Consider the following 144,179-nt stretch of genomic DNA (forward strand, 5'->3'; position numbering starts at 1 on the left):
AGAGAACCAGTTACCGTTTAAATAACTCATTGGCCATGTGTATGTATTTAAACACATCAGTATAAACAGGTCTCACAGCATTATAGACCATGCATCAATTAAAAATAGATATGTGTCTGAGGAAATATAGCATGGACTTAAACGCTATAGCAATTTCAGCTTGCTGTAATTGATCACTTATTTCATTTTCACACTGAGATTTTAGAGTGTGTGAAGTTCGCACTGAAGCTGAACTGTTTTGTACACACTTACCTTAATGCTTCTTTCAGAACTAGACTAACTAATCCACCTCCTGGGGTAGTTTTGAGTCTGGATTAATTACGAGTTAACCCGTATTAGTGTGTGTAAGCAAACTATGCCCCATGAAAAAAAGAATTCAACTTTTTTGATTGCGTGTGCATGCAGAGTAAAGAATAGAACTGCTGAGTCAACTCCAGAAACTAAAGTGCATCAAATCTGAAATTAACTTCTCATGGATTTGACTGCCAGATACAACTCCTGGATTAATTTTGCTTGAGTGTGAAAACAGTGCTAGTGACATGCACGACCCTTGACTGTTTTGGACCCTGATAAAGATTTTTTTTAAGGGCTGACAACTGAGGCTCTAAAATCTTTTCCGGAACCTTATCACTTGTCCTCTGCTCACTATCTTTTGGTTCTTTTATTTTTTTGTATTTAGTTAATCTTGATAAGCAATACTACACTGTGGACCCTAGTCACAAAGTGCCCAAAGTTAAATATATATTGAACTGTCCTAAACTGCTATTAAAGCAGCCAACAACAGCCATATCGTCCATTAATGCACATGCTTTACTGTGAGATTAATTAGCAGCCATGTATAGGTAAGAAACCTAGAAATGTGTAATCAAGCTAATATAATAATTCATCTCATATCCAACTGCGGTGGGACCAGAGTAAGAGAGGATATGTAAAAAGTTATGTGATTGGCAGATACGTGACGGATTACTGTAATACAATTGGAATGGCTAATTCAAATCAGAATATCCCCTAGTATAACAGGGTTATACAGTATAATCGTAAATCTTGAAAATCTACTCACTTCTAAATCTTTTGTAGTCATTTTTGTATTACTTTAGTATATATACATGTTAATTTGGATTCATATGTTGTTTTTTTCTGACTTTATGTGAACAAAAAGACACACATTTGCCTGTTTTCCCATTGGAAATAGTGATATTTTGAAATATCACTATCCTGGTCACAAAAGCAAAGTTTGTGGGGAATAATAGCCATTTTCTATACTTTTGAGGCATAAGCAATTAGGAAATAATACTTATTACCCAGGAAAAAAAAAAAAATAAAACATTTGTTACACAGTGTATTCAGCAAGAATTATGGGAAAGCAGTGGATCACTGTCACTTCACAGGGGACATGATACTGGGCGCCTGTAAAACCAGTTTGTCCCTCAACACAGAGGCTGAATTGACTAATTTGTCCCTGAAGTCAGTCTCCTGGGTGTTCCTAGAATGGCATAGTTTGCAGAAAACCATCACTGGAAAACACAGGAAGTGAGGTCATGAGAGATCAAGAATGAAGACATGCGCAACTTATTTTGATAAGGAAAAGAGGCGCCACAGTGGCTCAAATCACAGCTAATATCACATTGCAATGTGTATGTGTTTTTATTGCTGTGCATGTCGACCCTTGTTAAACTCAATGAAGTATACCACAATAAAAGCAAAGAAAAAGTATTACAATAAAGCACAATAGTAAAGCATGGTAAAGCATTTAAAAAAAAACACAGTTTACAATATAAGCAGAAGAAAGTTAAAGGTGAACTTTGAATTTAAGTGTTCACTGACAGTGGGGAGGGGGAGGGGGATGCGAGAAAATTGCATTAGAAATTCTAATAGTTAACATCTGTGCTTTTTAGTTATTATTCATAGACAGAAGTGAAATAAGTTTAATTGTCTCTGACTAGTCTTTCGTGAATTAATGCATTCTGCATCAGAAAAAAATAGAAAACAGAATAGTGAGTGAACTGCTCCCTCACCTGCTCAGAGAACGATGGCCCCTCCAGTCCAAATGTGGCTTGGCTACAAAAAAGGAATGTGCTTTTCATGGAAACTGCTGCTTGCAGTGGACATTTCTCTTTAAAAAATAAACTTCTGAAACATTTGGGCAGGCCTTTCCAAATGAATTCTGTGATCAATGTGGAACCTTTTATTATAGATGAAAGCTTTCAAAACCGGCTGACTTTTTGAATGTCTCTTATTTTTCTATTTCCCACCCACTGAGTGGTGGAAAGGGGTTTAGCTGCATTTCAATTGCCGAGATTCAAAGCTGTGGGAACAGCTGGCAGCAGCCAACTAGATGACTGCAGGATTGCTTAATGCTAATCGGGATGCTGCCCCTGGTTCAAGGGCACGGAGCAGCAGAGGGTGAATGTAATATCCAAATATTCTTAGTTATGTTTTTTATACCATTTCCATAGCTTTGGATCAAAGAAACACTACTTGAAATGTATTTGGTGGTAAAAATGACCTTGTTTATATTCGTTCATATAACAGATATCATGTTTTAAAATTAAAACACAGGTGTAGCATTGTATTGAAAACTGCACATTTGAGACACATGTAGCAAATGGAAGTGTTAGATTTATGGAATAATTTTGTTTACCTACCGTACAGTCAGTTTAAATACCCAATAACTGTTTTACCTATTTTAATAAACATGATTGTAGGACACCGCCTCTGTAATAATTTACAAATGGAAGAGTGTTATTGCAATGGGAAGCAATAAAATACAGAAAAAAAATGTGAGGATGAGCCTTTGGGGCTAGTTATTTAAGGTAAATGTAATTTTATAATTGATTTATAAATGACCGGCATCATGCATAGGAAACAGATGCATGAATGACATCTGTGGAAAAAAAAATACATTCAACAATACAGGAGAGGTTTTGTTCACCTCCAATTTTTTTTTTTTACCCTTGCCATCCAGCTACAGTTAAATGTCACCTTAAAACACATGCTTTTCATATCAATGAACTGAGTACAGATGATTGATAATAATCAGAGTTGTCTTTCGGACAACCTGGAAGTATTTGCATTAAAACAAATGCCTGTTTTGCTGTGGTGCTCATTGTCCTCAGTACAAAATTGATTACAATAGTGTTATATTTGTTCAATATACATTTGTTCAATATGCAGTGTATTTCACTGCCCCTGGTGTTCTACAAATCCTGTGGAAATTGATTAAAGTAGCATGGGAGAGACAGGCTGTACCAAGAGCATGGTGCCGAACAGGTGGGGTCTTTATACCCATAGAGAAAGATTCTATGTGTATTGGTCAGTTTCGCCCTATTTCCCTGTTAAACATGGAAGTCAATATTTTCTTCAGCAGTTGCTCAGAGATTGTCAGCTTACCTATTGAAGAACTGCTTCATTGACACTTCAGTACAGAAAGCCAGTATTCCAGGTTTCCCAGGATGCTTAGAGCACATTAGTGTGATCTGGCAGCAAATTTAAACAGCTAAATAGGAGAGGAAGGAGCTCCATGTGACGTTCCTGGATTTAACTAATGCATATGGTTCAGTGCCACATGAGCTTGTAAGGGCAGAATTTGATTTCTTCAGTGTACCGAGGACAATAACAGTTAGTGAAAGCCTACTACAGAGATTTGCAATCTTGTTTTTCAACTTCAGAATTCAGCACTACATGGCAATGTCTAGAAATGGGAATAATGGCAGGATGCACCAGTTCTCCACTGGCTTTTATCATGGCAATGGAAATAATTATTAGGACATCAAAATGGGTAGTGGGAGGAGAATGCTTTGCTTGTATTTACAGTATAATCGTAAATCTCGAAAAACTACTCACTTCTAAATCTCTTGTAGTCATTTTTGTATTACTTTAGTATAAATACATACTAATTTGGATTCATATGTTGTTTTTTTCTGACTTTATGTGAACAAAAAGACACACATTTGCCCGTTTTCCCACTGGAAATAGTGATATTTTGAAATATCACTGTCCTGGTCACAACAACAAAGTTTGTGGGGAATAATAACCATTTTCTATACTTTTGAGGCGTAAGCAATTAGGAAATAACACTTACTACCCATGATGAGGCAATACCATCAGTGTCTGAGAAGCCTGTGAAAAGTCTTGGGAGATGGTATGATGGAGACTTAAAATACACAGTTCGTGTAGGAGAAGTGAGACATCAAAAAGTGCAAGGGTTGAAGAGCAAAGACAGCAGCGATTTACCGAGCAATCTTAAACTCTGGTGCTTTCAGTTTGATCTACTGCCAAGTCTTCTGTGGCCATGTGTATGAGGTTTCCTGGACAACAGTAGAGAAGCTGGAAGTTTAATCAGTTCACATGTCAGGAAATGGTTAGGAGTTCCACACTGCCTCAGCAGAGTGGCACTCTATGGTAAAGGGATACTGTAGCTGCCAGTCTCAGCTCTAACCGAGGAGTTGAAGTGCGCCAAAGTTCAATTGGAAATTACATTTGTAGTGTCACGCAATGTATGTGTGAGGGAGGCAGCACCTGTGTTGAAAACTGGAAGAAAGTGGGCAACAAAGGAAGCTGTGGAAGATGCAAAGGCTACCCTTCAGTAGTACAGCATGGAAGAGGAGGCCTTGGTCTCAGTTCAGCTCCTCCTACATGGCACAAAGCAGCTCCAGCTCGCAGCATTGCAGCCGTTGTGTGTGCTGATGCGTCAAGGAGGCAAAATAGGTCAATCCCTGGAGCCAGCATTACACTTCAGCCATCAACACCAGGAAGAAGGATATCTTCTTCAACAAATGGAAGGAAACGCAAATGGATCACATTGGTTTACAGTAAAATAAGCAGCTTTGGCTGTGTCACTGGTTTCTGATTTCTTTTGTGTTGTATTTTTATTATATACTTATTATACATTGTGTTTATTGTATTATTCATTATTATTGTTTCACTGTTTTAGTTTGTGTATAGCATGATAAGTGCATGTGTATGAACACTGAGGGTCAATTGCAGCCTACCAAATGTAGTCCACTTGATGTGTCTAACTAGTGGATTAAGCAGGTTCAGTCTACTTGATTGGTCTAAAGTTAGCACACCTTCCAATCTTGATTGCAGCATACTTGAAGTTAATAATCGCAGGTGGATCATCTGCTAAATCAGATTAAACAAGATCCTGATTGCAGCGTATATATGGAATAAAGTTTTCAGATGTACATGTCATTTCAGAGGAAAAATGCAGCTGTCTCTGCAAACAAATGTAAGCAGTAAATTCTTAGAATGAGCAAGCATATCAAGTTAGCCTTATCCTTCACAGTACTAAATAAATCCACTAGAACATTAGTGATCTGCTTTCCCCCTTTTGGATAAACTATCAGTGTGTTGCAGACTTCTCTTCAGAGATCTAAGCTTCACTTGGTAATATGCAGCTTTTGCATCATATGCTCGCTTTTTTGATCTGCTGGCTGCTACTTTAGCGTCATAAAGCTAACTTTCCTTTCCTGCCCCATCTGACATAACTAGCATTCTGTCTATTTGTTCTTCTTGTGCCAACTCTTCCATTCTTGGCTCAAATCGAGCACAGAACTGCTATAGTCGGACTACACTTTGTAATGTCCAAGCAATATTGTATTGGACCATATCAGCTGTGGTAACTGTACTCAACAATACAGCATGCTTGTGCTCTTTAAATTGAGACTGGACTGCCAGTGCTGCCCACAGCGAAGTGGGGCTTTGTTTTAATTCAGGAGCCATACAGCGACAGCAGCAACACTGCCAGCAACCCAGATCTGCCAGCCTGCTTTAGTGACAGCGAGAATGGGAGGGGAAGCAGACAGCTGCTGCGGGGCAAGACTAGAGAAAACAAAGGGGAGAGATTCTCATTACAGGCAGGCTGCCATCCAGGGACTAGCGCACATTGTATTTATGTATCAATCTTATTAAAACTGTTTATGCTGTCTGGTCTACTGGGATGCAGCAGGAGTCTTCTTTACATTGGCATGCCCAGAGCAAAAAGGACTAGCAATACAAGCCTGAGTCTAGTCAGTGGAAGCCACAGAATACAGAAATATGATGTACTAAAGCAGTTCATTAACTGGATTTTGAATTTCTATGCAATACACAGTCAGCTATTCTTTTAATTCAGTTCTTGTTGATAAACGATATTTTTGAAACCGCTTATTTGCATTCACAGTATTATTCCTGGCACTCTCTTCTATTGAATGGCTGGTAGATAAAAGCAAGTTTGCGTTACAACCAGGACCTAAACATTTATTTGAAATCTGTACATGGAATACATTACTCGCACACCAGTAGCCTGGCCTGGCTAGAACAAAAAAGGGAAAAAAATCTTTTAAGTGTCCCTGAGGACTTGAGTCAGGAATAACTGGCTCATAAAGTCATAAAAAAGAACTACAATATAAAATCTTTGATAAGAAGGAAGATGATTCGAATATATATTTTATGCATACTTCAAATTACAATTATCTGGTAAAGGAAAACGAGAAAATAATAATAATAATAATAATAATAATAATAATAATAATAATAATAATAATAATAACTATTAGCCACTGAAACAGTTATTTAATTATTTTTCTTATATTTTGCAATCAAAATAAACTAATTGCATTAAGCAAAAAACAAAGACACATTCCATAGCGATTCAATTAGTTGTCGTTGTCCATTTTAATTTTCTTTCTCATGAAAATGTGTAAAATAAATGCTAGAGTATTGGTGTAATATAACCCCATCTTACCCATGCACTGCAGCTAAGCAACGTGTAGAGAGCCTAAATAAATAATTATTAGTATGATTTGGGTGCCTCGTAGTTGGCTATAGCCTTGTGTATATAATATAATATAATATAATAGATAGATAGATAGATAGATAGATAGATAGATAGATAGATAGATAGATAGATAGATAGATAGATAGATAGATATTCTACATTCTGGTCTCTTTAATATTTTGTTTCAATTTGCAAATGGAAAGCTATATCCTGTAATTGTCGATGATTCAAGAGATAATTGGGACAGGAGTTTAAAAAGGTATCTTCAGGCAACTTTATATGCATTAAAACAGAGCCAAAAACTCCTATTAACATATATTACATGCTACAAGATATGTAATGTCTTACTCCCACCTCAGGTTTCTACTCGCAGGTACAACCAAGAAGAGGGCTGTGAGGAGTTTCTTCAAATGAAAAAGATATTTAAAAAAAAATTTAAAAAAATCTTTGTTTTTAATGTCACTGAATATAGCATTATTCTGCACTCACTACTGCTCTCATGAAAGGAGCTGCCTTTCAGCACCACACATCTTACAAACACCTACATCTTACACATAGCACTCTTCCATTTGCTGCATATGTCTGTACTGTGTAGTTCTGAAAGAAACACATTTTGTAACAAATGTGTTTTCGTTCTAATTGACATCCATTTCCCCTCAGCAGGCCCTCCTGGGTCAAAGCAAATAGGTCAATAGGGGAATCAGCTGGTTGGTTATTGGCAGGAAAGAAGGCAATGAAAGGCGTGAGGAACCAATTCACTTTCCTGGGTAAAATGTCCAAGCCAGATTTAAACTAGAATGTTGCCCATCATATTGTTATGCAACTATTTTGCTACATGTACACACCTGTATATATATAAAAAAAAAAAAATGCATTTCCCCCATCAGTTTGCTATAGTAGCACATGCAAAGCAGCGTATTTGATTACATGATTTGTCGATGATAAATAGCAATATTCAGAGTGTTTAATATGCCATAAATTATAATGCACTTGCACAGTAGTACCACTAAAGGAGGGAGAGCTGGGGGTGGGGGTTGTTAAAATTGGACAAGCATGTTCCCTAGAGATTAGGACCATAGGCATCCATCAGTCTATGTCAGCCAGCACAGGATGGCGAGAGATGTGAAATGTGTTTGTTACAGCCTGTTCTTTATGTATGCTGTTATTAAGGCAAAGGGTCAGGTCGCTCTAGTGTTGCCCTAGTGCAAACAGCTTGTCTCAGGTTTGCAAATTGTATGGGAAAAAGTATTCTGTCTAAAATGAGTCTATTGTGCAGTCAAATAAGGGCTATAGATGTGATTTCCCCAGTGAATTATTTGATCTTAACTCAACCAAGCAGCAATCAAAACCCTTCAGCTGATTTTAATTTTTTTACATAATGGGACAGTTCATTTTTGGAATACATTTGGAATATATTGATAAACGGGGAATCAAAGCTACTGTTTGGAATTGACTCAATTTTTAAAGGATAAAATTGCTTGTTGATATTACTAAGCTAATATTCAAACCACTTGAGAGACATTTAGTTGTTTGGTTCTTGTTGGTAAAATTAGCAGGTATTAATCTCCTTATAGATTCTATGGTATTCTCCAGTTTTACCGTTGCTCAAATCTATACACAGCTTGGTAGAATTTATTAACCTTTTTCTCTATTTTGCAGTTTCCCTGTTGGTGTTTTCTGTGCTTGTAATTGAGGCTTCGGCCCCATTTGACACAGGCTTTGACTTTGTGTACAAGGCTTGGTATAGTATGTGCTTTTATCAAATATTAAAGTATACACCAGTCTTGGCAGTCACAATTGCAAAAAAGAAATGAAAAAAAAATCACATTTGTCAGCATTGGTAGTGAAAGTATTATATTTGTGGTAGCATTGCACGTGTGGGATGCGTTGCTCATTAAAATCTTTTAGAAGATGGCATGATTATCTATTCGATGGATCACCAAGGGCATTTAGGATTAGATTAGCAATGGGATTGCATGGAGTGAAATGCACAATAAATGCACCTCCCCCAGTCATTCTGTATGTTATGAATCTGTCTCAGTAGTTGTTATTTGGTGGTATGTGTGCATATATGAACTGGTAATTGTGTCTTTCTCTCATGTAGGATTTTTGTGTTGCCCACATTCATTTGATGGACTGCATCGTAGAGTAACGAACAGTACATGCACTATCGATTTTAAAGATGACTTCACTGTTTCTCTTAAAGTCAAATCCCATTTGTCTGCATAACCATAAGCCTTAAGGAATTTGAGACTTCTTGCAGCAAGTGAGGATCACTTAATGTTCATCTTCATTTTCTCTTTTAACCATGCAGCTGTATTACAGTATTTAAAGACTAGCATTACACAGGAGGGATGCATGAAGGGAGAAATAATTGAGACACACTCTATAATCCCCATAGCCCCCCCCCAGCCCCCTTCTCCATTTTTAAAGATACAGTGTCCCACAGTGATGTTCGGATTCAGGCTGCAAATCCTGGCTGTCTGTTTACAACATTTTTACAAATCTGACTTATCATTTGTTGACAGTCCTGTTTGTTTACAGCCCCTTGTAAGTGCCCTTTACTACCTTCCTGTGAGCCTAATCAGTATAATCCTGCAGCGTTTGGAGGTTATACATTGTATGAGAGCAGTATTCTCAGGTGATATCACCAGCACAGGCTTTAAATCACAAAGCATTTTACAATTTGTACAGGGTACTTTTTAAGGTTTCTTTTTTTATCTGTGACAGTCTCCGCTATCTGCAATCTGTCACCTCACTCTTTGAATCTTAATGGCAAAGAAGGGGGCGGGGGTGCAACATTACTTCATCAGTGATGGTGACACGGCAATGAATCACCAAATTCGAGCAGTATTAACTCACTCAGGGGACTAACACATTCATAATGTAAATAGAGAGACAGGAGGGGAAAGAAGAGCAATAGCTGTTCCTTAATGACTCTTAAAATCAGCGGCTTCTGAGTGTATCTGTGTGCTCCTATACACCACCCCACCCATTTTTGCAATCCCTCCCCTTTCAAAATCACAAACTGCCCAATCAAGACGCTACAGTGCTAGAGTGTAGATGAAATTGAGAACCTCTTTGCTTTTCCTCCCTTCACAGAAACTACTGTCCTTGGTTTGGAATCGAAGCTGCTGATGCAGCCAGTCCTGTGAGCCTGCCTATGTGGATACAAGGTCTCCTTTAAAAAAAGAAATAAAAGGACATACTGTTTCTGCACACTACTATGGGACTTTGAGATGCTGTTTTCTTTCTGTGGCATGCCTGTGTCTTAGGTGAGTGCACCTTTTTCTTTCCTTAAGGATGCCATAGCACATTTATTTTTAGAACAGTGGCTTCAGCTTTTTTAAAGGAGAAGTCGGTCTGTCTGCTTCAGTCAACTTTTATTTAACAAATGTTCATGTTTGCACTTTAGAGGGACCTTATTTTGTACATGGTGTATTGACAGGCTTACAATGTTACCCTGGGCTAGCCCTGAAGGAAGGATTTAGAAACTTTTGGGGGAAAAAAGTCATTACTCCATATTACTGTGGGAGTTTAAATGGAAGCTAGGTTCATAAACGTTAGATGCGTTTAGTACCAGGAGCTGTCCTTTCAGCACCACAATGTTTACGATGGGTTAAGCAAAGGCTACCTAGACCTAAAACAACCAAATGCTGCTAAATATTAATATTTCCTGTCAGGGCAGGCAACTATGAACTCAATCTATGTTTTTGAACAACAAAGAAAAAATAACTTTCATTAATTCCCAGCTGAAAATGTAATGTATTATATTAGATTAGTTAAAATTAGAATGTATATATTACATCTGTGCTATACAGAATATGCTGGAAGATATCATTCAAAGATATTCCACCCCCATGTATGTATGTATGTATGTATGTATGTATGTATGTATATTAAGAATATTTGAGTGAATATTTACAAAGTGGGAATGATATAATTAGATTTACAGTATTTCAGATGAATGAACGAATTGCTTTGTATTGCTATTATATTCAGGTTATCAATATTTATAAAAAGCTATTCAGGTGCTATTAGTACAATAATTTACTGATTGTACTTTTAGTCAGCTGTCTTTGAGCAGTCAAAATAGTCAACATTTAAGAAAACTAAATCTTGTCAGACAGTAATCTTTAATGACATGTTTTTCACAGCATATATAATATTTGCAACTGTTCCTTTAATATCAAGATTTTTCTGTAGTTTAAGATAATTAACTTGTACATTATCATGCATAAATCACACAAAATTATCTCTGCAAATGTCAATGAGCAAAATACATTAATAATAACATAATATGGGTTAGCAAGAAAAACAATATGTACATAACACAACTGAACTGGCTTAGTAATTTTGTAATTTTAGATTTCATGGCATCGCATATATTAATTCTGTACATATCGACAGATGTATGTGGGGTGGAGAGCCGCTGGTAAGTGTGGTCTTCAGAGCAGCCCATAGGGGGAGTCATCACATTTTAGAGCTTGGGAATCATCATTGATTTGTGCCGCTTGGATATGGAAGCACCTGCCAACCAAGCACTTACTATGAGTATGTTATCCATCGGGACTGCAACTGAGTTGCAACAGGTAGATACAGCTATTTTTTATATTGCACAGAAGTGTGTGCTACATGTGGCAGGGGTTCTTATTCGGTACACTAGACTCATTGTGTGCTGTAATTTCATACACTGCATATAACCACAATCCCTAGGTCAGGACAATGTCTTGTATGCATCTGTTTGTCATATATATTAAATTGCAGCCTATTCCCCAGATACAAACAGGGCATATTGCTTGTGTGTTGCTTTCCTGTAGTTTATACATACAAAACTCATCTCTCATAAATATTTAATCCTACATCAGTCCCCTATTCGGTAAAGGTTTGTCCCGTCTGGTAATTGTGCCTTTCTTTCATGTAGGATTGTGGTGTTGCCCACAAACCTTTTAGAAATACGATCCTGTTCAAGTTAATGATCAGAGAAGTGCTTAACTTGTGGCATTGCAACCACTAACAGATAGAAATATAAATACAAAAACAGAGGAATTATAATGTATCAACACTACAGGGTATGTCCCAATTTCCATATGAGATTTCTGAACCTATTTTGGGTTAACAAGATTGTTGGCTAAAATAAAAAAGCACCTTGTTCTGTTGGTTAGTACAGTACCTACCGGCTGTGTTTTCATCATTCATTCCAGCAGGGAGGTCTGCTCCCCCAAAGCAGGAGAGCTGTGTACCTGAGCCCCCTGCTCTGATTCCTGCAAGGGTGCTATTGTTTTCTAACCAGACGCGAGCTGTTTGTTCTCTCTGAAATGCAGAGACTGTGCTAATTTCACACCTACAAGCTAACTCTCTCAGCTGTTAAGGAGTCTTGTTTGGTGTCAGGCCTCACTGTGAAGTAGAGTAGAATTGTAGTAACACATTTTCACAACATTAGAAGACAGTACATGGAGGCAGCATGTTTTATAACGATTCCTTAAGAACAGCTAATAATAAGATATTCATTCAAAGGTTTTATTCAAAAATAATTAAAAAAAAAGGGTTAAGACTTTGAAAAAGGCTTACTGAAAATTGGGTAACATCGACTCTATTTTAAACAAAAAGAATATTGTACGCTTACACTTCACATTATTTGTTCAATTCCCTAATTTAAAATATGTTTACTAAAATGTTCCTGAACTTTGGATAAAATCGTCTCTCAGATATACAGTATTATACAGTGTACAGGACATTACTCCATGGCATGATCTGTGTGTCGATGGGTTGGGCTATTGCTTTTTACTTTGTATAAATCCATACGTTAATTGTGTTAGAATTAAATACTTGTTAGAAATGCTATTGTCTTCTCAGTAATACACAAAAGCATTTGTGTACATTTCACTAAACTGTTCAGGTATTTAAATTAGATCTGGTTCCATTATATATAAAAAAAAAAAAAAAAATGTTTTTTTGAACTGGATCCATTATAAACACAGCAATAAAAGTTGAAAAGATGCCTACTACTAGCTTTTACTAGAAAAAAGGGTTATGTAACAATGATCTTACCATTACGTATTTAGAAAGTGTCATCTACACAATTTAAATTCTTGCTGTGTTCGGGGAAGCACATGTAAATATTACGTCATTAATATTAGAGCACCTTGTTCGTCTATATCGGTCACAGGATTCCCAGAGAGACTTGCTGAGCAAGACATTTTACTGTCAGCCTGAACACACACAAACACACACACACACACACACACACACAGACACACACAGACACACGGACACACACACCTGTGTGTGACACTTGCGCCGCCGTGGTGCGCCCACACACAGCACACACACACACACACACACACACAGACACACACACACACACACAGAGACACACACACACACACAGAGACACACACACACACACACACACACACACACACACACACACACACACACACACACACACACACACACACACACACACAGACACACACACACACACACACACACACACACACACACACACACACACACACACACACACACACACACACACACACACACACACACACACACACACACACACACACACACACACACACACACACACACACACACACACACACACACACACACACACACACAGAGGCACACACACACAGATATGTTTTCATGGGATAAAAACTCATTACTGCCACGTGTTCTTGTTTTCCATGGATCGTCCCAGTTTTGCGGATAATCTCCCGGGAATTCAATATGACTTTCCTTGGGCACTAACTGCCAGTAGCATAAACTGAGCACAAGTTGGTTAAATCTGAGTCTCTTATTTCTGAGTCTCTTATTGTAACTGCATTCAATAAGAGACACCTTGCAGGCAATGTATTTATCTAAATGACCATGTACTTACAGTAGCTGTTAACAGCTGTATTTTTTTTTCAGAACATTTGAATACTGTATAGCAACTTATAATTAACACTTTTTTATTTTTATTTGTTATGTGTTTTTGTTTCCTAAAGTGATATTAAGTGGGGTGAAAATCAGTTGTATTATCATTAAATGTAAGAGATGTTAACTGGAGTGTAATAATTAACATTATCAGACACTTATCCCCGTTTATTCCCATTACAATCTAGCCAAGACATTTCAATATGTGGATGTTAGACAAAGGGTGACATTGGTAGGAATGACATTAAGGAAATTTGATTGTGGCTCCTTGTCTCAGGTGTCACTGCATGTCTGATCGCCCCTGTTTATCTCTCTCCACAGCCCCAGCTGTATCATGTCTTCCAAAAAGGTAGAAGAATCTGAGAATGTCTTTGGTGAGTGCATGCATTTCCATCTCAACTTGCTTAGAAGTCGTGATTCTGTGCATCGCTGCAAAACTGTCAGCACAACCACTGCCAGCGCAACCACTACAAGGTTTCCATTTAAAAAACCAAAAGGGCAAAGAGCTGAGTCACATGTGCAGGCTTTTTCGTTCATAGTTTTTGCCTCAGCTGGTGCTAACATAACATTCTGTAGGGGTTATTTAAGAAATGCAGAAAATTATTATTTTTTGTTTTTATGATAGTGAATATACACGACATATGAATCTACAAATACGTCCCCTAAGAGAAAAGGTGGTCCCTTCAGCCTAGGGCAGGCTTGAGGCATGTAGACTGAACTGCTGCCTCTCAATGCAGGGTAGGGTTTCTCACAAGCCAATTTGTTTTAGCACACAATGTCACTGCGTGTGCTATCCCTGATTTAAAATATGACATGTGTTACCTATGTTGATTGCCTGCCAATAGAAGAAGTGTTTTAATCTAGTTTTAATAGTGTAGCAAAATAGTTTTAGTGATGCCTGGTTAATTCTAGCAATTGTATGAAGATCTAATAATCTAAATCAACAGTAACCCACCGTCAACACTACTGCACTTCATTGAAGGGAAAAACACCTTCCGCCTTGCAATCTGTTGCACTGTGGGACTGTCTAGCTCTTTTTTGAAGAACGTTATTTAGTTATATAGAGCCTTACTCCCTGGCCCTTAGGGAATGAAACCAGGAAGGGGGGAGGGGGGCACTGATTGTCTCAGTTGCTAACCTCTTTTGATTTATTCATGAGCTGTATTAAATCCAATATAGGGGGCAGGGAGATGTTGGGCAGGCAATAATTATTGGCAAACAAGCCGAGGCTTATACCGGATCTAGGATTGCTCTTGGGAAGCACCCAGGCGCTATATTTGGGTGCTACACTTGCAATCAAATAGCAGCTACTCTGATACACTATACTGGAATCCCTCTGATATAATGTAAGGGTAAAACCGTCAAATTGACAGTTTTGGTATAACACATGCATTTTTTTAAAATGACTTTTCCAAAGTCGATTAACAAAAGCAATTCTATTTTAATGCTGCGCAGAACTGAATGAGATAGTCAGGACTGCTCGAGGCCTGAGGAGTTGTGCTTTAATAGGAGCACATATATAATAGCATGCTTTCGATAGCTTAGCTAAACTTCTACACTAAAGAAGGTATGTTGCTGAATGCATAATAGCTGTCTAATGTGCTTGACTTAAGTAGTCAGTCATTGCACCTCATTCTGTAATGCACTCAATGAGACAAATGTTTCGGTTAGACTATTTGACTTAAATTCTGTGTTTGAAGATACGGATGAAATCCCTGGCTTTATAATGATTATTAGAATTGAAATTCCAGATTTTTTCAAATCTGCTGTTAAAAAGTGATAATTTAAGGTTTAAAGTAAATGGCGTTACCTTTCGATAGTAATTTGAGCTTCTTTACCTGATTTGTATTTATTTTTGTTTACTTTAATGGGGTGAATCTTTTCAAGTACAACTCTATTCATTAAGAACAACTTTGTTAAAATAGTCGTTTAAGCATGATGCCACAAAATCAAGAAATTCCTTACAAAATATTGACAATTAAATTAAATTCAATAGTGCAGCGTGAAGCCGCTTTTGTTCTGTGAATTATCAACAAGTTAATATAGCTATTTTGTTTCTCAGACCCCTACTTTGATAAGTTGAAGGGTTAATGTTTATGGGCATGTTACTGCAGTGGAAGGAATTGCAGATCTGTGCTTTTACCCTCCTGTATGTCATACCTCAGCTGGAGTAATAGAAGCTCAGGATAAAGTCAGGCGCGCTTTACATTGACGAATGTTGCTAGCAGTAAGAGCTGCCCTTGTGTTTGCAACATACATAATTTAGGGTTTTTATGTACAGGTCTATTTGTCCAACATTAGTCTAGCTTGTTACCAGGAGGTTCAAATCCTGGCTCACTCACTGACTCACTGTGCGAGACCCTAAGCAAGTCACTTAACCTCCTTGTGCTCCGTCCTTTCTCAATTTTGAGGCACTGATATCGCTGTAGACAATTTCTGAATGCTAGTTTTAATTTTCCATAGTTTGTCCCTAGATAGAGTTTCTTTGTGAACTGGAATTATATTTATAAATGTAAGAGGTAAAATTTAGTTTATTATAGCTAGTGGGGGCCCTATACCTGATAAATATGCTTAAACAAAGATGATAGGTTTAATAGCTTAATAACGTTTGTGACTCTAGTTTCTTTTTTTTTGTAAATGTGCCAAGGTTGTAGGCCATAGAATCATGTAATATGATTTGCATTGCTGCTGACTGAATGGAAATTATCTGTGCCAGGAGGACAAGAAATATAATCCAATATTTTACAGTGCGTCAATCTTACTGGCTGCTTTAATTACTCACTGTATCTATTATAAGTTAATTGCCTACAAGTGACATTCCTAATTAGGGATGCTGTTTTTCCATCTGCGTGCGCATTGTAACTGTAAGGCGATCCAATATCTTGAGACTACAGTCCACTACCCTATCTGTACAGCTCTTCGTTGTTGGTTTTTATTTTTGGTCATGTGACATCCCTTTAAAGTTATACTGAGCTGTGAGAAAGCGTTGATTGTGAAACAAAATCATTTTTGCTTTTTTCTCCCATAATGAGACTATGATTCTGTTTCATTTATAATAAGAATTTTAAAAAAAAACTGACACAAGTGATTTAAAATCTTCATGAATTGTTGTAAAAACTGTTTTGCAAATAACAGTTTCCTCTTTATTATGTTTTCATTAAACCAATTTAACTTCACTCTGTATTTGCGTTCAGTTTGAATGTAAAAATAAGGGGCTGTTTCACAAAATGTTTCACAATCAACATTTTTCCAAGAGTTTAATTGAATGAAGTCAGCTAAAAAAAAGGACATCACATGATCAAAAAACAAAACAAACAAACAAAAATGAAGAGCCCTTCCTACTGATGTCATGATAAATGATCCATAGCTACGTATTTGTTTTGCATATTGACTTCCTCCATCAAAGCCATTTGGAGTGACCGGTTTTTGCCAAAGAGACTCCTAACTGGGGCTGTCAGAGTAGCAATTGATGGAAACAAAGACAGCTGATTTTAAACTCACACCCAACTGCAGCATAATGCCACATTTCCATCTGCACCATGAAACCTGTCTGTAAAATCTTACCTCGTTCAAATATCAAATTGGGGATACCATCCGTTCCACCTACAGTCTACAGTTCAATCTGCAACCGGACATTAATCATTTCTATTTATAAATTCATTCACTAATCTGACAATATAATACATTCAGAGCCCTGTTTATTTCTGCAGTCTGAGTATTGGCTGCTCATCACGTAACTTCCGCTATCAGTGCTAGCTGGAGAGATCAAGTTCTACAAAATCCTAATTGAAATTGATTTGATCTCGATCAGCTGCTGATGGAAATGAATGTCTGATTTCTAGTGCGTTTCAAGACGGTTCCAGTTGCAGTGGGGGCATGGAGGTTCGAACTAGTAACCCTGTGGTTGCTACGTAAAGATATTTCCAATCGTTTAATCCATGACAAGGTATTTCATGTTCAAATTGTGTGGAGAGTTGGTTTTGTGTAAGGTGACCGGGCGTCCCATTTTGGGCGGGACAGTCCCTCTTTTGGAACACTGGTTCCATTGTTCCCAGAACTTTTCTTCAATCCCTTTAAGCTTCTCCAAATCGTTTTATAACCAAATTTCCTTTTTAACATGTTTTAAGCCAACAGGTATCACTTAAAACAGAAAGGAACCTGTTCAAAATGTGTTAATTGTATGATGACATTTCCTGCCTTGTCTATGGCAGTACCAATCAATGATAATGAGAAATCATCTCCTGACAATCTGAAAGCTTCTCAGTGCATTTTACACAGACTAATGCTTATGCTTCTATTAAGGAAGACTAAATAGTATTCTCCTTGTAAGTAAAGAAATGACGGGATTTCATTTAATCAGAAAATGAATACGATTTCTTCTTATTACAGCTTGATCCGTGTCTCAGCATATACTATACACAACTCCAGCTAAGATCAGAAAAGAAATTAGCCTCAGCTATCTAATTTAGATTGTCAGTAGATGCGTTCTCATGATCATTGATTGGTATCAAAAAATGCAACAGGCAGGAAATGTTATCATGCAATGAACACATTTTTGACAGGTTCCTTTCCGTTTTAATTGATGCCCATCAGCTTACAGCATGTTAAAGGGGGGATTTGGAAATACAGCTATTCAGAGAAACTTAAAGGGTTTGCCTTTGTGGTTTACCATTTACCATACTTAACTATTTCAGAAGAAAATTCCTGTTTCTGCAATCAGGGCAGCTTCTAAACAAAACTAAAAAAAAAAGTGATTAGCATGCTTCATTTATTGCAAAAGATAGGATATTTAACACATTGCATCACCTTTAACATTAATAGTTTAATAGTAGAAAGTGGCTGAAAAAAAGTATCCAAGTATCTATTAATCGCGACCCACTAACAATCCAAGCAGAAACTGCAATAGAAAAAAAATATACAGAACAAATACCATGTCATATTAAACGGTAAGGAATTAAATATTTTGAACAAAATTGATTTTATGAAGTAACCATTTAATAAATAGAAATATTGACATATGTAATGTTTTCATACAGGAAGGGTGTGGTTTGCAGACACTGGAGGATAGCATAGAGATGGAGATAGAGCTAGATGGAATAAGGAAGTCATAGAGAGAAGATACAGTTTCTTAGGCAGAAAAGGGACTAGATTTGCAGCAATAATCAGCAATAAAATAGAATTTCGGAATTTGATATTATTGTGTTGCCACTGTGTAATGTAACTATACTTGTTGTTTAGAAATGAAATTACAAAAACAATAAGAATTTAATCACAAAAAAAGTTTCTCAAAGAAAAAGATTCCACGCTGAATATCACCACGAGTCTCTACATTCACTTTCAATATTGGATCAAACATTGCCAAAGTATATAGACTGGAGGTCACCGTTTCGAGTCCAGGCTAGTCTAGACTGGAGCTCCAGGGGGCGGTGCACAATTGGCCGAGCGCAGTCCGGGGGGGCTTAGATTGGCAAGGGTGTCCTTGGCTCACCGCACACCAGCGATACTGTAGCTCTGAGATGGCTGCACGGTGAGTCTGTAGTGTGAAAAAAAGTGGACGGCTGACAGAACACGCTTCGGAGGACAGCGTGTGTTCATCTTCACTGCTCCCGAGTCAGAGCGGGGGTGGTAGCGGTGAGCTGAGCCTAAAGATAATTGGCAAAATTGGGAGAAAATAATAAAATAATTGTCGATTTATTAAATTAAAAAAAAAATTAAAAAATCACTGCCAAAGTGGAAATAAAAACCCTAGAGCTTCCCTGTAGCTATCCCAATTTAAGGACTTTAAAATCTGGTCACCTTAGTTTTGTGATAAGGGCCAAAATTCTTTCCACTCATGACAACAGGTAAATTGAGCTTGAAGAATGGATTTTAAACTCAAGCCTGTGGAGTGTTTTGATTATACTGCTACAGAATGGGACACCCCAGTGAATAAGATGATGCCTTAGTGGCTCTTGTTCAGTATAAATATGGTCCTTTCAGCTTAAAAGGGATTTCAAGCCTTAGTTTGCTTTCCCTAGCCCTGTCCCCTGGGGATGGGAAAGCCACTGATATTCACACAGACTCCAGCCACCGTGCTGATAATGAGGGTTGGAAGCCAGGATGCATTGATCTATGAGCAGTTACACTGTGCAGTCAATTAAAGTGTGATGACTCCTGCAGCCCACCCCAGCCCAGGCCTGATGAACCGATGGAAGTCTTCACTCGGGGCTCATTATTAATTTATCAGAAGCAGCTCTTTGATCTGGATCTGGCTAGGAGCTTGTTCATATTTAACCATTTCCCTGCTCACAGGCTCTTTGATCATACAAGGATTTCCTACAGCAGTATCTAGCTTTGTGGATGAGCAGGTGCATACCCTTAGGATATATTTGCCCTTCAGACAATATCATTATGATACCATTATCATACCTGTGTATTTCCCTAGAGAACCTCTTAGTAGAGCAAACAACAATGCCACCAGTGGCAACACAACAGATTTTGAATATCTATTGCACAGTGGTCCTGATATATAGGACCATGGCACTTCAATGGATTACTAACAGTATGTCTTGAATAGCTTTTTCTTATTGAATTATTTATTGTCTTAACCAATTTCATTTTGGAATTTATCTTGCAGTCCAATTCAAATCCAATTTCACTCATGAAGACGGTCGTAGACAGGCCATTATTTAGCACATCCTGATTCACGGAAAACTACAGGGACAGAAAAGAGATTTGTACTGTATGTAACCCTAGAATCAGAGCTCACATTTCATTGCTCAGTTGTGAATGTCATTGCGAAAGGTAACTGCGTGTTTCTGAAAATGTAGGACATGCTTCCAGTGCCTGTTTTAAGTTAGAGTGCTGTAAAACATTACACAAGGCCTCGATACTGCCCTGGATTAGAGGGTCAACTTCATCTTTTTTGGCTTGAGGGAGCAGGAAATCATTTATTTTTGAAGGAGAAAGGTCCACCTTAATCAGCATTTAATGTTTCTTACATTAAAAATAAACATACACATTTGCTTTGTTTGCATAAGTTTGCTTCTAGTAAATTGTTTAGCTTAATAAAGAAGCTGTTTTGGCTGTTTCATAGTCTACTAGATGAGCTGTCTTGCCCATTGTGCCTGAATCTGCCTTACAACAGGTTCTATATACTGCAAAATGCATGTCGAAAATTGCAGAACAAACTTAAAACCAACTTTTGGCATATGCATACAAATGTCTGCATTTGTGCACTTTTAAAAATGAATTAAAAGAGAATTAAGTCACAACTGCATGACATCATTCAGGCAGGGCGTAATCTTTTCAGTGAGAGAAAACTAGTGCTTTTGTTCCTACTTACAGGAAGACAGGGTCGTGCTATAAAAGACGATAGGGGCAGTTGAACATATTATCTTATATTAGTCAGTGTCACAGTGCATTATTACAAGAGGGGTTTACGCTGGATCTTCACATGTGATAAGAGAAGGAAGCAGAGAGCTGCAGAGCCAGGGTGAAGTGCAATTACTGGCCCGGCATCAAGCCCCCTTTGTCCTTGATGTATTACCTCCCATTAGTCAGACCGCTAATCTGCTGTTGCTGACAGCTTAATAGAATCTCACTTTTATTATCCTACGTCCAGGTTTTATGGGCTGTAATGGGCATGTATGTGCACATATCTTGTTGTGCATTGTCGTGTGTGTGTATTTAGCAGTTGTCTTTAACCTCTGTTCTCCTAAGTAACAATATGTAGAACTAATTCATATCTTGTATAATTTAGTATTTTTGATTTTCAACTGTATGTATTGTCTTCTATATGCGTGAATTTGAAGAAGGTTAGAAAAATACCATTGGGATACAATGGATTTGGAATAAATCTTGCTAGTACTGATGTGGTACAATGGCACTGCTATGTAGGTCCAGAGAGGGTGTATTGGTTCATGTCATTGTGATGGCAAATTAACATTTGAAAATATTACCACCATGATACCATCCTACTAACAGCTCATCCCATTCTAGTTGCCCTTGTGATAACAATGCCCCTTATCACAGATTGCATTGCCATTGTGATTTCTCTGTCTATATTGCCATTGAAGATCATTGGGTAAGTGAACAGTTCAATAAGTGACAATTCAGTAATTTGCATTTGGGTCAGAAACTTCACTGCATAAGCCCTTTCCTAATTCACTGTTTTCAATATTTGACTATATTTCACATGTAAGACAGATAGACAGATATCGAGGAAGCACTGTATTTGAATGCTACAACATGGTGCTCACTTACTGTATAAATGTGCAGACAGGCAATGTGTCAAGGAAGAGTAATTAAAACCTTATGACAGGTTTGTGCAATCAAATCAATGATTGATTTTTAAGATCCGCTAGGGTAGCTCACTTCTTTATTTAATATGGACCCAAATGAAAAATGACTGCAGACTAAATGCAGGACAAGCACATAGGGACAGCAGAGTCCAGTTAGAAAGCATTACTAGATCTACTTAGTGATCTTGAAATGCAATTACAATATAGATGTAGCACAGTCAGCTTTAGCTAATCAGAAGTCTAAATTAGAGACTGTTAAGGTTATCTGTAACCCAAAATAGCTGGAGTGCTATCTAAGGAAATAAATCAATTTTCTTAGCTCTAATTATCTCTAGCAACACACAGATATTGTTTCCTTTTTGCTTCCTTTTTACTATAATTGGGGAGATATGCAGGTATTACCACTCTATGGGGTAGATGTACGATGGGTCAGTTGCAATGCAAACATATTTCAATTTGCATTTTGCGAAGTATACAAAGAGCAAATATGTTAATGAAGAGAGCCGCAATATACTTGTATTTGTTGCGTCATCTTAACGAGATCTCTAGCGTTGCGAGAGCAGTGCGACATTTTTTCAAATAAATAATGAAAGGCAGTTTAGTCCCATCAGATTCTATACTGGACCCTCCACCTTCAAACTCCCAAATAAAAAATGTGTTTCTATCAAAAAGCTTCTCATAATCATACAGTAAACTCTCGCTAAACTGGACGTTTGTGCGACATAAGGAGATGTCGGCTTTAAAGAAATACAATAAAATCGCACACATAAATATTTTATAGTGCTCACTATATTTTAAATGTATAAATCATTGTGCTGAAATAGCAGTAATGTGTTTTGGGCAGGCCTATATTGTACAGTAGCACACTTTCTTTTTACTTTAGCCTGTAGGCTACCGGTAAAATAAATCATGCTGCTGCATTGTACACATTGATGTACAATGCGAATAAAAGATTATTTTAAATTGAAACTAAATGATTTGAATGTATTATTATTATTATTATTATTATTATTATTATTATTATTATTATTATTATTATTTTTTAACTTGGCCTACTTAGTAGCCTTGACAATGAACACAAAATAGACCATGGTATCGCATTGATTAGTTATGATACTTACAGCAGGAAAGTCAATTCTCATTAATACGAATTTCAAGGGACCAGCAACAAATTTTGCGTTATACTGTACCACTAATTTCTATTATCATGAGTAGCCTATAAGCCATATGTATACTGTCAGTTTGTATTTAAGTTAGTCAGGGGTGCAGTGCTAAATTGTGCATAATTACAAACCTCCTGCACATTAATAGAATAGGTGTGTTTCCTATTCCTATACAGATGCTCAGAATGAGCTGGAGGGGTTAGCAGCACACGTGTGCAGTCTATTGCTCCCAACACATTGGGGAAACCAAAAATGTCATAGAAATTAGTTTTCAAGGCTTGTAAGTACACCCTGCTTTTAGGGAAAAATAGGTGCTGAGCAGGCAATGAGCACAACTGACAACGCATGAGAAAAAGCAGACTGGGAAATGCCTTTGCAAAAGTTTTTGACAAATTGATGCAATTGTAAGTGTCGCAATTGCCGGCAGCTTTAGTACATCTCATTATAATATTTGAAAACCCTCATTTGCACTCCACCCCATTTTTGTGAATTTATGCAGGAATACCCGCACTCACATATTCATCAAAGGTTGAACCACAAAGAAAATCCGCTGCCACAAAGCATTCCCTAAAAAGTCACTAAAAGCATGGTGCTTGTTTAGTACATTTCACCCTAGACTTCCGACTTGTTTGCAACTGATTTGCAACTCTTGCGACAACTGCAATACTTTAAATACATCTACCCCTATATATTTATAGTTGAAACTATTGCTTCGTGGTATCTCTTGCCCCCATTGAGTTGCCCTACAGCTAAAGAAGTTATAAGAGTTATAACATTTTTTATATTTTAGGATATTATGTTCTATTTGAAAAAATGTATATACGGCTATGGCCAAAAGTTTTGCATCACCTAGAATGTTAGGAAAAAAAAAAAAAAACTTTTTTTAACATCATGTTATCAAAGAAACAAAATAGCCTATCGGAAGCCATAATAGTAGTATTCTGACCCCTGCTGGTGAGATGGGGTTAAAACTCACCATGAATGCGAAAGGCTCTTTTGCATAGTGGTTAAGACTCTGTGTGTGAGTCATTCTGGAGAATAAACCTTCCTACTCCAACTTCTTCATAGGAATTAAAACCAATAATCAGTAACAATTGAAATGCCTTGCAGATCTGTTACGCTGAATTTGTGCTGTCCTGGCTGTTATTGAAGAATTATTATTCTCTTTAAACAGAAAAATATTTTGTAGATCTTATCTCTAGATCTAAACCTGTAGGTCTGAAGTACACTAAGCTTAAATAACAGGCACACAAACTGTAGAGGGAATAATTTGTACTTTGAGGCAGCCAGAGTCAGTTTAATTTATCGTACATTATGCAGTGGTTTGAAAGCGGTGTTGTGAAGCAAATCTACATATCCTATTAGTCAATGTTAGGTAGTTTTATTTGATTGCTACATGAGCTATTTCTTGTAATTCAGCATAGATAGATGACTGTCTCAGAGGGTATGCTTGTGCGAGGGTTTATGTAGACGTGTGCAAGTCCTTGTTAAGCATTCTGTCTATGCTCACTCTAGTGCGTTTATAGGTGGGATAGGCTTAGCAATTCAGTTACTATAACACTCACAGCGTCTTCAAAGACGGTAATTACTTTACATTATTTTCCATTATAAACATGTTATGATGGACTGCCACAATGACAATGCAATGTTTTTGGTTTTTTTTTTACTTTTCTGTTTTTTGAACATGGACAGCTAAAAACTGAGGAAAGTCGCAAACTAGCAAAACTGTATTGCTGTGAAAGTAAAATGCTTAATGTATATTGGGCCATATTTACAAAAGATTTACCACTATGCTAAATCTTATAGCTGTAATGGAAGCCAGTTCACATAATGTATGCATAGCTAACAGAAACTGAATAAGAAACAAAGCCTCTCAGTTAAAATTCAGTTTGTCATTTGTTTTCTTTTCTGAAATGCTTGGATCATCATCTTTAACAAGAACGAAAAAAAAAAAAAAAGCTTGCAGGGCAACAATCCATTAATTCAAATGGGGCAGGCCAGGATGAAAACTGAAATATTTAAGCTCGTTTCACACTGGCATGACCTACCTGGGTCAGAACCTACCCGGACAGGAGCCGGTGTCAGGGCCGGTGCTAAGACTCACTGGGCCCTGGTGCAAGGGTGTTACGTAGACAGATTTTCTGCACAATCTTCCATAAATACATCAAAAAACAAAGCTAGTGCTGTGTTTTCCTCTATCGTAAGTTCTCTCTTCGTAACACATTGTTTAATAAGAGCTAACTTATGTTACAAAGTGTTATGAACCTGATGAAGACACATTCCGTTCGAAACACATTCTTACTCTGATGATTTTTTAACATTAAAACTACTCTTGATTTGAAATACGGAGCGTTTCACTTGTTTATTAGTGAACTGCTCACATTTAAAGATCTAAAAAGATAAATAAGAATTCTTTCTGCTGAGCGCTATATGAGGTACCATAGCACCAGATTTGCACCCCTTGAATGACATACTGCTTTGTTACGAACAACTGACAAAAAATTGAAATGAAAGTTCTAGGCGATGCAAAACTTTGGGCCATAGCTGTACTGTCAAAATGGAAATAGATTGTGTTTCAGCAAGTTATACACATGTTTAATGAGCTCGACTATACTGCAGCTGTCTTCCAGCTGCAATCTCATTGAACCACATCTTTTTTTGTTTGTTCTGACTTTTGTGCTAAAATGTATTTGCTACCTTTCAGTAAACTCTTTATTTAATTAGTAAACCAAACATATCTGATGTTTGTAGATACCTGCTCAGCAGTATGGCTCTTTTAGCCAAACGTATTGTCCTGCTCTGCTGGGAGCAGAAAGCACAGAAGGCTAAACACATATCTCACTTTAAGATAATTGTGAAACCTGACTATTTTTGCTTTCAGGCCTTCGACAAAATAAGGCCCATTTACAGCAATAAATAGCCTTCACTGAGGGGAGATTCCCCTACCCTTTTGTTCAAAGTGGTTACTTCCAGCTACTAGCTCAATAAATCTATCATTGCAAATGACTTTACAGGGCTCTGTTGGTCATGGTAATTCAGTTTACGGCCCCTTAATCAAGGTGGCTTTGACACCAAAGGACCATGAGGACAGAATCAATTGAGCGGCCCTCCATGCACACTGATAGATTGGGGGGCTGGGCCACACTGCGAGACAGTGGGTTATGGAGATTTCTTCATCCCTGGGTCATGGTTTATGCCTAGATGAAGCCAAAGGCCATTCCCTTCCCCTACGGGACAAAATTCACTGGTAACACTGTAATAAAACAACAATTTAGCTAATGTTTTGCGAATTACTTTGTCATTTAGTTACATTGTGGATTTAATTACATGAGTATTGCAATATTTCAATCTGGCAGCCATTGCTGAGCTGTTATATTCTGTAGAACAAGGTTTCTAACTGTTTTTATAAGGGCCACATCTGTCACATGATTCGAATTGAATGAGAAAGGTTGTTCAGTCCCAGGACTTTGGATTCTCCAGACAAGTTGCAAGTTGCGAAGAAAGAAATGACAAGTACGTGTTAGTGAAGAGATGTGTTTAGAATAGAAGAGGGAAGGGTCCAAAATAACACCTAGCTTTCTAGCAGGTGGAGGAAAAGGATTGAAAGCATCAAGGGAGACTTAGAGAGAGAGGTCAAAGGAGAGAGGAGAAACAGAAGGAAAGCAAAGGTTGGATTTAGAAAGGTTGAGTTTTAAATGATGTGAATGTGTCCAAGATGAGATTGCTGAGAGACGATCTGCAATGTGAAAGGAGATATGGGAATCAAAGGAAAGATAAGAGAAAAATATCTAAGTATCATCAGAATATAAGTGATATGAGAAGCCAAAAGTAGCTAAGAGTACCTAATGAGCGGGAGTGAGAATAGAAGGGGTTCTAGGACAGATCCTTGAGGTACACCTGTAGAGAGAAGGTGAGGAGAAGAAAGAGAGCCACGCCAAGAAACCTGAAAAGAATGGTTAGAGGAAAATAGGAGGAAAACCAGGCAAAAGCCGTGCCTGAGATTCATAGGTCAGAGAGAGAGGAAAGGAGAAAAGCATGATTGATAGTGTCAAAGGCAGAGGAGAAGTCAAGGAGAATTAGAATGGAGGAGAAGGAAGCAGCACAAGCAGAAAGGAGTTATTTATTGAGAGGGGGGATTGTTTCTATGGAATGCGAAGGACGGAACCCAGACTGAAGCGGATCGAGCAGAGAATGTTTGATTAGGCACAGCTCTCAAGGGTTTTAGAGAGAAATAGGAGGAGAGAAACAGGGCAATAGTTCTGGGCAGAAGAAGGATCAAGAGAATGTTTCTTAAGCCTGGGGGTGATATGAGCAATTTTGAAGGCAGAGGGAAAATAACCAGAGAGCAGGCTACAGGCTCAGATAATTGTAGTCACATTGACATTGTATAACAGCACCCCCTATGACTCACAAGGTATTTGCATCCTTGCATTCCTGTCTCTTCCTAGTGATATTTTTCTTGTAAAGTTCCTTTCAGAAAAAAAAAACCTCCCTTTCAGTGCTGTTCTCGTTCCCCCTCTGCAGTATTAATGCGTAGCTAATGGAAGCAATATGCAGCGCTAAGTTGATGTTAATACTGGGTAAAATAATTCACAGCAACACAACAATCCTGATAGCTACAGATATTAGGAGGATGCTTCGGGCATCATCTCTTTGTAATTGCTTGAACTATACTTGTGGGGTCATGTGAAAAACGCAACAATGTTTTCAAAACTGTTCGACAAATATAGTCTCATTCATTAACCTCAAAGGATCCTGTATTGCATAAATATATATGATATGTCTGGAGAACTGGCAACTGAAACAACAAATAACTAAAAACCCTAAACATCAGCTCTGAATAAGAAGGTTATAGTATAAGGAGGTTACTTCCAGCAGTAGTCTTGTGGCAGAATAAAGCTTTAGCACTCTATTCATTTATACTCATTTTTAAATGACTTCTAGATTTAAACGAGGCGATTCCAGAGACAGAGCTCCTGGACAGCAGCCTGCAGAAAGCTCGTGCCCAGCTCTCCATCAAAGCCAAGAGGCACCGGCCCTCCCGTTCCAGACTGCGGGACAGCTTCAGCTCCACGGAGGGAGATGAGAGCTTGGACAGGAAGGTAAAGATGGTCGCTTGTGTCTCTTATCATATACTTGGTTAATAAATCCAACAGAGATTTCAAGGGTTATCATCTGTGGCATTCTGTCTTTATTGTGCCATCATTAACCTTAAGGTTACATAGACTTAGGATCGAACCTTGCTTGTAGTTACACATTGTTACGAATAAGCTATTTTTTTATGGTAGGTGATTGATGTAATCCTGTGTTATTCTTGTATAGGTCGCACCTAAGTGTCCGATTCACCTAAATGATAACGTGTTTCTAAAACCCCTCTCTCTGTTTCTTGCAGTCGTCGGATAGCTACGGCAGCCCCCTGCACAGTATGCGCTCCCCACTTCACACTGTCCTGCGGGGGTCCTCCCCCTCTCCAGACTCCCTCCTCTCCTCCTCCTCTCCTCTCCTGAGGGGCACCGCCTTCTCCTTCGACACCTCTGTGGTGCGACGGACCATGGAGATGGGAGAGACCCTGCCCTCTGCCCCTCGCGCTCGCTACCAGCCCCTCACCAACGCCTCATCGCAGGAGGCTTTGGGCTCCACGCCCACCAGCTCCCCCTCCAAGTCCTGCCCCAGCTCAGATAGCTCGCCCATCTACGTGCGCAGAGAGAGGCGAACCGAAAGTGAAGGTACTGCTAGCTTTCCTGTGGGAAGGTTGAGCGGTTTAATTTGAACGCCATCTTTAAAAACTTTGGTCTTTAGCAGGGGTGTACTGATACTTGTATTTGTACTCATTTTTAAGAAGTATTTATCAGTAGGTGTCCATTCTTTAATGTGTTGATTTCAAAACAAGAAAAGCTGTCCTTCCCTCACCTTTACAATTGAGTGCCAATCAAAGGCAATTCACTTCCGTATTGAGTGTTTAAAAGCATAACCTACATAGGATTCCATACAAAAATAATGTGGCAACAGACAACATACATTTTTGGCTTTCCCATCTTATTGACCCTTTTCCATATAATAAGTACTGATATGAATTTTACTAGTTTATTTTTTAATGTCTTTATAAACTAGAATAAATGCCATTTCTATGACCAACACTCTTCTGTGCTAAACTCTTTATGGTTCATCTTTATTTTACTAGTAACAGATGGGTTGAATCTGGAACTACTGTATACTGGAAAATGTTTTAAAATCCCAGCGCTGAATTAAAATGCCAGTATAATGAAAGTGATTGACAGGGTACAGGTAATGCATGGGTGTAGTCTGGACCAGTAACATTATTATGAATTTTAACATTGTAAGGAAATAGTGCAAGGCAATTAACATGAAGGTTCAGGCAGAGCCAGCATGTATTGCTTCCTAATTAATGAATAATTGAACGAATAATTGAATAATTGTCATTTTCGGACTGTGCCACCCCCGCAGTTGATATTCCAGTGGGTTTGTTTGTTACATCTTGAAACTACCTTGTGAGTGATATTACAAAGATATTAAGAACGCCCACGTTGCTAGCTCTGCACTACTAGATCTGCACTGTCTTTACTTTTTTCTTGAGCACAGCTCACCTCCAATGAATAGATTGAGACTGTAAGGCCCACTGCAGTCCAGGTTATTGTTCCTAAATGATTACATTATCAAATGTAATAATATATATGTAAGTGGCTCATCTGGTACATGCACATCAGTGTGGTGTGGAGGGTGGGTCATACATTCAGGGGAGTGAAAGTATGCATCTTGACTGGGCAAATTTTCCAATCTTCGCTAGGAATTCCCCAGAGTGTGGCTCAGGTCAGCAGAGGCTGTTTTTCCCTACCAGGCACACCAGATAGGATTTTTTTAAAAACTGAAATACACGGTAGCTATTTTCAAAACCGCACCTGTGAGATCCATAGATTGACAAGAAGTGCGTGACAGGTGAGAGTTCTGGAACTATTTTATTAGCTAGAACTCCTTTTATCTTTTAATTCTGCCTGTTAAACCTGTTGTGGAATGGCTCACCCACCAGCTTGACTGCTGACTGCAACTGCAGACTGTTTGCATTTCAGATGACAGCAGGGACACAAGCCCAGCAGAACCTGGGAGCCCCACTGTGGTAATGGACAAGAAGACCAGGCGGAGGTTCCTGGATCTTGGGTGGGTGTAGGACTGATAGATAACACAGAGGCATCTACAGCTCCAGCAGGGGATCCAAACACCACTTTACTTTGCCTTATCTGTTTTTACACTGTATCCCCGTACCTCAGTTGTCTCTTCATAGCAGGGGTGTTCAATCATGGATCTGGAGGACCATTCCACCTTAACAAGTAAAATGAGAAAATGAACTACTTCAGGTACTGGATGCAGGTCTAATAGGTTCAATTAAATGATTTAGAACAGGGTTGGAACAAGGACCTGGAGTGAAAGGGCCAACTTTGGACACCCCTGCTCTATAGGGTAGAATTAAAGGGCTATATAATGCTAAGCAATATTTTCAGATATCAATAACATGGTATGGCACAAAGAAATGTATTACACAGTCATTGTCTGCTTGAGGTTGAGATTTTATTCTGTTACGCAGAACAACCACCACAGAAAGTTTAAAAAAATGAATTCGACCTAGTTATTCTTTAATAGCCTGGCTGATTCATGCTTGGCTAATTCTCAGAAAACAAAACTTCATTTCCACAGTCCCTGTAGACAAGAGCAAGAAATCCCTGGAACTCAGATGTTGCTAGAGGATCTAAGGATACTGAATCTATTTAGCCTAGAACAAAGACAAATTAGAAGGGCCTTGATTCAAGTCTTTAATAGGGGTTGACAAAGTCAACCTTACCCAATGCATAGCATACTGAGGTACATTTTAGGTTAGTAGCATTGGCCTGTGTGGTTGGTGATGAGTTGATTGATCACTTTTGCTCTCTTCACACGTGTTCCTTATCTGTCTGAGATAGCCTCCCCCCACCTGGTAGTGTTCTCATTTTCTCTTGGCTGGTTACACGTCCTCTGTTTCCCTTTGCAGGGTCACGCTGCGCAGGTCCTATGGGAAGGGCAGGAAGGAGAAGACCTCCAACAGGCTCTCTGTGGGAAACCGGTAGGATCACAGCACCTGAGGGAGGGTCATTTCCATCTTTTCAAAAAGAACCTAGTGCAGCAAGTTGTCCATTCTTTACAAGTTTGGGTTTCTTTAATCAAAACTTCACTCATAACTGCCTATGAGGGGTGATTCAGCAGGGTAATTATCTGTGTCTGGAGGTGTGGTAAGATGTTTCATGCCAGCTTACATCCCATCATGTTCAGTTCATTGCTAAAGTAGGTTTGTAATTTTAATGTCTGAAGAGCTTTCCCAATTGAGTCAGTAGAGTGCTAATTGAGAACCAACCGCTGACTGAGCATCAAATGCTGATCGAAAATCAAATGCTGGTTGAGGTTTTATTCTGGCAAACGACATTTTACTCAATATTATCTACAGTTCATGATTATTTAACTTCTTACGTGTTTAATGTTACATTATGTGTGATCATTCTTTATTGCTTATTTTGATTGGATTATCATTTACCAGGATTACTAAGTAATGCTCTTCTTTAACAACTGGTCTTACTTGTGAAAAGATTCCTATAGACGGGTTGGAAAAAGAACCACTGAGGGGAGTTTGCTTTAGGAGTCTTCATAAGATATTAAACTGGAAAAAAAATGTAAAACCCTAAAGAACCCTTGAACATATATACCTTTTATAGGTTATATTTCCTGTATACTAAAGCTGATATTTACAGTAGTGCTTGAGTAGTACTACAGTGAAATCACTCAGCTATTTGACTATGTGTTCCTTTCTCAGTTGACCACTGAACTGTCCAGTCTTCTTTGCACTGACCCCTGCTCTGTCCTGTCCGCAGGGAGCCCTCGGAAAGTCCTTCCAGGTCCTCAGGGTCACCGTTCATGCCTTTCTCCTGGTTCACGGATAGCACAAAAGGCTCTGCATCACCCAGCAGCACCCGCTCCTGCTCTCCAAAGAACATCTCTGAAGGCTGCAGCCCCCGCAAGTCCAATTCCCAGGTAGGAGAGCAACAGTGGTGTAGTTAGGCCACCAAGAAATAGGTCAGAAAATGCCTCTTATTAGCACTTGCAGTATTATCTCCTTTTTCTAATTACAGTGTTATTGTATTACCTGTATTGCTCCAATCAACATTTGGGCCGATGGTTCAATCCAGGGAAGCTTGGATGGAAGTGTCCGTAACAAGCTGTTTCAGGGGCACTGATACACGCATTGTTTACTTGTGTCTGTCACTCAAGTCAACCCTGCTTCATCAAAAGCATTGTGAAATCGCATAGCCGACCCACATGACACCGGGTCCTGATCCGAGTAGGTTCCAACCAGGGTAGAGCATGTTAGTGTGAACGGGGCTTTAGAGGTGAAAGTATTTTTTATATTGCTATCCAAACAGCTGCAGGATGGGATACACTATCACGCCTCTTTCAAAGTCTGATACATTTTTCAAATCAAACCCTATGCTTGTTTGCAGAATGGAAATGTGTGTCCAATAATTTGACTATATCTGGTATAAGCCAGTTGTGGATGCAGTAAGCAGCTGTAGCCTAGATTGGTGCTGTGACTGGCTCTCTTATGTAGCCTTTCATGTTCATTTGATTCCCATCGGCCCCAGGGCACGATAAAGTAGGGCACATTCTGAACAGATGAAACCGGGGGTAAGACAGAGCAGCTGTGAATCGGAATTTGAGATGGGTTACAAAGCAGTGAAATGTGAATTTATTTTCTATATTGTGCTTTCTCCAAAACTTGCAACTGAAAGATTTACAGTACACTGAAAAGTTGCTGTTGCATAATGAGAATAAATTCACCAGCTATACAGGGCAATGAAGATATATGTGTGTGACCCAGTTTTAGAATATGTGTGTATGGAATGGGATGGAATTGATCTCAGGCACAGTATTGGGAGGCAGATCTAAATGTTGATCTACCACACAATATATATCTATGGCAGGCAACTAGAACGGAAAAGCATCTCCTGAACTCAGATGAAAGCAACACACAGGTGTATCAAAAATATGAAAAACACGGTTGAGTAATTGTTCTGAATGACTGAAAGCATCATAAAAGGCCATGGGGACAGTAAACAGATGTAATTTGAAGCTACAGAATTTTGTAACATTTTTCTAACAGTAACAGTAAGACTAACACCAAACACAAGAGCAGTTCTATTCTTTCTACTTTGTTTTATTCTCTGAAAATGCTCCTTGGGCCCGCTGTATTCCCTTGCAATCCATTTGAATGTTATTAAGCAGGATGTGATAATATATTTTCACATTCATTTGAATAACTGTTATGGGACAGCTATGGTTGTTACAGGCCGCTTGTTGGGGGGGGGGGGGGGGGGGGGGGGGGGGGTGTAGTTGAATCAACGCCGGAGAAACAGAGACCCAAAAACCATAGATAATGAAGTTATTGCTCGGTCAAGCCCTCCTGGCAGACAGGGCCCTTTCCATATGGCTGAGCAGGAACAGAGGCTGGCAGGACAACACACTTCTTCTAAATAAGATAAATGCCAGGGGGATCCATTGTCTATTGGGACTGAACCACAAAGGCCAATATCTCTACACTGAAATAATGGCCTCAAATTTGAAATCCAAAGTGGTATCTTCCATTGCTAAGGATTTTTTTCCAGTCTGTTTTAATCAGGCTTATCATGATCATGACTTGATATTGTTTATTAGATTACCTGTGATATACAAACAACAGCTTTCAAGACCTCAAAAGCCTTATCCTCAGTTGTACAACGTCTTTTGAGGTCTTGGAAGCTAGTGTTTGTATATCATAATTAATCTAATAAGCAGTGTCAACTCTCACTAGAAAAGCTGTTATTCATGCAATTTCTTACAGGATTTTTTAAAAATGTTTTATTGGCATGCCATTTTAATGACAGTTAATTAAAGAAATGCTAGATGAATGCAATGCAATGCAATTTCAGTAAGGCAGGGCAGTTCACTATGTGTTAAGCACATCATGGTTTTTTTCACTGCATTACGTCTTTCTGTTGTCTCAGTTTTGTGAGAGATTGTTGTTCTCAATGCAGGGCCATATTGCTCATTTGCCATCACAGTGCCACATCACTGCCAGTGACCCAGTTTTTGTCTGACAGTTACCTTGGTAACCTAAGCGCCAAAGTCTAAATCTCAGAGAAAAAATATTTATACATGTGAAAGGAAGCTGGCTTTTGTATAAACCCTGCCTGGAAACAAGAGAACAACAAAGCTTTACAACAACAGTATCATTCACTCTGACAGTATTACTGTTAATGGAGGATACAGTATATAATCTATATATATATATATATATATATATATATATATATATATATATATATATATATATATATATATATATATAGACACACACACACACACACACACACACACACATTCAAATACAAACTCTCACACACACATACACAGACACACACACACACACACAGTGCTCCCTCGCTATAAGGTTCTCGGTTATATTGCGCCTCAGATATAATGCTCCTACAGCATGTCCCCCAATTCCTTATACTATTGACTCATACAATATTTCTACAGTAAATACAGTATCACTGTTCAAACTGTAAACAACTTCTCAGTCCAACTTCTGTTTCTGTCTCTCCCTTTTGATACATTATCTGAACTGAAGAAAATCTGCACTGGCACTTAATAACACAGACATCTTATTCAGCATTCGTTTCATAACTAAATAAATATTAGGCCTATTACATGGTTATCTTTCCAGGTGTATTTACTTTTTCTGCTACGAGAGGAGCTGCGGCTTTCTCTGGAAGATAAGACGCTTCAGCTTCGTTTCAGCCCCGCTCCGGCAGCCGAACCTGGGGCGAGCCCATTCCCTCTTCCCCTTTCCCGACCCTCTCTCTTTCTCGCACTTGGGTTGTTTTTTTAGCTGAACTGACCACCATTAAGCCAAGCTATTTCTGGTTTAAAAAAAAACTGCTAATTAAAATGATCCACGAGTTGGAATGTTACCTTTTTTTTTTTTAATATAGCGTAGATTACATAGTGCTTTATACATGGTTAATTCACAGAAGTTACATTTTTGCTTCATTATATGTGCATTATAGAGAGGGAGATAATTTATTTTGTATTTTAGTCAGATGTGTGTTGTGGCTTTAGGCTGACAAACTAGGCACCGATGGAGGTGGACTGACAACAATAAACTACTATAAGGTTGATGAAGTCAGATCCCCACCCTTTACTGCAGGCTAGTGCAATCGGATTATTGAGAGAGCAGAGGCAGCCTGAGGCTAGAAGCAGTGTCTGTTGGCATAGCAGTCTGCCCTGTGAATGGATTCGGCCATCCACAGGGTTGCTTCACAGCCTGTTACAGCGTGCCTCAGAGAGGGGAAGAGTTTAGAACTGAAGCATCCCATCCATCAAGATGCATTACTTTCTGAATTGTATTTTAGTGCCTTTAATTGGCACTTAAGGAATGGGTTATTAGATTGCTCCATTTTTTTTTCCCTAAACAGGGAATGCACATTAGATAAAGCCTTTACAGTATCACATTCACATATATATTTCTTTCTTTTGAAAACCAATATATACAAACTCATATGAAAGTGGCCCTCTCCACCCGGTGTATGGAAGAGTTATTTTACATTAATCTTCTTTATAGGAATATATGTGACATATATAAAATATGTATATTACTCATTTGTGGTGTAGATTTGCATGGTAGAATTTTATTTATTTATTTATTTTTTAAAAACATAATAAAACATTGAAGACCTCTAGAAATGTATATTACAGAATATGTATTGTAATTGTGGCAGATATAATATGTATTCATTATCAGAGACCTGGTTAGTGTGGGATTATGGGGTCACAACCCCCACTGTATAATATTGTACCCCACAGGGCATTAAATGTGCCCCCACAAAATAGGTATTTATTAAGGATTTGTAAATGCTGGTGTTTAATGACTTTTTAATAGATTATATTAATCTGTGAAATATAAATATAATACATGAAAGTGTTCATGCAGTGCACTCCATTTATAAGAATCACATCCATCCCGGATGATTTGATTCTTATGATGATTACTGTGGTGAAGTGCTGCAGAATCAGTATGTTAGTTTGAGAATGAAAGATTTGATCCCTGCAGTGTAATGGGTTGACCATTAGATGTCCGGAGTTCCCACATGTATGCACAGGGACCACACAAAGTGTTGTCTAGTTAGTGCTCCAACTGAAAGCTGGGTTTATTTTGTTTGCTTGTTTTATTAGCGGTTGTTTCCCCCACCGCACTGTAAGAAAAATAAAACCAACACAAGTTTTAAGCTGTAAATCAAGACATCAGCCTGATCATTTACACTGCCTTCAACCACGTCAAGTAAAATTAGCAAAAGCCCCTCCACGCGTCAGTTCTTTGAATACAGTATACAAATGTCAAAGGTGCTCAATCACTGAGGACAATACATCAAAACAAGACCTTGTGGATAATCAACTTGTTACATGATCGCGATTATGTTTACTCAAGGCTGCAGAATCCTATTTTACTACAGTATACTTGAGAAGCGATCGTCTTGTGACAGCGTCTAGTTTAACTGCAGTGCAGTGTTACATGTAATGGCCTTTGAATTAAAATGACATTACAGTACAGTAGCTTACTGTCAGGACTACCACTGCATTTAAGCACTACTTATATTATTTGCGATGCAAATCTCAGTTTAAGCGGAGATGCAAAGCTCTGCAACACCCCCCCCCCCCTCCTCACCGCAATCCCACTCCCTCTACATGTATATCACACAATAACACTGTATTTAATGAATGTGTATTCACTTTATTGAAACAAATTTTCACTAACAGAGAACACAAAAAACATACCTGCACAATGCAGTGGCTCAGGCACGTTTCATTACAAACAATGCAGTGTTTCCTGCATCACTGCATTATCCACGCTGCGTACGTGCCTAATCACGTGAGATGGGGTCAAATTCAAATTCAAAAGCAGCTTTATTGGCTGTACACGTCATTGCACTTGATCAAGTACTGTATTACATGTAGTCAGTTTGCCCCAAAATGATTCTTATAAGCGGATTGCTTGATTCTTACAAGCAGATTATTTTACATTAGTAACTATAGGAATGGTTTTGTCCCAGTGGTTTTGATCACTATGTGCGGTTCATTCTTATATCAGTGATTCTTATAAACGGAGTGCACTGTATAACATTTAGAATTGAGGGGTGACGGTGCAGTTCAGCAGTTTATGAAACCACAAGGCAAACATCCTAGACCAGAGCTGACCAAAATTGGCCCTTCCAGCCCTGGTCTTTGTTCCAACCCTGTTCTAAATGGTTTTAATTGAACCAATTAAACCTCCATCCAGACCCTGAAGTAGTTAATTATATAATTTGATCTGTTAAACCTTGAGTAGAATGGCCCTCCTGGGCCATGATTGGACACCTCTGTCCTATCGTCACGGCTGTCTGGTTTTTTGTGTCTGTATCTATTGGCATTCATCTCTATATATGTGTGTCTTATCTGTCTTGTTCTACCTCTCTCTCTCTATCTCTCTTGCTCTTTCCCACACACCCTTCGTACATCGCAGACACTAGGAAAGTCCTGCAGCAAATCATTCCCAGGGACTTTGCACAGTATATCTTTCCGACTTTCTTTGTCACAAAATATTTCTTCACAGCTGCAGTGTAGCTTCCTACACCAAAATGATCATCAATGACAATACACAGCAGTTGTATAGTTCTATATTAGCAATGGTATCACAATGGTAGAAACCAACACACACTGGTAATCTATAACAGTATCTTATAAAATTTAATATCAGGGCCACTTGTGTTTTAAATTCAATATGTTGCCATTGCTTTTAAGGCTGTGGTCTGCTAATGATTCTTCTAGGGTTTCTTTTGGGTAAAACGTTGGGAATATACTACTATCCCAATGGTATTTTTCTGCAACAGCTAAGCTAAACCTTTAAAGATTGTCAGTGTGGTGTGCCTTTGCTTAGACACTGTATGCATGGCTGATTTCGTAAGGCATGAACTGAAAAACAATCAAAGTAATTCCTGGACTGTGTTGATGTAACTTATCATGTTACTGACAGGAATTCCTTTAGACATGCACACATATTCACCTTGCTGAGCAGAAGTGCTACTTTAGTGCCTGCAAATATGGCAAAATAGAAACAGCTTCTTCGATTCAGAAGTGGGATTATGACCTATGGATCCACTACAGTACCAGGGTACCATACCAGCACCAGGCATTATCAGACATAGCGTGCTACTAGACCAGGAGCACTGTGCAGTATTTGTTCCAAATCCATTGTGAGTCTATTGCTGGTAGGGATGTTAGGTTCCATTTAATTACCTAAACATTTAAATATTAGCATTAAACATGTTGAAATGTTGCAGATTTTTGACTGATTAAAAGTTTAGGGGGAAAGAAAATCGGGGCAAGTATTGTTGCTGTACAGAATGTGCATAAAAAATGGGCTTATTATTTGCATGTATACTTCCTGACCTATTGCTATAGCATAATCAGTACAAGATATCAAATTGAAGTATGGCTTCATTAGATTTGATTATTTAGTTTTATTATTAACAATACACCCCTGAAATGTACAAGCTCTGCTAGACCTGAGATTTTAGTAAGCTTGCTTGTTTGTATGAGCACTGTGCTTACTATGCAACCAGCCAGACACTATTATTACTTCCGTCATCCAGAGCATCTTTACAGCCTGCATAACGATTAGTCAACCTGTGAACACCCAGCCATTAGAAATTCCTTGTGAGACTCTTTATATACTCCTGGGTGTTGTTAAGAATCTACCCAGCTCAAGAAAACAAATTAGTTTATAATTCCTAGTATTATTTCTATTTCAGTTCAACATAATATCATATTCATTTAGCAGTCTCTGAACACAAACTATCAATAGACTATGTCTGCTTTAATATAAGTAATTCATACCATTTGTACACCAATTGCATGGTATTTTATGGATTTGAGTGAATTTATAATTATTTATATAATTTTGTGTTGTCTTTTTCAAACATTTGGGACTTGGATAATATTTTTTTTTGTTGCTAAAAACAAAACATTTGACAAGTTTTTGTAACATGTTTTTTTTTAGTGGGTTGCGCTGGAGGCACTGCTGTTTGTTATCACTGCCTTGATTTGTGTAACCCATTTATAAATAATCAACAAAATGGTAGCACAAGAGCAGCTTAAATAATATCAGTATGAACCAATGCATACTGCCACGAGATTGCATGCTGCTATCTACAGTTATTCCATTGTGCTGTCATTACTGGTCTGCACTTCAGTGTATAACACTGGGTGTGGGTAAGATTGTATGGGGTTTTAAAATGCCTTGAATAAACAAAGTCTTTATTCAATTGTTTTAATAGAGTAGTTTTCTTCCAGAAAGTACAGGTCTTCACAGCATTACAGTACAGTGAACACAAAGTAACCTTCAACAGCACTGAGAGTCACAAAAAGCCTTTCCACAGAAAGTTTATTTGTATACCGGCAATAAAACAAGCATTCGTTAACATATAGCCTGTTACATCCTAGACTTACCCAATAATGCCTAACTAATTACCATACTAGTGTCTAAACAGAAAACATTTTTTACCAAGTTTCCTTTTATGAGGCCCTTAAACATATCCGAATGCATTTTATAACTTTATGGAAAGGCACTTGGACGTATTGAAAGGTACTTTTAGAACTTTTCGCCTCATGCAAACTCTCCCCACTCGCAGGCTACTTCAGAATGGAACACAGGGACTAATTTAAACCGTGAGAGGAAATTTACCAACTATGTATGCCAATTTCACCTACGCTGGGACTATAACTGTATCCCAATGGCTTACTAAGTGCTATTGCATCAACTGATCAAGTTTAAAAACCGTGGTATACAGCATTTCACTTGATGGGTGGCCTCTCTCAGTTGGTTGGGATTGTTTTTTCCCACGACAGCATTGCAAAGTATGAGTTACCATTGAATTCAAGAGACCTGATTTGTTTTCGGCTGCGTTTCTAAGGTGAATGGGTCTCTTTTTTCTTCCACAGGAATCCACCCTAAGTGATGACTTCTGCCCTAGGAGTCCCCGAGCTTCCAGCGGCTCAGTGGCTGAATCGAAATCCTCACACCCCTACCAGACTCTTTCCCAGTCCTCTGACGAGGTAATACCAGGGCTGGGGTTGAGTTTAATACAAACATACACTACCCTCCTGCGTGAGCATGCAGACTTCAGTCAGGAAGTCCCTGAAGCTAGAACTATATGCAATACAAACAAACTGGACAGTCAACAGGGACTGGTTTGTGATACATGGAAAGAATGTCACAAAAATCTGAACATGATCATGAGATGATGTCTGCTGCTTTAAAAATCTGCTAAAGGAACAATGTTGCCCAATGCAGAAAACAGGACCAGTCAGACATGGCTGCACGACAGTTGAAATATCAATTATTGCCAGTAAACCAACTCCTGCTTTGGTGTCATGCCAGAGAAATGATGAGGGGCTTAGAGGCTCTGTATTCTGAGTTTAAGTGCTTATTGCCTACTGCTGGCAGAGCAAGATAGAAAATCAACCAGCCGGCCTTTATCCCCACAACTACTTCTCTTAAACCCATCCTGAAAGGCACTGATACAGATTAAATTAACAAGGCTCTTCATCCTCTGGCAGCTTGGATATTTAAAATGCCGGATGCAATGCCAGCATCTTGTTTGGATCTTGAAGTATGTAAGGAATAACTTCCTGAGAAGCAGAACACAGTAGCACACAAGTGTTAATATGGTACCATGGAACTGCTTTTGGTTTCTACCACGTTCCTACAACTGGTGTGCCAAAATATGAAAGTGTTACCATGGCGGTGCCCTCATGCTTTTATTACATTGCAATTTCAGTGCCACTATATTGCCACTGAAGAGAATTTAGTAGACAATGTACTGATAACTATGAATGAATGTAGTAAAGATGTAGCTTATAACATGTGATGATGAGACACGTAGCTTGAAAATGCATTGAAGTAATGTATTACTATGCAATTCAACAATGAATGTGACTGGCCATAAAATGTAATAATTTGTAACTATTTTGCATGTAATGAATTTGATGTATTAATACTTCACATTACCAATTAGGTCTGTTACATTGTTTCTGGAGGTGTTCTCTTCTTCCTCCTCAGCTCCTTGATGAACCGGTTTGCTTGGTGTCCGCTTGGACCACCCAGCAGGTGTGTCAGTGGCTGAAAGGGTTAAACATGGAGCAGTACATCCCAGAATTCACTGCCAGGGACATTGACGGGGAACAGCTACTGCAGCTGGACGGGAGCAAGCTGAAGGTGAGTGGACAGGGAGACAAACACACATTCAAACACACACACACACACACACACACACACACAAACACACACACACACACACACACACACACACACACACACACACACACACACACAAATACACACATAACCACCACACTCCGGACACAGGCAGAGACACAAACACACACACACGCACACACACCCCCCACACTCACAGACACACATACCAGATATACCAATTAAAAAGCTACAGAATTCAAACCACAATAAAGAGGTAGATAGATAGATAGAATTGTTAGCCAAGTAAAAGCCTTGGTTATGAAATGTCTTGAGCGCCATCTATTGGAATTTACTTGAACTGCAGCCCCACCCAGATGATGAAATACTAAAGCAAGAGGCCACTGGAAATGAAAATATGAGTCAGAGCTGGGATTTATATTCCATGTACAACAGAGTCCAAAGACAAAACAAATACTGTTATCTCAATTATACTGTGGATGGGACAACCTAAAAAAAAAAATCCAATATATTCCGTTGGTCCTTGACAGGTTCTCTATACAGTGGTAGTAGACATAATCTGTTATTATTTGGTGTCTTTATAGGTGTCTGTGTTTATTGGTTTTAAATTACAAAGAGAAGTGCACCACCTGGTGGTTCTTAGGAGGATTTTTCACAAAATGCAGTTTGTATAGAAAGAGTACGGGTGCCCATACCACTCCTGGTCTTTGTTCCAACCCTGCTCAAATATTTTTTAATCAAACCAATTAAGCCTCCATCCAGACCCTGAAGTAGTTAAACCTGGAGTGGAATGGCAATGCAGGACATCCCTGAAAATAATTTCTGATCGGTATTGGTGCACCCTCTGTAATCATATTTAAAGTACAGGTTTTCGTGCTTCCTCTCAGGGCCTGGGGGTGACCAGCTCTACAGACCGCTCCCTCCTGAAGAGGTGGCTCAAGGACATGCAGGCAGCAGCAGAGAAGGAACGCAAGTCTCTGGACAAGCTGGAGCGACAGAAAGAGAAGCAGCGCAGGAGGGACCAAGGGCAGAGGAGGATCTAGGCAGAGCCAGCAGCCCCAGGACCCAGGACCCAGGACCCAGGGCATGGCAATCAGGTGCCTGGCAATCAGGCAGCCAGGCAACGGGGGCTCCTCCCGGTGTAACCTGGCACGACAGAGCATGAGTCAGCATGATGGGGGCTCTAAAGGGTCCAGGGAGCACAGGGACAAAAGTCAGTGAGACTTTTCTAGTGTAGGAGAGCATGTCTATGGCAGTTGTGTATCAGTACTGTTGACATACAAACCAAACAAATTTACTAGTCTTCCATGCATGGATACATTTAGCTACTCGGGCCACCAATGAGACGAGTTTAGTAAACAGTATGTTTAAATTAATACAACCATAACTGTAAAACGGGTGGCCAAAGTTCGGCCTACCGCTCCAGGTCTTTGTGTCAACACTGTTCTAAATTGTTTAATTGAACTAATTAATCCTCCACTCAGACCCTGAAGATTTTAATCACTTTAGCTGCTAAACCTGGCTTGGAATGGCCCTCCTGGACCATGACTGGTCACCCCTGTTGTAAAAAACTAGAAAAATGAGGGGGTATTACTTGTCATTGAAACGTTTGTCTTCATTTAAGGCATTAGGGTTATTTCTGGTTCTTTCACATGGAAGAAAGGGTATAACTAATTATAATAGACTGATTTGGTAAATGCTTTCATCGCAGCAATGAAGATACTACATAGAGAAACGTTTCAGCTATCCATCATGCTGAATTTACACAAAATATTGAGTTTTCTGATATGACGGACATTGCGAATGGATGGATTGTGTTCCATTACCATAGACAAGCTCTCCCTAGACTCCGTCTTAGGAAAGCAGAGCGCTCAACCTGTAAGGTATGGCTGACAGAAGCAATTGATGCTTATGGTGAGTTTAAACAATGGGTAGGCATTGGCCCCACTGCAAAGCGGGTATGAGGAAAGTTTACATACACGTCCAGTAATTGCTCATTCAATCAACTTGTGGCGTATTTCCCACCCCGCCCCGCCCCCCAACTAACTGTCATATTCCTGACAGTCTGAGGACTCTGCTTCCCTGCAATGTAGTCTAGGATAAAGGGGTGGGTATGTGCTCTGGTTTGCTGGGTCACCTGTTTCATAATCAACTCTTTTATTAAGAAACATTTATACAAACAATAGGAAATAGCATACTGCACCTCCTTACTGCTGGAACCTCAGCACTGGAACAGATGACAAATGAAATGTGCATCACAGGAGCAGCTTTCATAGTCAAAAGTTGTGTAAAAGTTGCGCCATCAGTGCTAGACGAATGTGTCTCAAAGTGTCATTTTACAACTTCCTGCGGGGAACTGCTACATCGTTTTTGCTCCAGGTTAGCTTGTTCTGTAAAATATTTTGATGGTTCAATGAAGTCCAAGTTGACCGTTTTGTAAAACGTAGTAGTCTTGCTCTGCAACACAGTGTATAATAAAACAAGAGGAATTTAACTGAGATAATGCAAGGAACAAGGGCATTCTTCAAGAGCCTACAAACATCTATCATGGTACGTCTTAGGCATTCCTGGACAGAGATGTGTCCATTGAAACTGGGACTAACCCAGTAACACGGTCCACATCTGAAATCCTTTGAGGGTCACTGAATCTTCCACCTTTTGACTGCTTTCTCTTAGGACTCACTGCCTGTCCCAGGACTCCTGGCAAAGAGAGGTGCTGAATGAATGTTCCTGTAAACATCCTGTGAAATGGGCAGATTGACATTGGCCAACAGAACGGTGCTCAATTCAAGTTTGATTTAAAGCTTGATTTAAAGCCAGGAGCAAGATGTTTATCATCTGTTTTGCCACCAATCCCCTATACAATGCCTCAATAACATTGGTAAAACTGTCTGCACAACAAATAAACAGTAAATTATACATATATTAATAATGTTAAAAGCATTCTCTATTTGAATGATGGAATAACTGTGACCCCCCCCCCCCCAATCTCATAAATGTAACTCTTTTTACTTACTGTGATTGCCTAAAATGATACACACACAAACACACGCACAGGACCTTGATTTAAAATGTGCTGTGTGGATTCCACTAGATGGCGCTGGTTGCCTATCACAATCTGGTTTTAAAAGCAGAAAAGACTATGAACTTTACTCATAGTTGTAATGGCAGTATTGTACAGTAGGTGTCATACAAGAATTTATGAAAGTCATTACAGGTAAAAAAAAAAAAAAAAAATGTACGTGTTTTGATATTTTCAACATATGGACATATAGACAATTCCAACTGAGGACCATGCATGTATGTATGTATGTATGTATGTATGTATGTATGTATTTATTTCTTTATTTATTTATTGATCATTTCTTTGCCACAATGTTATAAGTTTAATAAGAGTATTGGATTGTAACCATAGGCCATCACTTGTAATCTAGGATGCAAACCAGTATTCGTGTGGTAGAAGATTTTGGCCTATATTTTCTACTGTGGCAAAATACAGGCCAACTTAATACATTTTTGACATAGGACATTTTCCCCTCTCTGGATAACCAAGTGAAAAAAGATAATGTCTTTATGCAAACAAAACTGTATTAATCCATAATTAGTATGACCCTAAAACAATAATAAACATAAATTATGTTCACCATAAATTATGACAAGAAATTTACAGAGTAACATGGTGCTTGCCTGTACTACTGCGTGTTGTTATTTAAAAATATATGACTCTAGTGTGTCCACTAGTTAAAGCTATATTGAAACATTCCTTCAAAAATAAACTGTTCTTCCTCATATGGTTAATAGTTTTAAATTACTACGTTTATTTACAATGCTTTGTTAGTTAATTAACCAGTAATTACAAACCATTGCTTTCCCCAGGGCTGTGTATCTTTATCCTTACTACAAAGTGGTTCTACCACGTTATTGACTCTGTGTGTAATGCCTATCTGATGCATTAAAAAATAACTTTGCAGCCAAGGCTACGGAATTTGACCACAAAATAAAATGTTTAGGCCCTTCCCACATGTCTCGATCATACAGTACCTCCTCTTTTCAAAACCGTGAGCACACACAAGACAGCCTTTCTCACGCTGTATTTCTGTGTATGAGATTTTTCTGCTTTCATCGTATGCAACTCAGAAGTACAAGTAAGTTTACTCTCCTAATAAAAGTTTACCAAAAACTTAAATGTCTGCTGTTTTAATCAATCAATACATTTTTATTTCTTAAAGAACTGCCACAGGGAGCACAGGACCAATTCGCGTCTGGGCTGTGCACAGAGGCCGAACTTTGCTGGGAACTCAGAAGGGGGCGTCGCATTGGATCTGACGCTCTCGGGGTGGGGAATGGGAAACTGTTAGGGGCTCCTTCTCCTCATCGTGCAACAGCGAACCCTACTGGCCAGACACTGAGCACTTTCAGAGTGGATAAAAAGCAGGGCTAATCTCTGTTCTCCGGGATCGGTAGCCCACCCACAATTGATCGGTGAAAAAGCGATTCTGGCTTTAGACTTATGAGAGGGTGTTTGCAATATAATTTTGTACTTTCTTTGATAACATGATGTTAAATAAACATCTAAATTATGTTCATATAGTTTACTTTTGTAAAATTATGTCTCAATCCCAAAAAGGTGATGAAAAACCTTTGGCCATAGCTGTGTTACACCATATTATTGTGACAATGGGGTCAGGTTAAGTTAGGTGGTAGGATACTATAAGGTCAACAAAATATGTACACAGCAGCTGAGGGCAGTGTTCTTGACTCTGCAGGGGCCTGTCATTTTCCTTCTGGGGTCAGAGGCTTTGTTGGGCAGGGCATTGTGCCAGCTGTGGGGAGCCTGTGCTTTCCCAATGATAGACATCACAACGAGAAGCCCGTCATCCTCTCTGAATCCACAAACAAGTTCTTACCCCAGTGGCATATTCAGCCTGAACCTTGTCCTTCTTCAATTGAGAACATGTGAGGTAACAGAACAGGGGGAGGTCAGGTGACACTTCACAGGAATTCGGACAACACATTGCATAGCAGGGGGTGACACAGTGATTTAATGATTCACTTGTAATCACTTCATTTATCTTCATGGCTACTTCACTTCCTTCTTTGAGTTTTACATCAAAATTTAGCATTAAGCATGAAGTGTTGGGAGTTTTCAAAGATGCCTGAGTTTTCCAGTTTAAACGCAGCAGTAGAAAGTACTTCTTTTGCCAGTCTGTCTGAATTGAAAAGAGATCACTAAGCCTATCCAACATCTCAAAGATTCCACTCTATAGGAATCTCAGCACGATGAACTTCCAAAAACTTCACACTGTCACTTAAGTTAAATATGAACCACAAGACCAGGACCTGTGTCCTGTTTTTGTTGCTCTGAGAGAGCATGAATTCTGTTTTCAAAAAGGTCAGTTTGAATAGACACCATAGACATGGTTATTATGGGAAACACACGCTCATTAACACCAGCAACAGAGCAAGACCCTAGATGGAGCAGTCAAACTGAAAGGAATTCCAACCGTTCCTCGCATAGTTGCTGACTTCTCTCGCTCACCAGAGATTATAAAAAAAATACTGCATGGGGTTTATTTAGCATCCCACCCTTTGGGTGGGCATTAAATAGATCTTAGAGAACGATTCAATGTCATCAGCCAATCAGCTTCCAGCTATAGCAAGCATTAATACGCAGTAGCAGTCACCTGTTATAATGATTTGTGTTGTGATTTGATTTGTGAAATTACCTGGCTGGTTACCAAAAGATGAAACAATTCACTTCTTTTTTACAAATGTGCTCCTTAATTTTCAGTGATATTGACTCAGAGTTGAGATTTAGCTATAAAATAATAATTGTGTCCCATTCTGGTCACCTTAAGACAAAACACACATTATTGAGAAAGTACAGAGTAGAGCAAGAATGGATTTAGTTGTTTATTAAACCCTATAAATACAGTTATCCCCAGTCACTTAGCATGGCGAGTAGGAACAGAGGACATACACAGAATGGAGTATAAGTTTAGGAAGTACTTATTTTTACAGAGAATTATACACGTGTGTATGGAACAGGTAAAGTTGAAATCCACTTCTTGAAAGCTCAAGGCTGATTGTAAGGAAGAAAGCTGTCTGACCCAAGTTTAGGTAGCGCTGGTACTGTGACTGGCACTAGGGGCTGCAGAGCTCAGTGATTTGAAGCTCCAGACCCGCTCTGCTCCATTCAAGTTCAAAGGGAACTTAGAAGTTGTGCTGAGAATGAACTCAAAAATTGCCTCCTGTGCAGTACAGTGGTCTTTGGACTGTGTTTGAGATGAAGATCGAAATCTGGCTGTGTCTAATCCTCATTTATTTTTGCCTTTCAAAGTTCATTGAAGAGCCATTGCAATGCCACTACATTACCACTGAATATGACTAAGTGAAGCCACATGCATGCTCTCCTGAGACAGATTAGAAAATGTATAAACTCTGATCATTGTAAAACTTTCAAGACTGAAGGGCTAAATGATTTATCGTGCTGGCACAAAGAAATAATGGGTTTTCGTCAGACTGCAAAGTACAGAAAAATACAGCTCAGTATTCAGAAAAAACTGGCAACTACCCTGAAGGTCTGCTTGTTAACAATAATCATTAACCTACGATAGACTGCTTTTTCACTCTTGTTAGAACTAGAAATATTTAAAAATTCATGTCAGTGAAATGAGTTAAAATGAATTCAAAGGCATTTTTACGGATAATATTTAACAACTAATTGCTGAAGGACTTATATGAGACTAGACTATGTGACATGATGTTTAGTTCGATAGAAGTGAGCAGAATACTAAATTGGGCCCTACCTGTATGTTAAATTATTATAAATGAATCGTTTAAGATATTAATAGGGCTACTGAGGCAATTATTCATTTTATGTAGGAAAAATGCTGATACGATGTTTGATAATATTCCAGCAGTTGTCTCTGAAGAAACAAGCTTTGCTTGATCATCAAAATGAGATCATTTGATAATAAGAATGTCAGGTGGATCAAAGGTAAACTGCTATTGATGGATAAGGTTACCAGCAGGTATTGTGATCTGGCAGTCAGTTGTACTTCCCTTTAGCTTCCTGTGCAGAGATTCTGCTGAGTAGCAAAATTGAACCACCCAATTCTGTCAAAACCTTGCCGATTGGTGTAGTGCAATGGGGTTGTGGCTCTGACATCATACTGCTGACAACCTGGAATAACCTCAAGGAAAACACTGATTGGTTGTTATAATGTTGAGAAATGCTTCAGTGCATCACAGGAAGATTCCAGTTCATTCAACCTTAATAGGGCTGGCATAGTTTGCAAAATATCATAAACTCAAGTCAAATTGAGATAGCACTGACATGGGGTACAATTCAAGTAACATAACACCTGATAATGGCTAAACCTCAGATTCAATAGGGATAACATTATAATAGCAGTATATTATCCTGGTAAAAGCTAAGACAGCATACATACAACCGTTGCACCTTAGTACAGAGTCTGATAGTCTAACGGTTGAGACAAAACTAATAGGTTCAAATAGGTTGAGTAGTCACCTCTATTTGTGAACGTAACGCTTAATTGTTCGTCCACTATATTACAGCTTGGATTTGTTCTAAAGACGAAAGAGTCATTTACATGTCAATGGATTCCAACCACAACTGCAGTTCCGTCCATCTAAAACCTGCAATTACTTCAAAAAACGGCTTCCGGTTTCTGAGGTCGTCTGGCACTTTTCTATTTGACTGGTCAAAATAGTCAGCTATTCATTGTCTATATCTAACAGAAGTGCAGTTAGAGGTTTAGTGATAGAAAACATACATGGTTTGTAAGGTAGAAAACATTAGAAAACTGAACCCCTGCACCCGCCATGTTATAATCTAGCCCTCACTAAACCTCCCAAAGACATCGGATGGTAGGTGTAGGTGTGATTCCTTCGAATGCATGAATTGTGAAAAGGTGATAAAGAAATTAACTCAAATCTGGAAAGAACTTCACAAAATTGAATTTTATCCCACAAAGATAATAAGGTGCTCATCTAGGAAAATGTAGTTTATTTACAAAAATATGAACTTTCAAACAATACATTCAGTGACAGTAGGCTACATAAAATCACATTTTTTATTTTATGTTTGCTTGAGTACAGTATAGGTTTTCAGTGAGTGGACCCACTGTTTATGGTTGATACAAGTATATACACTGGTGCACAAAAGAAACACAACTCAGGCCTAATGGACTTCATCAAATATTTTAAACATAGTTATCAAACAAAATCACAGAAAATGTGAACACAAACACAGATCAAAGAATCATGAGTTTTCAGTATGAAATGTCACACACTGTCAAAATGAAAACATTACAAAGTTAGCATCAGGTAAGACCTCCCTCAACATTAACACAATCCTGGCAGAGTTGACACATACAGCTCTGCCTTCCAGGATGTGTGTGGCCTGTCCCTCACTCATTGTTGAAGCAGAACATCTCATTCTCTGGGCAACTTCTCTCACAGTCAGACCGCCTTCAATTATGCCGATAGCAACCAGGCGATCTTTGTTACTCAAGCGGGGCATGGTGGTATCTTTCGCTTTTCTTGCGATAATTAAAATCGTGTCTTTTTGAATGGCTCTTTAAACAGATACTTAATCAGCTAATTCTGGCAATTTTAACTCAACTCAAATACCAAACACTGAGCATTTGGCGTTTTTATAAAGTCACATGACTTGAGCTCAGTATTTTGTTATCCAAACGACCAACACTACTCAAACAATCAACAAACCTATCTGTTCACTATTTAAAATGTAAATAACATTATGTATGTGCCCAATGAGCTACTGATGTAAAACTTAGACTTGCGTTTTTATTGTGCATCAGTATGCATTTATTGAGCTTCAAAATCAAATGGAAACATACAGAAACACTTTCTTAAAGAACAAACAACACTGAATTCTTTAGAATGCTATTAGGACCTCAGAACAGTCTCTGACATGCTCTTTCCATAAAACACACTATAGAGTAGCCAACAGAGTGAATGCCGTTCATGTCTTTCTGGAATGAGGAAATCAGAAAGACCCCTACCCTCATGAAAGTAAAGATTCCACAGCAGCACCTGCATTTAGCTAATAAGTACTTGGAAAATTAACTCATTATTGGAGAAACATAAATCCACTTAAAATTATTTTCCAGCATCTCATACATTTAATGAAAAGAAGAAAACATGGCTGCTTGTTAGAGTTTTACTAACAATAGTAAAATTACACTGGGTACTGAAGTCAGGCTGTCGCTATTAAACCTACCCCGATATGACAGCATAGACGATTCTGAACTGCTTGATTTCTAGGTATTTGGAGATAAGGCTGCATAGCTCAATATCCAAAATAAATAAAACTACACAGGCAAAATCTAGCATCACTTCTGAGCTGCAACAAAGTGCTATGCTTTCGTGGGTCAATACTGGCCAGTTACTGAGGTCGTGTAGGTATTTGGCAACTAGAGAATCTCACTTTTGCAAACTCCCAAGCAACTCAATTCTACAAATAAATATTGTAACCTTAAAGTGTTGTTCAGGGGGCAGGGGCTATGGCTCCCCCCTGTTCTGCCCCACCCAAATCTCCCTATTTAAGTTCTGGGCCACACCCTTTTTCTCTGGCTCTCACACCCCTGGCCAAAGCCTTCACGTTTTTCTCGGTTTTGTTTTTCCCCTGCTCGACGTAAGTCAGTGGTTTTAATAAATGTGCACACCTGCTATCTACACCCTCAATCTGGCGAATACTACAAATACAGTACAGTAATACAATACTCATATTGCTGTGGTTCTAAAGTCTTTAAAACAGTACTATAAATTGAAAAAAGGCCACATTTAAGTTCTCATTGAAATCGTAACTGTAGCAAAAACACAGATTGAAACATCCATGAATGCATTCGTCCAGCTTGGCTCATTTGGCTTGGAAAAAAAAAAAAAACTGTGCTTTGTTTAAAACTAAAATGTTGAAATCTGCCTCACCTCTCTAGATACATTTGTTGGTAACACAAATTTTGCATTCTCTGTGACCAGCACGGCGCTTATAGGAGCGCCTGTCAGGTTGCATTGCATGCATGGTTGAGTGATTGCATACTTCCGGTTGAAAGTGGGGTGTTCGGTAGAGCGTTCAGTTTGTAGGTTTGGTGTTCGTAACTCTGGGGGTCTACTGTATATATTGATAACCAAAACTGAGGCACACACAATTAATTATAATATACTGGAAACCAAATGAGGTATAAAAACACAGTACTGAAAAAAGGAAAATGACAATCCCAATGTCTTATACGTGTCCTTTTTACAAAAGGCTGCTTCTTTCAACACTCTCAAATGTATTGACCTTGTGAATGTGAGGGCAGTGTCCAACTCTGGTGTAGCTCTCCAAGCTACTTTTTATAAGTTGGGTTAATCTGTGGTTTTCACTGTTACTACAGTGACAGGGCCCTGATTCCTTTCTTCCCCCATAGGTTAAATGATAGTTCTGTTTTCCTCCTCTATGTTCTTCAAGTTGACAGTTCAGTTTCCAAGGTTACCAGGCCTGGTAAATTCTCTGCTCACTTTGAAGCCCGGTAGACAGCCAGATTTAGGGGTTCTTTGCTAGGGACACACCAGTCATCCGCTTCCTGGCTCACTTTGTAGTGTCTCCAGGCAGATTTATTGTAGACGGGCAACTTCTCAATAGAATCGGTTGATAAAGCCTAAAAAACAACATTGTTAAACAAAACATTACTATCTAGCTTTTGAAATTTGAATAAAAACGTACACAGACTGTAAAAGCTTTTCATGTTAAACACTGGCATATTGGCAAAAGATCATCTCATTTTAACTTCGCACGAGGCAACACAATAATAATAATAATAATAATAATATTAATTTAGGACTATTTAACAGCACTTATTCCCCTATACTATTTATTGTAAACTAGAAAACTATAGTTATCGTTTTACAGCATTATTTTTCTTATACTATAAAAACATTTACTTTATACATCTGAGTGTAAACCAGTCTAACTGTAGCTTTAATTACCTTCAAATAGATGACAGCGTCTGTGCCGTACCCCTCCATTGAGTACAGCTGAAGGTCTCCCTGGAAATACCGTGCATAGAGTCTCGAGATAGGAAGTCCATATCCAAAACCAGCCTAGCAAAGTCAAGGACAACATACATTGTTAACTTGGTCACTGGATTAAGTCTTCCTGAAAAGGTGATGGGCAGAAGCACTGGCTACAGACTACAGTCAGGAACGAGGTCTGCAGACACCATACAAGCTTCACCCAACAGCTGAGTGAATGCAATCTAATACCATTTGGTTCAAGCCATCGTTCTGAATTGTGTGCTGAATGTGTGATTAATATCAAATGGGGGTCAATTTAGACTGCTCAACTCAATTTATTCGTGTCCTGACGGTTTTGAGCCCAGACCTACAGAGATCAATTAAAAGGGCATAATTAGATATTCAGGTAGACTTAAAGAAAGTTTTCCAATATGTTTTGTGTTTTGAATTTAGTGAGCGTGTCATTGATTCAATAAAGTGTCTTACCAGAGGGGTTTGCTGGAAATCGCCGATCTGTGGGGTAGGTGCTGTGGAATACATGTAGCTGAAGAGCCTCTCAATCTTACGCAAAGGGACACCACCACCTCGATCGCTCATCTGCAGACAAACCAAATGCAACCTGTTAGTTACACTGTAAAGCAACAGTCATACATTCTCCATGGTTGTAAATGAAAGAAGCATGACACTAGTGAATTATATTGCCTAAATTGTACTTTGTACTGAAAAACTAATGAGTAACAGAGAGATATTACTGTAGAGCTAGATCAATATGATCCTAATTGAGAATGTTTTTCCAGTAATCTGCTCTAGAATTAGTAGCGATGGATTATTACTAACCCTAAGATTCTAGCCTGAATTATATATACTAAAAAACAAACCAAAAACTCACTGAATTAGAACATTCAAATGTAATTCACAATTAAATCCTTAGTTACATAACTGTATGCTTTCAATATTTTAACTGGTCCTAGGGATGCCATGCTATTATATTGATCTAACCAGTGACAGAGCTAAAAGACATTGTTTATATCTTTAAAATAAAGGGGCCAACATCTCTAAAAGTGTGTGCGAGTCTCTTAGTCTATTTTTGTCTTTAAAAGTAAGTAAAATCACAGGTTTGGCCCTAATTTAGTGTTGAAGAGCTTGAGAAAGACTTCTAGTTGTTAAATTTAGTTTATTTTTGTAATTCTAATATTTGGCGTATTTAGATCCCTGATATTTTTCTGCTAAAATGATATCTCTGTCTATTTGCAGGTTCCCTATATTCCTGGTCGTGGTGATACAGTAAGTTGATTTACTGTACAGGGGTTCAGGCTGATAAAAGCTCCTACTCACCTTAATAGAGAGGTCTTCACCCCCGAGTGCCACCATGACTTTGATTGGAGGAAGGGAGGGGCTAGATTCATGGGTCTCCACTGTAGCTCTCATGGCATTCTGAAGAAGGAAATCCAGTTAGCTGTATTTGAGGAGCATTGAAGCAGATGATATCCCCATAATCTAACCAAGAGATACCATCTCAATGGGTCAACTGAAATACAAAGATAATAAGGTATTCTTACCTTGAAGAGCTCGAACAGCATGTGGTATAGATGAGATGGCACGTACACCATGCTAATTGTCTCTTTCTGACAGTTAGCTGGAAAAGGAAAAAAAAGACATATGCATTCAATTGTGGTCTGCAGATTACTTGTCAATATTGAAGCCTCTATAAACAAGTCATAATGCGATCCGATATAAATTTAGTAATTGCATCACAGGAAGGTTTTATGTGAATATCTTGTAATGCATGACACAGGATCATGTTACTGAAGAGCACAAGTGCAGACTCTTAGCAACTGCTTACTATAACGCTACGCCATACTCAGTTCACCAATGCAGTTCTGTGTCATTAGAACAGGTGTGACTGCCTTTAATACTGAAAAGGAAAGTTCAAGACAAGCGGTGTTGGCTTTTGCTTTAATACTTACAATTAATTTCTTCAATTTCTAGTTTGGGAGACCCCAGGTAGTACTGATCACAGAGCATCTTGGCGCTTTCATAAGCATCTGAAAATGAGAAAGTGAAAAGTGAGATTTTTATTCCATTGAAAAATCTAAACAAAAATGCATTTTCCCTTCCCATTATAAACACTATGATACCAAGCTTGCTCAGAATGTCAAAGATTCATAATTGGCAATTATTGCGTTCCACTCATGGCATTCATGGCATATTGTACAAAAGTACTGTAGCTGTAAAACTTTTCTGATGTAAGATGAGTAGCACTTAATGTACTTGGTATTACATAGTATTTTGGACTGTGACTACTGGTTTTAGACATATAACCTATAGGGAGACATCCAATTATTCTCTTTATGGATCAAACCAGGGCCTTGTTATTGTACACATGACAGGACACGTGAAGCAGCAGTGGCACGTAACCTTGTTACCTCTAACCAACTCTGGATGCTAATTGTAAACATTCTTACCTCTAACCACCTCTGCCACTTCACAGCTTGGGTCAATGCTCCCAATGGTGTTGGGGTGAGCTGGGTTTGTTGTACCGTCAAAGATTAGAGCTGATTAGATAGAGAATGACAAAGGTAAGTTCTGGGTCAAGGCTGTAGACTGTTAAACTGCATGATCTGAACTCCACTGGAAGTTCCTATTGCAAAAGCAGGCAAATTCCATACAGCCTGACAGCAAACGTGCACAGGTTCCATATCTGTTATAGAAATGAATGTGTAAAACTAACAATTCAGTCAGCATCTCTGCACTCAATTTGTCGTTTTCCAAGAATTTGAACTGGAATCCAGATTCACGCACAGATGGAAACAAGATTTCAAATGCAGAGCAGTTTTAACCACGCAGATTTTACTGTCATCTTAATTAGCCACTCCTGAACATGTTACCTATACTTGGTAGTTAATTAAGCTGGTAGTAAAACCTGGAATGAGCCGAACTGATATGGTCTAGCCTCACCATTGGATTGACCTGCAGAACATGAAGTGATAAAGTAACAGGAAGCAGCAATTTCAAAATATGCATACCCCTTATTAAAGGTAAAAATACAGAACAAAAAGACCATCACAACTGATAATTTTTCTAATGGTAATTAAGCTGGTGGGAGCAGATGGACAAGTTTTTACTGAACACACGTACTGTGCTGGTTGATGAGCATACGAATGGAGATGCGGCTCATGTAGAAACGGTTGAGGAAGTACTGCACGTTTTGACTTGTGACGGGGTCCTGCCCAAACGCCTCTTTGTACTCAATCACCCCCTGTGCCATGGTGGGCACCACGTCATTGTGTCTGTTCCTGATCTTAACCAGGGCCTCTGTGAAACTGGAGGGACAATGAGAGGAGAAAAGGGTTAGAAGCACTGCTGGAAGCTATATACACACAAACACACACTGTACCAAACTGTAAAACCCTCAACAGTGCTAGAAACAATTTCTGAACACATACGGCAGTAACAGCCAAAACAACGATAAGCAACCAGCCCTGCCACCTAACCCCATCTGTAGTATTTAGTAGTCTTTCCTCAACTTTGGTCACAGGTATAAATAGGGAGCAGTACTTACTCTCTTAGTGCGCTGTGGTCATCAGGACTCTTGTCAAGAAAGTTCAAGATATCTAACAAACTCTGCATGTACCTGAAGAGAGAGAAGAATCAGGTTGGGGGCAGGTAAATGAGGGGAATTCCTGCATGCATTCAGAGAACACATATTTATAGCAGTGTAACAATAAATATGCAATCTTAATCAATCGCCATTAATGCTTACTATGAGTTTGGAAATCATTGAAAAAGTACTTTCTGGTATTAAACTACTTAGCACTGGTTATCCAACATGGTACTGTATCACCACTGTGCACACTGTGCTAAGATTATTTGTGTTGCCATCACTGGTAAGCCTAGGACTGCGTCTGGGTTTTCTTCTAATGGTTTCCCAGGGTGAATAATAAAATAAAAAAGATGAACATCTGTCTATCTCTAGCAGGGTTCATATACTTTTTCAACATCAAAATTCCATGCTTTTTCCAGTCTTCCATTTGTTCACGGGCACGAACCCAGGACCTCTCACGCTAAAGCATAGCACTGATACCACTGTACAAGGGAGCCGGCTCCTTTGCAGGGACCATATGTCGGGCTTATGTCTTCATGTGTGATTACGTCACTGACCAGCCCTGCTGCTGCCCTCCCCCGTGCATGCCACAGTATACTAAAACCAGACAATTTTGGCACAAGTATACTTGCAGTATATTACTTTTTTGTAAGGGATAATATTGGATTCTGATTCAAACTTCTTTATACCCTCTGTTAAATGTAGAACACTATGGGAGGAGAAAGTAACAAAAATAAAATAACAAATGTGCACACATTATATATTAATGTGCATGTGTTGAATATTAAACGTACAAGTCAAACATTAATTACAGTACACCCTCGCTATAAAAACCCTGTTTGGGTCCAAAGCCTTTTGGAGCTGCTGGAGAATGTTAAGGAAGCCACCTTGGATAAAGGCATTAGCTAATAATATTAGTACTGTTTTTATTCTTTGGTTTTCTTTATTATTACAGTATTGTCATTACTACCACTAATAATAATAATAATAATAATAATAATAATAATAATAATAATAATAATAATAGCAATGAGATTGTGAATAAAAGCAGAATTACAAGTACAGTACCTATTTGTGACATGCTGCATCCAGTATTCTGGCTATATCCTATTTGTTGAAGAACACAGGACAATCCCCCCCCAAAAAAATAAAATAAGTATACCAACAAAGTTTCAGTTTTGTTTCAATTGCAAATATTAATTTAAATCTTGGTTCCTTAAAAAAAAACAACACACATCACTGTTGCTTTGCCATGCCGGTTGCACAGAGCTGTACGAGCCAACATCAGCAGCAGTTTGATTATTATTATTATTATTTATCAGTATTTAAATGGTATAATAAAGGGCACATTGAGAGGATGTAAACAGTATTTCTACACTCAGATGACGGTTTGGACCCGACACTGTGTTGTTGCACTTGTTACAGTAAGTTACAAGCAAGCACCATACATTTAAAATAAAATTACCGGTACATTTCATCACATTAATGAAATGAAAAAAAGCAATCTTAACATGCTACGTTTATACAGAAAGCGTGATTTATTTATTTACTTATTACCGAGTCTGTGATAACAACTATGGTATTTTTGTTTTGTTTTTTTCCTGGGTTGGTAAATAACGTTAACGATTTAATAAAGGTAACAACAAGATAACAAAATGTGAATCTTGGTGAGCAGAGTACAGTAGCTTGTAATTCCAGTCTGTAGCTTTGTTTAAAGAATCATAGCCTTCAACATAAATGTACATACTTTGGCTGTCATGGTGTCCATTTTACCCTTCGTTTCAGTCATGTAACATATACCAGTGCGCAGACGGGATAGGATTGCTTCAGCTGTCAGGGAGTTGTCATGGGGGTAAAGTTCTTCACAGTATTGTGTCGTTAGCAGAAAGACAAACTCACTAATTGCATACACTGCCGTCTTCTTTCAGATCTAACTTGCACTGAGGCATTTTACAACTGGATTGTGGGAGATGGGAGTAATATTTAGTCAAACATTGATCCCTGCTAATCAACCAAGGCAAATATTGGCTAGTTGGCGCATGGTATGTGGTTCAATGATAACGGGATATAAAATAAAGTGATTCAGGTACAGGTTGTTTTTTTCTAATTCATGAACCACAATAATAGTCTTCTTTTCTGTAACCCCAATTGACTAAAATAAATTAAAGGGAGATTTAGTATTACATATTAAGATGGTTTGCAAACACAGTAGGAGAAACTGCTTCATTATTGGATTATTGCATAGGACATGCATATAAAAAAAAAAAAAAAAACATTTAAATAATCATGGTTGTCTTTAAAAATAAATGTGCATTGTTGAACACTGTAGTGAGAGTGTTATGAAAGTCAAGACAATCTTCATAGCAAAATAAAGCAAGTTACCTCTCAATCTGGGGCACAATAAACTAATGTTCTTAAGGCAGTTCCCTTCCTGCAATGCAACCACTGTACTCAAACAAATACGGACAAAATAAACAACCATTCAAACCAAACCAGTCTACTCAAGACTTAAGATTTGCTTACTTTCCTTCCCAATGCTATTTTTAATACCAATGCTTTTTTTTTTTTTTTTTTCCTCTCTCAATGTGGTTAAAATGTGTTTATAATCTTAACAATGGACTGCAACTTCTAACAAACAGAAATAAACAATTTTAAAGTTCTGGGCGAGTCTTCAATTTGTTCGTTGCTGTTTACTGTATTTGCACACTGTATATCATCCGGGTGACACTGGAATGAATGCCCTTCCCCCGTCCATAACAAGTGATCCTTCTTATATAGAACACGACGTTCTCATTGGAAAACACAAGAACAAAAACATGAGTTGGGAACATTACATTCTCTTCCCCAGTGTGGGGCGCATACATTCTGCATTACAAACAACTGAGAACAGCTGTACTAAATCCGTTTTAAACCAATGATAACAAACACATTTATACCCGGCTGTACCCTAGCGCTACACATTGCTTAACTCAGACGTGTATCTGCATTGCTGTGAGGCTGCTTATTTAGCCGATTAGACAGAAAAAGAAAGCACTTTCGATATGTTAAAATGATCATAAGAGTAGCATACCATAAATAAATCGGGTTCTGAGCATTATTTAACGAAATAGCTTTGTGACCAGTTCAGATATTATTTGCCACGTCTCTTGGTCTGTGTAAATATTCGGATCATTGAAAAAAAAAACACTTCGCTAGCGTTCTGCATGGGTTTATAAAATGATCACACATGATTCTTGTCCAAAGGTTCAAATTCCAAACTCGCCGGTTTTAACTGGTTCTAAGTGCCGTTTCCTTTTTTCATAGTTCATAAGTACAGTACACAGTACAGTACTTTTTTTTTTTTTTTTTTAGCCGAATAGAAGCTCCCTCAAAAAAAACAACATTGGTCATGTGACTGTGTGAGAAGTGGGAGAGGCGGAACTGGGACATAGTTCACAGCGTTTAGCTGGCAAGACAACCGCAGCAGTGGTTAAAATTTTGTTCAAGGCAAATCACCAAACTGTCGCTAACAAATAGGCAAATTTCACGTATACAGGTCAAGCAAAAACAACGCTCTTTTAATAATGATACATCCACAAAGCATTTTTTTTAATGTCTCAAAGATTCGTTATAGGCCTGGCAAGAATGTCTCAAACATTTACCAATATTAGATTACTGCACCTATTGCAGTACACGTCTACACTTGCTGGTGAATGAGTCATTTGTTTAGCTGTGCAGCCCTGTCTTCTGTCTTTAAACGGAGGGGCCTTCCCCTATTTTCTTCACAAACAAGGGACCTCAGCATGAGACAGTCATGGGGGTGGGACTGAAATGGTGAACTGGTGACAGGATGCAAATCAGATGCAACCATCAGAAGGATGTTATTAAATTTCTTCTACACCACTGATGTTAGTAAATCTCTTCTACACCACCGGTGTTGTTAAATCTTTAATATGCAACGTATCCTGTTTACAATGCATTTGCTTTGACAGAAAGGGGGTTCTTACCAGCTCTGCAACATCAGCACAGACGGGGTGCTGATTAGCCGATCGGGTAAAAGATTGATCTCTTTCATGATGTTTGACAGCCGCACCGGAAGCTCCTGTCTCAAGAAGGCAAAGGAAGTCTTCTCACATGCATTTGTGGAGCCTGCAATGGAAAAAAAATATCACACCTGTTACTTGAGTATGGGTTGTCGCTATTATTGCAACACCTGCTTTATCATCAGTGGCCCTTTACACAGCTGATATGTATACAGGTTATTTTAAATGGGAAAACACAGAGGGGCTGTACGAGTAGTGTTGTAGTGTATACAGTAAGAGAGTGTTTTCCATAATGGCCCATACTGTAACAGCATCAAATGCAAGCCCTAAAAACTAAGTCAAATCCGTCATCTATCGTAGCAACAACTGATTTGAAACAGGGAGATGGCTTTTATGTCATTTACAGGAGACATGTCAGGGGGGTGCAATCTGTATAAAAAGTGTGTGCTGAATATTGCAGGTCTTTTTAACATTGTTGTTTTTCAGGGGTTTACTTGTTACGATAGCTTTATATCCTAAACCAATTCATCTGGCCTGCTCAAAGTCAAAAGCTATGTCTCACACAAAGCCAGGTGGTGACAGGTAGCACACTATATATAATAAAGATTCACGACAGCAAATGCCACGCAGTATAACGGCAAAGGCATTTACTGTACTTCAACACGTTCAGCACACTAAGCAGGGAGTACTAAGATGCCAAGCACACAATAGCAAGCCACACAAATGCACAGGGCCATTTAAATTAACCAAGCAACCATGTGTAAAGCCCGAAGGACATGCATTTCTGTGGGACACTAACAAAAAACAATGAAGGCAAAATGTAAAACAGCTTGAACCATGCTGTAAAGCAAGCATATTTTGTTATGCAGCTAGTAGAAAACTGTATAAACAAATACATACTGGTGTATACTTATTTGAACACTATATGGTTTAACAGTGTTTATTAAACAGTATTACAAACGTTGCTGTTGTGAATATTAATCAGACAAATGCTACACGATCACATAATTTTAATTAAGTTGCACTTTTCTACACGAGTGATATTTCAAAAACAGAATATCCTGAACACCAGCAAATGTTACTAAAGTCAGTTGATATATGAACCTGGAAGGACATAAAAATTACTTCACAAATCTTATATTATAAACATTTTTTCGAGTCTTTTAAACATGGTAAATAATATGTTGTTATATTGTCCATGTAGATCTTAGAAAATGAAAGTACAAACGCTGAGCTGTGGTTAAGAATTGCAGCTGCTAACCACAGTGCTTCTGTCTCTGCAGAACAACAAAGGATTTGCCAATGATTGGCAAAGGTTTTCCGGATTTATCCTGTGGCTGTTGGCTCCCTGGCAGCTGTGGGGCTGCTGCTGATGTAACCTGGGTGCTTATTACAGCTTTGCTGCAGAATAGTGTTGCATGAAGCGGTTGGGTTATTTTTTTTCACAGAAAACTATTTTACACAGCAATGTTTTAGTCAATTTCAAGGCATGTCATTCTCAATAGTTTTCACTTTTTCCCTCATCATTGTGCAGTTGAACTACATATTCTTTCTGAAAAGGGGTAAAAAGGGGAACAGATATGATTAAGTTGAAGATTTTGTGAATGTATAGGACTCTACAATCTTATCAGTAACATCAATAAACCTGTCTGTGACAATGTCAATGCTGACAATGTGCTATCTTCCGGGATTAATCTATATAATGCTAGCGTCAAGTAACACTGCAATTAAACTGTACCTTTCTGCTAGGTTTCACTAACTTCATCAAAGTGGCAACTAATGGTTACCTAGATATCAGTTGTGCAAATCCTCAGTGGGCGTGCTAATATTGTGGGTAGTGAAAATAATGGGAAAATTATAAATACAACAAAAGCGATCAGTGTAATGTGATACACTCATATAGCCTAGCATACAGGATACAGGTATTGTTGTAAATAAGCACTTATTCTTTCGACTACATACAAATAAACAGTTTCTAAAAAGTACATTTTATATAAACATTACCACTTACAGGTCTAGCTATATGCAGCTGGATTACAACATTGCCTGCATTCCCATGCTTGACAGTTAAGGCAAAGGTAATGATACATTATAATTAAACACAAATTTAACATACGAATGACAAATGCAGTACTTACCAAAATCCAAGAACTGCTTTATAGAAAGAGGCGACGGTGAGAATTTCGAAAAATGGTCAATATGTTTTGGTGCATTGGCTAATGCAGAATTTTTCATTAGAAACCTGACGAACTTCATTGTAAAGATGCACGTTAGGAATTAATTGCATCTATGGCCAACAAATAACGATGATCCGAATTCAACTGAAGATTTGACTCGGTGTTTTTGTCGACACCAGCCCTGCTTCGAAGACTGTACGCAGCTATGTGTTCTGAATTTCTCAGTGAGGAGCCTCTGTGACATAAAGCTACACCCTCAGCCAATAGGGACGCGAAGCTGTTGCATCAATTACATTAACCAATAGGGAGAGGGAAGGGTCTTCTTTCATAAAGTTGAAAACTAAGGGGCAGCTGACCAGATCATGTTGACACATAAATACATTGAAGGATTAAGACAAATAAATAAATACATACATAAATAAATTGCAGCTTTTTCTGTAAACATGTTGTACTTGTTTGGCAATAATAATAGGCAGATGTTACTGCCAGCAAGATTTTTTTTAAATATGTATATTTTTTTACTTGAACTAAGATTGCTGTTTTTAATAAGATTACCAATACCCCTTTATCTAAACTTAATAGCCTTTATTTTTAAAACTTACTGACCTTTCTTCAGCTCTGATATTATTTTGAAACTACTGGCAGCAGTCTCTTGGAGGGTTTCATACTGCAGGGATGGAAATCAGACTCCCATTGCATAGCAGATTCATCCATTCCAGGTTTTACTACGAGCTTGATTTGCCACAGTGTATAGCTAACAAAGTCAAATATGTCCAATTGAGCTCATAGTGAAACCAAGAATGGATCAAACTGCTATGCAATGGGAGTATGGGAGTCTTATTTCCATCCCTGTACTGGCAGTATAATTTGTACTGGTAAAAGGGAAAAGCTCCAAAAGGCTGCTGCCTGCAAGTCTTCTACTGTTTCTAGTCACTCTGATAATAATAATTTTAATTGATATTCCTCCAGATCAAAAGGCTGAATATGAAACTATCCGGTTCTCTTGGGCAGAGCCCGATTACGTTTGTTGTTAAATAAAAAAAAAGTCACATTTTCATGAAACAGAGGTAGAATATGGATCCAAACCGAGCAAGCAGAAAATAGGGTTGACCGATGCATTATAAATGTAATGCTTTTTTACCAAAAAAAAAAAAAAAAAAAAAATACTAAATATACAATTTGCTTGATAATGCTTGCTCGTTGCTTTGTAAAAGCTCTTTGGGGGGCATTTTTAACATTGTATTGGCTCCGGCTAGTTCGCAGATCTTGCTCTGTCTTAGCAACCTACATAAAATAATTTTTTTTTTATGCAACACTGTCCCAAAGAGCTGCTTCACCTGGGACATGTGTTCCTTATCAGGTTTTGTGTAACACATAGATATAAATACATAGAATTTAATATAGTTTTTACCACTTGCTGTGATTAGTGTACATTGCATGTTCAGCACCACCAGGAGGAGCTTAAGGGTAGGACCCTGCCGGGAGTTTCAGACAGACCTGACCTGATCCACTCTTCACACCTGTGCATGGGGACAGGCGGTGTTGCAGAGAAGGTGGCAGTGAGGCGAGTTTGTAGGACAGCTTGCCCAAAAAAAATTCAATTATTCACAAGTGCCCCCATTTAGTGCGGTTTTCATTTTTTTTGTTTTGTTGTTAGAATTTCGAGACTCATAGGTTAGTGTTGCTTTACTTTAATGACATTGTCAGTGTAGGGTAGCCCATGTATTGACTGATAATTGATCATGTTTGTGTCTATGGAAGTCCATCTGGGTCAAAAATGTATTATTTAGTACATGTTTCAATATTTAGTACATGTTGTAATTCTAATTATTACACATGTTAATTTGGCCAATCAGATAACTAAAAATAAAATGAGAAACAATGAATTTAAAGAAAATTGTAATAGTATGTATAATATATTATCAGTGTATTATTATTTTTTTTTAAACCTGTGCTCATTAGTTGGTTTTGTGCATTTTCATTTGCAAGTGAACTGTGACATTAGGGCCTTATCGAGCATAGTATTCTGCAATTTTGAATACAGACTTTGGACCAGAGTTTTGTACCCCTATCCTAATTCCTGCTGCACAGTGAACGTACAGTATGAATCAAAATGAAAAAGTGTAGAAACTAATCAATATACAACAAAATTATAAGGATTTTGGAAAAGATAAAGTATTGTAAGCTTATGATGGCATGATCAACAACAAGAAGGATGGATTTGTTAAAAATACTTTAATAACATGTATCAAACACAAATGTCAACAAAAAAAATACTTGCAATTTACTGTTTTATTTTTTCCTTAATATAAAAAGCAGAGGTGAACATGTATTTAATATGTATTTTACAATAATAATTGTTCATTCTTGTACAATTACATACATCCGTGAAAACAGTACAATAAACCTAACACCCCCGCGTCCTTAAAAATAGTATTTGTTGAACCATTATTATTTTACAAATTCTAGCACAGGAATTTAGCTGAAGGAAGCGTGTTTTAAAGTATCTGGTACAGCAATATATTTTAATCAAACAGTACCTTTAAAAAAATAATAAATAAATAAAAAAAATTAAATTGTTTCTTTACAAAAACGTGATTCTAAGACCTTCTGGAAACAGCGGGTTATGCGACCTCTGCAGGACATAGCTGGAATAACACCCTTGAAAAGATTTTAAAACTAGTTATGCTGTATATATGCATAGCCTGTACATCTTCAAATCTGGAAGATGCTGTGATTAAAATAACTAACTTTTTGAATAGTATACATGTATATACTTATTTGAGAAATGTATTTCAGAGGTCGAATACAGCATGAATCCCATCAGTTAAAAAGTATGCTGTCCTGATCACCTGATTATAGATCAGTGCTGGACGCAATTAAACATTGTATTCTGAACATTTACTGCACCAGAAAACCTTGCTTCCTTTTGCTAAAACCCTGATAAATAACGCTATAAAGTCCAGTGTAACACGTGTATCGTAGCCTCAGAAAAGAATTATTTAAGTCCAGTAGGCATTGTTTGTACATGTACAGTAATAACTTACAGAAAAGTTCTGCACTTTAGAAGAAACACAGCATACTGTTTTAATTTTGCAAATCTGTGGATGTACACATTGGTTTGAAATAAATAAGAATGTCCTTTCACTGTTTAACTGTTAACTGTTCTGGGGTTTAATTAAAGTACCAATATCCAAAACAATGCAGATAATTGTATTTGTCTTATTCATCTCTTCTACGTGTCAGATATTTTAGGGTGTTCCTGGCTATACATATGTTAAAGTAGGCATGTATTGTTATTGCTCTTCTTCGAGAAAACGATAATAGCAGGGCCACGGTTAAAACTAAATCTCAAATCACCAGCGGTTTTATTCATTTATTTATTTTTTTAAAGAGCGTCCCAAATTACAGAGGACAAAAGCTAATAGAAAAAAAAAAAAAAAAGGCAGGTGATAAGTAATTAATACAGAAACGAACGTGTAAAAGCTAATGTTCTGCATAATGTTCAGTTTAAACTAATTTATTGGTATCGGTTTATTACATAATTCCACAATTCACCCTTCTGTTCAGACCTTGCCGAATATGGTAACCGTAGAGACACGTTGCCCTTACATCACCCTAACTAGGTTAGTCTTACCTGGAGCAGCTGTATACATGACAAGCTCTGTTCTAGCAAAACAGAAAAAAAAAAACAAGGCTGATCGGCGGATACTGGTTGCCATGGCCAATTGCCATGGCAACGAGCAAGAGGCTCAATTGTATTTGCATGTAAAACACAAAGCGTGCTGGTTAGGCTAATACTTTGAAAATACTAAGATACCAAATAGAGCATCGTTAAGGAGTACATATTTGTTGCTCTATCAATTTTGTACCTAAAAGCAGATGTTTATGCCCATTGCCAGTCACTCATCTGGAAACACATCTTTTTTTGGGTGCTGTAATTACTATTTCATTTTTGGAGCCTGACAATCATCATAATAAACCTATGATACATTACAGAGACTGCCAAGAAAAACCATAGGCCTGTGCTACATACTGGTACTCAGTTGTGCTCAGTAATAAAGGAATAAATGTATTTTTCACTGTCTTTGTTCATCTTCAGTTAATTTATGTTAGTTATGCTCAGTTTCTGAATGGTAGCAAACACTGAGTAAACATATTTTCAAAATATACTTGAATATTAGATTTTTTTTTTTTTTTTGGGGGGGGGGGGGTGGGGGGGGATTCTAAAATCCAAAAAAATATATATATATGGGTTTACATAAATGAAATATTGAGCAGTCCATAGACACTTTTCTCTGAATATTTTGATCAATCTGGTTTCCTGTCATGTTGCAAAGTTTTAACAAAACAGAACACGTTAATATTGCACTAGAAGTCAGCATATTTGATGAAGCAAATTAATTATTATTTATTAATTTTTTAACATGAATGCGATTTGCTTAGTCCTTTGTTATACCACAAACGCCCCAGGTGAATGTGTGGCTTCTCGCTCTGCCCCCCCCCCCCCCCCCCCCAATAATGAGTCCTGCAGCAGAGGGGCAAAGCCTAGGGGTCAGTTGTAATAATGGTGCATTTCTGTCCAGTTTGTTACCCATTCTTTTTTATTTGGGCTCTTGGTTAGGAAGCCTTCGTTGAACTGGTAGCGTTCTTCTTTGCGGATTTTCACTGCATGGTACTTCGGCATTACCCTGTAAAAGCTTGTTCTCTTAAAGAAGCCACACTGCAATGTAAAAACAAGAAGAGAAGCCATTAGCAACATGGAAAGATGGCATGAGAGCTGCTTAAAATAGTCATTCCTTAATAAAAAAAACCTTTAGAAGCAGCTATACACAATGATATCCAGTGACAATGTAATAGTTCTTTTCATATTAGTATTTTTGTTTGTCTGAAAGGCAGCAAAATTCAAATTCAAATCTCAGACACTCAAACTCATTACATACCAGTTTTTTTGTTTGTTTGTTTGTTTTCTCCCCAATTTGGAATGCCAAATAATGGTTTTTATCCCGGCTCACCGCTGCAAATCCCGTGCCGACTCAGGAAACGGCGGCAGACACACACGTCCTCCGAAACGTGTCCCGCCAAGCCGTCTTTTGATCCGAGTGGCTTCTACAGCAGACCCACAGGCATCCTATCGGCAAAAGGAGTCGCTGGTGTGCGGTCAACCGCGGATTACCCTGCCCACCCGGGCGGCGCTCGGCCAATTGTGCGCCGCCCCTTGGCAACTCCCAGCCACGATCGGCGAGGGCATAACCTGGACTCGAACTAGCGATCTCCAGGCGCATATAGGGCGCATCCTGCACTCCACGCAGAGCGCCTTTACTGGATGCGCCACTCGGGAGCCCACATACCAGTTTTTAATTTACACAGTAGGCTATTAACACTGTAATACATGCATTAGTTAAGTTTTCTCTAGCAAATATAATTTATTGGTAATAGTAGTAACATTCGTCAAAATTAGTGGAGGATCTTTAAATATATATTAGCAGTTAGGTATTAGAAGTGATACAGAAAAAAATAAAAAGAGAAACTAAAGAGGTAAAGTCAGCTACTCCATTATCTAGCAAACACAGTACGTGAGCCTGTCACAGGACCAAGAGAAGAGGGTTATCTAAAAGATTGGAAGAAAGCAAATTAGTAAAAGGTTAGACAGCAGGAAGACACTAAAGACAACGGAGAAGGAGCATCAAAAGCAGTTCATCATGAAAGAGGGGGGAAAGCAGCTGGTTATTTCTAACAGTTAAAGATGGTCACAGCAAAGTGGGCATCTGACCATCCAGAAAAGGAAAAAAAGGACACATGAAGAAAACAGATCCCTGGTTCTCTTTTTATGGTACTGCCCAATTATTACCAATGAACCCCGGTGAAATGTGCCTATGGCCCCGAAGGGCCCTTTCTCAGTAGTCCTCGGTCAGCCTCTCTGTCTCAGAGGGCTGGATCTTCATCTCCGCTTTCTGACCCTTGGCCTCGTACATTTCCCTCCTGCTGGCCCGCTTGAAGAAGCCACACTGAGGGGAATCAGGGGAGGCAGGTTAGCCACTGCAGCGCTACACTGTACCGATACTAAGAACCAGGCAAGCCACTGGGATGCCGTACCTCCACACCTCTACACCTCTACACTGCGTTACACTTCAAACTATACCAAAGAATTGAATTGGCTGAAACACCATTACTGTCATCTAAAATGTAGCAAGATGAAAAACTAAAATATACAAGGCACTGAAAACGATTGTTCTAACTCACTAAGAGTATGCATGTACGTGTGTAGTTCTTCAAAATATTAGTCAGCAATTGTGCTAACTACATTCATTCTATTGAATTTTTAAAAAAAAATTCACACACATACAGCATATTCAACATTACCATCAGATTCCACTAGATGTCAGCATACCTTGTGAAATACAAAATACTGCATTTCAACCTGGAAGAATACAAGAGTCGTCTCAGGCCTGCATGAGTAAAGTTAAAAGCCTCTACCTTCCACAGCAGCAGTATGATTAACCCCAGTAGCAGAATTCCTGCCACCACAGCCACAATGATAATCCACAGTGCAATATCTCCAGGAGTCTCCTCTAGGATTTCAGAGTCCACTTCCAGGATGATCTAATGGGGAGACAGAGCAAAGATACAGCTCAACTAACAGCAGTGTTCTCCCCCTGAGCAGGCATTACGTGGCAGACTAATCACAGTCTCCTGAACAGAAGCCAAGGCTGCTTTATGAAAGACGTGATCGAAAACCCTGCTGTGCTACAAGCCCCTCCCTCTCTTGAAACCAACTTGCCTGCTTATAAAATGCACTACCCCACATACAAACAAAAAACTAAAACAGATAGGACTTGGGTGGAAAATGTGTTGTCCGCTGTACCCCATTCAGACACTATGTTTGCTAAATATGTTGAGGGTCCCTTAATAGCTAATCGTTGCAGCTTAATGAGCAATTAACTCCTCCACCTAGATATTCCTGCAGAACGAATGGCTAGGACATCTGCTGTACAGCAATGATGACTGTCACCACATTGAGGGGTGGATATAAGGATAGATGTACTGCAAACAGTTGCAGCAGCAAAATCTAAATTGCCAAGCAGCTAGGCTATTATTTTGCACTGCAGGCTATGTAACCTTAAGAGCAATGCAAATTACTCAACACGCACAAATAATGAGCTGCAATCATGAGTCAGTGCTGTCGGTGTTACCAGGAGGACATTTAACCAGGTGATGAAAAAGGTCAATTCAGCTGTTAGGTGTAGGATGACCTGCGGAGTGAGACGATAACGCTCTTTCCTCAAAGGTTTTCCTGTCTGTCCTTAAAGAGCCAAGTGTCGCTGCAACAGGCAGTGGACCACAGCAGCCACCCTGAGGCCAATGACAGGTGTGTGAAGGTGTGTGGTTTTATACAGCTCTTAATTACTCATGTCTACAATGGTTTGCACCTTGTAAGAGGCGGTGCAAAGTTTTTGGAGGTTCAGAAATTGTCCAAGCGCAAGGCAAAATCCTTACATCACATTATAATGTTTGCGCCCGCTTAGTATTCCAGATCCCTGCCCAGTTCTATGCACTTTTCTTCATTTGTATTCATTTGAATATCATTTAAATTGATTAATGATGTCAAAGTGCTAATTTGATAGCAGGTGCAGAATGCCATGTGAAAACCATTCTTTATATAAAACGCATTTTTAACATGGTTTGCACGTGCAAAACGCAGATTTTGGCCACAATATGGGTGTTTTGCAGCTGCAAATTACTTTGCACGTGTCCTTAGAGCAGCCCCTGAATGTCAAAAGCCATTTTAAATTTATTTGAGTATGTAAATTTTAAATTTATTTAAATCCCTATGTTGATGGGGCAGCCTTTTGTTTGTAATTGTTCATAAATGATCAACTATATCACAAAACATTAGCAAACAATCTTCAAAGTTGTTTTTCCATTTTTATTTTGAAAGACTGTTCTTACCGGATGTGTTGTCTCTGTCATTTTGATTGTTGGTTTCTTGGTGTCCAATTTCAGCGTTGCTTTGGCCTTCACTGTCACACGGCCTACTTCCGAGTAATCCTTTGGGAAGAAACAACAACTCACTCAACTGTGTGAGGCACAGAATTCAGAGGAAATCCAGGGTCACTTTCCTTCATTTATTTATTTTTTACATTTTTAAGACAGAATATTGTTTAGGAGTGTATGACATTTTGAAAACAGTGCAAATATATCCACTGCAAGATTCCAGTGTTGGTAGGAAACACTAGCTAGAAACAACTTGGGTGTATGGAGCAGCCTTATAAATTAACAATATATTTGATTTATTTTACAGTATCTGATTCCAAGAACTCATGGGAAAGTAGACTCAGGCTCCCTAAACGTATGCTAAAGAATGCCCACACAATTTTAAGTGTTACATAAAGGATGGTAGCCTTCACTAAATAACGATTGTAAAACAAGTGTGTAAAATGGAGAGGATTAAAATGGTTTCCCCTCAAAGTAACTGGCATGAGCTTGCTGCTTGAAAATTCTCACCTCCAGCAGTGTGCTGTTCCACACTCGTGCGCGGACGATCACAGTGGCCTTATTGGTCATGTTGAGAAGAGGGCAGCTGAAAGTGATGCAGTTTGCTGTTTTTTGAGAACAATCCTGAATGGAAACGGAAACAGGAACTAATTGAAATCTCAGGAAATAGGAAGCGTGGTGCACAAGACATGCGTGTACATTGCCAGCTTCATGTAAACGCCCTCATACTGTTGCTTACCAGAGTCACGGTTATTTTTCCCTTCTTTGACGTCGGCAGAGTTGATCCAGCCTCCAGGCCCTGAGGCAAGTCAGCCTCCCGCCTTCTCCTGTTTGATCCTCGACTAGGCAGCTAGACAAAAAACAACACAAGGACAGAGGATTCAGGTTACACCATGCAACCCTGTGCTCTTGAACATGTCTCTTTAGAAAAATAATGTCACTCCACGGAGGGGCCTATCGGCAGCTTTGATATAAAATGCTCAGTGAATAACTGACCTGTGGCAGGCATATTCCAAAAGTACTGGTTGGTGGTCGTCTTCGAATTGAAAGGGAACTGCATTTGTCAGACGCTAAATCGCTAAATTTGTGAATGGATATTACTTTTTATATATTAAATACACATTATTTTTCTCTCCAGATAAGAACTACTTTGAATGGTTTTCAATTCAATTGGAAATGTTTTGTATAAACTCAAAGGGGTGGTTTCACAAAACCTTAGCAAAGTGTTAAATCCATGTATGTATCCTCGTTCTCATGACCGCACTGGTATCACAATGGTCATCTTTCGACTACTATTGCTGTGTCAGGAAAACTGGACAATATTTATAACACAATACAATCCAAATTTATTTTTATATAGCGCCCTTCATGCCAAGTCGTCCCAGAGCGCTGTACAAAGTTAAAAACAAAATAAAGTAGCTCATGTGTACAATACACTGCTGTTATAACCAATTACTTGAAAGCACATTATGTATGGTTTTCAATTTAGATTTAAAATAATCCAGAGTTATTAACAACCGAGAAGCACAACAGAAAGAAAAACAGACAGGCTGCTATACACTCACTGTAAGATTGAGAGGATTGACAATGTCTCCTTTTGGAACACAGTGGCTCTCTGCCGTTCCCTTTGTCACAATCTCAGTCAAGTACAGTAGCCACTTGCCATTGGCGACTTCATAGGGCCAATCAAACACCACTGCTAAGGTAGCCATACTGCCCAGGGGCTCCCCTTTTACTGCAACCTTTGGGGGGGGGGACAGAGAACAAAATAATGAATTAGTACATTTTTTTTAGGCGGTAACGAATGAGAGGACTATTGCAATACGATTTAATTCTGTGTCATAGATTTTGGAATCGTGCATCAACTATTCCTTCTGATGAAACACAATTAAACGGTTCTTTGTATCCTGACACGATGACTACATGGGCCATTCTGGAGACTAGCTCAACTCCAATTTCCCACTTACAGTAGACAGACATCCTTCCAGAACAAATTAAACCCCTGTGTCAGATCAGTGCCATCCATGGTAGCTCTTCTTTACTTATACTTTTGTATAGGAATCTGCTGAACTTTCACATTTCCATTACCAACCCTTCCAAAATCTGCAACACTGAAAAGCTCCAGACCCACAATTACTCCAACACAGGCTGCCAAAATACTGTATCGTAACGTTTTAACAAAACAGGAAATGTTTTTAAAATCGAGGCTCTGCTACTAATGAGATGAACATTTTCGTTGCCTGCCTACCAACAACAAAGTACAGATTAAGCGCTGATTTATGCTGTGTACTTGATGTCAGTAAACATTTTGCCATGATTAGTATTTTCTTTTTGCTTTTGAATACATTTGTGTTCTCCAGGGCTTGGTAAACAAATCTTAGAAGACAACTTCTGATTGGTCTGCCCTAAGACAGATTGGAATGATAGGGGAGGATGACATCCGATACATAACAAATTGCCATAGTAGTAGCAGATTTAAAAACAGTCTAATCATGTTTACATCACAGTAAATCAAAAGGTTGGACTCACATTAAATGTGTACTCCACTGGGCTTCCCACATCTTCTGCTTTTTTCATGGCTGATTCACCCATCACTGACCCACTGAAATAGGTTAGCTGTCTTCCATTGTCCCTGTACCACAATGCAAACTGGGGGTTACATTTCTAATTTCTAAATTACAGCTTTATGTAACAAGCACATAAAGTACATTGGCAGCATGTTGAACAGAAACATTCAAGTGGTTCCCAAATCTGAGCAGATAAAAGAGTTTATTAATAATAACAATATCTTTATATAGCGCCTTTCATGTTGGACCACCATCATAAAGCGCTTTACAGAGGTAGGCTGTGAACTGTGCATTATATGCAGAGTCACTTACAATAGGACATTGATTTAACATCTCATCCACAACAGCACAAGAAGGCTAAGTGACTTGCTCAGGGTCACACAGTGACAGTGTCTGTGGCAGAGGTGGGATTTGAACCGGTGGCCTTCTGGTTACAAGCCCTGGACTTTGACCACTGGACCACACTGCCTCCTAAAATTAGTTGACAGTGACAAGGAAAAATTCTGACATCATCAAAATAAATATTTATTCAAGTTTCATCAAATTGGATGACCGGTTCTCAAGACAAAGCTAAAAATGTCTTGTTTTGCATCACCTATAATTTTAGAACTGAGACACAGAGTCATGTCCAACAGACATAACTTAGATATTTTATTTAACATCATGTAATCAAAAAAAAAGAAAAAAGATTTTGCAAAAGTCTACCGGAAGCTATAATAGTGCAGTTGGCACCGCTTTATCGGGAGGCCTCTGGAGACATAAAAATATCCCGAATAAGCGGCTGTCCCGACAAACAAGATGTTCGAGAGGACATCCGCAAGAGAGAAGTATTTTTTTAAAATTTCTAAATGAAAAGAAAAAGAATGATATCACATCACATTATGAATAAATGTTAAATACATCATTTAAAATATAATTGTTCGTTTTTTTTTTTTTTATTCCTAAACAAAATTAAATCGCTGTTTTTATATTTCTAAATTAAATAAAAAAAGAATGAAATCACAAGGCAAGACATCTGCGATGTTGACACGCCAACCGTCTTTCCCACAGCAGTCTTTACCAATGACAGCCTGAGAAACCACAGGACCCCAGCTCCTTCAAGAGTTCAACGTGGCTTACAGAATTTATGCAAGTCACAGTGTAATGACAGCACTGCGCCACGCAAACCTGTGTTGCTCTGAAAAGCGATTGCCATTCATCATTTTAAAATACTGTATCCCAATTAAATGAAGTAATGTCCCAATTGAACATCATAAATAGCATTGGGAAGAACCGCCTCCTAGAGTTCTCTCCCATTTAAACAGAAATCCCGATTACCAGTATCCATATTAGGTGCTGCCGACTGTAGTACAGTATTTCATGTACGATTTTGAAATGTAAATTTATGTCAATATATGAAAACCAACAAAGTGGTATGTTATTCAATATGTTAATGTAACACTATTCGATATTATGAAGAAAAAATTGTTAACTCTACAGGATGATGCAAAACCATAGCTGCATATATGGGTGCTGAAAGAAGATTAAGAAAAATAACTAAATAAACGTACTAACCAACACTAAACGATATATGTTATCTGACTGGGAATACTCACACAGAGAAGGAGGCTTGCACTGAGTACTGTATTTGCAATACGACAGGCACTGGATTCAGGTCATCCTGTTCACTCTGCCTGTAGGACACAAGAGAGGAAACATCTGTCAACATCAGCACATGAAATCTATCTGAATAAAATCTCTTTACTTTAATCAGACAGCCTTTGTGGCATCCCATGGTTCTCCCTAGACCCTATTAGGGAAACAGTTCCATTAGCATATGAAGGATAAAGAATGCCAGCTAATATATAGCCCATACTGAAAATGCTAATGTTGTAAGTGTTTATTCTGTAACATGTGTCGAGTATCATAAAAACACCATTTTAAAAAAAAAAGAAAAAAATGAACAACTCTTAATTTCTGTCTTTTTTCTTGAGCTGTAGCAGAGCTTAAATAAATCATTTATAACCACTAGCTTTTACAGCCGGAGCAGCAGAAGAGTGATGTGTAGAACTTTCAAGTAAGGAGGAGGCTAATGTCCCTGCAGCTGAAACTACCTTGGGAAATGGAAACAAACACGGTCTGTTTTCTGTAAATTGTACAGAAGGTCAAACTGTAGAACTAGTAAAGGAATAACATTTGAGTATAAACTTAATCTGGATTGTGAGACTCACGTGGAGAGCTGGAGCTCGGCTTCAATCTGTTGTGTGTTGAGGGTGATTCCAGAGGCTTCAAAAATGAGCCGGATTGTTTCCTGGAAATGTAACACAGTGTCAAGTAAGTGGACCTGAAACATCAGTCAAAGTCTTCAGACAGTAATGCCTCGAGCTTGCAACAACAATTTAAAATGTTAAGGAAGCCTAAAGGGCTGTTCACACAAGACGCAGCACGGCACTAACAATTGTTTTCAATGAAGACGGTCACACGCAGCGGCAGAGGGAAGTGGCACTCAAGCAGCACCGCAGAACGGCACACAGGAGATACATTATTTTCAACTTTCGCTGCACCGCACCATGACGTAAACTACCAGCAACCAATCAGGGGAAAGTAGGAGGCTTTGTTGTGAGGAAGAAAAAAAAAAAAGTACAATGAAGAAAAGCTTGTAGTTCTGATTTCTGATTTTTCTAGAGTTGTATAATACAACGTTTAGGTAGGTTTGAAATCTGCCTCCATCAAACCGGAGCTCCTGTATCAGCCAATGATATTTCACCATACCTTTCTTTTCTTGTCAAGGACCCACAGCGATCTTAAATTTCTCCAGTAGAGCAGGGCGATCGCAATTATCTTTTTTGTTTGTTCGCTGTTCATTGTTCCTGGTATTGTTGTGTTGTTAGATGCACAGTACCACTGAGTGTTGCTGCGTTTACAGTCCATTAAAAAAAACGTTTGATATATTGGGGTGACAGTAGCTGCATTTTTTAATCGTGTGTATAATGCTCAATAATATCAATGTATAATGATGCCTTTAACTGTCTTTACCTATACCGAGCAAACCAGACAAAACTCAAAGAAAAAAGAAGAGAAAAAATAAATTTAAAATGTTTTTATTTTTTTAAAAAATTGCCTGACTATAAGACCCATTGGTAGCCCCGGGGGATTATGATGATACTACTACACCCCCTACTTACGGGATTAATACACAGGGGGGGGGGGGGGGTTGAAATATTTTTATATATATATATATATATATATATATATATATATATATTTTTTTTTTTTTTTTTTTTAAGTTGGTGTCTTCTGTACATGCAGCAGTGATGTAACAACAGACCTCCCACTAACTTTCCCCTGCCGCATTTGGTGGAAACAGTGGTCTGCAATGACTGCAGAGCAATGCGCAAGGAGGTGGCACGCGCGCCGCGTCCGGTGTGAACACCGGTAATATATCTAGAGAACAATGTTTAAAATAGTGAGCTCATGGTAGCTGTGTGATAAGAGTGAATTTAGGACAGCTCCTACTGGAATCTGCCAGTGTTACATACTGTACCTCTTGTTCGCTTTTGAATGGGTTTCCTAGTTCACAGATCACCGTCTCTTCAGCATGACACTCAATGTTGTTATCCTGCAAATACAAGTGAAGCAGCCTTGTCATTAAACTATACAGTAATTTCCAGGATTGAATGCAATCCACCCTTTTCAGGAGAATTTCTGTATTGTTTGCGGGTGGCGCATTATAAACTGTAATTCTCCTAAAGGTGCACGGTATACTAGGCTTACAGTACTATATAGTATGTGACAGGTATTGACAGTACACACTGGGTGTCGTGTGCAATACACAAGGTGTGTGTTATATTGAGATTTACATGCCAACATACACAATAATTTTAATCAAAAAATGTAATTGAAACAGTAAAGCAGACACAGTACAACAAAATACCTTTGTTGATTAATTCAATGATTCAGACTGAAGTATATTTGAGGGTTTAAGATCACCCTTCAGTAAAGGGAGATAAGGCTACTTACCGATCGGACCCCCGAATACTGCAGCGCCGTAGGGAGGGTAATGTTGAGGATGGCTTGGTGGGCGTCCTCAGCTTCACGAGTGTTAGTGCGCAGATTGGTCACGTTCACAACGAGAAGGAGCTTCTTCACATCAGGGCTGTACTGCAGGACTTGCTTCCCAGCCTTGCTACTCAGGGAGGGAAAATGGAGAGGAGAGAGGAAAACTCTTTAGTACATGTAGGGATTTCAGAACAGCAAACAAGAACGACAATGTTTCAGAAACGTTCTTATGAATAATTTAAGGCCCAAAAGCTCATGCTTCTCTTAAACACTCAACAAACCATAATGCATAGGATTCATAAGAGACACAGCAAATGGAAACAAGTTCCAAAGTTTGCTGGGCAAGTTCCTAGGAATCCCAGGATTTATGGATCAACTGTGCATATCAACTGAAACAAAAGTACCTGGGCAGTTGTTCTTCGGGGGCAAAGGAGGCGAAGGCTGCAGTCATCTGTAGGTTACTTCTGCACCTGTTGTCTGCTCCACATTTCTTATGGAAGTGAATCTGAAAGAAAACATGATGACTTTATCCCATATTTCAATAGCTTTTAAGAATCTACGCTGGTGTAGCTGTCATTTGCAAGACATCTTTGCAGCTGTCCTTCAGCTACCACTGCCTCATCGTACAGGACAGTTGTTATAGTGCCAAAATCAAATTTGCAAGAAAGCACTTGAGTCACCATCTCATCTACCTCTTGTGTGTCTCGGTGGGTTTGCTCTTCACTTAACACTGGGTAGGCATCCAAGCTCTGAATGTCCCTGCGCCTCCTTGCCGTCTTCTCATAGATGGAATAGTTCAGCACAAACTCAATTGGGTGCAGCTTGTCTTGAATGTTATCCTGTAAGGGGAAAACCAAAGAACTCTTGAGGCACACTAATAAGAGTGTCAAATTCAACCGTTTACTAAAAAACGCTGACAACGCTGCTTACTGTCAGTATGAGCTTGATAGTCTGACATTTGGTCTCTGGCATGGAGAAGTAGCCCTCATAGACTGATAGAGAACTTGGCTTGAGAAACTTCACACGAGGAGAGCGGCGGTCTGCGTCTGCTTCTAGCCTGTACTTAAGAGCTGTAGAATTGAAGACATTGTTTTCAGTATTCTTCTACAGACTAGTTTACAATGACAGCTTTAGATAGATAGATTGATAGATAGATAGATAAATAGATCGATATAGACAGAGAGAGAGAGAGAGCATGCTTGGTGGTCTCCTTTTTAGTCCAAGTTAATTATAAGAAGTAAATAAATAAAATCAGCTCTTAAGCGTTTCCTGTAAATCAATATAATGATCAAAAAAGAACATTAAAGTTACATTTAAATGTACTCACTGATGTTCTTTTGAAATGTTGTGTTTCCGTTGCTGAGAATATAGGAGAAACACAGCTTCACCTTAATACTGTAAAACAATAACAAAAAATTAGAACAAACACAGAATTTGTCTTGCCCTATAAAAAACAAAACAAAACAAAAAAATGCATAATTTGTCCACCAGGTGGCATGTGTTCAAGAAAATGTGTGTTTCCTGTAATAGTTTTCGAATTATACAACAACTCTCAAGCGCTCAATCTTTTTTGGGGGGTACTATTGTTATTATGAACTCCCAAGTAAAATTACGGACAGCCAGTAAAAAAAAAACTCGTAAATAACAAAAAAGTCTCTGATTTTGGATCTAAATAAGATGGTATACTTTGTATTGCTTTGCGACTTTCCCAATCAGCTTGAATGACATATACCTACACCTTATGAGATGGCAGGGAAAAGTACAAAACAAAGAATGACAATTAGTAATACTGTGCTAAAATGAGTACGGGTTCAAGTAGCCAAAACACAGCGGGAGACGTCGTCCAGCTTGCAATGCTTTTCCCCCCAGATTGTTCTTGGAAATACGCTGGGTAGCCTAAAAATTGAATTTCTGCAGTACCAAGTGACTGACGACTGATCTAAGACAGACCTGGCGGCTGATGAATACTGGCACAAAATTGCGGAGAGACACATTTTCCTACACTTGCCAAGTTTGGCATTAACACGTTGCCACGCTGTATTGCAGAAAAAGAACAAGTTTTTCACAGAACTTCGTAAAAACAGGCATAAGAAATCAACTGTCTATAGACATTCTGGATCGAATTCTGACTGTCAAGACTGCTGTTAAAAACAACAGCAGCTCCAGACCAACGAAGCTAGCGATCCATTCTGCAAATGTCCATGTATGACCAAAAGAAGTAAATGAGACCTAAAGTAATGTATGTACATAAAATAGCCTGTTTTATAATGTCTTTTATTGTTTCAGATTTTTTTTTTTATGATTTCAGTAAAAATAACAGTATCAGTAAAAAAAAAAAAATGTCAGTAAAAACTAAATTGTTATGAACAGAAAAATAATACAAAGTTGTATTTTCGGGCTTTAGGCAATTTTTAAAGGAGCATTTAAATCATTCTTTCTTCCTCTTTTATCAATCTGCAAAAGTTCCGGTATGGATGACACAGAAAAGGAGCCTCAAACAGGTTTGCTTACATTGGGCAATACTAGTGTAGTCCATATGTGTTGTGTAAGTAACAGACAGACTGGTACACATTACTGAAAGGCAGGCAAAACCAAGGCCTATATCTCAATATTATTTTGGCATTTAAAGCTTCTTTCTGAATGGCTTTATACTAACCAGGAGTCATCAGTGCAGTTGGCAGGATCCACGATATTTGGGCTCACATTGAATGTTTTGGAGAGCTGGATAACTGGACGAGCTCTGAGAAAGAAATGTTCAAAAGCTGAATTACCATCTAAATGAAGTAGCATAAAAGCGCGCCAGACATTAAGTAACTGACCTCGACCCATTTTCCCCAGAGACGTGATCTACCTGGGTACCGTGTTCAATAACTTCTCGTTATTCACGCTAATTCCATATAATTGGTTTCAATGTTATGTTGTTCTCTATTTCCTCAAGGCCTGTGTACCCTTACCTGAGTAGTGCAATCTTATCATCCAAGCTGCCCACAAGGATATCTGGGTAAGAATTATCATCAACATCTAGGCCGCCGTTGATGGCGTATCCAAACACCTTGATGCCGCTAGCGCCAATCTCATTGCCGTCAATCACCTGCCGAAAACACGTTCAAGTGTAAGAATCGTCCTACACATGCTGAAATGAGTTTGCAGTTGCGATCAAGCAGTATGATTTACACAACAATCAGGTGTTTTTTTTTTAAATTAAAAAAAAAAAAAAAAGAAGGATTTGGGGTGGTGGAAAACTAAAATAAGAACCCCTTTTACAAGTGCATACTTCAGCCAGAAATGTAACCACGTTGGACTGGAGAGAGGCCTACCTGTTTGGGTTCTTTGGAAAGTCCCTCTTTGCTGCTGCAGTAAAGGAACACCTTGCCAGATCCATCAAAGGGAGCACCGATGGCAATGTCTGAAATAAGAAGCAGTGATATGAGAGACCCAGAGAGCCATCCAACCTGGGGGTGCATCCTTTCAAACAGCCAGGAAACCTCCAGGCCACAGCTCACATTTCCAGAGAACCACATGAAACACGGGTGGGTTTTACTGTGGGGTTGTGACCCGGTTTGCATTGCATTCTTTTTACAGTATTTCATAGTTTTTTCATGTCTGGATTAGTTTTAGAATTAAAACAGATGATGATGCAGGAAGCATTCATTCAGCAAAATGTGCTTTTATCGAAAGTGGTTTCTACAGCTAGTTAGAAAAGTCAGTCATCCCTTGTCTGTCACAATTCAATGTAATTGGGGTCTGGTATCAGCTAATGCTTTCATCAGAAGAGGCTCAAAAATAAGGTTGTTGAGGAGAAATGTAAAACGTGTTTTTGTGTGCGCAACTCCAAATCAAAATTCATGATGTTTAAATGGTTATTTTAGCTTCACCCAACTCTGAACTGTAATACCTATTTTATTTTGCCTATGGGGGTTTACCTTCAAAGCCATCCTGGTTAACGTCTCCCACGCTGGCAACGGCAAACCCAAACCCTGAGCCGCTGACTCCCTTCAGGACCAGAGTGGAGGTGTTCTGGAAAACCCCGCCCTCGTTCATGAATATGTAAACGGCTCCTCCTTTTTCCTTCTTCCGGTCGAAATAGAATGGAGCTCCGACGAGCAGGTCCTTCCAGCTGTTCCATGACAACAAAATGAGAGAGCGTGCGATTAAAGATTCCTTAAGCTCATCTGGTGCACTCTTAGCTTTGAAGCGAGAAGGTGGTTGAGAGTTCAGATGGGTGACCCCTCACATACCTTTCCAGTCACATTTTTAATAAGTAAGCTTTAAAGTCAATTCTTGACATTATGACCTTATCATAATTAGAGTGTTGACTGCTTGAATTAGGAAAGGAAGGCACTGCCTAGTACAGAGTGCAATGCAATATTCTCATTGCTTTCCCATGTCAGCCCACACAATTTACAAGAGAGTGTTCTGTGTTGCCTCCCTTTTCAATTACAAGTTTAATTTAAATTAAAACACTAGCACCCCACGGCCACTTAATGATTGTTAACTCAAAGTTGACCATACTAGTGAAAGGCTAATTTATAAGTAAGTTTAATATTAGACAGCAGCTGTATTTTCAACAATAGACAAAGCCGTGTTAAAATGTCTAGCCATTTTAGTCGGGTCAGTAATTCCTGTTTTAATCCACAAAACATACAAGTCACAAGTTAGGAAAGAAAGGCATTGATTGTATTTAAAAGTTAGTTAGGAGGAAACAACGAACTACCAACCCATCATTGTTCAGATCTGCTGCTGCAATACTGTTTCCGAAATACGAGCCCACTTGTTCTCCGGACAGCATCGTGTTGAACCCAATGACGTCCGTGTTGATATCCATCAGAAAGACTGCCCCCTTGTGGGAAGCTCGAGGAGCACCAGCTATAACGGTGTACTTATCAGCGTGTAGCATGTTCTTTTCCTCTTGTACTGAATATCCTGGAATGCACACACACAAGCAGCAAATAATTGACACCATGCATGTAAAGGAAATGCCAAGTTATACACTCTATACTGTATATAGAGCAGCGTTTTTCAACCTTTTCATCTAAAGTAGCAGTTCTTATGATTTACATGTCGTTTATTCTTTAGTAAAACAAGTTTAAATTAGTGAGTTTGTTCTGCTATAATTTACAATATTAAATACACCACAGCAAGCACAGTGTCGTATATTTTCATTAGCACAATCTGAAAGCTAAATTTAGTAAATGGCTTTTTGTTTTGTTTACTGCAATCAAGTAGGCTACAGTAGATAGTACACTTCCTAACTTCCCAATTAGCAAGTATTTCTGTGTGTTCTGCTTTCACATTAAATGGTCAGTTTGAGAAATAAACTTTGTTTTCCCTGCAACAGCTAACCCTGCTTTAGTATAAAACTCATGCTACATACTGTTTTGCATAATGGTAACGTTGCTCTTAAATTACTGTGCCTGTTCTTTTGGCTGAAGAGATATTATCAGCTCATCATCTAGCTATGGAGTCTTGTGCAATTAAATCATACTTAAACTTCTGACGGTAAACAATGTAACTAAATCTATTATATCTGGGTTGCAAGATGCAACAGACGAAAAAAATCCATTTGTGTTGACTTTCTGCTGGTATTAATACACCTCTCTGCACTTACAAGCATTTTTATTTCAATCAAATTGTTATCGTCCTTCTCGCACTTCAGTCTATTAAAACATGTGATATGCAGTTTTCTTATACAGACGACGTCATGTCGCATTTGTAAATATTGACAATTGCTTTTAAAGGGAGGTGCAGCATTTTTGTGCCTAACCCCTAAAAAACAGTTGCCAAAATGTTCTTTTGTTGTTTTATTTGTAACCATTTGTTCGCAGTCTGGAGCACTGCATCATAACTTATAATTTACATACTTAAAATTTTCATTTACATCACGATGGTGCGGTTGAGGGAGCATTGTGTTTTGAGGAATAATATCATCATAAAGAACTGTCGATGATTACCGCTGGCAAGCCTTTCGCATACCAGTAAGAGTACACGTACCACAGGTTGAAAACCACTGGTATATAGCATGAAGAAATACATCATAATAGCAAAAGCCTTTGCATGTTTCATCAGAATCGGACAAGCAGACCCTAACTTTCAAAAGGTCCACCAATCGAGCATCACTACCTAAATACAATATGGCACAAAGACATAAATCTGATATACAATATATTAAATAACTGCTTATAAGCAGAGAGCCGTTTTCAAGAAGGGTTGGGTCTACTCTGAATTGACTGCACTTATCACAGAATGAAATCTATCACCTGACCACTGTAAGTTTACTATTGGGACTTGTTAATGCAGCTATCAGATAGGAACAATTACTCCTAACTTATTTTGATATAAATAATAATAGAGTGTAGTTATGAAAGTCAGGACTGGATGCAGGTCTAGTGTGATTGTCTAACCTAGGGTATTATTATTAATACATTTACTGCATTACCGATATAGATGTTATTGTTGTCCGTGTTAGGATACTTTCTTTCGTACAGATCCCAGGATGCTTTAGGGTTCCACCAGGTCACGTCAACACTTCCTGCACAGAAAAAAAAACGAACAGACCATTCAGTAAAAGAGAGCATGAGATCGAGGGTCAGTAATAAATGGAGCACGCAAGAAAGAAATCATTATTTTTTGCATCAGACAATTACACAATCTTTGCAAACCAGACACATTTTAAGAAGGTATGCACATCCCCAATTTCGTGTGTAGCTGAAGGCAGCAATTGAAAGCGAGCTCATTGACTCTATATAGACCAATTTGCATTTTATGGGGCTTTTGGAAATCTTCATTCGATTGATATCGAGTCTAAAACCCTGCAAGGAGCCACGCTAGCCCCCGTCTCCCTCCACACACACCTTGCCATGTGAAGCTCCCCGGAGTGCCGATGTATACTTCCGTCTCCGTCATGCCTCCTGACATGCCCATGGTGCACATGCCTTCACTGCTCATGTCATTGGCAGGGTTGCACACCTCATAGTGATGTGACTGCCAATCATCATTGGGGTTGTAGCTCAGATCGTTCCCTCTCACAAAGCACTTCCCAATCATGCGCCTCTGCTCCTCAGAGCCAGACATCAAGATCTTCACGTAGCGGTGTCCGCAAGCCTGTGCACAGCAACCCACCCCAAACATGAAATATATTACTATATTGCTTTACTTTACTGGTCTGTGGTAGTGTGTCTAGTACTAGAGGTTTATCTGCAATTCCCATTCCGAGACATGTGTACAGGTGCTGAATGAGTTTGTATCAGGTCCTGCACAGATAAAAACAGGCACAGAGCAGATTCTCCAAGCAAAACAGCTGTTTTGTGAACTGAAAACAAGCAACTGACAAATCCCATGAGAGTCGATAACAACATGTTGGTAAACAGAATTCCTTTATAGGACAATTACAGTGAATTACAAACAAAACCTGTTTGGGACTGCAGACAGTGCTATGTTTATCACCTTACACACATACTAAATCCACAAGCACCAAAATAAATAATATACATGAAATTAGTTGTACTAACTCGTTAGCTGTGCTAACTGGTTAACCACACACTCACCAACACTCTCCCCCCATTGGCACCTCCTTGACTGGCCACAGTGACTCCCAGCCACATGTCCTCCACCATTTCCTGAGCGGGATTGACTGGAAGAAGTTGACAAGGTGGGTGCATTAAAAGGTGTGGTGTTCATAAATGTTTTAAAGCCAATGTATAAGGGAGGTTGTGCATAAAATAGATGTAGATTAAAATTCTGTCACATGACCGATACATTTATTAAGCAAACTCTCTGCTATGCAATCTGTTATATATAAAAGCTACATCTCCCTGTCGCATCTAAGTTTCAGGCACACAGCGGCAAACATCATTGTCATGAAAACAGGCAGTTTGGCCCATCTAGGCTTGTTTCCACATTTTTGTTCAGTTGCCATTTTTTGCCCCACTTCCATTTTCCAACCACAGGAGTCACGTCTGAATATCAGAATTTATGCTCATCAAAAATTCAGATTTGTTGAGTCTTTAGCAGGTTGAATGTTGCTCCAAAAAAAAAAAAACAATACTGAATGACATAAAAACACACATAACAGGATATAAAATAACAATCAAACATTACAAAGCACTACATCAACAAAGCACTACCCTTTTCCGAAGTCTCAGAACCCCTTTTAAAAAGGGTGTCAAAGTTGTTTGTTCCTAGTTTAACATTCACAAATGATTCTTTTCCTTCAAAATCTGGAGCAAATCTAAGACCTGGTGTTATATTGGATGTTGGCAGTCTGTGATAGGATTGAGGGCTGAAAAGGAAAAGATTCAGGATGTGCCTACCATTCTTAACCAGGTCAACACGGGTGCAGTCCTTGGTGTCTGTGGTGATGGGACAATAATAAACCGCTCCAGTTTCATTGACCTTGAGCGCTGGGGATGCTTTCTCCTTTGGGGCTCCAGTTAAAAGCCTGAAAAAGAACACAAAATGCTTTGCTAGAAAAAAAAACCCAACAAAACACACACACTTTGTTTTTATCATACTTTCATTGAAATGGACCAGCAGATTAAAAACAACAGCGATTGTACCAAAAATTGGGTTTGAGATCTGATCTAAGCCTCATCCCACCATCTGGTTATTGATATATCTGCCTTAACATTGCCAATAAGGTCACCACTGATTGGATGAGCCTACAAGGTGTAAATATTGTTCTAATGAAAAAGATGACCATTCCTCAATGATTGCTGCCTCTAAATCCTTTAGGGTATGACTGTTCATGAAACAACTGTGATTTGAGCAAACTTGGATACAGAAAGAACCACCAACCGATCACCTACTACCAGCCCTCTTTTAAAGAAGACCAGATCTACCAAACTGTTAGGGAGATGCAGCTTGCACAGGGTGCATTTCAGAGATACCATTTACATGTCAAATTATAACCTGCAAAGGGACAGACGTGTACATCATAATGCGTGACACATTTTCTGTTGTATCAACGCAGACTGTTGTCTTTAGCAATTATTCACAGTGCAAACTTTAAATCAACAAGTCCTAATCTCTTTGTTCCGTCCTGACTTGAGAGCCATTGCAAAGATAAGCTGGCAGCCCAAACACAGAACTGGCACGAGAGAAGTTTGTAAAGGGAGGGGGTGCAGTTAACCTCTCCACAGCTGTGCAAGAGAAAGCTCAGGGTTGTACAAAAAACACCTGCAAATACTGGAGAAAAACAGCCAAAATGTGTAGCTGATTCCTCCACTACATGGGGATATGCATCTCCTCAATCAATTATGGGTTGAACAGGTTCAAGTAATTTCAAGAAGTGCACTAAAGCATTCCATCAGGAACTGAGAGACAGTTCTGCGAGCACTCATAACAGAGAATTAAGATTAATGATACAATGAGTCTGTGTGCCAGGATCCCTCTAGTACTATATTTGTACTGCTCTTGTTTTTATCACAGTTCATATTTACCTTCACTACACACTTCAGAAAGAAGAAAAATAGTTGAGATGAAAAAGACCTGCGTTTGACATAGGGGTCACACTCCAACTCTTAACTTCAGGGCCAGAAGCACTGGGCTTCAATGCAATTTTCATTTCCATTGCATTTAATATGGAGATAAAAACACATTTGTACACCAAACTGTTTATTAAGAAAGTATTTGCATGACTCATCAGCTTCTTATTGAATTATTTGTCATGCATGCTGCATTATTACATTGCCTCCAGCTAATGTCCAGTGAAGAATATATTTACTTCAAATCCTCACAAATTAATTAAAAAAAAAAACAAATAAGAAACTTAGACTATTAACAAGCCCTTCCAATTTTTACATTTAAGATTTTGTATGCAGTTAATAAAATAATGTGAATGTAGTGAATGTAATTGTGTCAGTGTCACGCCTACCCTGTGACTGCAAGAACTAAATGAAAGCTGAACAGAAAAATCACTATGACGTGGAAATTAAAGTCTGACATACAGAAAGAAACAAAAAAGAAAAGAAAGTAAAAGTCCTTCTTTTAAAGGATTATTGAATCAGGTTTAACAGGCCCAGGTCTTTTCACTAACAAATCCAGCTTTGGTGCTTTGAAGGTCTTTGACAGGTAATGCCGGAAACAATGCCCCTTCATTCCATTCATAACTGTGCAAGGCTTCAGTGAAAGAAGGATATTGCTGATAGTCCAGATGGCATGTTCTTGAAGAGGGAGCTATGAAAGCACAGGTCAAATATTTCAGTAAAAAGGGCAAACTTCCTCCCTGGCACAAAGATCCTGCCAGCTCTGCCTGGCGTGTGATTCATCTCCAGTGCATGTTCATTTGAATGTCGCTATTATTACTGGATTTTCAGTGGAATTTTTTTACTTGAAATAATTTTTTTAAATAAATGAGAGCAAGCTTATATGTGACCATCGGGTCACGCATATTGATTATGTGTTGCACGTTTTATTTGTTGTTTAAACACTAATTACCAAAGCTGGTACAGGAGTTCACACCAACCAAGCCTAAAAATCAGATTTTCTTTTCTCTGTTTAACATCACCAACATGACTGGTTCCCTTACCGTTGTGCAAAAAAGTTTTTCTTGTCCCTTGTTTTTTACTTGCATTGCAATATGATGGATTTATTACAACATTTAAAGTTAGAAGCAACAAAGTAAAACAAAACTCTTTGGAAACATTATGAAATGTCAACAGGAATATATTTTTATATATTTTAAAAAATTAAAATTGCACTGTGTAACGGGAGCTAACTAATTAGAACCAGAGCACAACTAAGAATAGAACCTCAAGTTTGCTATGCAGGGCACTGGAGAGATCATCTGTGCCAGAATCAAAAGATTGTGTGGCTAGTTGTATAAAGCTATTCTTACAAGGGTTTTTTTTTTTTTTTTTTTTTTCCCAGGACTTAGCTATTAAGATTAGCGTGGTTACGCTGCACTGTGGTTTTTCTACTTTAACCCTCTGTGCCCTGTACTGCAGTGGATGTACATTGTTTATCTCAAAGCTGTCTCAAGCAGCATCGCTGTGGGAAAATGCTGCTAATTCAGTTACTATAATGCCGATCTCATCTCAGTTTTGACCTCAGCTTTTTAAATGAACCTCAAAACACTAGGCAGCAGTGTCTCGGGTGAAGCTCACATACCCTACCAAAGTAGTTCACTTCCTCGCACTCCCTTACTGTGCTGAACATAGAACTGTACAGTATGTGGCTTTCGCTGGGGTCTAAATATCGCAATTTGGAAGTGAATCACCCATAACTTCAAAACGCTCAAATATGCAAAGACAAGTACTGAAACACTGAAGAACACTGAAGAAGATGCTACCTAAATGCTTGTCTGCTTGTTGTACGTTTTCCCTTAGAACTTAGACATGAAACAAGAGTGTTAATTCCCAAACTTGTTGGGTTGTGGCATGATAAAGAGGGTTAGGAGTATAAACAGAGCTATTCTGTACAGGGTAATGTAGCAGAGCGGAGTGAGGAAAAATGGAAATAATAAACCCTGAAGTAACAATCCCAGAATCCCCCCCCAAACTCCTTGAACAGCAAAGGTCTGTTTCTAAATGTATTCGTTATACCCAAAAACACATAATATATTTCAACAACACGGACCTTTTACCAGACACTCAGCCTTACTACTTGACTCAGGAATTTACTGAAACAGACTTTTTTATGGCACAGTTTCTCTATCTGTACAACCAGCTCCTCAGTAAAGTAACGTTTTTAATTTAAGGAGTTAACATGAGGCGACCCTGAAGTGTATAACTTATTCTTGACTTAAATAAAAACAACAAAGACATTATTTTGACCTCTCCAAAGCTCACTAAATAAATGATGCTCCGAGCCATAAAATATAGTCAGCTTCAGTCACAGTTCACACATTGCCCTGCACATAGCCCATGGCACATTCCACACACCTCCGACACAAGACCATGCCTGCTTAAAGGATGCAGCGTACTTCATAGAAATGATGAAGACACTTCACTGAGAAGCCAAAAGCCAGGAAGCTTGCACCATGAGCAATTTGATTATTCATAGGTGCTGGCCTTTGTGTTTACCGTAAAAGTTCAGAATAAGAGACAACTACCAACCAACCCAATAGGTGCTTAAGAAGGGTAAACACAACTCTTAAGCTTTTGTTGTTATTAGTTTATCTTTAAGGGTTAACAAAATGAGATGTATGAAGAAAATGTCTCAGTTTTTTTTTTTTTTTTTTTTTTTTTTAAAGAGTAGGACGAGTGTCTAAATACACAAAATAATACATGCACAAAAATATGGTCAAATTAAAAGTGTACAAAATTGTAAAACAAATACAAAAATACTGGTTTAGAGAAGATAGTTAATTTTAAACTTGACATGTGAAAATGGGCAAAGTGTTAATGGTTAAATAGTTATAGTAACCGAGACTGGAGAGGTCAGTCATTACTGATTCGGTAATAAATCTTTCCTACACAGTATAGATAATAAAATAGTGGGAGGGTTTCAAGGTACACATTAGAGGAGAGACAGTATGGAACAGTGAAGAGTATCAAGCTGTATGCTGCTAGGAATTAGCTGCTACCTGGCAAGGGGGCATCTGCAAACTCTACACATGACAAGAAGAAGGGATTGCCTACAATAGGCAGTATCTGGTTTTGAAAGACAGTTTAACTCACTTGTAAACTGATGGATAGGCTTCACTGAAAAGCCAGCCCTTTTTCCTGAACGTTACTGTTCAATTCCACACACAGTGCTGTTCACCGTTGAGTGAATTTCTCAGGAAAGACTGCAGTGCAGCCTAAATCACATCACGTTTCCACACTTTGCTTCACAGACTGAATTGCTTAAGAGACACTTAGGAAATCGTACATCAGAGTACTGCATGAAATACGTACTCTGAGAAGGTTTCTCATTGATGATTTCAATTGCTATCACTAATTTGGTATTTGCAGTTGTGGCTGGGGATGTATGTTACTAACACGCCTGTTGCATGTTGTGTTTTGTTTGTGGTTTGGGAGGTTTTTATTTAAGTGGTACAGTTTATAAGAGCACTTGCTGGAAGCGGTCACCATACTTGCCAACATTTGGAAACTGTTCAGCGGGACGCTCATCCCTGGGGGGTGGGGGGGGGATTCATACGCATCACACACATGGGAGGAGTCATAAGCAAAAAACACTCATTATCATTGTGGCAAAGTGGCTGAGTGGAAACAGGTGCAGGAGTGATGCAGTGCGGTAATGAAACAGACAGAGCCTTGTAATCCTGTTTGGAAAGTGGATTTTATTTTTATCCAGGTCTGGTGACCAGAAACAATAATCACCCAGCAGTACAGAGCAATGTGTCCTGCACGGGGTAAATAATAACGGGACTGCAGACCCAAACAATCAACAATAAGTATACGCCTCACAATAATACCAACACGATCACCAGTGCTGGGTGTGTGCAGTAGTGCTTGTGGTGGGTGATACAGTTTATTTTGTGACAGTAGTGCAGTGCTGTTCCGGCTTAGTGCTGGGCTTTGCTGACAGCTCGGGAATGCTAGCCATCTAGTAATGCACAAGATAAGACAATTACAAGACAAGCAAACACAACACTCGCTGTACTTTTCTGTATTTAACTGTCTCCCACAGTCCTTCTCTGTTCATAAGCACAAAACCAATGCGAAGGAACAGATTGTGATTCTCTGTCCCCTTTTTAGCTGGCTGACTTCCGTTGAACTCTGGGAAAGAACTGTCAGGCCAGTCTGTCCAGGGAACTCTGTTGCTGCTGCTTAGCACCCTCACAGGTCGGAAGGGCGATTTACACCCAAGAATCACTGTATTTCTGTCACAATCATATAACAGACGTATCACCCCCAACTCAACACGACTATCGTGACAGTAAAAATAGACATAATGAAGCATTCTTACCTTTCTATAAGTTTGTGATCAGCCGCACGTAGAGCACAGCGGTTTTCACTAACTTTACTGTGCAGAATAAATTTTTTTTTTTCTATGGGTAAATATCAGGACTTTCTTCCTATACATCGGGACATGGGACATTTGCTAGGAAATTGGGACTGTTAGCATGAGTGACTGTCACTGTACTCTGCTTCTATGACCCAGCACTAGGCTTTTATTCACAAGTTTGTTAAAATTGCTTTTATTTCATTTACCGCTCTGTGGTAAAATTGGCTTCTTGTACATGATTTCCCAAACAATGCTTAAGTGACTCATCCGGTGCACTCAAAAGACACGCAGGAAATATAATAGTATTTAGAGGAAATGGACCCTTTTAGATATCAAAGAAAAGGAAAAACACACACTTATTTTTTCAGACAGCAAACAAGCTACATGTGTAAATAGCACATTAGGCCTCACTTAGCGACAACAAAACAAACGGCCCAGGTGTTGATTTACAAAGATGTGTTTAATGGCAGGTCACTATAGCTCAAAACAGAGAGGTCACTGGGGAAGAATGTTTTAGAAACATATATCTGTTTCAGTTGAGCGAATGATTGACAGACGTCAGTACTGCTGGGCTGCAGTGGGGAAGGTGGGTTCCACGATACAAAAAAAAAATTGAAACATCTGCATAATACCGCCAGCTCCAGAGGATTTGAATAGGGTTCACTGTATTTTACTTCATGTTCTACCGTTGTGTTTTTAGTAGTTATAAAATATGCCTGACCATTCCTCAATGTTTGCCTCATGGCATTAGCTCAGAATTGCCCAAAAAGTTAATTGAGTCTGAAACACCAGTAACTGGTGCAGTCTGTTGGTAACTGCCCACCAAGTATGCAGCTTGGCTTATGAAACAACTCCTCCAAAGTACCAAAGTACCACCTCCTTTGAGAGGAAGAATAACCCAACCCTAATCAGTTATTTCTCACCCTGCATCACTTCGCTGTGACTGAACTGTGTACAATCCTTTCATATCAAAGTAGAAATGTCTGAAAAACGGAAGCACATCCGGTCAGTGATTTGGCAGCTCGACAGCTCACAGCTGTCTCAATACTGCGTAAATACATGTCACCTCTGGATAGTCTATGTAGTTCCAGGCAGGGAAGGGAGGGTGTGCTTTTGACACTGTCAGATGCAACTTTTTTTGTGAGTTTCTGTTCGTATCAACACCTGAGTTTAACCATAACTGCTGAAGAATGCAGTGCATTTTAGGGGTTAAAAAGTTAATAAAGGACTAATGAAGCAATAACACGCAGTAAGTTTTAGAAGTCTTTCAGCTTATGAAAATGCTTCCATACAAAAAGTTTTTCACATTCCATTCAATATGAAGTGAACACCTCTATCTAATCCATATTTCTGAAACTGCTTCCACTATAATACAGCATTCTTCTCTTTTTAGCTCCTTCCACAGTGCTTGATGCAGTTAATTAGTGAAAGGACACGAGGGCGAGGGCTGTTTGCCAGAACAAGGCCATGCTCACTGGGATTGCCAGTTCCTTGATGTGTGAGAAATTACAGTTGTACAGTGCAAACTTCTCATTTTTTTGTGCAGCTTCTTGTGGACGTTATAAGTTGAATGAGAAGGTGTAAAAAGAACAACATACAAAAAGGTTCTAGTTTTTCTGAACAAGGTACCGCATGAGAACCTTCTTGCTTTTGTTGGTCTTTCTAATTCTGTTTATGAAATATTTCAAGATGTGAAACCAGTCGTGTTTGATACAAGGTCAAGTTAAATTTAGCATACCCGCCCCCCCCCCCCCCCCCCCCCCCATACAAAAATACCTGGGCATTACTGGATACATACAGTATGAATTAATACAGCAATAAAGAGCATGTTTTCTGGTGCCATACCAATAATGTTAATCTGCTATTCAGTCTACAGGAGGCTCCGGTATGAAGTGCCCAATCAAAGGGTGATCAGAGATTGGGATAAGGTTGAAAACCTGTTTTGTCTAGAGCCTTTATGGCAATGAAAAGCAGCTCCCAACCCCCATCTTTAAGTACCGCTATTGAAGGAATTTCTAGCTGATAAGGGCCTTTATCCTTTTCTAGGCAGCCAGTCAGAGCTTAGCAAACAAGAAACTGGCAGTGCGGGTTAGAGTTACCTTGGGAGTGCTGCTTGCTTTTCAACAGATAGATTTTCTTTAATAATGTTTAGCGTATTCAAAAAGATGCAGATATACACATCCAGTACTTTACACAGCATATTGCGGGCAGAATTACTGTGACAGCTTGTGGAATAGAATATCATACTTAAAGCCAATACACCTGTAGGTTCATCAAAATCAGATAAGTGGTTCCCAACACTTAACGTCAAAACCCTTAAGAATCACCAAAAGAATCAATAGCAGACCACTGCATTGGCAACATTGCACACAGGCAATAATATAGGACCATAATACAGTGTAGATTGAGTCATACCATTTATATGTCAAAATGTGAACATATTAACAAAGTGGGACTATTCAATCAGGTATGTTGTGCTGTGTACTTTGCCATTAACACAAATATTTTGGAATGGCAAGCAGTTTTCATTCCACTGGGCCAGAGTTCCATCTGCCCACACTGTAATATGAGATCACTTTTTTTCTACATTCTCTCAGGGGTCCCACCAGCATCCAGACTGTGCAGATGAATCTAGCTGAGTTTACTTGCAACCCTAATTAACCTATTTAAAAAAAAATAATAATAATAAAAAAATCTTGAGATCCTATTACTGTAAGTTTCTCCCAGTTTTACCTCAAACCCAAACTCCCCACTATTTCTACTTCAAACATAAATAAATAAGGCATTAAACTGTAGCTTGAAATGTGTGACGCTTTATCTGAATCAGCTCTACCTATGTTTCTCGGCTATGAAGTGTGTTTAATGGAGCGAAGTAAAACCTGGAATGGAGTTCTATTTATTTATTTAGGACAGGGTTAAGATTAAACTCCTATTGATTAATTAATCAATTATTAATCGATTAAAACCCCTAATATATATCCAAGCGTGCCTCCGCACTTCAGCAGGTAAACATCAAACAATCAATAGCAGGAGAATAGAAAAAAACAGGCTGCTTACCCTGGGTGACTTCACTGAAAGGACTCCCCAGGAAAGCAAAGAGTTGTGAGAGCACAAATGGTAATCTTGCAATGTATACTTAATTCATTAGTCCAGTTTAAAAAAAAAGAGACAGATGTTAATGTCTGTACAACAGTGCTGACATTTCAACGCTGCCAGTGTCTTCCTCAGAGCATTCTGGAGAGGCTTGCGTGCACAGGCACTAAAAAGACTCTTATCCAATTAACTACAGACATTTATACTATTTCAATAATTAAATACAAAGATGTGTAGATAAATGACTGTTTTAAATAACCATACCATAGGTACCATAATGTTTACAAGCCTCCAAAGGGCAAAAAACACTGATTTTAAAAATCAAAACAGTGAACTTACACCCTATGCGAAAGAAGCAATAATGGCATTAAGCAAACAGAGAAATATAAAGGGTTGAAAAGTACACCCTTTAAAAGTGGAATTTCAAATTGTAAATCTGGCCATGTAAACAACTGTACAAGTAATAATAATAATAATATCTTTATATAGCACGTTTCACAGTGGACCACCATCACAAAACGCTTTACAGAGGTAGGCTGTGAACTGTGCATTATATGCAGTCACTTACAATAGGATATTGATTTAACATCTCATCCTCAGGATGGAGCACAAGGAGGTTAAGTGACTTGCTCAGGGTCACACAGCGAGTCACTCAGTGGCAGAGGTAGGATCTGAACCAGTGACCTTCTGGTTGTAAGCCCTGGACTTTAACGACTGGACCACACTGCCTCCTAAGTAAGCCACTTTGTCCATAATCTGGGGGCAACAGAAGGTGTGGATGTGTGGAATGTTACGAAAATAAGCTTTGGGGTGTATCTGTGTGTGTACTTGATAACCCTAAACAGAAACCTGCGGCTCTAAAGTGCCTATGCTGTAGGGTATCTAGATCATTCTAAAGGATTACAGAGGCCTGCTGTACAATGCTGTTCATCAATATCAGCACACTGACAACAGATAATGTGTAATAGTTGAGGCTTTTTCAATACATGTCCTTTGCCTTCATTAGCAGGACAACACTCTCGCAAGCTATGTTGTTCTGCTGATGATCTGTATTGTACACTTAATTCTCATTTCTTCTCATTGTGAGGCCTTCCCTTTCACAATGCTACAATTTTGATGTTAAAACTTGTTTTTCATCCCTCCATTCTCACCCCCATAGTTCCTTCTGTGCATCAAGTGTAAGGCTCAGACTGGGTCCTTTTAATCTTTAACACACAAGTCAAAATAATATTCATTCACATACAAATGTATAAATGACTGTCGCAGTAGTTACTTGGTTTCTAAAATGGTGACATTCAATGGCAGAAACAACTGCCCCACTGCTTTTGAGAGCCACTTAAACAAAAATGTGTATTTTCAATTGTGTAACCCAGGGTCAGTGTAATGAAATGCAATGCGGGTTTGTCTTTTACACTAGGGTGTAAAGAGGCACTGTGCCTACTGCAATCCACAATCAGGGTAAAATCTCTCTCCATTTTTACAAGGCAGTTAAATAAGGAATTTCCAGGTGTAAAAAGCCCATGGTTGTTTGGGGAGGAGATATGGACTGTGATTCTACAAACGGCTTTTATACTGAACGAAGGTGTGACCGAATTCCCTTATTTGCTACAGGTAGGTGTGTTCCTTTGTAACCTATCTGTTGCAGGTACCTCCTGGTCGGATGATCTAGCTCAACCTGTCCAATGACCGGACATTTCAGCCCAGTTTGAGGCTGTTTAACATGTACAATCAATCCAACAGCGCATTCTTCATGCATTATTGGATCGTTAAACAAAAAGGACGAAGAGGGTGCTTATGGTGTAGCTGAGGAGGGTGGTACTTATAGTTAACCTGTCCTACACTACTGTAGCTGCAGGGCCGCTTGCACAGTGAAGCTGTGAGGATTGCAGGGTTAGGCAGTGACTCAGCTTCCCGTCAGCACCGTTTACAGCACTCTCCCAGCCCAGGTGCTCAGCTCATACAGGTCAGTGCCTGTACAGCAGGATTCTTCTCCACAGCCCAATGGCGAGTCACACAAGAACACTTCCCATTACACTAATCATGTTCTCGCTTGTTGTTTCCTTTCCCCATTCACTTCCTGTGTTGCAAACAGGTAGGCGCCCACCTGACTCCATTGCCATTACCTGAATGCAATCTTTAACCCTTTCAGTCCTGCATTATTTTTGTCGAGCTGGAGAACATAAGAAGCAAGTCCTTTGTTGAGCGTACACGAGAAAAGCCCTGTGAGGTTCAAACACACAGCGCTAAGATAATTCTTTGTTTTCGAGAAATTTCTGCAAATTACAAATTTCCATTTGGGGTATGTAAACGTTTGACTACAACTGGCGGGACCTCAAGAATGAAAGGCTTAAAAGCATGCTTAAGGTTTTAAAATCAATTTCTGTTCCCATTCCCACTCAGAATATGCAGGTATTTCAAGGACAACAATACAGATGAGAAGCTGCTGCTGTTTCCAATTTTCACATTATAACAAAAAAGTTATGTTAATAGATTTTAAAGCATCAGTTAGCACAAACATTTATTTTGGGCAAATGAATCCTAATTGCAGACGACAGTATGTTTCTACATGTTAGCAGTGACTGATGTTTAATCCAAGCATGAGTAATATTTCATAATATCTGCATAAATATATGGATAAAAGTGTACAAAAAGCACAGCTGCAGTAGAAGTGACACAGTAACTGGTTGGGAACCTGGAGAATAGGAGATAACTGATTTGCGGTCTGTTAACCAGCTCTGCTGTTTTATTAGGTGGCTCTCCACAGGCATTTCCTGAAATAAAGATACATTCGTGCTCCAACGCTTGTTTTTGTTGTTTTTTAATTATTTTTTTCTACCTTCCCCTTTCCCTTGTTATCTTTTGTTCTTTGGGCGGCAGAATTTTGACAAGTATTCAAGACCAGCATGTTTTGTGTTTTCCTCAACAGATTACATGTTTTGCAATTGAAATAGGCAGACAAAACTGTGACAGATAAAGGAGATCTATGGGCGCTACAGTAATGTTGACACTCTTATCTCTGAATTGTAGACTGTTGCAGAATACGTAAATATTTTTAGTATGCTGGTCATTCTCTTCGTCAGGCGTCAATGTAATTTCCAGTTTTCACTTTGAAAGAACCCCTGAAGGTTCAGTCACATAAACATCATACCTCTGTTCTATACCACTACTATCAGAGTTGCTTCAAAGATAAAAAGCCTTATTGGAAACTAAAAGGTGATATAAACATAAATGACCCCCTTTTGTTTAAGCGTACCAGAAAAAAAAGTGTTAACATTCATGAACTACGAAAAGGAGAGGTAGTTATTTATTTTCACGTGGGTGTAATAGGAAGGTTAAAAGTGCCGAAACCACAAATGCAAATGAGCCTGGCTCTTTGCATTGTGGTTAAGATGTTCCCAGTTTGCACCCAGCCTCCACCCTGTTACAAAGGATAATCATTCACAGCTTCAGTTTAGTCAAGCAGATATGACAAATCAGTTATCCTAACTAGCTGTTTAGATTTGTGTTGTTAATTGTTGCCTGTTACCACATCCTTCTGTGTGGAATTTCTTACTTCAGTGTTGCAAGAGCACATGTTAAATCAGTTTAAGTCAGGATGTGATAACTGAAAGTGACTCGAAACAACAAGAAAAATACATTAGCTAAGATAACCGTGAAGCTTCAGTCTGTACCAAGTTCTGATACCTTAAGTTTTGCTTAAGAACAGTCGTTCTTCGTTATATCCTTGTTGTCTGTCTGGGATATGGCAGATAAAGAAATGAGAAGCTGTCCTACACTCATAAAAACACAGTTTACAGTTTACAGCTTAATGCACCAGACTTAGCTTCTATTACAGATATATTAATACAAGTAATAATGCTTCTTTCTAACTTGTGATGGTTGTTTTTCATTGTAATTCTTATGTTATGCCGACTTTACAGCTTTCTCAAGCTTTGGCAGAGAGTTTTAATGGGCATGCCAACATTGCTACACTGGATTTAATTGGATTTAATTTATTTCATCTGAGTTGACAGAGAGAGAGAGAGAGAGAGAGAGAGAGAGAGAGAGAGAGAGAGAGAGAGAGAGAGAGAGAGAGAGAGAGAGAACTAAAACACAAATTACTTAAGTCAGCTCCTTGCGCTGCCTCAACAAACAGTAAATTAATAATCGTGCTTTGGTTGTGGTGTTTTTAGGTACATTCGGACTGCTTTTAAGCCACCCAAAACTCCTGTATTAAGGTACAATTGTACCAGAAGTGCAGCTACAGTGGGATTAGCCTCTGGTAGAATGGTACCATATTGGTATTGCATTTTAACATACCTATGGTATAAAGTAATACACATTGATAAACCACCTCAATACAAAAAGGGCTCCTTTGTCAGCACTACTACTGTTTTTAGATTACTATTTGCCATAAGAATGTTTCATGAAGCCAAATAAATGGTGGAATAAATTGTCCCACCCTATTAAACGGCTTCCTTGCTGACCAAGATGACACTGTTAAGACCTAGGAAGCGCAAGTGTAACCTAGTGAAGTATTTCACATCATGTTCCAGAATTCAAATATTAATGGAAGTGCAGAACAGGTATGATGTATGGAATTATTTAGTCATGTAGCCCCAGTCCTGTCTCAACCTGCTTCATTCAGTGCACAGCAAAGCATTAGGCATTCCTCACATTCCCAGGGGTCGGAAGGTCTAGGTGGGAGGTAGTGAATCAGATGCAAAGCAGCAGCCACCTCCCCCCAGGGAACACAATTCTGCTTTTAAACCTAGTGCCCCACTGAAAACTGGAGGCTTGGAGCTTGATTAGACCACAGCTTACTAACAATAACATTGCAATGCATTCACAATTAGCTTAAAGGTCCTGGTTAACAATGAGCAAGTTAATGGTAGCAGCAGCAGTCAACCACAATGCAGTCTTCCTCCGAAACATGTTGAATAGTTCTTTCATTAGCTGTGGCCTGCACATAGAAGTATACATGGGATTTTAAATTTTTTATATTTCAGAAACCTGACACCTAACATTATACAGTGAGAGCTGGGTGGGAAGGAGGGTCATCACCTCAAGCCTGGATAATGGGGAGTTGTTCAGGTGCAAGGCTAGTCTTAAGCCCCTTTCACTCTGGCACTACTAGTCAGGTCCAGACCCAGGTTCAAGCTACCCGGGTTACAATTCCGTGTAGCGTTAAACCTGGGCCGTCCCTAGGTTGACCCGGGTCTCAGCGAACGAGACAAAATGCCTGACGGCCGTTGTGAGCTGATGCAATAATAAACAGCCATGCCTGCATGAAGGTTTCATTTCCGCAAGGAACACTTCTGTTTATTTTGTTTAGCCAAAACATGAGCCAGATTGCAGCAGGGATGTAGAAACATTTGGTCCAATGGTTGAATCCAGAGAAGACTGGATGGAAGTGTCTCTAACAAGTTAATTCCAGGGCATTGATACGCGTATTGTGTAATTGTCACCCAGGTCACAGCAGTGTCAAATCACGTACCCGACCCGCATGATACACGGTCCTGACCTGGTTAGGTTCGGGCCCGGGTAGAGCATGGCAGTATGAAAGGGGCTTAACCAGTGTTAGTACAGCATCACACTTCCCACTGCTGTAAATACAAAACGACATCTAATGATTTACATCCGTAAAAAAATGTCAACGCAACATGCTGACAGAAGGAAGAATGTAGCATCAAGAAGTTAAATTCAGATCATTATTTTCCTGAGACCAGTTCTGCATCTCCTTAATAACATGGTATCATTTTGATCAGGGCAATTTGCCTGGTCATAGCGTCATTGGATTTGAATGATTGAACTCTGAAAAAAGTTACAGGTGCTCTCTCAAAACTTGGATGACAGTCTCTAAGGGGGGCACGACTGTGAAAGAGGCAATTCTGTAAAAAGCAAAAGCTTTTTTTTTTTTTTTTTTTTTTTTAAAGGATAAAACATTTTAAATAAATAAATAAATTACAACTAATTAGTCTTTACCTTTCAAATGATCACTCTAGGACAGTGGTGCACAACTCAGGTCATGGAGGGCTGGTGTCCCTCCTGGTTTTTGTTCTAAACATACCCTAAATTAGCTAATTGGACCAATTAAGCTTCTGATAAGGACCAATAAAGTACTTTAGGGTGCAGTTGGAATAAAAGCCTGCAAGGACACCGGCCCTCCAGGATCGAGTTATGCACCACTGCTCTAGGTCTTGTAAAATCGGAGAAATGATGTGTAAAGTGCCGAGTGTCAGTGAAACTGCAGTGAACTTCAGCTGCCATGAATAGGGCACCAAGTGTAACAAAATTTACTAATATTTTTAGGTGTTTTTTCACTAATTTAATGTAAATCACATATTTTTTTCCTAGATTTAACCAGACTCCAGATTTAGCTAAATACATAAATGTTAAACACATTCTTAAAAGTTTTGAAGAATTTTGTTGTACTTTTCCAATTCACAGGAAAACTGTATTAGCATTATTGTTTTTCTTCTGTATCCAATTATGGAAACACCACACTCTGTTGCAGCACTTTTTGGAGATTTATTGGCAGTCATTCTGTGGATTGCAGGGCTACAACTTGCCAAGGGAGATCAACGTGTTGACTGCAGGATAGATTTGTAATGACGAGCTGCAACTGGAATAAACTGCTTAGTTGCAGGTATGGATTTTAGGTACAGTAAACATAACTGACATTCAGTGTAAAAGTGGCCTGAATGGCTCTCTAGGGGCATCATTAAATACGAGACTCAATTGGACTTTCACTGAAATCAAATTAAAACAAAGAAATGTGCGTATAAAGAAATAATAAAATAAATAAACAGCTTCTCTACTGTACATAGAATAATCACCAATCTGTTTTTGGTGCACAGGAAATCAATGCAGTATATCAGTGACACACTAAACTTGTATCAGGATCATTATATCCCCATGACCTAAAACCGTAGTATGCACATGCAAATAAGACAGATCACCTCCATATACTAATGACTGTTCTTAGCAACTTTCATCAACATTGCAGCAATCAGTTATCCAGATGTATGTTCATCTATGAAGTGTGGCATAAATACAGGCTGCTATGCATCTCTGGAACCAGGGATTTGCGTCCACAGTGCAGGATACTTGATTTTCTTTTTTTTTTTTTTGCTCTGTATGTTGTATTGGATTAAAAATTTGCATACAAGCATGGTAACATCTACAGTAATAGAAAAAACATAACTATGCTTTCTTCCTCTACAGCTAGTCCAGGCTTCAGTCCAGACCACTAACCTGCACACGGCCTCATCCACAAATCCTGCAGAGAAGATGAAAGTGCAGTAACGTTTCTGCCCCGTGCACAGATGGCATTCAGTTGCTGCTCACAAATGGTCACTAACAAAAAGACGGCCCTACTCAATTACTACTGCCATGTGGCCCTCTTCTTTGATGGCAATACTAATTGAAGGTGACGCTCAAGTTAACTGCACTGTACTTCTAGCTTCCCAAAGGACCATCGTGAATGCTGCCATCTTTGGTACCCCATGTGTGCAAGTGTCTGCCAAATAATAAGCTTAATGACCTGCTTCTTTCTGGAAGTTGAAATGAAGATTCAAGTGAGAACCATGTAGCAGCTGGTCAGCCTGGAAGCTAAGGATGCACCACTGTTGTTTATCTCCCAATGTATGAGCCACATCACATTTGAATTTGACATTGAGGCTTAAAAAAGGACTGATAGCAACCAAGGCTGTACAATCCATTTTCTTACCTACTGTTAGGAGAAGGCCATACATCTAGAGAACTGTTGTTCTAATCGTGATGAAACTTCCTACCCCAAGTAATTGATCATAATCTGGAGATTTTTAGAAATGCTAGAAGAAACTCTGTATAAAAATTTAATGGCAAACATTTTGACCGAAAGCCTTTTTCTGTGTCTTCAGTAATCTGGGCTGCACAAGCAACTTACAGCTCTTTCTTTTATTGTCAAATAAACTAAGTTACTTGCTTGTTATTAATACTTTAAATTCCAGATGTACAGATAAAATACAACATGTATTCAGCAGCTTCACTGTATTATACTTGTACTGTACCTAGGGCAATGCTTTCTAGGGCAGTATACAAACACTGGATAAACGAAGAAGAGAAATGTAAAACTGCAGTGTCTGCCTATTTTTTTTTTTTTTTCGAAATTGCTTTTATCTGCCAAATGACTAAACTGGCATTAGAAAGCAAGCTCCTGTATTTGAGGAGTTGAAACACAACATTCCTACCACAAGAAAGGGCAGGAACAGAGGCTTCCTTTTAGGGGAAAAAAGAAACTTTATTTATTTTATTTTTTTTAACTGGTAGAAAATGCAACTTATACTTTATAATTTAAAAGACTCTTTAGGGAATAGCTTCTTTTTGGAAACTTGGATCTGTCAACTACGAATCTAAATAAATACTTTTATTCCAAAGATTATTTTTTTCATAAATAGTACACTTAAGAGCTGAAGGACTGCTTTGACTCAGAGATAAAATATGAATATATAAAACACAACATATAAACAAATAAACTGCCTTTTTATCTTAGTTTTTCTAATTTTACCATATATTTTTTATTTCGGTTTCATAAAATTGTTATTTTAACTTTTTAGACTTTTTTTTTTTTTTTTTTTACAAACTAGCTTTTTATCTATCTTTTCTAATTTTGCATTAAAACCACATTTAGTCTCATTTCAATTTTATTACATTTTCTATTTTTTAATTGTTCATTTTATGTGCGAAGCGCTTTGGGATCCTTTGATGAAAGGCGCTATAGAAAAGCAAATTGCATTATATGTTCAATATGTTTCTTCCTTGTACTAATTCCTTGTAGCTATTGCGTTATATATTGAATATGTTTCTTCCTTGTAACTAGCTCCCTTGTAGCTATGTCTCCTATACTCTCTCATGACATCATCAACAAGGAAAAATAAGAAGATACTAGCTAATACTCAAATACTTTATCTTGTGGTTCTTTGCTTGTTTTACTTGAATGCATTTTTTGTAATGCAGTACAATATACTGTATACAACAATGCCTTCAATGGCTTAACCACAATCAGGCTATGTGACCAATAGCCAGGGCAGGATTAAAGGATGAGGGGCCACACTAACCCATATTTTGGGGGCCCTATGCACAATATCTTGTGAAGTGGTGTTGTAATTAACAAGCCTGGAGGTAAAGTGTATTTGCAAGGACAGCTTTCAGTTCAACGTCAGTTACATGTTCACCATTTAGGCCTTGCAAAACAAATGCAATGTTTATACTGATCTAGGGCATCAGTCAACTCGTCAGTGACCCTTACAAGCAACCAGACTGTTTACCAATTCCATAATCTCCTGCTTGTGATACTCGGCAACTTTACATAAGTATTTACATCTCAGGTGGGCTGATGAAGAAATCGCTCCACCATTTGCTACACTCAGTCTGAAGAATTTACGTAAATTCTGGTTGTCCAATTTTTCAAAAGAGATATTTGCGATAAACAAACACCTCTGTCATTCAAAATGTATTGTATTTCGTGCTTCGTGTTTTTCAGTGGACTTTTGGAACGTGGAAGTCACCCTTTTTTGTTTATTTGCAAGTAAAGCAGTCGTGGTCCTACTCCGGGTTTCCGCCTCTCTTTTGGTGAATACCTGAATCCCAATGCCTGTCATCAGACGATTTTCGGTAGTGATCTATAGTAACGCTGCATGAAGAAGAGTTTACCTACGTCACCGTGTAAAACTCCTGGATAAGGCTTTACGCGATCTGCTGCAGACACATTTAGAGACATCCGTTTTCTTATTTACAGTGTGTAGTATTTTAATTTCCCACCAGGCTTGCATATACTGTGGTCACATGACAAACACTGCACAGCACTATCTGCATGGCGAATGATACATGCAGGCACAAAGCACGTCTGTACAGTTTAGTTAATGTGATTTTCTTTGTATGAAAGAACGTATTTTTATCTCAAGAATACTGAAAAAAAAAATCACGGTATTGGGCTAATTTCACAATTTCCACACAGTATATAAAGGGAGAGAAACAAACGTGATGGACTAAACCCTTCTTGCCAGCTGCAGAAGGGCAGTCTCCTGCATTATAGACAGTTACCTTTACCTGCCTTTTTTATTTTCTATAATTCAAACCCCCTAATTAAAAATGAAAGTTTCTAAAATGTAAAGCAGCATATTGTGCACATTTGACACAGGACAGGTTTTTAAATTAGCCCTAAAACTGAAATAAATTAACATGTAAATTGAGCAAGATTCCTAGATTTCTTCCTGCAGACTGATGCCTCTGAGATAGGACTAAGGACAGATCTTTCCCAGGAGGTAGAGTGTGAGAGACTCTGACCAGGTATGCTGTAAATCGAGAAGGAATGCCAAGCCCTTATAACATTTTTAAAAAGTTTCTGTGCACCTCTCTTCCTGTGTGTGTGGGCCTGGCCGCCCACATGCAGTTTTTGTAAAATATCAGAAACACTTTGACCTTGCGTGGGGCCCCAATTCTACTGGGGGCCCTATGATACAGCGTAATTTACATATAGGTTAATCTGGACCTGCCAACAGCCGTGGGAGTGTTTTGGTAGCAGGAAACAGAATTTTGTATTTAAATGTAAGTGTTTGCAAAATCTACTTATCTTAAAAAAAAAAAAAAAATAAATAAATAAAAAGCTAGTAAGGAAAGAAAACAGATTATAAAAGACTGGACTGGCACACTAAACCCAACAGCTCCTATTTAAACCAAGTGCTTATCACTAAGCTAGCTGGCTATCAAAACAGCAAACATAAACGTTGAAATCAAAGGCTTTGAAATCCACCTGATCAAACAGTCATCAGGTGCCTGTCATACAATCAGCTGACATATTGACCACAACACAGCTGCCCAACCACTTTCTATCTGTAACTACCCAATAACATGTCTACCTGGATCCCAATCCTTGCTATTAAATGTTACTCCCTGGGTGATTTATTTATTTTTTTGACAGTCCATATTACTAAGAATGGTGTGGTTGGGTGGGGTGTTTAAGTACAAAGAAGATAAATATGCCCCTGGGATACCAAAGGAGACTAGACAGGGCAGGGCAGGGCAGGGCAGGGCAGGGAATCAAAGTTAAAAGCATCAATCCACCTGCCAGGATAGGATACTCCTTACATTGTCAAAAATCAAAAGTCGCACCCCACTAGCTAAAATAATAAACAACAATGTCTTTTTTTTTTTAATACTATATATCCCAGTGTATAGTATATTAAGCTAAATGGCTTGAATTGGCCATGCAATGGTAGTACTTTCATTGAAAAGCTTTCTGAAGGATTCTACCATAACGTTGTTTAATTGCTATTGTGTTTATGGTTTTATTTTAAAGTGCCTTGTGATCTCTCTTATGATGACGGGTGCTATAAGCAAAAGTTTCATCAATATCATTACTATTCATATTTTAATACTGCATTCGTTTTATCATGCAATACGCAACAATACAATCTACCGCCAGTTACGAAGGATCCCGATTCATTTTTAACCAGAGCTGTTTCAAACGTGTTAAATAATAAGTAGAAGGCGGCGGCGGCACCGACGAGAACAACAGTTCTACCAGCAAGAACAGTAACTATTCCTTTATAGAATACGAATCTGAAAACAAACACGAATCATGCAGGTAAAGGGCGAGTTCAAACATCCATTAATCTTGATGGAACAAGCTGCTGTAATATGAATCTTTGCCTGACAGAAATGTCAACCAGGTGTTAAACATTTTATTTACCGCCCACAGCATCTTCATGTATTGCTTGTATAGTACTTCCATCGTGCAGGATACAGAAATAAAGTTATATATTTGATGTCTTCTTAATATTATTATTTAATAATAATAATAATAATAATAATAATAATAATAATAATAATAATAATAATAATAATAAAAGTATGCAAGTGTCAAACTTGACCAGATAGACATTTACATAACATGCAATTATTACAACACTTCATACATTTGTAATGCTAAAAAGTGTATGAAGTGATGCATGAATATTTCCATTCACTTGAATAAACAGGTATTACTACACAGTACAATGGCAGGTGACACAAGCACCAGCGATTAACGTCCCGTTTCAAATGCAGGTAACTATAGCTGAAGGGGAATTACACGCATTTGTCGCTCCAGTGCCCTTTAACTTCCTACCAAAACTGCCCTCAAAACAGATGTCTTCCGACTTTAATTAAAATGACTGGGGGGGTTGTCCGCCGGTGCAAACTATTCATATGCAGAAAACCTTGAACATTTTTTTTTTTTTTTGAAAAAAAAAAAAAAAAAACAAGGTCAATGATAACTTTGAAACTAGACATAACTGGCCGACAAACATGCATAAGCTGTATACACAAAAATAAAGAGTTTCTGAGCCGATTCCCACGCTATGCCACCTGCAACTATAATAACGCACTGTAAAACGCTTTTTTCTGCTGCAAAATCAGACGTTACCAAGGTGTTTGTCGTCTAAGGAATGAGGAACAATACTTACAGGTATCTGGTAGCACCCTCCGTCTGTTTGTGCAGTGCGACGGAAAACCCAAAGAAGCTCCCGCTCGTCTGCCCTTCTTTCACCACCGGGAATCGCGTATCTATGTTAAATCCAAGGCAGATTTGAATCCCACCGTATAAGGCTAATAGAAAAAGGCAAAAATCCCGTGAGAACAAGTGCGTCTGATCAGAAGCCATGTTGGTTCTCGCTTTGATCCCCGCTTTAGTGAGTTCAAATTATTTCTTCGTTTGATACTTCAGTTTCAGCTTGAGTCCCCCCCCACCCGACCGCATGCAGAGCTCTGACTGGAAGCGAGTATATATGTGTTTGAGTGTCTCTCTCCTTCCTAGCCTACCTCTCTGCCTGCCTCCCTCATTCACTACACTACACACCCCTTTAACTAACACACACTGAATAAAACTGACTCTCAAACCAGCCCACATTACACCTTCCTTCCGGGGAGACGGCTCAAATCAAGCATCAAAGTCACTGTGCTCTTCAGACTGCGCTCTGTGCATATGAAACGTTGCTCTTAGTAAAAAGAATAAAACATCACTATACTGTACGTGATTAGATTTGCAAATGAAGGAATCGATGACTGACCCCACCGCCTCCCCCCTTGGAAGATGTATTTCATACAAATGAGTGAACGTTAAGAAAAGCCAATAACTATTATTCCTACCTGTGCCTATGGTATATCCAAATTTAAAAGAGACCAAAATCACCACTACCTGCCATATGTAGCACACACTATTTCAACTGCACTGTCTCCCTCACACAATTAATTTGATATGCTAAAAACTATTGTGTGTGTGTGTGTGTGTGTATATATATATATATATATATATATATATATATATATATATATATATATATATATATATATATATATATATATAGCTGTATTATAATTCTTAACTCAGTGTTAAGATAGCTGCTAAACCGTATGTAATAGACTCATCCCAACGTTTTTTTTTTTTTTATATATAGTACTCAGTCAGTTTCAGTGACAGTGTGCAACAGCATCTGTCAGACTTTGATAGAGCTGGTAGTAGGGGCTTTCAAAGTCATGACTGCATAAATTCAAGGAACAATCTCAAAAGTGATATATTTTAATTGATTTAACTGCAGTTTTCAACCCCCAGATCCCCTGTAGGCATCAAAAGGCTTTATTATTGCATCATGCGTTTCTCGAGAACAATGTAAACACTTATAGTATTATTGTGTTGGTGCTACACCTGGTTGAAAGTTTTATGGCAGGAGGTTTCTATTTTATACCAGTTAATAAACTGAGAAAATAAATAAACAAATCCTATTTGTGTGTTAAAGACACTATGTCATACAATATACCATGGTAGAGTACAGAACAAAAAAAGTTTAAAAGCATATTGAAAGCATTCTAATATACTGGCAAGTATAGTAAATCACAGGTACTTTTTTATTAAGTGCACTCTTAGATAAGGAAACTCCTGCCAGCCAAGCTGACATGATAAAACCCCTTTGTCAGATCAGCTGTCTTGCCCATCATGGCTGAAACTAATTTACAACAGAGAGATGCAGCTTTTATGCATATCTGGTATACCATTGGAAGGTAATATGAGTAGGATAGCCTATTTACACACAGGTGTGTGCTATACATTGCAGGTGTTTAAAATGTATACATCGTATTTAGGTTCGATTTTTTGAGGGGGTGGGGGAAACCAATCAATAATAAAGCTAGGTTACAATTGCATTCTCTTACAATTCTAATTGGTGCTGAATTACCATGAATTATGAAAATCTACTCAACAGAGACACTGGTAGGGCTGTGCTTACATGTTAAACTGTTCTCAGCCTATAATGATCTATGTTTTGATGTATGGCATTGCATAATATTATTGCTTACTTAAATAACATATTTTTTTTACCATACTATATAAAATAAGAGCCAAAAAATAGTCATTACTTCATTGAGTAATTGCAGTCATTTAAGAGTCTGATCTTCTAACAAAAACATTTTCATATGAACCGCATTCAATCGAAATCATCCCTATAACCATTTTATGGTCCCTAAAGACCTCTTATTTAATATTAAATCTGTGCTCATTATGCACCCCAAGGCAAGCCAATGTGATTGAAATCAAAGGTAACTGAATGAAAAAAAACAAAACAAAAAAAACCCCTAGACTCTTAAACTGACCCTCCACACTGACCTGCAGACTCCCATTTCATTAAACCCTTTATCCCCCCCACTGGAGAGCTGCCTGAATCTGAACAAGCAGACGAGGTTCTAAAAGTCGAATTCCAATCCTTGAGGGGTCAAGAGAATGACGACTCCCCCCCCCCCCCCGTCTCTGAAAAGCCTGCTGTTGTTTCCTCAGGCTGATACTTTTTGTGTTCACAGATATGGGGTCTAATCCAGTTTTATTGACTGTAACTGTATTTTTTACTATTCTGTCCTTCACTGCTTTTCATATGTTAAACAAGCACTTTATCTCCCACTAACCACTCTTTTACTCTTAGTTTGTCTCACATTTAGAGCAATGTTACAACCTAATGTTATTTTCTACCAATTTATAACATTACAAAAAAAGTTGTTCAAATTGCACTCTTTAAAAAGCAGGCTGGATTCATTTACATGGCATATTTATACTATATAAAAAGTGGTATTTAGAAAGATTTAGGATACTATAGCATTGAAAGATGTAGTCCAAAGTAAGTTTATACAAACTGTGCTTCAGAATTTCTCAAATGTAGTTTCCAAATGTATATTCTGTCCACTGTAATAATATACAAATGAATGTATATAATTGTTTCTGCTATGGTTGGGTTATGTTTGTAATACTTCATTTAAATACAGAAAATAATATGACGCAAAATACTAATGCAACATTACTCTGTGACTTTGCATTACAATTCATCAATCAGTGCTTTCCCCTTGCAGAGCCAGACTGCCGTGTCATTGTGTTTTGTGTGTGGGTATGGGCATCAGTCTGCTTCTGGGGTACAATGTGAGTCATCTTAATAAAACATTTATTTCATGGCAGATTATCCCCAGAGCGTCTTTCTATGTACATTGTCACGTCTGATTTTGTGTCGCCTAGATAAGAAAGCTACACACTTCCCATTGCATATTTGTATTACTGCACAGCTGTACTCCACAGCTGGAACTAAACAACGACAAGCACTGATGGCAGTGAATTCTACTGTACTTTTGAAATTTTACAGTAGATTCTCACTAATTAGAACAAGTGATTTGAGTACCACTTGTAATCTGTACCATACAAAAATGGTCTAACTTTGTTTTGTGTTTTTGATACATACCAAACTTCTATTAAAAATCAGTAACACACCTTTGAGAAAATAAACAGGCTTTTTTTTTTTTTTTTTTTTTAATCAATATGACACTTTTTTTTTTTTAAATGATGACCTGGACTGTACTATACATACACAGGTCACTACTTAAATGACAAAGTTTTGACTTTGATTCTGAATGCCTTATTTGTAAGAGAAACTAAATAGGATTCACTGAAGAAACTGAGAAAGACGAGACTTCTATGCTATCTAGTGATTATTAAATACATTTTTGAGAAATAAAAGTTTTAGTACTGCTGCAATGTAAATTAAACCTATAACTCAGATAGCCAGTGTTTTATTTTTGAAACCCTCAAACCAGCCTAGCTTCCTGAGAATACACAATGGTTAAGGTGTGACTTATTTTTGTAGCAGCCAAGTGTATGTGACAGACAATACGGATGTACTGTTCTGCATTGAACTCACACAAAGATATACTGTATTATTACTATGCAAATGACTCATATAGTCAAATACTTAAATATGCATAAAATGTATTTAAAGAGTTAGCGTCTAATGTTAATTGCTTATTACAAGTCTCTTACTGTTTTATGGTGTTTGCTATCTGGGTTCTGCTCTCCTCAAGTCACATGATGTGAGGAGGCTATAAGTTCCAGCATTTAGGATTCTTCAGACAAACAGGAAGGTTTATTACAATGTTGGAGCAACCCAGAACCACACAAAATGATAGTAAAAATATAGTTTTTATATATAATAATATATATATATATATATATATATATATATATATATATATATATATATATATATATATATATATATATATATATATATATTTGATAAAACGTTTGATAAAACAAATGAAAATATTGTCTAAAATGCAAGAAAAAAAAGACATTAAGCAAAACCCTAGATTCAATCGTATATTAACAGTAGTTAAGCCTCTGTTACAAATTCCTACCTGCTATAAGCACACACAGTACAGAACTAGCAATGCCAGGTGACATAATCTGATCCCTAACTGTTTATCCCACATAATCAAGCTCTTCAGCAACGCTAGTTTATTAATCAACAGAGACTAGTTCAGAGATTGGAGATCCTCCTACCAAAGTTTTTGTACACTGTGTTGTATGTGCTCCATGCACTGCCATTGCTGGCAGTGTCACATGAGCTGTTCAGTGTGTTGATATGTAAAGAAATCCTGTTCACCTGCGGGGGGTGTATCAACTTCCACCTCTGTCTCGATCTCCTGCCTGTCACTCATCAGCGAATGCACGCACCCACATGGCAGACGGCTACTCTGTCACAAGCATTAATACCCTGTATCTTTCTAAACAAGGGATTTAGGGAGCTCCCAAATAAAAGCTGAATCTAAAAACAATAATTGTGTGAATACAGCAATTGTTACAGCTTTGTATAATAGTATTTAAAAAAGCTACATACTCTTTCAGGATGTGCTAATGAGATTTTAGGAGGCATTACATTAAGCCACTTACCCTCTGAAGTAGGCTAAAACTGAAGTTTGTTGATGGTCAGGTAGTTAATTTGACATGGAATGACTTGCATTCATAAAGTACATTTTAAACAAGAGTGTTTGACTAGATCTCTTACTAATGAGTGTGTGTGTGTGTAAACTTGCTTGGCACATATTTAAAATTCTTTATCCTGATTTTTAACTTCCAAAATTCAACACAGTAAAGGCATACTAATCTTAGTGTCGCCCACGCATGTTTACACACCAGTCAAACAGAAAAAAAGAGTTGATGAAATGTTTCATAATGAAGGTTCTTTTGCCAAAACACATACTCTGGTGAGGCCTATTGTTGTAGTCATATCCGGGCTTTCTTATCTCTCTCCCACAGCTAGGCACATCAGATACTATACCTCTGACTAATGCACCAGTACCCACAAGAGGAATTCACAAGAACAGGAATAGGAAAAGACAGGTACCACTGTTCTGGAATTTATTCTGCTGTGGATTTGATTGGACTGGGTGAGCTGAACCGAGACCTGGAGACAATGTGGTGTCAATGTCTCGCCCTTCTACAGTACAAGCTTGTGTCCACCCTGCAACAAGAATCAACGTACGTACAAAATCATAATTACCTATGATATGTAGTGCACGCTTTTTGTGCATATGATTTCTGTCACTGTTAAATTACTCCAATATGCATTTGATAACGTATAACCAGGGTGGTTCAAACCAGGCTGCCCTGTCGTCAAATGAGACCTTCAATTTTAATATGGCCAGTAGCTTTTACCACTAAGTCACCACGTTAATGATTAAGAATTTACAGGATATACATCGTAACTTCAGTTCTGTAATAAAGGATTTCTGCTTCACTGTCAGAATCTGCACCGCCCTGTTGATCTCACAGAGCCAATCCTTTCATGGAACCAGACCCCTTTTCTTGTTTCCACAGTAACGCACACCAGCCAGTCAAGTTAAGGTAGAACACTGGAACTTATCATTTTGAATTAATTCTGCATTGTCTGCAGTTTGGAAGAGACAGCTATTGCCAACTTAAAGAAATTTAAGAAACTAACTTTAAAAGCAAGTAGATTCCCCTCACCCCAACAACAACAACAACAGGGATGAAGGTACTGTGGAGGTGCCTGTGCTGCCCTACAGCACAGACAGGGTGGTTTAAAATAACTGCACAGCTTTTAAAACATTCTCTGTGTTGCAAGGCTGCTACAGACCAGTGAGTTTCCCTGGTCAGTTTAATCGGCATTGGAAATAAAAAATAGAAATGTTCTCAAAGCATCTCTTACTTACCCTAAATAACAGTCAAATCTATTTGCATTTGGATTTGGAAAATCCACATGTGGCCAACTCCATGGAAATGAGAATGTAACAGAAGATGAGGAGAAGAAGCTAACAGAGTGTTGGTATTTTAGCTGCTTGTCTATGACAGTAACTGAAGAAATGTGTTAACTTCCCTGGAATTTTTATATAGTTACCTTCCATGGAAATTGATTAATAGAGTTCTATTTCCTGACATTTTATGTATATACTTAAGTCAGTAGTGTTTTATGCACACAAAAAATAGCTCCCAGGCATTTTAATGTATGTAGTTCCCTGGCATTTAATTTAAGGAATTCCCTGGCATTTTATGCACAGAATACAGTTCCCTGGAATTTTATGGAGTCAATTTTATGTGTATGCAAAATATACATGTCTCCTGATATTGTCACTATTTGAAAATGTTGGCCACCATAAAAGTTCACTTGGCCACCAGGTTTTGAAAGCTAGTGTCCAAATGGCCACCAGCATACAAAGTGACTTGTCCCACCCTGCATGTAGCCCATTGTGATGCTATTGACAGTGCTGTGGCAAGGGTTTCTAATTTTTTGGCCCAACATTTCAAGCATTTCAAATTGTGTTAATTGATGTGGAAGATTTTGATGAGCAGTGGATTAAGTAAAACATTTTGCTTCCACTGTATTTTAAGAAACAAATAGCCCTTCTGCAATATGTAATTCAATCCCAGTTGCAGAGGATGTGTGAAAGGTGAGCATTCTTATCTGCCAACAAACCTACAGCCCCACCCAACCACTTATTCCCCACCTCTGCTCCCCAGACCTGACCTCCGATTCTTATTATTTCATTTTTCATTTTTCCCAGCTGATAACTGATCCACAGTGGAACAGTTCATCCTTGCCCTCCTGTAATTTGATCACGGATACAAACAATAGCTCAATATTGATGGAACCTGCCACTGTACAGCTCAGCTGAGATGAATAGGATCGTTTTCCGAAGCGCATCAACAGAACAACATCAACAGATCGTTCTCCTCTTGTCTGAAGCGCTCTGTAAGTTAATACAGACTGCACTGCTGCACTGAACTGGGAACACAATTCAATTGAGTCGACTCCAGAGACTCTATTCCAAAGAAAATTGACAAGCAGCGTACAGTCAGGCATTCATGTCTTCCTTTCACTGCGGTATCCTATTGCAAAGTATCGCCAAGTGCAGTAAATTCACAGCAACCAACAGACTAATGACATCATTTCATGTACCTTCCCTACTTTATCTTCCCAACATAGTGTAGGTTTAATATGCAGAGTTTTGAAAGAAACACGCAGTATTTTCATTAAACATTGTATCTAACCATTGCAGGTAAATTATTAATTTTATAATATATATATAATCTTTATTTTTATATAGTGCCTTTCATAGTGGACCACTATCACAAATCGCTTTACAAGATACAAGACTAGGGTGTGTGAACTATGCATCAGTTGCAGAGTCCCTTAAACAATGTCACTTACAAAAGACGGAGCACAAGGAGGTTAAGTGACTTGCTCATGGTCACAGAATGAGTCATTGGCTGAGATGGGATTTCAACCGGGGACCTCCATGTTACAATATTTTACAATATTTTAACATAACTAAGTGAAAAGGTAAAACAGTACCCAAAGATCTAAATAAGCTTTTACTAAAATTATCTTCAGTGATCTAATAGTAGTTATCAACACCCATTAAAGGTTTGGGAGGCGGAATCAAATACAGGGCGTCTCACTGAAATCACATTTTATTCAGCCACTCTGCCTGTGAAGAATCCTGGGCTCACTGTGCACACTGCTTATTTAAAATGCCTCCTGCCCAGGGCTGTACATTTTCAAACCAGACACACACCCATCTTTCCCTCTGCCTGGCACACACACACTCCCTGGCACCGTGCCATCAGAGCTGTGAGTCTGACTGCTCTGTGTGCCAGGGGCCTGAGACACATGTCTCAGCAGCTTGCCGTGCTCTTATTGCTACCTGGTTTAACATCTGCATGGGTGTGCTTCTGATAAATTTCTCTGACTAATATATTGCAGTCAATGTATTAAACTGTATTCGTCATGGTCTTCTTTATACAGTAATCCGTTGCATGTCCGACTGTGGTGGGACCAGAGTAAGGGTGGATATGTAAAAAGATAATTGAATGAATCCTGTTTTAAATATCATTTTATACACAGAGGTAGCAATTACTATATTCACAGTTATTGTTTTGAGATGCAGCTTTTATTAGGGAGCTTCCCTAATAAAAGCGTGGGTGCGTGCATTCTCTGCCGAGTGACAGGCAGGAGATCGAGACAGAGGTGGAAGTTGATACGCCCCCTGCAGGCGGACAGGATTTGTTTACATATCAACACAATGAACAGCTCACATGACACTACCAGCAATGACAGTGCACGGATCACATACAATGTACAAAAACTTTGATAGGATCTACAATATCTGAACTAATCTTCACTGTTCAAAATAAACTAACGTTGCTGAAGAGGTTGATCATGGCGGATAAACGGCTAGGAAGGATATGTGACTGGCGGAGACATGACGGATTGTTATATTTCCATAAATCTTACTGGACGTGCACTTCTGCTCATTGTATATGTGCCGGGTAGCACTTTAAAATAATGGCTGCAGATTCATAATGAATTTCAAGTATTTGTAACATATTACGGTCAAAAATCACTCTGGAGTAAAACCAACCTTGGTACTCTGTCAAATTCCCAATGAGAGAACTCTTTAGTGAAGAATGTGGGTTACTTATTTCAACCTTATGCTTTGGTTTCCTTTGCATGACAGTTTTTTGATACAGTAATTCAAAATGAATTATAGGAACGAATACAAACATGGACATTTGACACAATACATTTCAAGCAGTGTTTGTTTTAATATTGGAATATGTGTCCCAGCACTGGTTAAAAAAAAAAAAAAAAAAAACATTTATATACCCTTTTCAGTTGAAATATCATCAATGTAGTGGATTTGTGGTTAGATAATAGTGGATTTACTCTGTAAAGCCCTATCGGAAATGGCAACACAATAGAAATTGAACAATGAAAGCACACTAGTATCGAAACACTGCAAAAACCTACTGGTATATATTGATTATTTGTACCATTGTGATACCATTAAAATATGAAAATGTAACCCATGATGTACTGGTCTACTAATGGCAGCCTTGTCTAAAATGGTAAGTAGAGTCTAATGGTCCCCATGTCAGACTAACAGTGAATCTGAAAATCACATATGAAGCCTCCTAGGTCTTTATTGAAAGCTGAAAAAGACTTCTAGTCTCAACATTTGTCACGCATTCATTTTATTATTCCGAAATAAGAAGGGGCATCACAAAAGATAAAACTACTGCAGATACTGTAGTTAAGAACCTTTTCTACATGAAACATAAATATATAATTGAATAATTACATAAAAGAATGTGTTCCGTGCAACTCACCCCTACGGGTTATCTAGATACATTGGACAGTTATTGCTTTAAATGGTAAAACATGACAGATTTCATAATGATTCAATAAAGACAGTCAACTCAAAACAAATCATTCAAGAGCTGAGTGATTTGAAAACAAAAATTCAAACATCAAATAATCATAAATACATATATAATATTATATATATATAATATATATATATATAATATATATAATATATATATAATGTAACCATTCCATGTAAACTACAATAAGTAAATCATTAGGTGCATTATATTATATAGTTAAAAAAATTATATTTAAGAGCTGAGAGCGAGGACATTGTAACTAACAAAAACTAATATCAAACTACTAAATCCTGCACAGTGTCTGTGTTGAGACTGGCTGGATCTTTTGGAAGTCTCCTCTAGCACCTACATGTTTATAAGACCCAGGCCCCAACATGTTCAAGGCAGCCAGGCGGGCAGGCAGGCAAATGATTAACAGCCTAGGCTGAGATTGCAAGAATGTGAGTCCTGAGGGCCTCCGATCACACCGGGAAGCAGGCATTATCTCATTGGTTGGAGTACAGCCCATGGAGATATATGCTGATGTAAGGGGTTGCTAAGAAAGACACCAATGCAGTACAGTACTGTACAGTGCATAAGCATACGAATCACTTCAAAGATAGTAATTCTCGTTTATTCTAGAATCAACACTGTATTCAAAGATGGATCAAAAATAATGTTTAGAGGATATTTGCCTACAGATTATTAGAGACAAAATCATGTAATATAAGCCTAAGGGAGTTACTACAAGACTATACTATGCTGTAATTAGACCCCACCTACCATATCATGTCCGGTTGTGTTCACATCAATAGAAAAGGGCAACTAGATTAATCCTGTCTATGAGGACAGGTTACAAAATGTAATATCATCAGTCTAGCAGTTTAAGTTGATAGATTCCTGAATGTGTTAATGTTAACCCATTCACTCTTTCAAACATAGCACAGGCAGTAGTAGAAGTGGACACAAATTGAAGCAAAGTAAGTTCAGAACAGAATGTAAGGAGCCCTTTTTTTATATTACACAGAGGAATAAATGCATGGAATAGCTTAGGAGGTGGAAAAAAACACTAAACAATCCAAGGAACAATTACATTCTATCAGAAGAGATGAGCCTGGAGAAGCCAAACGGAGCCTGAGATTCACAGAAGATCTAAACAGAGAAGACTTCTCCTCCCCTCAAAGGAATGGCGTACCTCCCACCAGAGCAGCTTTCAGAATTGGCCAGAGGACCTTCCTATATCATTTCCTGAAAATGATTTCTATCTATCTCACTGGGCTTATAAAATCTGGCTGAAGAGCTGACAATTATTTAAATATAATACATGGATTAGTACCTGCTGCTTGGTGCATGCAGATCATAAAGATCAATCATTTCACTGTTCAGAAATCATATCAGAAATGTTTACTTTCCCTCCCCGTCAATCCCCATTCTTGTGTAAGCTTCCTCCATTTCAATACCAAATACCATATTAAATCACTCACCTTTTACAGTATGCATCATTGGAACAGTATGAACCCTATTCATTTTATAGGTTTCTCCCCTTTAATTTGTTTCTGACCAGCTGATCTGATAACACACCATTAATGAGTGGGGTAGAGTTACAGGTATCCAAAGTCAATAGAAATATGATTGACACCTGTTTAATTTGACATAACAACAAATTGAAAACTTTCCATTAACATTAGTAGCAAAGCCCCTTCAAACCCTTATACAATTAATAGGTTTCACGATATTCCAAGAAAAAACCTGGCTGAAAAATAAACAGGTCTCTCTAAAAAGGAGATTTATTACAGTATTTTGTGGGCCCCTGAAAAATAAATGTTGAAAAGGAGCAAGCCTGTCTGTAACACACAATAAAATGTTTAGTTCCTTACTAAAATAGCTCCAATGTTTATTGAAAGTCCTTGCAGCCATTGGTTTCTTTATTGCACTGTGCACTAGACCGTATTTCAATAGCAAAGTTTGGCTCATGAGACAGAAATAATTTGATATTGTAACGCAGACAAACAATCTGGCCCGGTTCACTGCAGACGGCATCCGTCTCCAGTGTGAGATAAGCTTCCCCTCATGAAGACTGCCACCACAACCGTGCTGGAGGTTTGAAGGCAGCTATTACACAACCAGTTTGTGTTGGCTGTAAAACAGCAGCACTGTCTTCATTCCTGCCTTGTACAGTATGTAGCAAAGCCGGGTGAGGTTCACAGAGAGAATTATAATGTTTTTCTGGATGGAGCCTGTCATCGGGTGGCCATAGATGGTATAGGGGAAAACGTGGTAAGTCAAGCCTGTGGGTAAGATGCATCCAGTCAACCAAACACAAAATTAACCATGTGACCGCAGATTTAGAAAGAGTTAATCATTTCACTGAATATGTGATGGAGGAGAGTATATGGAGAAAGTGGTAAGTGTGCTAGGTCCAAAAATCTGATTTTTGCTATGTCGGGTGATTTTATTATGTTTAAGGTGTCATGATTCTTTTATTTGAACGGAAGTAGATACATTTTGGGCTGTATTACTTAGTCGGTATCTATATACGCTACAATATGAGGTCATAAACTAAGCATAGCAATGGTCTGAGCTGCTGTGAGAAGCAATTTTTTCAAAATGGTGGTTGTGAGGTAAAATATGCCACTAGGCCTGGGGCAAGTTGAGCCAATGGCTCAACTTACCTCACACCGATATTTACATTCTGTTAATTGTCAGGATTACATGCTCAAATAATTTACAGTTTAACCAGTATATTTACTCAAATGGTATTTTTTTAACATTACAGAGCAGATTTCATTATGCCACGAGTCTATAAACGCAAAACAAACAGGGGTTCAACCCCCTTATGGATCTAGGAAGATCAGCCTAGGAAGTAGCAGAAGGGAAGTCAATTCGATCAGTGGCAAGGGCACAGAAAATAGAAAGAATGACATTGAAGAGATATATTGATAAACAACAATAAGAAATACCAATAAACAGGCTATGGCAGAGTAGCAGAAGCTCATAAGATCTTTAATGAAAAAATGGAGTCTGAACTTGCAGGTCCTATAAAGAAACTCGCTGACCAGTTTCATTGGCTAAGTCCCCTGAAATGCAGAGAACTTGCATTTGAATTAGTAAAAAGGAATGACACTACTGTCCCAGAAAACTGATGCAGGGAAGAAAGAGCAAGTCTATCCTTACTAGGATGTGATTGCTTCAACTCATTCAAGATGCGGCACCATCTATCATGCTGGTCTCCAGAAGCCACGTCTTCAGGGAGGGTCACTGCCTTCAATAAACACAATGTGGGGGAATTCTTCAACAATCTGTCACCAGTGATGGACAGGTATGGTTAATATAAACTAAACACATCTGATTCCTAATCTGTAGAATTTATTTTACAAAGATAGTGCCTCAATTGTGTTCAATATATTGTACCGTTTAAATGTGTCTTGCGTTTCATTTCAGATACAAGTTCCCTCCAAACATGATTTACAATATGGATGAGACAGGAGTTACAACCGTGTAGTCACCAAGGCAAATTGTGACAGAGATGGGGAAAAAACAAGTTGGCTCAGTAACGTCTGGTGAAAGAAAGGACTTACTATCTCTGCTGTGTTTTAGGTTTGACAAGATTCTAATCCTAGGTGACTTCAGTATACACATTGACTCTGAACATTGGAATCTGGCAGTGGAATTCTTACTTTTTTGGAATGCTTTGGTCTCGCTCAGTCTGTTTATACTCCGATGCATAGCAAAGGTCATACATTGGATTTAGTTATTACTAACTGCCCTCTTGCTTTAAATCCGACTGCTCTAGAATGTGGACGAGACCTTTTACCTTTTAGCCCGTCACCTTAAAGAATAAAAAAACCTTACGAAACAGAGCGAAGCATACAAGATGAGTCTCCGGGGTATATCTGACCATATGGCTATTTTACTTGATTTGGAACTTACTGTCCCTCGCATTATCTTTACATGTTCAGTAAAATTTTAAAACTGGTGTTCAGTTGACCTACTATGTTCTCTGATTCTGTTCATTTCTCTCTCTCTGCTTTCTCTGACTCTAATACACTGGAGGAAAAGGTGCAGCTTTTCAATAGCTCCCTAGTAAATATTTTTGACACCCTGGTCCCAGTTAGGACCAGGTCTATCAACTATACTCGCCGTGCTCCATGGTACACCGTCCAACTGTGCTCTATTAAGGCTTGCTGTTGTAAAAGTGAGCGTAGGTGAAGGTACATCTGCACATGTGGAAAGATTGGTTGTATATAGGGATGTGTGACCAGGATGGCTTTGCGGGGGTTAGGTCAGACCAGAAACACACTCCACCAAGGACTGGAGGGTGAAAACTGAGCCGTGGCGCTCAGTATATTTATTAACAAAATAAACAGTTTGAACAAAAATACATACAAACAAAAAGGCGTGCTGGCCAGACAAATAAACAGAAACAAAACAAATATCGTGCTGGTTTGTAGCCAGCACGTACAGCAATTGTTTACTCGTTTTATCAGACTTGCATGTTTCCTCCGACACTATCAACCTTGAGTGCAGACAGCTGCAGGCTTTGATATTCTGGCTGAGTGGCTAACTAGCTATTAATTAATTACCTTATTACCCCTCCATAGTCTGCACTTGATTAATAAGGATATGTGACTGTCAGCTAGTTATATAATCAGTAGCTGATCAGTCACGCATCCTAACAAGGTTTTTAAAAATCAAATACAAAATACAGTGGTTTGGATGACTATATGCGGTTGATTCTTACATCAGTGATTCTTATAAATGGACAGCACTGTATTATTATTACTTTGCTTCAATTTGTGTTCACTTCTACTACTGCCTGTGCAAATAAATCCATCGAATAAGTACCCTTACAGGGAACGCCTCTTAAATAAAGTTACAGACTAAATGAATAATATATTTATTTGATTCTACATTTTGCCAAGTGCAGTGTTCATTTACTACCAATGCAATAAGGCTGTGAGAAGTATTGTTTTTTCTTTGAACCCCCATAAAGTTGATTATTCAAAGGACACCATTATATGGTAATTAATTGTGTGTGTGGTTAAAATGTCTAAACCATGAACAATGCGGTTAGGTGCTTGGGTTACTTTGATTGTTCACTGTTTACCTTGATTTCCAAAGCGAAATGGGGGCGATTGTAAGGAAAGTGGAGATCTTCAGACAAAATGTCTAAGGGGCTCTGAGCTGAGAAAGTGTACTAATAGAGAATATACAATACTTCTCGCTTTGCCTCTCTGACAATCTCACACTGTGGTGCAATGTTTACTCTCTGGGAGGTGCAAGAAGTGGGGCTGTTTGAAGGATCACATCGACAGCTAATGGATGTGAATCAGTCATGTGGTGTTTATGTGGCAGGTGACTGACATCAGAAGACGAACTCCTTTCCTCGTTCAAGACACAAATATTTGTTTTTGTAGATGATTGCATTGTTCTCATGTTTGCCCAGAAAAAAAAAAAAAAAAAAAAAAACATATTACCCTTATGTTTTAAAAATGTGTCTTTTGATGCCGCAAGTCTGACAAGAAAGGCCAGTGCTTAAGTGCAATCAGGAACATGTAGCAAAACTGTTCAAAAGGGGAATTTGATTTGTATCTCTTGCTGAGCTACAGCAACAGCCCAGAGGCAGTTTTATCGTTCAAAATTGCTGTAGCAGTCATTTGGAGCAAACCTCTTACTATAGTCTAATAGTCCCTGATTGAGTTCTGGAACTGTGGTGTATATTTCAAACGTTTTCCCTTTCAGATTATACCATCTTGTTTCTAATGATTTCCTAGGAGATACCAAACAGAGACAGGTTTTAAACCAGGACAATGATAAAGAAGATTTGTTAAAACCTTTAGTGTTCCTTATAAAAGTGTACCACAGTAAAAGCATAGCAAAATGTAATAAATCACAGAGAAAACATGGTAGCATAGGCAAACATTGTAATACGCAGAGATATATATGAGATATGGTAAATCATATTAAATTACATGGTAAACTATGGTAAAAGCATGGTATAATCATGGAAAAAGTGCACAATTACTGCGCAAATATAGTATGGTAAACTCTGATATGAGCCTGTCAGTAAATATAGGGGTCTATTAATAGCTGTGTATAGTGTATGATGGCACCTCCAAGTCATCTTAATACAAAGGAGATTGGTGCCTCTCTGTCTCTGGCTGCTAAATTTGACTGTAACCATGATGCATTGTCAATGCAATAAGCCCAATATAATTGTGCTTACTGTACAATAAATGACAGGGATTAAATAATCAGCAACTGCATGTATATGAGCCATGCACTGTTGTACAGCATCAGCCAAGCCTCTATTAGTGTAAGTAGACATGATTTAGAGAGAGAGCTGTTTCCAAGCTTTTACAACAGATGCTTGGCATGACAATTTTTGGCAGGGGTTTTCATGATAGGGTGCAGAAGCAGATGCAGGCTGAATGAAGAACCCCCCTGGCAGCTCTTAAGACTAGCCTTTATCTTGACCTGACCCCTTGAAAAGAAGTCCCATGCCTCTCTCAAACAGAGACTGATATTTTGTGAGAGGTTTTGTGATAGGGATTAATCTTCACTTGGAGCCCGGCAAACTCATTAGAAAGGACAGTGTTGCTTAGGATTTTGAGATGTAATACATATTAAAAGGAAACCAATGTCCTTAAAATAAACACACAGGGTGCTGTATGATACAAGATGATGTCCACCCCACAACCTTGACTATGTGAAAATATCCTTGTATTTTACAATGTCCTATACTACATTTTTTATAATCTATCAATAAATAATAATAATTAAACAGCATAGTGAAGTGTGGCAACGTGGTTGATAGTGTGCAGGTGCAGGTGATTAAATAACAGACAGACAATTGTAATCCAGGTGAAAAGATTTGTTTTATTTATTTTTAAGTCCAGTGCCTGATGGCAAAACAAACAGTAAATAATAATGGAGGTAAGTAATACAGCAGCGTGTATTACTTAATTTAAAATCCCTGGGTTGCCCAGCAAATAATAATCCTGTTATTATTATACATCCACACAAAATGCATACGCAAGTCCGTTAGTGCGTGAATTAGTGCTAGTGGTGCAAATGCAGTTTTATTTGTGATATGGGTGCAGTGCTGTTCCAGGTTTGTGCTGGCCTCTGGTGATAGTTCCGGAACGTGTTAGCTGTCTAGTGATGACACCTAACAAATAGACATAACAAAACAAACTCTCAAAATTATCCGGGTTACTTAATACCAACCAAAGCGAAGGAACAGATTACGATTCTCCGTCTACTTTATATGCTGTCACGCATGACCCCTTGGTAAACGAATATACCTGCCTTTATAATCTGCGAAAGCTACACTGTTTCCCCTCCAGGTCAATACATTCTTGCAACGGAGTCTCGCCTTCTTCCAGACTGACGACTTCCTGACCCAGGGAAAGAACTGTCAAGCCAGCCCGTCCAAAGAAGTCTGTCCTCGCTTGGCACCCTCACAGGTCGGGAGGGAGATTTACAACCAAGGGTCATTGTATTTCTGAATGAAGTCATTTCCATCACATATATTCAATGTAATGCAATATTTTCTTCAAGGTAGGAAAAAGATTCGGGGGAAGAGGAAGCAATTTTATAGCGTCAATCTCCCTCCTCATTTCCTTCAATTATATCCTATAATAGGCAGCGTAAAGCAGTGTTCTAATGGGACCAACCAAGAACAGTCAGTTTCTAGCAGGAAATTAAATCATTTCAAGTGCACTGAACTTCTGGGGGGAGCTATTTTGAAAGGGAAATAAAGCAGCAGTCTCATCTGCTGGGCTTCTGTGTCAGGCAAGGAATTTTCTGAACATCCCTCATACTTAGTAAGAGATTGGAGAATGTAAAGGCTTACATATTTCTAAGTGCAAAAAGACACCATGTTGTCTTGCCATGTTCAACATTCCATTTTACTGGAATGTACGTAACCCTTAAGGACCAGCTATTGTTCAATCTTAATTCACTTGCTGTATAGATAATTCTATAAAGTAGTAACTAGTCTACAGTATCTGTTAACCCTATCAGGTTGAATAACACACTTTTATATAAGAAAAAAAAAAGTATAATTACAAAGGTTTCTTCCCTGTATAATTAGAACTGTTTAGATGGGCAGTACTCTGCTAATTCTGGCAAATTAACAATATGGAAGTGTATTGTTAAACCTTTTTACCGTTCCTCATTACTTTGAATTTTAGTTCCCCATTCACAAACTAATACTACAGATAAAACCAACCAGTTTTACAACAATACATCACAAAGACTCTTCCTCATGCTAAAATTAAAACATTGCTACTAATCAAAAAATTATTACTGTTACATTAACTTTACTTCAATTCGACTTTATTTTCTGGTTATATAGTATATTAGACAGAACAAATGTCAACGTAAGTGTATATGAAGGCTTAGCAATGAAAAGTTGTTAGTCTTTTTAAATTGCTTGCTGACCTGGCCATTAGTCTCGTTAACAGAAGAGCACAGTGCACTGTCTCTAAGACCTTCCATCGTGTATTCAGACTCCTCCAGCTTCTTTCAAAGCAGCCTGGTCATGCCTGCCTGTACCCGAGAGGCTTGCACTCCTCAGGGGGGCAGAGGGGGGGGACTACCTGGTGTAGGGAGGGTGGGCTGACCACCGATATCACTGTAGTTACAAGATGCAATTGAGCAATATGCCTCTTTGCTTTCCCCATAGTGTGAACACCAATGAAGACTTTACCCAAAATGTTTTTTACTTTTATTAGTGTACCTCAGAGAATTGAGGACTGAAGTTACAGATTTTTTTTTTTTTTTTTTTAATATTCTAATCAACTTATAATAAAATACCAAAATTAAGGCTGTAGGCTGGCAACAAAAATAAAATAAAAAAATAGAAAATATTCTGCTTGACAAGGGAGGACATAATAAATCAATAATAAAAAATATATTAAAATGGTTGCTGCTGTCTATTAACCTTTATCCACATCGGACTAACTCTGCATACTGAACCTGAAGTGAGTTTAACCAGAAATTTGCTATCAAGGGCAGAAATGTATTTGCAGATTCAAATTCTGGGAAAGAAAATCAATCCTTGTAAGTGTGTGCTTGTGTGTGTGTTTGAGAGAGAGAGGAGATGGGAATTAGTGTGGTTTTGAAAGTAAATCACTATAAAAAGCCCCACAGAGACTCTTAGTAGTAAAAACACAAACACACCAAGATAATTACCTGCATGGCTAAATTGCTCTTTGCTCCATCTGAAAAATCTATGCGTGGACACGAAACAGTAACACTACCCACGAATATGCAATTTGTAAAGTTTGTTACCAAAACCAAATCACAATGCACACTATTTGTCCAAATGCCTTACAGTTCAGTTCACCAATGTTTTCCACTTTCATCTCATTATCTCCTTCTCTCCCACACTGACCGTTGATATTAACAGCATGCTAAAGAAAAAGTTAATTCTCTTATCATATTTATATATATAGTTATATTATTATATATATATATATATATATATATATATATATATATATATATATATATATATATATATATATATATATATATATATGTGTGTGTGTTTAAAATACTATCCCATACCATTGCATTCTAACCCTGCAAATAATTCTCAAATGTAATTAAATGTAGTTACATAATGTGGATAGTACTTATGCAAATGATTCGTACTGTACAGTTTTAAAGTCAAAACCATACAATAAAGTACATGTAATTAAAACAGAATAATAACGAGCTTGTAATTACACTTATGGTTCCATTCCTTTGCCTTCTTTTTTGGAACTTGCAATGTATATTTCTCCAGTTCTAAACCATGTCATAATGCATCCGAGGAAAGACCTCGGATAACAAAACAAACTACAGTGGAGACTTTAACAGAGTGCGATGTGCGAGTGAGATGTGAAGCACAGCCAAGGGTCTCTGCCCTCAACAAATGTCATGCAGGAAGGGTAAATGAGTCACTGGGTTTTATTTTAGCGTTTGTCGATACAGGCTAGCTCTCTGGTGAATGGTTTCAATCAACACATCAATTACATTTTTTGCGGACTATTTTTAGCAGAAAGTTTGTGGTTTTTTTCAGTGAAAAACAATGCATGCAATGGTCTGATCTGGTAATTAAAATTTCCACTCGATCCATTTAAGGGTGCTTCAGAAAGCACACACAAGTCAATAACTTAGGTAAGAGGAAATTAATAACTGGGTAACTATCCTGCTTTTTAGTAACTGCAGTGCAATTAGAAATGGACTTATAAAGAACATATGTACTTTATATCTACTGTTAAGTAGACAGACAACAGTCTTTCTTGTGGCAAGAGTGCTTTGGTTCATTGAACCGCAACATGGCTATAAACCAGTACTCCAAATAACTATGGCATTACTGTCTACCGAAATATATATTTCTTATACAGACAAAAACAACCCTCCAAGTATTATAACACATGATATAGAGTGTAACTGTACTTTATATGTAATTCCACAATGATTACACAAAGTAGGAGCAGCAAATTGCCACACACGTTTCTACAACTTAACCATGTTACAGCAAAGAGTTAAGTGAAAGCTAATTAATATGCGGTTCCAGTTAAACTGCTTGGGGGGGGGGGGGGGGGGGGGGGGGGAGGAGATGAGGAACTGGATATATATTTTTTTTTTTTTACATAATGGAATGCTCACAAAACTCCATATGCTATTTTAGTGGTATGGGTATAGTTTTGGTTGCTAGGAACAGGCGATCTCAATTTTAATTTGAATCTGAATCTCAGTGTAGCAGAGTTCACTGGAAAATACAGTGGTGACGGGAGATGGGCAAAAAATAACCGAGTCAGTGAAAGAGTGCTCTTGTTTGACACTGGTGAATAATCGAGTTCATTCTTACTGGAATCATTCACTGCTAAACCTAAAAAAATAGTTTTAAAAAGAGAGATTTTGTGACCACCTAATAATTACCAAAAAGAAGTGTTAATTAGAAGTACATTTATAAAGCTTTACCCTCCAACATAGAATATTGACTCCATTCTCATAGCCCTCTGTGTAACAAGAATCAGCAATGACGTCTCTCTGCATATCTTTCCAGCGCTATCCATTGGATACAGCTCTCTTGCATACCACTGTGATTGGGTGAATGGACTATCAGTGTGTAGGCAGAGGTTTATGAGTAACACTTCAAATTACTGGGCAAAAATAGCCATGGAATGATATTGCAATCACTGGATAATTAGCCATGGTTCCTGCTTTTACACAAAAACACTGACTTGATGTTACTAGATGTAATTGCATGAATAAGTAGTTACCATGCAAGAGCACAAAAAAGTTAAATTAATTTTACTAAAATTGTTATATTGTTGGTGGAAACACCAGCCTTTTTCACTTAAACCAATAAAGCTACATTTTGTATAGAGAAGCCAAATTTTTTGTTGTATTGTGACTTTAAATGTTTTATTCAGCCGTTCAGAGGAACTGATTACTTCAGTGGTTTCTGGACAGCTTCTCTGCATGCTTGCCTGACAGAGAGGGAACGGGGAGTCAGGGAACAGTTATATCAACCAATAAGCCAGTGAAGGGGGAAAGGTTCCCATTGCACAGCTAGTGAATAAGGCAGCTAGATCTCTGCAGAGATCAATATACTACACTAGCTTTGCTGCGACTAGCTGTGTATCATGGACATGTATCACAGAGCCTAGGTAGCACAGTAAAGATGATCTAGCCCTAAGATACTGCCCTCTTTTCCCATTGTGTTTCCCACTGCCCTGTTCTTGAAACGGCTCTTTCCAACGAACTGGTGAAAGAAAACCAACTGGACTGAACAATCAAGCACCAATAAGAAAATATTTTTTAAACATTTTTTGTAATCAGTTTTTCTACACAATTTGAAATGCTCATGTTCAATGGATTGAAAACCAGTGGGGGACCTCTGTCTCCGCTGTCAAGCCAGTCGCCTTATCTGTTTTTTTGTAACCAGGCTACTGAACCCTGGAGGCCTGGGGAGGCTCTGCCTGGTCTTAGTTTTGTGGTTCCCCAGCCGAGATCAGCGACCCAGCATGAACAAGATTGAAACCATGTTACCAAGCAGCAATGCTTTTTGCCAGGTGAGCCACTGGGGAATACTATTTGTATTTCACTATACAGGTTTTGAATCAGAGCGCTGAGGACCACGTTTACTGCAACGTAGATGTCGCTCAACTCTATAAATGCCTTCTCCCTCAAACAATGAGACAGCCACCACCTCCCTCATAGCCAAACAACACCTGGAAACAGCTGGGGATTTAACTCAATTCACTATGGGCAGCTGTTTAAATTTCAGATCCTTTTATAGAGCTCTGGCTTTGGGTTATAAATACCCTTCTCTTTTCAGGACAGTGGAAACATTGACATTTTCAACAGAAGTGACTAAAGTAAACAGTGAGGTAGTTGGCAGGGGTGCCTTGCGATCTGGGAGGCAGTGGATTCAAACTCTGGCTAGGGTTGATTTAGCCCAGAGGTAAGACTATAAGTCATATCCTTCTTATAAACCATGTTGGTCTGCTTCAGTTCTCTTCTGGCACTGCATGCATGTGCAATGGGGGCTCAGTGCCTCACTTGGCTGGCATTCAGGTTGTGTAAAACATCTTTCATCTCTTGGCAACTCTTAAGCACAACCTTTTCTGTCATGACAGAACTTATTATGGATTAATGACTGTTGTATAAACAGCTATGACAAAGTTTTGCACCACCTGGAATTTTAGAATTGAGAGAAAAAAAATGAACATCATTTAGTTCTTTTATTTATCATGTAAACAAAGAAACTACAAAATGATATCGCAAAAGTCTACTGGAAGACATAACACTAGTACAGTATTTAATGTTAGATTTCTAAATGCCACATTTAAAAGTATATGAAAAACTACAGTGGTACACAATTCAATATGTAAACATAACATTATTCAGCAGGTTTTGTTTGACTTTATGAAGCAAAATGACTTCATTGCATAGGGTGATGCAAAACATTTGGCCATAGCTGTTCACCTAAACCATTAGAAATTGCTTAAAAAGAATGAAAGCTGAAGCTTGACTTTTCTTTTACCATAGTATGGCAAGATGGAAGCCCTGCCTATGTAATGTGTGGGTGTGTGTGTGGGAAATATTGGGTTGGCAGGGATGGGGTTAAATTCCTCTCTGCCAGAACAGACATTGCAATGTGGCAGCGATCATAATGGAATAATTGACGATTAAGCTCCAGCCACAGGTGTGTAAAAAGTGAAAAAGTTAATGGTGGTGAAGGTTGTGTCAGTGATGTGTGCCGTGCTGTGCTTTGGTGTATTGGAGGTTACATGTACAGTTGTTTTTGTGTAAACCTTTATTTTGGCCACTGTGCCTTTTTGTAAGTTGTTTGTTTTTTGGTTAGTTTGTAAATAAGGTGCGCAATAGCTCTTGCAGCTTCTTGTGTGCGAGTCTCTCTCCCGACGGAAACAAGGCTTGCCAGTGATGCTACGCTGTCACAACAGTGACACATCCTCAGTGCTCTTACCACTTGATTTAACTTCGCAAATGTTTTGCAATGTGTGAGGTTTAAGACAAATGACTTGTTAATGTTACCATAGTTTCTAACTCCTTTTACAATACTAAAAGTTCTTTAAGCCAGGACAGACAGACTCTGATTTATTATGAAACCGCGACAACCTAATACAGTTATCCTGCTAAACACGCAATTGCAGCTACTGAGCTCACTACAAATCTGTCCTTGCTAAAGACACATAGATAGCAGGAAGCATACCCTTTAATACACAAAGTGTTGCATAAATGAAATAAAATCGAGCCTGGTAACCTTGGCAATCATTACACTTAGTAAGAAGTTAGCAGAAGGCTAATGCTGGCTGTGTGTAGCCAGGCCCTGCTACTTCATTTTACACAATATATTTGGGATTTATAAAAAGAAAACCCCTGTGACCTTGCAGTATGATAATCTGAGATGATGTATGCCACTATTTTATATTTTTATGTATGCATTTTTAATGCAACACACAGAGACTGTCTAAGTGATACTTTTTAGCTTTAACTTTCAGATTAGCAAAGATGGCAAAATCAAGCTCTGTCTTGATCTTTTTTTGGACTCCCTTGACCTCGTAGCCGTCGACAGTGACTCAACTCAAGGGAAACAAAATGAGCCGCGTCATCCCGGTCTGTGCTGATTAGGTCAAACACAATGCATACAGTCTTTTATTATCTCCAAAGTGCTGGCCTTGAAGTTGTCAAGTAAATGAAATTGCCTCGCAAGCCTGACCACTGCTCAGCTCTCACAAGGCATTGTTAATCAAATTATTAAAGAGGATCTTTTAAGTGTAACCGGGAAGGCGTGACAACAAGGTTGGCTGGTGATGGGTTTGTTTGTGCTGGAAAGTGACAGATTGAGAGCTATGATGGAAGGCCTCCAAATACATTGATTTAATAAAAAAAAAAAAAAAAAAAAAAAAAAAAACTAAATAAAAAAATGATGTTACCCTTTTACACTACTGCTGTAAAACCATTTTATAACCAAACTGAAGGATGCTATCTCCCTGTAAGAATCTGACTCAATGCTACGTCAGGTGTAGCTCTGCTTTACTGTCCCCTTGCCTTTTTACAGTGTTTGCAACCATTCTTAGAGGTTCTTTTTTATTTTGATTATAATTGTTACCCCCCGATTTTCTTCCCAATTTAGAATGCCTAATTCTTTTTCCTTCGCTGCAGCGATTCCCCACACAGCTCAGGAGAACCTAAGGTTCAGTGGGCGTCCTCCAATCCCATGACCAAACCTGCTTCCTCTTTTATACCCAGGAACTCGAGAGCAGATGTCAGTACTGGTCTCTGGAGGACAACAGCCCTATAGGTGTCCACCTGAGCACACTAGGTGCTCGGACAGTAGGGTCTGCTTTGTGATGAGGAGAAACAATCCCTGCCAGTTTAACCCGTGGCAGCGCCAGAGCCAATGTGAAGAGCCCTCCGGAATCCTCAGTGAAGACTGCCGACTTCGCACAGCCAGGACGAGAACCTGCACTCATTGACTACATGACTCACCCTGCAAACCACGAGGCTGTGCCTTTACCAGGTGAGCCCTTGAGGACCCCATCTTAGGGGTTCTTGATGCAATTACTCAAATATTGTGTCTTAATTATTTTTTTGTATTATAGTCAAGTATATGACAAAATTCAAGACACTAACTAAATAAACTAAGGAACTCCCTCGGAATACCTTAAAAACACATTACATTGCTAACGTGTATTTGTGTGAATTCTTTCTACTAGTTTTTAAGTATAGCTGCTTAAAATTGTGCCATGGGAGCTTTTCTTATTTTTATTTGTTTAACAGAAAATGCTAAATTGTATTTCTCTACAAAAAATTCCCTTACTAAACAATGTGCTTCTGTGGCGTGATTAAAACCGCTGGAGTAAAGAAACCAACACAAAACTAATTATTTAGTGTCTTCTAGTGTTGGGGGTAAATAGTACTGCTCCATTTTAATGTGGTATCACACAACACACAGGTAATATATTGCAAATACATGGTATCACTAGCAATATGCTTAGTTTCTGTTATAACAAAACAAAAAAAAAGTCCAATATTGTTTCCATGCACTTTCACATTGCCTTAGGTGAAGTCAATGTCTTCTGACACCACATAATAAGTGCACATGCTTGCTGTGTTACTTATAGATCCCTACACTTGAATTCTATACTGACCTCTTAGTACACAGACAGGAAGGAAACATAGTAATTTTTTCAATAGTGTTGTAGCAGGCTAGGTGAGCTTCACCTGTCACAGTCCAGAAAACCAATGAATCAAAATAAGGTGAATCTGGTTATGCCAATGACAGGTTACTCAGCCCAGGAAGACCTTATCCTGGTTGCCTGGATGACAGGGTAACAGTCCAGACAACCATCTGTTACCCCGTCTGATAGTCTGATGGTTGGCCGCTGTCCTGACCACAAGCCCCTTTTTGTGGAGTGCCTCTTGGGCTTGTTCCCGCTCCTCCTATGGGATGAGAAACATCTGGAACAGCAAACACTTATTTCTCTGAAATAACTGAATTAGTTATAAACCAAAGCAAAGGCTCCTGGTGCCTACTTTACACATCCCAAACCAGCAAAGATCTCATGCCTTTCTGCTTGTAACAAAAATGTTTGACTGTGTGTTGATTTGAGGACTGCCATTACCAAATGATTTTCAATGGCAATTGTTCAGTATTAGGTGTCAATAGTAGAGCATAGGTAGCTACAGTAGTATAAGCTATTGATAGAATGGCACCATAATAGTATCATATTTTGATGGTATTACAATATTGGTAATCCACTGCAGTACCAAGGTACCGTATCAGCACCAGATATGGCAAGCCGAATTATCATTTAGGGACTACAGTCCTCAGCGAAAGGTTACCCAGCAAAATATAAATTTAAAGTGAAAATAAAGAAATTGTTTTCTAATAGCGATCGAGCCCTCTCGATGCGGGCTCTATCTTGTGGTAGATGACCTTGACTTTCATTAGTGCCCTCAACTACGGCTCGGGACGCATAACTCCAGTTGCGGTCATCTACCACACTGTAGAACCCGCACCGATATAAAATTGATATTTTCACTCTAACGTTTCCTGTAATTTCCATACTGATTCTATCAAAGTTTGTTTTGTTCATTTTGTACCAGTCTATAACTGTTACCAATTTCAATAGAACCATCTTGAAAATGTCTTTCAACTGTTCTGAATGTATTTTTAGTTGCTCCAAGAGTTGTTAGTACAGCCATAGCACCTTTGCCCCTTCCTTACTCCTTACCTGACTTTATAAAATATTTCTCCAGTTTACTTTTAGCAGGAAGTTATTTAAAGACATCTCTAAATGAACAGGAATATATTTAGAGATATCACTAAATGATTTTAAGATATCTTCCTGTTCATTTAGAGATATCTCATTTAGAGATATCTCTAAATGATTTCAAGATATCTCGAAATGACTTCCTTTGAAAATGCTGTTTTGAATGGACTTCTGGTCCATTTTAGATATATCTCCATATGAACACGAAGTTATTTAGCGATATCTGTAAATGATTTAGAGATCTCTAAATAAAGTAAGTTTAGCGATATCTTCAAATGATTTAGACCTTTTAAAATGCTTTAATTAAGATATCTCTAAATGACAGTTTGGCGTAACATGCTAGCAAAATCCTCAAGGTTTCCATAGCATTTAAATATGTCTTTAAATCAATTTTAGATATTTATTTCATTTTTGGAGACCTCTAATTTATTTACAGATATCTTTAATTGATTTACAGATATCTTAAAATAAATTTTAGATATCTTAACTGCACAATTAGATATCTAATTCAATTTGAGATCTCGAAATGATTTAGAGATATATTTTAAATATTTCAAGATATGTTAAAATGCAATTTGAGAGATCTCATACACCAGTGTCATACACCAGACAGTGTGCTACTGGTCCACATCCAACACAGGGCTGGTAATGCTGTGGTCTGCTAGGATTTCTTCTGGCATATTACATTGAAAGGGTTATCAAAAGTTCCTGATACAGGGATTATTCCAGGGCAATACCATTCTAGAAGTGCTAATTGTGTTTTATAGACCACAGCAGTTAAGTGAAGCACACTGTTTTTCTTCACGCTATTTAAAGAGGTCAACATCTTTATTTACCGAAGGAGAAGCTATGTTATCCTCTATGTCATTGGGGCAGACTTGTTAAATGAACTGAAAAGGCAACTACTTAACGGCTATATCAAAGACCAAACCGGCATACCACAGAGGCGCCAGTTATGCAGCATACCTTTTACTGACACTGTTTGTTAATTGACTTTTCGATAATTAGTTGCTTCAGTATGTCCTTAGATGATAAGTTGATCAGTTGGCAGGTGATTCAGTATCCAAGACTGCATAAGTGCTTCACTAGAAACTGTCTTAAAGATGACTCATCAAGCCATTATGGAGAACAAATTTAGCTGTATATTTCCACTGACACTTTCCTTTAAGGATTTGCACAGTACTAATTTTGTAATTTAAATCGACTTATCTCCCTGTATTTTTCTAATCTCGAAAGACCAACGCAAGATTTACTTCGATACGGACACTTCCTTTATAAAAGCCACTTTGTGAGTATATGGTAACTGCACCAGCACAGATTTTAAGACACTTAACGGAATGAATTGAATTTGAGCTTGATCAATGCCCTGTCTTTATCTATGGATCGGCCTGCAGTACTCATCTTGCAGGAAAGGCAGTGTAAGCGGAGCAGGGGAACTGCGGCAGGTCTCAATAAGACACAGTCTCAACTCAATCTCTGCTGCTTGTCAGTCCCAGTTGCCTGCCACACACATATAAAAATCATAGCCAGATCAAACAAAGTGTCATTGTAAAAGTATGTTTATGATCGGCAAATAGGAGCAACTTCTGAACTCATGTGAAAGTATTTCAGTAATAGCAAAAGGAAGCACCAAAATAGATTTCAAACACCATAAAAAAGCAAGGAAGTACACGTTTAACTTAAAATGAAGTCAAGTGGACGAATGTTTGGGCCAACATCTATAGCAGCAATGCCTCTTAATAGGTGCACTCTGTCCAGCAGAGAAACAGTAAGGAACCTTGGTAAGGAACCCCAACAATCTGATCCCAGTAAACACATCAGATCCACTGAATGCATGCACTGGTGCTATGCAGAGGAATCCCTGGTTTCCAGTCACTAACTAATGCTGTGCACACACAGACAGTACACAAACACCCATTAACACAGACACACAAGCACACGTGTACCTTAAAGTAAAACTGTATCAAAGAACATTAAGTCTATTATTTTGCAAACCTACCTGCCTAACATAAAATGAACATTGATTTAACCAATAGCTTTATAATGAGTTCTGTCCTAAGGGGTAATGGTACCACAGGAGCAGCTGCAATGGTTCCATCACTGGAAATATATTTTGACATGCCCATTGGTATAAACTAGTACACTCTACTGGTAATCCTTTCCAGTACAACTGAACCACGTATGTACCAATGTGCAACTCCCCTTTAGAGTTTAACTAGTAACCCCTGCATTTTAATCTAATAAACATACCTCTACTAAACATACCATGGTATCTGAAGGCGGCAGAAAAATTGTACAGTAATACTTTGCATACCCAACTGCGGTAGGACCACAGTAAGGGCGGATATGTAAAATGGCGGATAAATTAATCCTGTTTAAATACCATTATACACAGCTGTAACAATTACTATATTCACACAATTATTGTTCTGAGATTCAGCTTTTATTAGGGAGCTCCCCTAAATCCCTTGTTTAGAAAGATACAGGGTATTAATGCCTGTGACAGAGTAGCTGTCTGCTGTGTCTCTGGGTATTGTTTTGTGTTGGGTTTGTGCCCAACGCTTTGCATTTAGGCCAAAAAGTTCCATTTTAGTTTCGTCAGACCACAAAACTTTTTGCCACATGGCTACAGAATCTCGAGTGTTTTTTTGCATACGTCAAATGAGATTCTAGGTGGGCTTTCTTGAATAAATGGCTTACTTCTTGCCACCCTACCATACAGGCCAAATTTGTGGAGTGCTTGGAATATTGTTGTCACATGCACATTTTGACCAGTCTTGGCCGTAAGCCTGTAGCTCTTGCAAAGTTGCCATTGGTCTCTTGGTAGCTACTCTGATCAGTCTCCCTCTTGTTTGGTCATCCAGTTTGGAGGGACGGCCTGATCTAGGCAGGGCCTTGGTGGTGCCATACACCTTCCACTTCTTAATAATCGACTTGACCGTGCTCCAAGGGATATTCAAGACCTTTTATATTTTTTTATACCCATGCTCTGCAATTCCTAGTGTCAAACTATATTGCATAAACTGCATTCATTCGCCCAGTAACTGTGGCTGAAAAAATATATCAGGAGATAGCTGATCGGGTTAATGCAGCTGGTGCTGTACAAAGGGAGATGATATAGTGCCAGAAATGCTGGCAAGATGAACGTCAGATTGTAAACAAAACTGTGGGGTCTTCTCACCGTTCTGGATCATGTTCCAAGATATCTCCCTCTTTTGATGTACAGTCCACACAAGCACACTGAAACTTGGCATTTTCTTCAAGCAATTAATAGGCTAGGAACATGATTTGAACGTAGCCTATGCTGTTACAAATAACAAAATACTTAAATTACGTAATTATTTGATAATTAAACTTTTTTATTATTACTATTGGCTTAAATACATGTTTCTAAACACAGAAATTAGGATAGGAAATTATACTGTTAAGGCACATCTCCATCTGGTCTGAGGCATGTGTTAATTATGATGCCGGCAAGGGTCAGCACAATACAGATTTATGAATCAGACAAATAATACGTTAATGAGAAAATTGGTTACTAGTGTACTGTGGCATGCAAGACGCCCTGCCCCTGTAAGTGATGTGTGTGGGGGGAATGTAAGGTTGTCAGGAATGGGGTTAAATCTATTCCTGCCATCAATCCCCAATTGGGTAATTTATGCTAATTGGGGAGCGGCCATATATCTATCTATCTATAGATCTATCTATCTATCTATAGATCTATCTATCTCTATCTATCTATATATATATGTGAGTTTTGTTATCTGTGTGTTGCTGTTTGTTTAGGTCTGTTCAGTGAAGGCGAATGGTCAGACAAAGCAGTTTTTCCCTGCACATTAATAAAAAAAACCTGCAGTTACTTTCAGAGCCTCTAGGAGGCACTATCCTACTCTGTCACCACATGACAGGATAGCGTCATGGCCCAAGATCCCAAGATGTTACCAGCAGGAATTAGAGACTCAGAGACAGAAGCTGCAGTGAAGTGCTGTATTCGAAGGTTCGTTCGCTAGCCAGGGATTTGAAGATTGTTTTAAACCTCTGAAGATTCATCAGACACCATTCACGCACTGTCTGTGGTGTTTTTTTTTTGTTCCTGTTAACAGAAACTGTTTGACAATGTGTGAATACTATAAATCACACATTAAATGTCACTTGCATGCAAAATTCAATCTTTTCATTTGTATAATGCATATTACGTAAACAAAAGTTGTTATTAAAATCTGCTACCAAATCGTTATACGTATAGCAACTCTACATGGTGCCGCTGCCGTGTATGGAGCAGGGTATAGTACCCAAAGCAGTGGACGGGTACCTCTAGCGGCTGTATTGCTTCAGTAAAATATGTGCCAAGTGCCTAGTGTAAAAGACTTAAGAGAAGTGCTATGATAGAATATGTTTGAAACATACAAAACATACGCTAACACTAATAATTTTAATTTTGAAAATTGAGCACTGTCCGCCCCTCTTCCCTCCAGCTCATGTTATCCAGAGGCAAACCTTTAATTTCTTTATTTGCCATCTCGACAGCAAAACATTGTATAGCGTAAGCTGTAAACTGTACTGAAAAAAAATATCTTGAAAACCCTCTGCTGTTTGGGATTTTTTGTTAAATGCCCAGGTGACCAAAAAAAGAAAAAAAATTGAATGCAAACTTTGCAAGCAACTCGTATCATGAAGATATAACTGATCTCTGAGGTCATTTGACAAGTGTAAGTTCATATTATATTATTATTATTATTATTTATTATTATTATTATTATTATTATTATTATTATTATTATTATTATTATTAATATTTAGTAGTAGCAAAATGCTTGGAACGGTGGATTGTTATCCATTGTTATATGGATTACCTTTAAAATAGGATTTTCAATCAAATATACACAAGTAGCTATGTTGACATAACCAGTGAATTATGCAAATGAGTATGGTAATTTGTTCCCAACCTTCGAAGGTCAAAATGTACCCTTTGTTGCAACCCTATACTGTTGCACATTTATTAAACCCCCCTACCCCCCCCCCCCCCCCCCCCCCAAAAAAAAAAAAATAAAAAAAACTGTTGTCAGGCTGGGCATTCACCAAACACCATCACTGGCACAATAAAGAAGTTGAACACATCCTATGACTATAATGGCATCCAAGTGGTTTTGACAGCGCTGCAGAGCAACTGACAGGAGGATGGAGAGATCCAGTCCATTTACTCCAACGCTTCCGAGAAATCCTCTCCAGTTACAATAAAGAAAAAAAAAAATCGATAGTCCCAGGTTTTCAGAAGTCATTTCCCCTCAGCGCTATCACTTAATCACTGTTGAAAAGCAGCTAGGCTAATATAAATTGCTCAATACTGGAGATGACAAAAAAAAGGAAACACATGCTATATGTAGCACACAATTGTCTGCATGCAACTATGCATCAACAACTGCTCCGGACTCACTTACAACAGGACCTTGGTTTTATGTCTCGTACGAAGGACGGAGTACAATGAGGTTAAGTGACTTGCTCAGGGTCACACAGTGAATCAGTGGCTGGGATTGAACCTGGAACTTCCTGGAAGCCCCTTTCTTTAACCACTGGACCACCAAGCCTCCTGGAATTAGAGGCAGCAATAAGAGCCAGAGCATTCTAGTGAAATGCTAATTTGAAATCATGTTTTCTTTAATGTTGCTGGCAATAAACTGTTGTACACTAGATGGCGCTGGTCTTTTCTTATACAGACACTTCAGCTACATTACACACACACACACACACATATATATATATATATATATATATATATATATATATATATATATATATATATATATATATATATATATATATATGGCAGGCAACTAGAGCAGTATCTCCTGAATCCATAGCAAACAATCTTTAATACAGACTTGTCCAAACTGCAATAAGAATCACTACGAGTGATTGAAAATAGCATTGTAAAAATTAAACAGAAAAACATTTTTTAAACTATGCACAGTTGCTACACATTCAAAACCCAGACCTTGCTACTATATATAACATCAATGTTGCATGTGTTAACTTCGACAAGATAAATGTAATTATGCTCTGATATTAAAGGCACTTATCACAGAGAAATGAGAACGAATTTGCATATCAAATTACTGTCTGAGCTTAATGCAGTAAGACTTAACTGCTCTCTCTCTCTAGCATCTCAATTCTGCCTTCTGTGAATGCAGGAAACTATATAATTTTATATATATGATATTTAAAATGTATATTGTCCCATTGCTTTTTAATGTTACCACAGGCAATATTCAAATAATGCGGCAAAGGACAGCTAATGTTCTCTAACAGACTGACAGAACTGCTTAACAGCCCTGGCAAGCAGGAAAATTAATACCAACTTATATTTCCCCATGAACTCTAGATTCTAAAAAGTATATTTATTTATTTTTTTACTGTCCCCTTAACTGTTTTATAACGTTCACAGAAGCAATATCTGGCGCCATTTAGTGATCTGCCACATTAGCTCAAGTTTACCATTGGTTTCGCTATAAACTGCAGTGTGTACAGTAATACAAGACATCTTGGCTGATTTAAACTATGGAGAAACAGCTACCCCTTGTGGCTAAAAGGTATATTGGCAAGTACATGCTGAACATCCCTTTTGCATGGCTGTGAAGAAAATAAGCAATTTTCAAGAAACTTGGATTCTATAAACTTTAACCAAGAAAGGCAAACTACAAAACTACTGTATTGTAAAAAGTAAATTGTGCCCTTAAACTTAGCAATTAAATAAACATTACAAAATGCGCTGAAACTAATGGCACACAAATGTAACACATTACAAATCGTGTATACAAGACAAACATAACACAACATATATATATATATATATATATATATATATATATATATATATATATATATATATATATATATATATATATATATATATATATATATATATATATATATATATATATATATATATATATACACCCAGTACAACAATTGTACTAACCAGAACTATTGTGGACCCTGTTAAATGTTTCCATCGATGTTACTGGTTTGATGATGAGACCGAGTGTGATGGTTCACGTCCCATCCCTTAAAGTAAAACTTTTAACAGGCTAACGTGTTTCAAAAGAATCCTGTAATAAATCATGATTGTTTCTTATCAAGAACGCAACGAAAACAATAGCACTTAATACTGTATTTATTTAAATGCATATGAATAGTTTAAAATTAGTAAATGCACAGAGTATATACACAACAAAGTATTGCACTTACCTGTAGGGTTGGAGGAAGCCGGGAGTGGATGCCAGGATAGGAAAAAAACGAAAGACAAACAGAAATAAATTAGTTTTAAAGCGGTGCTGAATGCTCAGTGCGTGTTCCCCTGTGAAGGTGCACATTCGCACGGAAGTGGGCGGTTTGTTATTCAGGAACCTAAATTATCTATACAAGTGAAAGTCGATTTAAAAGCAAAAGCTTACTTGTCTGTTAGCATCAGTGTGGTGCACAGGTGGCGCCATGTTTGTCCAAGCCGATCAGTACAATGAGGCGCCATCTTTGTGAGGGACAGATCATGCCTCGGTTGTACCGTAAAGCCTGCTTGCAATGCGCAAGCCAAAGTTAATTATTACCGGTGTGTAACTGAATGGCAAACTATGCCGTGATTAAAGTAAATGGGGTGTTGTAATTTATATTTTAAAAAAAAAAAAGAATTTTGGTTGCTTCTGAGGGGAGGGGTTATTTCAGCGTGTGTATAAAAGGGATAAGGGATAGTGTGTTAGAGTAATGGAGAATGGTGATCAGAGCTGAAATAGAGATAAAGACAGGGTTAGAGAGATGGGTGCTGTTGCATCTGGAAAATGTCTCTCGTCTGTTTGTGCTAAAAACAGGTGAATCTCCTGCACCTAGGATTTTTTTTTTATTATTATTATTATTTTGTAAAAAGTTATTTTTGTTTACATTTTGGTTTGTTATAACTTAGTTCTGTTCAATTTTCTGAGACTTTAGAAAAAAAGAAAAAAAAATAGTTTGCAAACAAAACTTCTGTTGTCCGAATACTTCTTGCAACACTATCTTTGAGCACTTGGCACATCCTTACACTGAGTTTCAGATGGAAAATGTGCCGTTACTGTGTTGTTCAGCACAGAAACCAAGACCAAAGTTAAGTCTACGTGTAACTGTTAATTCTGGCAATGCAGTCCTGCAGATGCTTTTATGGTGTCTCGATATAGAATAGGAAATTGAAGACTATCAGTTTCTTTGCTCAATTTTCTATGCGTTGAAATTAATACAGACATGTCTAACTTGACTGTCTTCAAAATAGGATGCAGCAGTTTGCAGCCAAAATGAAGGATTTAAACTTTTTTTTTTTTCTTTTGAAGAAATATTGATTTAGAATGTATCAAATGACATAAATACAACTCGTGTTCTGATTTTTTTTTTTTTTTTTTTTTTCAACGTGTTTGTTACTTCATGGGTTCTGACTCTACAGAGGTCAATCAGACAGCTAGCTGATGGTGGTTCACATTTTGACCACACGGTGTAGCTGTTTGTTTTTATTTCTGTTTCAACGAAATAGGCCGGCTTCATTTTATAATAGTGCCAGTGTGGTAAATCAAAGGGCAAGAAGTTTCAAACTTATTGTACTGTCCCCGGTCTTGCTCAATGATTCCTGATCAGTCAACATGTCTCCAAATATTTCCATGCTTTCACCTGAGTTCCGGAGCTCCATATTAGTTTTGCTAATTTTTGCTAAGTTGCCTGCCAGACATGTGCAACACAGGGTAAATCAGCTGAAGTTTCTTTATAAAAAGAAAGAGCCAGCTTGGAAACAAGTTTCCTTTTGTTTTGCAAGCAATACGCTGTTTTTCAGTAGACGGTGTCGGTGATTTCTAATCTAAAGACATTGCTGATTTAATCTACCTCCCATAAATATGGCAGGTAAATGAACTCGGTCAAAGCACCTTGAAACAGATTTTTTTTTTTTTTATAGAAAATGCAATTTCCTCTAATATTTAAATTTAGAAATGGCAATAAACTAATACTGTCAGCAAAGGTAATGTACCAAACGCTATTTATAAAGTTTTCCTCATACCTGCATCCCCTTGTTGAACAAAACAATATATTTTACTTCCATGTAGTATATCGTAGTAGCAGTTTTTAGAGCACGCCCTAACAGATGATTTCATGATTTGGCAAGCTGGCAGAAAGACTTTCCACTGGCATGACATACGCAGATCAGCTATTCAAACCCACTCTACCTTCACTCTTAGTAGTGTCTTTACATGGAAAGTGATACCTGGCGTTTGGAATCCCTATACAATATGCAAGAGCTGGAGATTCCGTTGCTTTTCATTAATTATTCAAGTTACCACTTTGCATAACTAAAGTAAATGCCCCTTTCAATGTAACCGGTTCAGGGTAGATGAGAGGCTCATGGTGTGTAGCTACATTAGGAGAGATTTGCATATGTCCAAGATAGGTAGGGTAAAAGGCAGTCCCCCAACAGACAGACACGCACAAGAAAATAGAGATGCTGTAGACAAAAGACAGCCAGGCAGACGGAGCCGCATTCTTCATCGAGCTAATTCCCCCCAAACCCCCCTCACACACTCCCCGCCTCGAGGTTCTGCGCGCCGCCACTCGCTCAGCAAAAGCATATTTTTACTCTTTGATTACGTATCAGTCAACATGCAATTTCAAACCCTGCAAAACCATCTGTCTCCCAAATATTTCCATCTGCCTGCGTCTGCCTCAATACACAACCACATGCCGCCCGCCACGCAGCGGCTCAAAAGGCGGTTTAATATGCCGTTCAAAAGATCAGAGGGGATTTTACCTGACATCCACTGATGTGGATTTCTGCTTTCTTAAATCTTAAACTTGCCGCCTAGAGAAGTTAGGAATCGTTAAAATGCTACCTTTATTTATCTATTTATTAATTATTATTATTATTATTATTATTATTATTATTATTATTATTATTATTATTATTATTACAGTAAAAACACAGACTTATAAAACCCAGGGTATGCATATAATCCAGAGACAGTAGATTTATCTGCCTATTGATTGGTTGAATTAAAAGGTTGCTTTTTTCAATACAAAATGAGGCAAATAATAAAAGGGTGTGTTGACATCTGTGGACATCATTTTTACTCTACGGTAAGGGTAAAAACGCAATATTTTGCATATATCTCTTATTTTGTATTATAGTAAATGTCACAGATGATAACGTAGAGTATTTCTAGTTTCACCACCGTGCGTCGCTGTTGCACTGCCATTTACGTCGCAGCTCAGAAATTGGATTTTTAAACTGAATTGTTGGGATTGCATTAAACAGTACATACATTTTAACTACAAAACAAGAGTATATAGTTTGCATTCTTCCTTTGAGTAGGTTTCCGTTTTTCTGAGTCAAGCAGGATTCCAAAGCAGTTAGACAAAACATTGCTTGTCGTGTGCATCACAAGTTTGAATCACAAGTTTGAATCTACAGCACTTCCAATGGCTTTTCAGAACAGCATCACCAGTAATATGACAACTGGTGAAAGACAAAAAAACACACATAGTCTACACAAACTGACATGTTAAAAATACTTCGGCTCTTCCCGGCGGAAAGTGTCAAATTAAATCCTCAATGCAGTATTTATCAAAGCAACCCGATTGGTAAACTGCGGAACAGTTCGTAATTATGTTAAACACAAATATTTGACAAACTGGCAATCTGAGAGATTTTTTCAAAACTGTGCTTGCTAGTTTACACCTAGAGTTTATATTATCGGCGAACAATTTCACACTAGTTCCATTTCTCGTGTATACCGGTCCCTTAGAAGGGTTCAGCTGTATTTTAAGAAAGTGCTATTGTTGGTTCAATATACTGTACAACATCCAAAACACAGCTCAGTGTTGGCCATTGTGACATCGTGTTCAACCTTTTTGTGTCTCAATGACTTTTATAAACAGTTGTGGGGGCGGGTGGGCCTGAAGCTCAGGTTGTACCACACCTAACTCCTGTAAAGCCAAGGCATGCTTTGAAATTATTTTCTTATCAACCCCCCTGAATTGGATTTTTCAGGTAGGGGATGAAAATAAATGAACAAAATAAATAAATAACAAAAGATGCAATTGTACTAACAGTTCATATTGATATCGATACGAAGATAATAATAATAATAATAATAATAATAATAATAATAATAATAATAATAATATACATTAAAATAATTGACATATGTAATTAATGTAGGCTACATATGCACACAAATATATACAGGCCTACACAGGTTAAATATTACCTTTAAAATGTAAAAAGTAGTCTGAAACTTATTTCTACCTGCATAACATTTTAAAATGTAAATGCTTAAGAAGCTTGTTTAAAGTAGTCCTATGTACTTTACTATAAAAATATATA

At 38.3% G+C, this 144,179-nt stretch overlaps 3 protein-coding genes across 3 annotated transcripts; 1 reads left to right on the forward strand and 2 right to left on the reverse strand.

The window, feature by feature from the left end:
• Positions 1-9,668: 9,668 nt before the first annotated feature.
• Positions 9,669-45,671, forward strand: LOC121301702 (sterile alpha motif domain-containing protein 14-like). The gene is made up of 10 exons (XM_041231279.1): positions 9,669-10,035; positions 14,012-14,064; positions 28,080-28,237; positions 28,528-28,861; positions 30,221-30,308; positions 31,174-31,245; positions 32,045-32,204; positions 40,242-40,355; positions 41,362-41,517; positions 42,405-45,671. Exons 2-10 carry the CDS (start codon positions 14,025-14,027, stop codon positions 42,558-42,560), a joined length of 1,278 nt encoding a protein of 425 aa, XP_041087213.1. The 5' UTR covers positions 9,669-10,035; positions 14,012-14,024; the 3' UTR covers positions 42,561-45,671.
• Positions 45,672-50,349: 4,678 nt separating this feature from the next.
• On the reverse strand, positions 50,350-62,583 carry LOC121301856 (pyruvate dehydrogenase (acetyl-transferring) kinase isozyme 2, mitochondrial-like). Its single transcript, XM_041231514.1, has 11 exons — positions 62,328-62,583; positions 60,154-60,295; positions 56,126-56,197; positions 55,702-55,886; positions 55,029-55,118; positions 54,531-54,608; positions 54,123-54,199; positions 53,899-53,997; positions 53,050-53,160; positions 52,537-52,650; positions 50,350-52,208 (listed from the first exon to the last, which is right to left on the reverse strand). The coding sequence occupies exons 1-11, from the start codon at positions 62,443-62,445 to the stop codon at positions 52,065-52,067; spliced, it is 1,230 nt and encodes a 409-aa protein (XP_041087448.1). The 5' UTR covers positions 62,446-62,583; the 3' UTR covers positions 50,350-52,064.
• A 3,998-nt stretch (positions 62,584-66,581) lies between these two features.
• itga3b (integrin, alpha 3b) lies at positions 66,582-106,801 on the reverse strand. Its single transcript, XM_041231513.1, has 26 exons — positions 106,417-106,801; positions 85,276-85,403; positions 84,511-84,596; positions 83,818-84,067; positions 83,403-83,495; positions 81,685-81,889; positions 80,890-81,083; positions 80,284-80,372; positions 79,921-80,057; positions 79,623-79,706; positions 78,294-78,361; positions 77,897-78,036; positions 77,659-77,805; positions 77,371-77,471; positions 76,928-77,093; positions 76,452-76,526; positions 75,139-75,218; positions 74,524-74,601; positions 72,891-72,993; positions 71,927-72,103; positions 71,101-71,211; positions 70,872-70,985; positions 70,317-70,415; positions 68,844-68,969; positions 68,218-68,374; positions 66,582-67,089 (listed from the first exon to the last, which is right to left on the reverse strand). The coding sequence occupies exons 1-25, from the start codon at positions 106,611-106,613 to the stop codon at positions 68,264-68,266; spliced, it is 3,159 nt and encodes a 1,052-aa protein (XP_041087447.1). The 5' UTR covers positions 106,614-106,801; the 3' UTR covers positions 66,582-67,089; positions 68,218-68,263.
• Between the last annotated feature and the right edge of the window lie 37,378 nt (positions 106,802-144,179).

The sequence above is a fragment of the Polyodon spathula genome, chromosome 28 (assembly GCF_017654505.1).
Source record: "Polyodon spathula isolate WHYD16114869_AA chromosome 28, ASM1765450v1, whole genome shotgun sequence".
In the NCBI taxonomy this organism is placed as follows: domain Eukaryota; kingdom Metazoa; phylum Chordata; class Actinopteri; order Acipenseriformes; family Polyodontidae; genus Polyodon; species Polyodon spathula.

Bases quoted from the DNA above. Each gene is read 5' to 3' on its own strand.
- LOC121301702 (XM_041231279.1), top strand. From the start codon at position 14,025: ATGTCTTCCAAAAAGGTAGAAGAATCTGAGAATGTCTTTG. The intron at 28,862-30,220 runs GTACTGCTAGCT...TTTGCATTTCAG, and splicing joins GAGGCGAACCGAAAGTGAAG to ATGACAGCAGGGACACAAGC. The intron at 30,309-31,173 runs GTGGGTGTAGGA...TTCCCTTTGCAG, and splicing joins CGGAGGTTCCTGGATCTTGG to GGTCACGCTGCGCAGGTCCT.
- LOC121301856 (XM_041231514.1), bottom strand. From the start codon at position 62,445: ATGAAGTTCGTCAGGTTTCTAATGAAAAATTCTGCATTAGCCAATGCA. The intron at 55,887-56,125 runs GTAAGTACTGCT...TTGTCCCTCCAG, and splicing joins GACCACAGCGCACTAAGAGA to TTTCACAGAGGCCCTGGTTA. The intron at 54,609-55,028 runs GTAAGAATGTTT...TCTCATTTTCAG, and splicing joins AGTGGCAGAGGTGGTTAGAG to ATGCTTATGAAAGCGCCAAG.
- itga3b (XM_041231513.1), bottom strand. From the start codon at position 106,613: ATGGCTTCTGATCAGACGCACTTGTTCTCACGGGATTTTTGCCTTTTT. The intron at 77,806-77,896 runs GTAAGCAGCGTT...TTCCCCTTACAG, and splicing joins CTATCAAGCTCATACTGACA to GATAACATTCAAGACAAGCT. The intron at 68,375-68,843 runs GTAGAGGCTTTT...GATTCCCCTCAG, and splicing joins TCATACTGCTGCTGTGGAAG to TGTGGCTTCTTCAAGCGGGC.